The sequence below is a fragment of the Cuculus canorus genome, chromosome Z, assembly GCF_017976375.1.
Source record: "Cuculus canorus isolate bCucCan1 chromosome Z, bCucCan1.pri, whole genome shotgun sequence".
Lineage (NCBI taxonomy): Eukaryota > Metazoa > Chordata > Aves > Cuculiformes > Cuculidae > Cuculus > Cuculus canorus.
Window position 1 is genome coordinate 59,980,124 of NC_071441.1, and position 142,911 is coordinate 60,123,034.

At 39.1% G+C, this 142,911-nt stretch overlaps 1 protein-coding gene across 3 annotated transcripts; it reads left to right on the plus strand.

Moving 5' to 3' along the window:
* Positions 1-15,865: 15,865 nt before the first annotated feature.
* On the plus strand, positions 15,866-72,339 carry TMEM161B (transmembrane protein 161B). 3 transcript variants are annotated; one of them, XM_054053766.1, is made up of 12 exons: positions 15,866-15,885; positions 29,667-29,770; positions 34,897-34,977; positions 40,346-40,443; positions 42,154-42,310; positions 49,303-49,454; positions 49,994-50,054; positions 52,129-52,269; positions 55,653-55,766; positions 56,869-57,043; positions 59,197-59,293; positions 60,154-72,339. In XM_054053766.1, exons 2-12 carry the CDS (start codon positions 29,697-29,699, stop codon positions 60,429-60,431), a joined length of 1,428 nt encoding a protein of 475 aa, XP_053909741.1. In that variant the 5' UTR covers positions 15,866-15,885; positions 29,667-29,696; the 3' UTR covers positions 60,432-72,339. The 3 variants fall into 3 exon arrangements, with proteins under 3 accessions (XP_053909741.1, XP_053909740.1, XP_053909742.1); XM_054053765.1 differs by lacking the exon at positions 15,866-15,885 and adding an exon at positions 15,938-16,050; XM_054053767.1 differs by lacking the exons at positions 15,866-15,885; positions 52,129-52,269 and adding an exon at positions 15,938-16,050.
* The last annotated feature ends 70,572 nt before the right edge of the window (positions 72,340-142,911 follow it).

The following is a 142,911-nucleotide window of genomic DNA, read 5'->3' on the forward strand; positions in this document are numbered from 1 at the left end:
CAAATCCTAGATTTCCAGAGCGTAACCGGTCCGAGCCCACTCGCTCCTCTCCTCCTCTCATCCCCTAATAGGATTAACAGGCATTTTCCTAAAAGCAAATTAGAATTTGTCAAATCGTGTGTGACAGTCGATTTGCTCACAGTATCTCCGGTATGGAGACGGCACCATCCTCAGTCAGTTCAATCCCGTTTGAGGCAGGGCATCCTTCAGGGAAACCTTTGCCTTCCCAAAGCACCCACACCCTCCTGGATTCTTCATATCTCCTTCAAGCACCCCTGAGCAGGGAGTCCCCTCAGGGACGCCGGCATCCTGATGATGCAGTCCATGCACAAGATTATTGCAGTGAAAGGGTCCCTAATGTGTTTTGTAGTCTGTTTTCTGCCATCTCCCAGGTTCAGCGATCCCTTTTGGGGTTCCCCGAGCCGGCAGACGGGAGATCCTTAGGGCAGTACCATGCCCACTCCCTCCCCAAAACCACCACCCCACCCCCCCCCGACCCTTTCCTGTTGCTCTGCTCTTCAGACACCGGTGTCACCCGCACTGGAGGAAAGCAAGCTCTGCCCATCCATAACGGGACTGAACTTGGCAAATTAACATGCCTGGACTTCAAAAACAGGGCAAGGCAGCACATACCCACAAACCCACCCCGGCCCTGGGCTAGCAGCAGGGCTTCTTGCCTCGCCATGGGCACTGATGGACCTGCTGGACTCAGTCGATACGCTCTGCTTTCTCCAGGTGCTGCAGCTATATCTCCATCCTCTTGCAGGGGTCTTAGAAAGAACTCTGTTCCACCCCTAAACTCCCTCAGAAAGAAAACCCCTGTTCCACCCAGAAATTCCCTTCAATTAAAAAAAAAACCCAAAACCCAAAACACTCCCACCCCAAAATTCCTTTTACTTTAGGGACTGCAACTTTCTATCTCTGAATTTTTTTATGCTTTTTTTTTTTTTTCATATTTTAACTTTTTTTTCAGCTGCCTCCTCTGAGCAGGACGATTTTGTGTCTCTTTTTGTCAAGAGATACAGTTAGGCAGCAGAAAACCCTGCAAAACATCTCACATGGAGCCCATACAAAGTTAACATTACAGATAAAATTTCTTAGGTTGACCGAGGACTGATTTTGCTCCACATTGTGAGAACAGAGTGAAGAGCTGTAATTACTTCACTTCCAATAACTATAAATCTCTTTATCTATAAGTTTGCACCATTTTCTATGTTCTTCATAGATGAGGACATCAACTTTGAATCGAAGGTTACTTAACTTTTGAGTAACCTTCTTATAAACTAATTCAGCACACGTTGCTGAAATGATACACTAACTTGTGAAACTTAAAAAAAAACCAAGTGAGCCACATATCCTGTGTAATTTAGATTGAGTTGATGGAGTGGTAACTCCATAGCTATAATGCAGTCAGGAAGAACATGGCACAAAGTCTTTAACTGTGTCCAAAAAGAGGAAACAACACTGCATAATGCAAGGAAGATCCCAGCCAGCAGCAACCTCCTAAATCTATTTGGCTAGATACACGGGCAACTCTTCCCAACACAATCTGAGAGCTGCTGGCTAACAGCTTTCCAGGACTAGTCAATAGATTGCAAATTCCTTCCCTTTAAGAAAGACTAAATACATTACACTCATTTCTACAAGCCTCTTGGTGGGCTTGATAAGCTCACTGCATCTTGAGCCACCCTCCTGTGTTCTTCCTGACCAGGGCAGAATTAGACACTAAATTCTCTCTGCCTTTTTTATCATATGAGCTAAAGATTTCTGAAATGTCCCACAGCATGGGCCATGCATTTCTTCTTCACTGGAGAAAGAACTGTGACAGAGGTTCATGTCCATTATAAACACAGAAAAATACTTGAAGAGCCTGCTCCTGACCAGTGACATTCCTTGAAGAGGTTATTTAAGTATCTGCCACTAACTGATCTGATATAATATGGCTCAACTTTTGCCCACACTCCATAGAACCACCCTATGTAAGTGATTCTGTGTCAAGCATTTACTATTACTGTGTTCTTACACTCTCTGAGTTATCACAGCCATTACATTGTGTGAGTTGGGATATACATTCAGTACAGTCTGGACAAACAAACCAGGTATGTGAATGAAAAAAGCAATGTAGCTCTAAAAAAAGCTGATAATGAATACATGAAAGTGATCTAATGTTGAAATGGCTCAGTGATACACACTATTTCTAAACAACAATAGCCTATTGCATGGTAAGAGTCACAGTTTTGGTCAACACAGTCTACTGAACAGATAGTACTTGGAATGAAACAGTTGTCATAGAATCATAGAATTGTAGAATCGTAGAATGGTTTGGGTTGGAAGGGACATTAAAGCCTATCCAGTTTCAACCCCCGTGCCATGGGCAGGGACACCTTGCACTGGGATCATGTTGCTCAAAGCCTCATTCAATCTGGCCTTGAACGGTCCAGCGATGGGGCAGACATGACTTATCTGGGCAACGTGTGCCAGTGTCTCACCACTGTCAAAGGAAAGTATTTCTTCTTAACTTCTAATCTAAATCTCCTCTCTTTAAGATTAACACCACTATGCCTCTTCCTGTCCCTGTGCTCCCTGATAAAGAGCCCCTCCCCAGCTTTTTAATCGTAAAGACAAATCTAAGAAGTCAATTGTCATGGACAGAAATTGTACTAAACTCAGTTTTCCTTATGGGTCAAGTGCAGAGAGGTATATACACCAAGGTACACACCAGGAAAATTTCAGCAAGACATGGGCTTCAAGACAGCAAGGAAAAGACAGAACGACTCGGGCTAGCAAACAGGTGAGGAACCTCCCAGCAGTGGTGGTGGGGACAGGTCTGTAGTGGGGGCAGGGTGTAAGGCCAACGACTGCCTAAAAGCCCATGTGCACCACAACATCCCTCGGACTGTCACAAAACACTCAGCCCTGTACAAGACAAGAAATAAAGAAGAGATTCCAGGACATAAGGTCATTTTAGATGCATGCCGTAATCTTCAGCATTTACAATTCCACCTTCATTCTGGTTACCAGCCTTAGTTTGAAAGCATGACCCTTACACATTTGTGCAACTGCTGTGCTGCTTCAGAACAGCTTCTCTAGTGTCTTGAGTTTGTCCCATTTGTACAACAAAATACCTTAGTCAAAGTTCAATTTAAAACTGGAAAACGATAATATCAATTTTTAAATGCCAGCTGCTTCCATTAAGAAAATAGCCGAGATGCTCTGCTGGAAAACAAAGAGGGATAATTCTTGCTATGAAGGAACACTGTGCCAAAACAGAGCTATCACATACATTTCATTTACCATTATTTCATGATTTTGCACAGGAAACTACCTAGCATTTAAAGGACCATGGGAGGGTGGAGCTGGTTGTCATGTATTGACTCAAGTAAGTACCTGGGTGTAGTAATGACTTTGGTTTAAAATATTCATATTATATAAATATTAGTTGAAGTTGACAGTAAATATTGAATAGACATATCAAAAGGGCAGCATGTCATCTTCAGTTCTGCGATGTTGCCTAACATTCAGGCAGCTGTTTGCTCAGTTTGTATATGTTTTCTTACAGAAAATTAATTTTTAAAAAGTACACCAAAACGGTGATTGAGTATGACAGGAGAAAGAAAGAGATAAAGAGATAAAGAGAGAAAGAGAGAAAGAGAGAAGGAAGGAAAGAAAGAAAGAAAAAGAAAGAAAGAAAGAAAGAAAGAAAGAAAGAAAAGAAAGAAAGAAAGAAAGAAAGAAAGAAAGAGAAAGAAAGAGGAAAGAAAGAAAGAAAGAAAGAAAGAAAGAAAGAAAGAAAGAGAAAGAAGAAAGAAAAAAGAAAGAAAGAAAGAAAGAAAAAGAAGAAAGAAAAAAGAAAGAAAGAAAGAAAGAAGAAAGAGAAAGAAAGAAAGAAAGAGAAAGAAAGAAGAAAGAAAGAAAGAAAAGAGAAAAGGAAAGGAAAGGAAAGGAAAGGAAAGGAAAGGAAAGGAAAGGAAAGGAAAGGAAAGGAAAGGAAAGGAAAGGAAAGGAAAGGAAAGGAAAGGAAAGGAAAGGAAAGAGAAAGAAAGAAAAAGTTTAAAGATTGTGCTGCCCACAAAAGACTATGATGAAACTCCTGGACTATGGTTTGATTTTTATCAATAATTAGCACTTAGTTATTAGGTCTCTTTTTCAGGACACTAGAATGAAAGACACATGGAAGAGTGAAGTCTAAAGCTATTATAATTTTTCAGCACAAGGGACCCATCAGGAAAGTGCTATTACTAAAAAAATCCACTTCCATCAGTTTTTTCTAAGTGATGCATGACAAATAAGTCCCGACAGAGGCAGAAAGAAGAAAATAGCACTAAAAGTGGTGTGAGAGAATGTCTCAGCTACATGTCCCTCATTGTGTCTAAAGGAAAAATGCTCCGACTCCCTCCTGTTTTCTACAATAAGGTTTCTAAATATGGCACTACTTAGCAGGAGAACCAACACTTATTTCCATTACTTACTTTACATCCTTTTTAAGCTAAAAAAACTCTCCCATGCCCAAAAGACCTTTGGGTAAATGTCTTTGCAACACTTAAGCTCATAAAGAAGCTCCATACGGGAATCTGAAATGGAGGCTGGATCTACTGGAGTCAAAATACTGCTTGTGTGAGATTAAAAGAGTGTGATATAATTTCCTCCTAACTAAATATTGACATAATTCTGTCTGCCTCTTGTGGGTTACTGAGGGTGAAGTTCACATTCCTTGTGCCCCTCAGAATTTATATGGGCAGACTCAGAGTTCAATCATTTTTGTAGGGAACAGTTTTTGTGCCTTTCATTTTTTTCCCTTTTTTTCCCTTCATAGATAGCCAAACCAAAATGCTTTGAAATATTTATAAAACATTCACAAAGGGGGAAAAAAAGCCTCAAATGATTGCAGTGAATAGAAAAGCATTTTGAAAGCCAAGGGGCTTTTTAAGCATCATCCTAGCTCTTGGTTTTGCCCTCATAGTCAGTGAAGTTGTTTTCCCGAAAAATCTATCAGAACCCTCTCCTGTAAAGCTGCCATGTGCAGTTGTGGTTAGAGAATCACTATTAACCTGTTGTTTTCCAACAGACTTATACCAACAGCGGATGTCGATGTGTGTAAGTGCCAGGAAATCAAGACACGTGAAGCAAAATTTACTTTTCTTGGGAGGTTTTTACCACCAGCAGTTTTATGATTTTGAAGTCTCAGATTTAGCCTGTTTTTCATTTGACATAGGCAGTCACAGCCTTCAGGATGTAATCGAGAAAACAGAGTTTCTTCTGCAAGTACTGTCATGCTACGGGCATGCTGGACTCATCTCTCCCAGCCTACATAAAGGTCCACTCCTCTATTTACCTGAAACAGAGGAGGTGGAAGTGAAGGCAAACGAAGGAAAGCACTTGCCTGATGTGGTCCTTCTGCCTTAAGTCCTACATTTGCACAAGAGGTACATAAACTCACTTTGATAAATCCATTTTTCTGTTACCCAAGTAGCTCGCTTTTCAAAGCTCCAGTATTCACTGGGGTCTATGTGCAAAGTCCTCAAGTGAAATAACTATTCTCAAAATTTTATCTAAGAAGGTGACAATGGCATTTTGTTTCATTTTCTGTGAATATAAACAAATACAGTACATAATACACAGGTATGCATAAGTACACACACACAAATATGTGTATCACAGCTTTTCATACACACACACTCACATCTCTATAGTATTTTTCTTTCTGTACTTCTGAGTATCTGCAAGGCCAGGTGCAGACGTGCCTGCAACATTTGAGAAGAACACTCCACTGCTTCCTGCATAAAAGACAGTATGTAACTTCTGAAAAAACAGACAACTTTCTTTTTCAGGGTGCTATTAAATGACAGACTGAAATTTGCCCAAGTACAAATATCACATTATCAGGGAAGCTAATGAAGCCTGCTCTCCTTTGTACTTGTGTTTTGTGCTTGCATTTGCTACTGTCTGAATAAGATATGAGGGCCAGCTGATGCTCGGCTTGCATTTAGCATGCTCTTCCATGTGGATTTTACTTAGGGGTGAGCTCACACAGTACCTCTATCCTTGCCGGTAGCAATAATGAGGGTCTCCTCCTGACACTGGCTTCACATTTTCATCAGACTTGTAAGAACATTCTGTCTTTTGCGCAGGTTTGGTAGAAATTGGACGAGAAGTTCAGAAGTATAGAGGTAAAATGGCGATGGAACTATTCTGTACACACACAACCACAGAGAGATTGCTAACAGTTTAGTTCCTTAGGAAACAGGCTGAAATCTTCAAAACACACCTACTTCCATTATGTTTGAGTTCTCCTGCGCTCTGTAGTAATGCAGGCTGTAAGGGAATTGTTTTAGAGGCGGTGCTGCTATCACAGTTTGCCAACAGAACTGGTTTTATTTCTTTTTCTAAATATTTTTCATTTTATTATTCCCTTTTAAAATCAGAGAACTAAAAGGGCACTATTGAAAACATTCAGCTTTTTTCAAACATGTCCCAAACCTCAAGGGTCTTGGTGTCCAGAACTGTGTATTCCCAGTTAACACCAAAATTCTTGATTGTTTCAGCACCATTTACTGGAAGCCAGTTTACAAAACTCTTTGGTCTCTCTCTTTGGCATATGAGAAAAATAATGCTAACTTTGCCTGTGTGACGCTTTACATTACAGAAGGATGGCAGAATCCTTCACATTTTTACCTCAGAACTGTGTTGAATCACAATAAGGCACATGAAGGAATGGTTGAAAGCACTCAACAGATGTGTTGTTCTGTTCCACTTTTTAATTTGAGCCTTACATCCCAACTATGCTTATTTCAGTCTTTTTCAACCTAGATTCATCTTTAGTGTAGCTCTGCTGAAATAAATGGATTTACATCAGGGACTAATTTGGCCCATTATACGAACACCCTTCTTCATAATCAGCCTGTACTGAGTTGTTCGCAAGGTTTTCTTTATTTCAAACTGAGTGAAGAACTGCTCCTATAAACAACACTCTGATAGACTTAGGGAGAGGTAGAAGAATAAAAAAATACAGAGATATATAAGCAACAAAATTCCTTAATAGCTTTTATTCAGTGATCACAGAGCACCATTTCCAGCTAATATTACTGAAGCAACCCAGGTCTTAACTGTTGGGTATAAACAACACATAATGAGCATCTGTCTGACACCAGGTAATTCCCATTAGTGAGGGAAGATCTTTGTAAATCACATGCTGGTCCACCACTTCATTTTATTAATGCCTACTTATTAGATAGTGACAGTGCTTCCAGCTATGACAGAACACTTCTTCAGGGCCCTGTGTGATGGGTTTCCTGACTCTGGTCTTGTAGGAATTTTTCTGAATGAAGGATCTTTAATAAATAATTTTATGGGGGAAAGGCTGTGGATGTAGTCTTCTTGGACTTCAGTAAAGCCTTCGACACAGTTTCTCACAGCATTCTGCTTCAGAAACTGTCAGCCTCTGGCCTGGACAGGCGTACACTCTCCTGGGTTGAAAACTGGTTGGATGGCCGGGCCCAGAGAGTGGTGGTCAATGGAGTTAACTCCAGCTGGAGGCCAGTTACAAGTGGGGTTCCTCAGGGCTCAGTACTGGGTCCAGCTCTGTTCAATGTCTTTATCAATGACCTGGATGAAGGCATTGAGTGCACCCTCAGCAAGTTTGCAGATGACACTAAGCTGGGAGGAAGTGTCGACCTGCTGGAGGGTAGGGAGGCTCTGCAAAGGGATCTAAACAGGCTGGACTGCTGGGCCGAGACCAATGGGATGAGGTTTAACAAGGCCAAATGCCGGGTCCTCCACTTGGGGCACAACAACCCTATGCAGCGCTACAGACTGGGGGAAGAATGGCTGGAGAGCTGCACGGAAGAGAAGGACCTGGGGGTGCTGGTTGACAGCCGACTGAATATGAGCCAGCAGTATGCCCAGGTGGCCAAGAAGGCCAACGGCATCTTGGCTTGTATCAGAAATGGGGTCACCAGCAGGTCCAGGGAGGTGATTCTCCCTCTGTACTCAGCACTGGTGAGACTGCACCTTGAATACTGTGTTCAGTTCTGGACCCCTCACCACAAGAAGGATGTTGAGGCTCTGGAGCGTGTTCAGAGAAGAGCAACGAAGCTGGTGAAGGGGCTGGAGAACAAGTCTTACAAGGAGCGGCTGAGAGAGCTGGGGTTGTTTAGCCTGGAGAAGAGGAGGCTGAGGGGAGACCTTATTACTCTCTACAACTACCTGAAAGGAGGTTGTGGAGAGGAGGGAGCTGGCCTCTTCTCCCTAGTGACAGAGGACAGGACAAGAGGGAATGGCCTGAAGCTCCGTCAGGGGAGGTTCAGGTTGGATATCAGAAAAAAATTCTTCACAGTAAGAGTCATTGGCTACTGGAACAGGCTGCCCAGGGAGGTGGTCGAGTCACCTTCCCTGGAGGTGTTTAAGGAACGGGTGGATGAAGTGCTTAGGGACATGGTTTAGGGAGTGTTAGGAATGGTTGGACTCGATGATCCAATGTGTCCTTTCCAACCTTGTGATTCTGTGATTCTGTGATCTGATGTGTGGGTTGCTTTGGTGTTGTTGAAAAAGGAGCCAAAACTGACAAAAACAAAGGGCTGCTTGATTTTCTGCACATGCAGCCCTTGCCACTCTGTACACAGCTGACTAAGCCAATCCTGTCTCATTCCCAGTGTGGGAAGTAGGAAACCCATCACTGACCTTGATCTCCTCTCCTAGCAGAGGGACAAGGATGGGGAAGACTTGTGTGCCAGCCTTGGTCTCCTCTTTGGCAACAAGCTGTTCCATGATCACCACCCACTCACGGCCATTCATCCAGGGGCCCCTTTCACAGTTCAGAGCTCTACAAATCATCATTCTTGTGAGGAATGCGGAGGCATGTGCTCGGAGTATAAATAGGGGTTGGAAGACTCCTTGTCTTGAGCCTCACAAACACTGCTCACTTAATCTGATTCATAGATGTAAATTGAATATTTTATGAAATGAATATAAAATAATATATATATATATATAATATATAAAATAAAAATGAATATAAAAATGAATATTCTTGGAAAGCAAATTTTTGTTTATTTTTTTATTTCTTTTATGAAGAGAATTAGCCGAAGGCTTGTAAAAATTCCTGCAAGCACTTGGAATGCATTTCTGGATGCCTGAGGTTGCAGACACTAAGCAGTGGCCTGTGGCACTTTCGCTGAGTGTTTGAAAAATGCTCCTGTCAGGTTGCTAACTTGCTCCCACACCTCCAAACATGTCAGAATTACTTTGTACACAGCGGAATTACTTCGTACACAGTGGAATCACTTCATTCGCTTCCCTGTGAAGCACAGGACTGACTTTAAAATTCTCTTTCTGATCTGAGAGACCTCCAGTGGTCTGCTTCCTGCAAACTGGCACAAGCTCTTTTCCCCCTTTGCACTGCAGATCTGAGTGTCCTGTTCATCATCTGCTGCTAGTTCCATACCAAAATACCAAAGAATTTCAACTTATTTTGCATTACGTATCTGCAACACTTTGCCGATTTTGAGTGTGCTCACTCATGGTAAGGTTTTCAACTCACGAATGGTGCTCTGAGAAACTGTAGCACATACTGGCCCATGGCTGATATAATTACATTCTGATTGTTGCTATTACGATTTAATTTTTCAAATACTTCAGTATATACTAAAACAATGTAGATGGAACCTCAATGTGGGTGCCAAGAAGGGCACTAAAAGGGCTTTCTAAAAGGAAGTAGTACTGTCAAGAGACATTTGATTTCTTCTAGCATGTAGTGGTTAAGTCACAACACACCACAGGTCTTTCAAGCACTACTGCACTGCTCAGCAGGAAGGCACATGTTGCTCAGAGACTTGAGCTTTAGGAAAAAAACCAAATACGTGTTCACTATCAGAAAGCACACTTCAGAGTTTACTGTGAGGGTGGTGAGGCAGTGGCACAGGTTGCCCAGAGAAGTTGTGGCTGTCCCATCCCTGGAGGTGTTGAAAGCCAGGTTGGATGGGGCTTGGAGCAACATGATCCAGTGGGAGGTGCCTCTGCCTATGGCAGGGGGTTTGGAGCCGGATGATCTTTAAGATGCCTTCCAACCCAAACCACTCTATGACTCTAAGCTAGTCTAATTGAACAGAGCAGCAACCACTTCAGAAGTGACACATAGGAGGTAAAACCAGAAGCACCTTCTTTTAAGTGGCAAATATGGAGCCTATAGTTTCATGAGTCTATTGTCTGTTGTGTTCCCACTTATAAGAGCACGTTTCAGGTAATACAAGTGTTCTATACATATAAATAATAGAATCATTAGAATAGTTAGGGTTGAAAGGGACCATAAAGATCATCTAGTTACAGTCCCCCTGCCATGGGCAGGGATATCCCCCTAAATCAGGCTGCCCAAGGCCCTATCCAACCTGGTCTTGAAATATGTATCTGCGGGCAAATGTGTGTGTGTATGGCATAGCTGTGGGAGCCAAGACACGAAACCACATATTTTCATACACAGTTAAAATAATTTGGCCATAATTTCAACATAGGAGAGAGAGGTTGGGGTTGGGCATTATTATTTGGAAAACCCAGACCAGACCTAGGTCTTCGGAGACAACTTACTACACACACACAAATGAACCCACAGCCCTTGTAGTCACAACTTTCTGTCTTTTGGCACAGTAAGACAGGTAAAATGAACACACTGCTGGCATGAAAAGAAGTGCTTCCTTTTTGGTCTGATTCACATGGAAATAAAGCACATATGATCCTGCAGTGTGGCTACATGTAAACTCACATGGATGTGTGAATCTGCTTGTATTTTGGGAACCGATTTTTCACTCATTTTGGAATGCACCAGCCTGTATGAAACATCTGCAAAGTAACATTCTCAATTACAAGTACACTGCCTTTGTGTAGGACAGAGATATTGTAAATGCCTCAAACAGACTCATACTTAAAACAAACTCCTGTTTCTAGTCTATCAATCACAAGACAGAAAACCACAGGAAATGGAGCCTCATTAGCCCTACTATTCACAGAACTAGTTTAAGTAACATGAGTAGCCACCTGCCGAAGTCAAAAGAACCACCAGGTAAACCTTTTGTATGCTAAATGCTTACACTTTTCTCTTAAAACGCTGGGAAATATTTTTCTTTTACTCTGAAGATTCGGAATTATTCACCTAAATGGAAACTTTCCAGTCTGCTACACAGTCTTCTGAAAAAGAAAGTTAATGAGCCCTCTGTGGAACAGATTTTGGTGGTTTTGCATCCATTTTTCTTCAATGTATTCTTATGTGTTGAATTAGGTTTTAAGTGAGTCTCTTAATGGCCTTCACCTCACAAAAATAGAAATATCCCCCTCCCCCAAACCAAAACTTTATAATAAACAGAACACATTTCACTGATGTGTTCTCATTGTTCCCTTTGTAACTAACTTTGTACTGGCCCAGGACCATAAATTTTAACATATTCACAGGGATCAATTCACCCATGGAGAAACCTAGTGATTTTTAAAGAACTTAACAAAAAGGTAAGCCCTGTCTTATGTCAGATTCCTGTTCACAAAATAAGAGCAGCTTCCCATACCTGGTGTAAGGCCAAATACATGACAGATCCCCATGCTATCGTACTGGTAGGTATAGTAATGGCTGTTGGCGCATTCAGGGGCTTAACTGGACCAGGGAAAGCAATCGCAACATTTTCTGGTGGCCAAAACTTCACCCTGACTTCAGCAGGTGAGCTGGGGAAGGCTGTTCTCTCTGAATGACTATCAGAAACAGCTAAGCCTTCTAGTAATTAGCCACGGAGGCTCAGGAGGTATTTAGGCCATCCAAGTGTGAACCGTAAGATTTACTGACCTACTAAATGATAAACCTGGCATTTTATTTTGTATCAGCTTTTAGAAGCTGGCTCTGCTTCACTACATGGAATGAATTCTTCAGAGCAAGCAAAGATGTTCTCTGATTTTTCTCATAGATCCAATGAGAGGCAGAACATCCAGAAATCCCGGAAAACAGACAGGAACGTTCATTTCTTCAAGCAGCTCTTGTTCACCCTCTGCGGAATAACAACAGTGTGGTTAGAAGTTGTTAAATGTCCATCTATGCTTGACCCAGAAGAACACAGGAAATTTCTAGTATGTGTTATGTTTTGGCTTATGCAAGACAACTAAAATCCCAGCACATCGTAGAAGTGGAGCTCCTATTCTCTCCTGCAACTTCTTCTCAAATGTTGCTAAATAACTGTATTGTTTGTTTGGTTTTTTTCTTGTTTGAGTTAGATTACTTGGCCTGTGTCCATCTAAACTTATCTTCTGCTTCACCCTGTCATCTAGGGACTGTAGATGGTATAATAATAAAATAAATATCCTCTTTTAAATTTTATTTCAGCAGCTCTTTTGCCTTAACCTTACATTGCAGATCTCTCAAGCGTCTATAAGCATTTCAACTCCTTCCAGGCTCGTTTTTCAGAGGAAGATTACTCGGGCTTTTTGCTGTGTAGGAAGCTGCGAGATAAAATGCATCTTCAAAAACATTTATAACATTTTACCACCCTCCAATGACGAGGATCAGATGGAAGTCACTGAACCCATCCTGCAACTCCTGACAGCAAAGTACTGTCCCACAGATAACCATGAGATTAGATCTCCTCAGTACTTGACTCAAAAAAAAAGGTATCTCCTTGACAGGAATTTTCTTCTCTGTTTCCTTAAGACTCTGCTTTGCCTGGAGCAAGACTGCTGTATCAGAGTGCAAAGTTATTTCATAACATAGTCATGCCAGACACCAGAAACAGTTGTGCCACAGCCCTGTTAAGCTTCCTTCATAGCCCCAACAACGTAAAGGTCTCCTGAACACAAAAGTGAGGACGATCCTTGACAACACATTAACTGTCACATTGTGAGGAACTTGGAAAACTACAGAACCTGTTTAGGTAGTTTCTCATTATATCTGATGTTGTTTCCCTCACTGTCTTTGCTGGAAGTGACCACAGCAGCAAAATGAGGCCAGTGACACAGCCTCACTATGGTCACATGCACTTAAACTACTGATGGAACGGCTCATCTCACATCACAGCAGTGGAAATGCTCTTTGTACAGAAGGTGGGGCAGTGACCAGCTCTAATAACAACCTTAAAGACAATCCAGTTCCAACACCTGTGCCATGGGCAGGGACACCTTCCACTGGATCATGGTGCTCGAAGCCCCATCCAACCTGGCCTTGAACATCTGCAGGGATGGGGCAGCCACAACTCCTCTGGGCAACCTCTGCCAGTGCCTCATCAACCTCATTGTGAAGAATTTCTTCCTAATGTCCAATCTAAAAATATTCTGAGAGCTTGTTGTGTTGCAAGCCCTGCTCCGCCCTGACGGCAGAAAAATCTTCTGAACTCCTAACAATGTGATCTCAGCATGTATTTGGCAAAGCTGGCAAACTTACATCTGCTTTAGATCTAAAGCAGAGCTCAAGCCATGCCAGTTGCCATATAACCTGTTGCATGTTACTCAAAACACCATTTCTTTTTTTTTTCCCGTGGAGGTTAAAGGATACCTGGTGTAGGGAAGGACATGGTAACCTGGAGGAAAAGAGTTTAGTGATGCAAAATAAAGAGAACAGAGAGGCTGCTGAGGCTGAGCTGGAAGTCTAGAAATGGCTTGGTATTTTTGGAGACTTGCCAGTTTCCTGAAGAATGAGGCACATATGTTCTGCTTAACTCAGTCTCATATCCAGGTGGCACAGCCAGCAAAGCTGTGTCTGCTCTAATGAGTTTCTTAAAACTTGCCTGCTGCACAAGAGGAGAGAGTCAGGGAGAACACCAGCACAGATGAGACGGAGTTTTTATCAGTAGCACTTAATAACGCATGCAACAATCTTCTCCAGCTTGCCTGCTGCAAGTCCTACTCAGTCCAAATAAATCCCCTCAAAAAATTCACTTTTGCATTGTGATTATAACTTTGACCCTAGTTTTGAGTGAATATTCATTGTTTTTGCTAAACACCTTTTAGGCAATAGTAGAATTAAAATACTAGGGCTCTAAACTGATGCTTGTTAAGAGTTAAAACCAACCAATACACGACTCCTACTCCAGTCAAAGAACAGCCCTGCTTGTCAACCATTTTCATTACACTTTTTTTAAAAATGCCACCAAATTCTTACCAGCAATGAGATTTCATGCCAAAGAGTTCCACAGCTAAGTTATTAATTTCCTTTAAAAGACATAAACTTTTGAGACTTCTGAAGTGTTAAATGTGTTTCAAACTAGCTGCTTTCCAAACATCTGATCTCTTAGTACTCCTACACTAAGAACAAGATGAACGCTTTTCAGATATACCCTTGCTTTTTTAAGTATCCATTTTCTTTAGTACTCTCTCCATGCCAGGAATGCACGATTAATTATGTAACAGCATGCCTTTGGACTTTGTTGTCATCTTGAACTGGCAGTGCTATTCTCTCCATTCTATGCTTGCCACAAACATCACCAAACTAGTGTCAATAAGTTGGAAAACCCCTGAGTTGTTCATTAAAATTAAATGGTTTGAACAGGTCAAACCCATCTTCTCTTTGTCCTTGGTACTGTAGTCTCTGGGATCTGAGATGATTCCTTTGAAGTCTCTTTACTCTATTGTTTTATTTTTGTGATGTTGAGTGGGTTTTCCTGGGTTTTTTTTAGCTGCAATGTATTTCATTGAATCACAGAACAGTTTTGGTTGGAAGGGATGTCAGGGACCATCCAGTTCCAACTCTCCTGCCTGGACAGGGACATCCTGCAATGGAGCAGACTGCTCAAAGTCTCACTGGTTGCAGAGGAACAATTAAAATGTCAGAACATCAGGGTTTGTAAGTTTTCCTGTCAGTTAAGATGCTATTGAATTACAGCATCATTAAGGTTGAAAAACACCTCTAAGATAATTATGTCCAATCTCTGGGTGTGCACCGAGATTCAGAGCTGCGGTGAATCACCCTCATGGGATCCTCCCAAAGCCAGAAGTTTGTCAGAATACCAACAAATGTCGATAAACAGTATTAAAACACTATCTGTTCAAGCAGAAAGATTGCAATTGTTTCCAGCTTGCACACCACAGACGGCAGCAGTACACCGAAGTGGTGGGATTTACAAGGCATCCAGCTTGTTATCTTGTTTGGATATTATTCTGCTAGAGGCACTCGGCCATGGCAGGCCTGGCCACAGCAGCACCTTCCCTGTGACAGACTCCCACAGAGAGCAGGCCCGAGAAAACAGGTAGAGGTTGTTTCACCTCACAGGAACTGTGGGGAGGCAGATGCGGTGCCATTCCACTCAGGTTGGATGGCTCTTGGTCTTTTAACTTCTCCTTTTCTTTTATCCTTTCCCCCCTCCTTCTTTTTTTTTCATTTTCCTTTTCTCCTTCTTTCTTATGCTCTTTCTCCTTCCCCTTCCCTGCTTTCTCCTTCCTTCTCTTTTCCTTTCTCCAATTCCTTCTCCTTCTAACCTTCTTCTATTCTTCACCTTCTCTGCCTTCCCTTCTCCTTTCTTCTCTCTCTCCTTCTCCTTTTCACCTTCTCCTTCTCTTCTTTTTTCTCCTTCTCTTCTCCTTTTGCTTTCTCCTTCTGCCTTCTCCTTTTTTCCTTCGCTGCGCCCTCCACCCCCTCTTCCACGCTCCCGTCGGGTCCGAGCACGGAAAACAGCGCCAAGGGCGGGTCACGTGACGGAGGCAGCGTCACACGTCACGTGGCCGGGACACCCCGATGTTTGCTGCCCGCGCAACGCCTGACAGAAATGGCGCGAAGGAACCGCCGGACACCTCTCCCCGGTGGGAGCCCTCCTCGCCATTTTCTCCCTTAGCACGCAGGAGCGAAACATCAACGCGCTGAGGCGGTCATAGGCTCGGTTTTCTTCCGCCGCTTCTCACTTCAGCGCAGGCAGCTTTTTGGAGACATCTAAGGAAGGGGTGGGGTGCTCATGCCGAAAAGGGTCCTTCGTGACCTCGTCGGCGAGCCGTGCGCCGGGCGGGAGCCGGCGCGGCGGGGCTGGGTGGCGGGTTTATGTGCTGCGAGCGGGGCCGGGGCGGGCGGCTGGAGCGGCGGCGGCGGGGCGGGACAGCTGGAGCACCATGGTGAGCGCGGCAGAGGCCTCGGGGCGGGAGAGGACGAAGGATCCGGGCCTGCAGCCCCTGGGCTGCGAGGACAACATGGGGCTGATGGACCTGGAACCCCCTCCAGGGCCCGCGGGCTGCGCGGCGGCTCGAGGCTGCCCGGGCTCTGTGAAGACCTCGTGACTGTGTGAAAAGCTCGGGGTTCTGGGGGCGTCTGGAGTGATGAAGTGCAAAAGGAGGGTGTTTGGGTTATCGTTGAGTTGCATGAGCAGCATTCGTCAAAGACAGAATGTGCTGTTCTCCTATCTTGCATAAACGTGTTTTCCGTTCCCAGTGGTTATTTCTTTTCTTGCTGCTTTTCCACCGAGAAGCAGGGTGAACCGTGACGCTTTCTGCTCAGTATCCAGTTTAAAAGGCATTTTTATAACTATGTTGAGCAGTCTGTTCACATTTTCTCTAAACAGATAATTTAATTACCTGTGGTCTTGAGTGTCTCAAGGAACCTTTGCGCAACATCTCAATTTTCGTTCCTGCTGTTTCATTTCCAGAGCTGTGAGCTGCATCACAATTGCCACATCGGCGGTGACAGCACACAAATACATTTGGTTTATGAAAAATCCCACCTTGGGTTACTTTTCTCAACCACAGACACAGCTTGGTGCTCTCGCCGTAGTGCACATCAGGTGAACTTGTAATGCAAACAGCAGAAGAAAAGCAAAGTGTGACTGGCGTAGTTGCTGCTAACTAGTCTGTAGCTTAAATAGTGGAGGCTGAGTGTTTAATAAATGGGCCTCCTTTGCTATAATAGGGTACTTAATTTTATGTTTAGGACTTAGTTACTGTTTAAAACAGCAGAGCTGATGGATTCTGCTTCTAATGTACTTGGCTTACAGATACGAGATATATGGAGGGCTTTAGGACATGAGTGCAAGCATAAAGTATAGTTTGTATGTGTCATTGATAGATGTATTTCTCTTCCATATGGTTATAAATGTCGATGTGTCATTTTAACAATGGTTATGTGGTGTCTGCTCAAATGAGGGGAGTCTTGCTTAGGGAATACACTTTAGAGCTATACTTTGAGTAGACTGACTTTTAACTGTTCTAGTACTTAAAGATTTAATCACCTGGCCTGTGTTTTGAAGTCTGAAAGGAACCATGTAGGATTTTTCTCATAATAATTTTTCCTCTAATTTTTTTTTTTAGAGGTTAGAATATTTAATCGAAAGGCTTTGAGAGACTCCTGCCAATTATGGGAGTGTATGGGTGCTGTCCACTGGCTCTGTGTTTGAGACTACTTTGTATTTGCTTGCAGCTTTCCGAGCTTTTCCACTCAGTGTAGGTACTTATTTAAATAAACCGAGTGCTCACTTTTCTTGCCTGATGAGGTTGAAAATCAGGTTCATTTTTCTTTGCTAGTGGCTGGCAGTGTGGACAAACAATCTTTGTGTGTGGTTCCATGACGTCAGTGAAGTGAAAAGATGATAGTCTACTTCTGTGCTCTTTGGAAGCTGTATTTTCCAGTCCCAAAGCAACACGAGAATGAAATATTCATCGGTTTCTTTCGCATTGAGAGGATTATAAATCAGGTCATCCAAACAACTTACTGGCAGTGTTCTGCCAAGCTGGGACTGCCAAGACTCATCTCTGTCGTTGCAGTGCAACTTATGTTCACAGCTTTAAACTCTGCACAAGTATTTTAATACTGGGCAAGGCCACGGTGGTTTACACTGCTCAGCAGAGGCATTAAAGACTTTTTATACTTGCAAGGTTCCTGTCGTGGCAAAGCCTACCACTTAAAAGGCAGTTTTCACTCTGGAGAGTGAGATCTTATATAGTTCCTACTTGTGTTAATTGGAGAAGTATGGGCAAACTGGATATTTAAAGTCTATGCATAGTAATAATGGAATATAACCTTGTTTATTCCTTTGCAGTAAATCAGTTTTCTGAACTGGTTTTAGTTGTAATTTAATAATGTGTTGGATATACATTAATATTTTGTACAGTGGACGTTATTTATTTGCTTCTTCAGTAATACTGATAATTCTGTGATTTTATAAATGCCCTTGTTCTGGTCCTGAGATTTTTGCAGCAATAACGTGGTTTGCTGAATGGTCACTAGTTCTGTGCTCAGAGGGCCTCAGTGGAAGAAGCAGCAAGGCTGTCTGCTAAACCACAATTGGCTGACTGGAATGTAGTTTTGGTTCTAAACAAAACACTTTGTTTCAAAGGAATCCTGCTGCTACTGACTGCTTCTGTCTAGCGGTTTATAGCTCTTCTTTGAATACACTGACCACAACCTTTAGGTCAGAAAAAGAGCTTTGGGCGGGAAACAGCCACGAAAGTGAGCAGTTTGATGGTATACTCAAATTCCTTGTGTGTTCTTTGTGCCACTTTAGGCATCTTTTCTTCATCTCTGCTGTGGCAGATGTAGGAAAATACAAATTCAGGGAAAACTTGGACACAAAAAAAAAAAAAAAAAAAAGTCCTGGGCATAGATCTCTGGGCATAGATGTCTTTCCCAAAATTAGCCTTCTGAATGTCTGACTTCTACAGATCATAAGATTTTAACTGCCTCATATTTCTCTTTATACAAGAGACCATTCTGACTACAGCTATTGCATGAAAGTAGTCTTTTTCACAGGAAGCATTTTTCACAGAAGCTTTTTCACAGAAGAGCAACAAAGCTGGTGAGGGGGCTGGAGAACAAGTCTTACAAGGAGCGGCTGAGAGAGCTGGGGTTGTTTAGCCTGGAGAAGAGGAGGCTGAGGGGAGACCTTATTACTCTCTACAACTACCTGAAAGGAGGTTGTGGAGAGGAGGGAGCTGGCCTCTTCTCCCTAGTGACAGAGGACAGGACAAGAGGGAATGGCCTGAAGCTCCGTCAGGGGAGGTTCAGGTTGGATATCGGAAAAAAATTCTTCACAGTAAGAGTCATTGGCTACTGGAACAGGCTGCCCAGGGAGGTGGTCGAGTCACCTTCCCTGGAGGTGTTTAAGGAATGGGTGGATGAAGTGCTTAGGGACATGGTTTAGGGAGTGTTAGGAATGGTTGGACTCGATGATCCAATGGGTCCTTTCAAACCTTGTGATTCTGTGATTCTGTGATTCATTTTAAGACCTTGTTCAGTGAGCCCACTTTTCTTTTGCGGTTCCATATAATGTTTTCTACTGTTTAGCAAGCAATTTCAAGTTGCATTCATCATTCAGGAGAGCGCTGCCATGGTTCTGCAAGCTGCAGCTTAAGCATGGGCGTATACACATGGAGAAAATTTTGCATGTGGAGAAATCTCTTCTAATAGCAGAAGCAATAACGTGTCTTCGGTTAAATGGCATTTTAAAAAGGTTGTATTGATTTAGCTTGTAGGCTTCACAAACACCATCGTGCTTTTGGAATTGCAGAAGATGAGAGCATTTACTGTATTCTCCTAGAGATCTTGCTAGTCACTACTAATATAAAAGCTTTTCTGTTTCTTACTTGAAAACTGAATGTGTGTGCTGCCGCTGAAAGAGATTGGTGTGCCCAGAACTAACATCTGTAGAATATTCCAGTGCACTCGTGTAAAAACCTTGTTTTAACAAGACTTGCCACTTAAGAAAGTAAGCAACTGGCACTGTGTTTCTGGAGCTGGAGTTGTGAACTAGGTTCTATGAGCTACGTTCTCAGGCATGCAGTTGTAGTACTAGTGCAGTCCTGGTTTGTATGGCAGTTGGCTTCAGATCAAGGCCCTTGTCTTGCTGTGGAGGAGATGGTGGTTGTTAGAGTACAGGTGGTTTCAAAATCCATGTAAAGCTACATATTTGTATTGTTTGTAATATCTAGGTGTGTAGTAAGGGAAAAACCTCCCTGTTACTACAGGTGTGGGAGAATAACCTTGGGCAATGTCAAAATTAGGAGGCTGGAGTGGTTTCTTGGCATGAAACTATTAACCTTGGCTATCTTTGCTCTGTATATTCCGTAAATCAATGCATGATGAAAAGAAAAATGTCCTTCGGCAGAATGACTTTAAAAAATGTGGGTTTTTATTTTGTTTACTGTTCTGAGATAGCCGTTGGTGTGTAATTAGTACACTTGACTTGTAGATAAGAGTATTGTTACTTATTCTTACTTTTTGTTCTCTGAATTATCAGCAGCAGTGTCCGCAGTAGTATGAAAGGTATAGGCTGTAAGAAACAAAGTCTAGTTGTGGCAGTGAGGGCACAGACTTCAATTGTGGTACAAATGAAATCAAGTGTATTGAGTGAAAGTACAGCTTATCTACCCTTGTCTGCCCCATTAACAGCTACCCCAAAAAAATTCCACTAATGAAGCTTCTATGACTACAGAGATAAAGAGCAATAACTAGTGCTAGAGATGTACCCCTTATCTTCTTATTTCTCTTTGCTACAAGCTCCTACATTCCTACAAGCAGTTAGTGATTCCATGGTCTTTTAAGCTAGCTAGCAAACTTCAGAACAATGGCTGCTTGCTCTGCGTTTTCTACTGATATCGTGGGCATACCAAGGTATTGGCCACCTGCGTTGGTACACACATGACAATGGAATCCTTTATGCTTGTGCTGATTCAGGGGCACAGTCTCCTCTCATCGAGCTCAAATGAATACATGCTTTCTCCCATATCTAGGTTATTCTTTATTCAGTCTTTTATATTTGTCTTTTAAGCCTGTCATTTTTTTTTTTTTTTGTGATTTTTAAGAAATCTGGCAATGTTCCCTTTAACGTAGCTTCTAACACATCTCTTCTATGCCACTTATGCATTCCCTGCTATGTTTTATTAAAAGCTTTCTTGTAAAACATGTGCTGTGTCGCACAAGCAGGAAGATGCCTTACGCTCTGAAGGACTTGGAACCGAGGGCAGAGCTCACAATGTTTGACACACCTCTAACCAAAGACCTTCCTCTGTCACAGCCAGGCTGCAGTTTATTAGGCAGTGTAGTCCCCAAGAAAGTGAGTTTTGTGGCCCTATGTAGTTGTCTTTTCTTTGGGATGAGTGCTTCTCAATGTTAGTTTGACGGAAATGTCTCTGACCAGTGACATGGTGACCCCTCTCACCAGTGTCTTGAATTTGGATTTCAAATTTCAAGCTGAAGCATGAAAGGGACTTGGAGACATGGAATCAGAGTATTGAAGGTTTTATGAAATTGATTCAGATAATGTCATTTTCCACAGACTGCTTTGTAACTGCAGACACTTGATTTAATCTGTGCAGCATTTCCTCATCTCTAAGAAGTGAATAATGCTTCTATTACTTCTGAGTCAAGCCTATTAATAACTGAATGCTCAGTTACTTTATTGCATGGGTTAATGGGTTCCAGGTTTTCCTCACCAGAGGCCCTCAAACCCCCTGTGTGCTGGTAGATTTGAGTACCTCTGTTAAGCAGAGCTAGGTTTTTTTCTTTTTCTCTGGCTGTGGATTTCTGGCTAAATTCTGAACTCTGTGTGCTCTAATGTAGAGTATGACAAGTAAAGCGTATAAGGTGTTGGTGGGAGCCAACACCTAATCTTCATTCATGCTCTTGAAATGAGTGGTTTTGAATGAAAATTGATATTAATGGTAATCGGAGGACTTAAGAGTATGTAGGAGATTTGATCTAGTCAGAGCCTGAATTGGAATGAACCCAGTATTTTGTGGATTTGTGTGTGTGTGGAAAAAAGATATGTTATAGTATTGTAATACGAGATGGTGTGGGATGTAGGTTTTTCAGGGTTTAACCACATACAGGCTAAAGAGAAGAGCTGGTAAAATGTTTTGCACATAGTGTATTATTTCAAGTGGGCACATCACCTATGGTGTTCCTGAGCTGTGTCTGCTTGGCTGATTGCAAGAAGGTTAATGTGGTGGAATTTTTTAATTTCATGCAAGAGCTTTACTTCTTTAACATATTGCTCATTGTTGATTACTAACGTTCAGGAATCAAGACAAAAATGCCTGATAAGTCAGTGGATATGTCCATTTTTTAATTCCTTGTAGAAAAATACTAGGAGGAAATTTCCGTTACAAAGTCATACTTAATATTAGGCTTAGGGATATAGTTTTTTAAATATTTTTTAATTAATTTTTTTAATGGCTTAAAATTTGCTAGGTTGTCTTTAGTTGCAAGATGAAATATTTTTCTTAGGTATTATTAATTTTAAAAATTACAGCAGTAATCTTTACAAGAATTTCTGCTGAAAGTGGGCAGGGAGGACGCAGGGAGACGTTCAGTGGTTTAAGGCTGAATTATCCTAGTGGGTTCAGTGATGCTTGAGTAAGAAATGGGTTTCTGTAAGTGGGTGGTTAAATAGTCTTTTGAATTGTGAGTGTTTTAGTTCAGTTAGTGGACCTACTACCCTGTATAAAAAAAGTAAGTGCCTTGATGTGCATTGTTTTCCCTCCTGTTGTCTTGAGTTGAAAAGGCATTTTTTTTTTCCTATAGGAATAGGAAGCCCTAAGAGTAATAGAAGACATGCAGTAGCACCTGATGAGGCAGTCCTCCTAATAAAAATATTATTCTAGAGAAGTATTAGTGTACCTTTACACTGAGATGGTGGACTCTGATGATCATGGCTCAGCAGGCAGGCTAGCAGAGGGACAATGCGGTCTCTCCCATGTTGAGTGGAAATGGTTAGGCTTACCGTGACGTGGTTGGAATAAACATTTGATTTAAAACGCATGGCTTGTTTTATAAACAGATTAAAGAGTATATAGTTCCTGAACAGTTTGTGGGCATTATGTGGGCAGCATTATGTGGGCAGCTTGTTTTAATAATGCTTCCTTTCATTGTAAGTACACTTCCCATTAGCTGAGGAGTAGGTTTGAGTACTCTTATGCCTGGGATTCCCAAGATGCAGAGAATCCCTACTAAAGGTAAGGGTGTTTAAAGTAACACACACAGCTCTCAATCCTGGTCTTGATCCCTGTTCTTGGAGACATGGGACATAAGCAAAAATGAGGTCTTAGTTTTTGAGATACCTCAAAGAACTGGTGGCAGCAGCGTAAAGGAGCTGTTGAAATGTCAGGGCGGGAGGAGGAGTTAGCAAAAAGAGGCTTGAATAGTAAGGTATCTGGAAAAAAACCCAGAAGGTGTTATTTTGTGTTATAAAAATGTAACGAGTACCTCTAAATGAGACTTGACACTTTGTTATGAGACCTGTAGTAGTATATTGAAAGTGTTTACAAATGCTGAAAGGTAATTTATGCTGTCTTAATCTCTCTCAATCATATTTTATTAAGGATGGTACTGGACATAATTTACAACATTTCATCTGCCTGTAAAGTTTTGTAAAAGCAGTATTGGCACCATTTCTGATTTATTTAAATGAAAGAAAAAAACACTGAAGGGAGAAAAGAGAGGAGCTTTCCTTAATACAGTGAGGATTCCATACTCCAGGTGAGGTCTCACAAGAGAGGAATAGAGGGGCGGAATCACCTCCTCCCTCAGCCTGCTGGCCACACTTGTTTTGATGCAGCCCTAGACGTATTTGGCTTTCTGGGCTGTGAGCGTGCATGGCTGATGTCGAACTTCTCGTCTGTCAGCACCCTCAAGTCCTTCTCTGCAGGGCCCCTCTCAATCACATCATCCCCCATCCTGTGTTAGAGCAATGGGTTGCCCTGACCCAGGTGTAGGACCTTGCACTTGGCCTTGTTGAACCTTATGAGGTTCACACAGGCCCACTTATCCAGTCTGTCCAGGTTCCTCTGGGTGACATCCCATCCTTCCAGTGTGGCAGCTGTACCACTCAGCTTGGTGTCATCTGAAACTTGCTGAGGGTGCACTCAATCTCACTGTCTACATCATTGATGAAGATATTAAACAGCACTAGTCCCAGTACGGAACCCTAAGGGACACCAGTTGTCACGGATCTCCATCTGGACATCGAGCTGTTGACCGCTACGCTCTGAATGCAACCATCCAATGAATTTCTTATCCACCGAACAGTCCACCCTGCCATTAACACCTTCTTGTCCTCCATGTGCTTTGCATAGCTTCTAGGAGGTTCTGTTCCATTATCTTCCCAGGCACAGTGGTGAGGCTGACAGGTCAGTGATTCCTGGGGTCATCTGTTCTACCCTTTTTAAAAATGGGCACATTGTTACCCTTCTTCCAGTCAACAGGGACTTCTCCTGGTTGCCATGACTTTTCAAATATTGTAGAGAGTGGCTTGGCAACCACATCAGCCAGTTCCCTCAGGACTCTGAGATGCATCTTATCAGGTCCCATAGACTTATATATGTTCAGGTTCCTCAGGTGGTCACGAACCTGATCCTCTTCTACAGTGGGAGGGACTTTACCCCCCCGATCACCATCTTGTTTTCCATTGACCCAGGAGGGGTGAGGAGAGTGGTTGTCAGTGAAGACTGAGGCAAAGAAGTTGTGGAGTACCTCAGCCTTCTCATCGTCTGTTGATTCAAGGTCACCATTTTCATTCATCTGTTGGGGGTGCTCTCTTTAACCTTTCTCTTCTGACTGACATACCTGTAGAAGCCCTTTTTGTTAGTCTTCACTTCCCTTGCCAAGTTCAGCTGCGCTTTGGCCTTCCTGACCCCATCGCTACACAACTAGGCAGCATCCCTATACACGTCCCAGGTTCCCTGTCCCTGCTTGTACTGTCTGTGCGGTTCCCTCTTCCTCTGCAGTTTGACCAGTAGGACTCAACTCAGCCACGCTGGTCTCTTCCCTTTCCTGCCTGATTTCCTACATCTGGGGACTGAGCGCTCTTGTACTTTATGGAAAGCATCCTTAAATATCTGTCAGCTCTGTTCTGCTCCCTTGTCCCCGAGGACCAAATCCCAGGGGGTCCTGCTAATTCCTTGAAGAGCTGGAACTCTAATTTCCTGAAATCTAGGGTCCTGGCTATACACCTCACTTGCCCAATGTCCCTCAGGACTTTGAACTCCACCATCGTGTGACCAGTGCAGCCCAGGCTGCCTCCAGTCTTCATGTCATTGATGAGCTCACTTGTATTAGTGACCATCAGGTCCAGTATTGCATCCCCTTGGGTAGGGGTCCCTATGACGTTATTTTCGGAGTCTCCTGGATTGCCTACAGCTTGCCATGCTACTTTTCTGGCATATGTCAGGGTTGTTGAAGTCCCCCAGTATGAGAGCTTGCAAGCGTGAAGCCTCTTGTAGCTGGAGGAAGAAGGCCTCATCAGTAGGCTCTCCTTGATCAAGTGGCCTGTAGTATACACGAACCACAGGGTCCCTGTTGGTTCCTCAGTTTTTTATTCTGACCAACAAGCTTGCAACCCATTTGTGGCTACTCTTCAGAGACAGGTCTTTGTACTTTATCCATTTCCTGATATAGAGGGCAACGCCTCCACTGTCTGTCCCTTCTGAACAGTGTGTAGCCATCAATAGCCACACTCCAGTCGTGGGGTTCATCCCACCAAGTTTCAGTGATGGCAACCAGATCATAGCTTTCTAGTAGCATGGTAGCTTCCAGCTTCTCCTGTTTATTGGCCAAGCTTTGTGTGTTTGTGTAGAGGCTGTTACGTGCATTGCATAGTGAAATACTCTTTATTTTCTTTGAGGTGTTCTGCGGAAGTTTCCTTGTTGGCAACTACTACCTCAAGAGTCTCCTGCCTGTGTCTACAGGACTTCAACTGTGCTGTGGCATCCCCAGCACATCCCAGGGCAGCAGGTGCAGGGCCCATACCAGCACCCTAACCGTCCAACCATTGTGTGTCCTCCAACCGCTTCCCATAGGCAAGCCTGATGTTTTCCCCCTTCCCCTTTACATCTAGTTAATAGTGCTGTCAATGAGCCCTGCAAGCTCCTGAGCAAAGACCCTCCTCCTGCTTTGAGAAAGGCGGCTCCCATCTGATACCTGTAAACCTGGTGCTGTGTAGGCCATCTCATTGTCAAAAATCCCAAAGTTATTATGGTGACACCAGCCACAGAGCCATGTATTAATAGACTGGACCCATCTGATCCTTACAATGCCACCCCCCTGTAACTGGAAGGAGGGAGAAAAAGATCATCTGGGCTTTAGATTCCCACACTAGCCGTCCTGAGGCCCTAAAATCTCTTTTGATCGTTCTTGGGCTACATGCTGCAGCTTCATCACCTCCCAAATGCAACAGCGGTAACATGTAGTAGTCTGAGGGCCTTACCAGACTGGGAAGTTTCCTGGCAATATCACTTACCTGGGCTCCTAGGAGGCAGCAGACTTCCCTGTGGGTAGGGTCTGCTCGACAAATTGGACCCTCTGCTTCCCTCAGCAGAGAGTCTTCTACAACTATGACTTGCCTTTTCCTCCTCTTGGCGGTTGTAGTTATACAGGGTGTGTATCATTCTGGTCTTGGCCCATGCTCTAATGTAGATGAGTCATCACCCACGCTTTCCTCCAGTCCATCTTCCACACCCAGAGCCCTGTATCTGTTGTGCAGAGGCACCTGGGAAGGTAGGGGCAAGGAGGGTACTTGCTTCCACTCACTACATCACTTTAAGCCCCTGCCTACATCCTGTTGCAGAGAGGATACTAGATACCTTTGATCAGGGGCTTTTTCTGGTGGCTGTTTCTGCTCCTGTATCCAGGAGCTCAGGATGTGGTTCCACCAGTCTAGCTATAGCTCAGACTCTGTGCTGCTCCTTAGCCTCTCTACCTCCTCTCACAGCTCACCCACTAGACTGAGGAGATCTTCCACCTGCTTGCACCTTAAACAGCTGTTGCCCCTGCTCCCCTCTGTGTCTAGTGCAAGCTGGCAGCACTCTCTGCAGCCAGGGACCTGGATGGCTGTGTCTTTCGCTGGGAGCTCAGTCTGGGCTGACATGTGCTTTCTGGCAGGTGCAGAGGATGCAGCCTCCTGCCAGGTGAACACCATGGCTGGACTCCCTCTCACCGATTGAACTGCCCTCCTGAGCATGGAAAGTGTGCCCTCCCTGCAAGGCCTGCCTTTGCAAACTGCTTGAGCCCGCCCTTCTGACGAGGCCCGCTCCTGTTTGTTGCGCTTCTTAGATCTTAGGAAATGTTTAAAATGGTCTAAGATTCAGCAAGACCAAATGCCGAGGTCTGCACATGGGACACAACCCTTTCCAGCACTACAGGCTTGGGGAAGATGGCTGGAAAGCTGCCTGGCAGAGAAATACCTGGGGGTGTTGCTTCAAACAGCTGAATATGAGCCAGCAGTGGCCCAAGTGGGCAAGAAAGGCAAAGGCATCTTGGCCTGTGTCAGAAAAAGTGTGGCCAGCAGGACCAGATTGTGTCCTTGTACTCAGTGCTGGTGAGGCTGCACCTCAAATCCTGTGTTCAACTTTGGACCCCTGACTACAAGAACATTGAGGGGCTGGAATGTGTCCAGAAAAGGGTAATGAAGCTGGTGAGGAGTCTGGAGAACAAGTTGTATGAGAGGTGGCTGAAGGAAATGGGATTGTTCAGTCTGGAGAAAAGGAGGCTGAGGGGAGACCTTGTCACTGTCACCTGCCTGAAAGGAGGTTGTACCAAGATGGGTGTTGGTCTCTTCTATGAAATGACAGGTGATGGGATGAGAGGAAATGAACGCAGGTTGCACCAGGGAAGATTCAGATTAGACCTCAGGAAAAATGCCTTCACCAAAAGGTTTATTTGGCACTGGAATGGCTTCACAGGGAGGTGGTAAAATCAGCATCCCTGAAGGTGTTCAAAAGATGTGTAGATGAAGAACTTAGGGATATGGTTTAGTAGCGGACAGGTAGGGTTAGATTCAATGATCTCAAAGGTCTTTTCCAACCAAGCGATTCTATGATTCCTGTAAGGGTGATGAGGCACTGATGCAGGTGCATCTCTGACCTGCCACTGCACTAATGCATGCACCATGGTGAGAAAATGGGAAAGTAGGGGACTGTATGAAGTTGCAGAGCTACAATTTTATTGGAGTAACAAAGATGTGATAGGATACCTTGTATGATTCGAGTGCTGCCATGGATGGATGCAGGCCTTTTAGAAGAACGGGCTGGGATAGTGAGAAGGGGAACTTGCTTTTAAGGGAGAGAGCACCAGGGATGCATGGAAGTCTACCATGGGATGAATAATAAACCATCTGAGACGTTGGGGCAGAGCAGGATGGTTGATCATGTAGCTATCTGCTGTAGAGAGCCTTAATCATGAAGAAGTAGAAGATTAGGCTTTCTTCAGACAATGGAAGGATCCACAACTTTCTAGGCCCTGGTTCTATATACTTCAGCTGTCCCAGTGTCATCTGAGAAGACAACACAGCAGAGCACAGGCAATCCAGGTTGTTTTTTTTTTGTGCTTCGACGGCAATATCCTAACACAGGTGACTGAGGAACAGATGAGGAGATGTGCTTTGCTGGACCTCAGACTTGCAAACAAGAAATAGGATCATAGAATAGTTAGGGTTGGAAGGGACCTTAAAGATCATCTTGGTACAACCCTCCTGCCATGGGCAGGGACATCCCACTAGATCAGGCTGCCCAAGGCCCCATCCAACCTGGTCTTGAACACCTCCAGGGATGGGGAATCCACAGCTTCCCTGGGCAACCTGTGCCAGTGTCTCACCACTGTCATAGTGAAGAAATTCTTCCTCATGTGTAGTCTAAATCTGCCCCTCTCCAGTTTGTACCCATTGCCCCATGTCCTGTCCCCACAAGCCTTTATGAATACCCCCTCTCCGGCTTTCTTGTAGGCCCCTGAAGAACTGATCAAAGATGTGAAGGTCATGCGTCCACTGCCACAGTGACTGTGGTATGGTAGAGTTCAGGATACTGACAGAAGGAAATGAGGCTGATAGCAGGTTCATGTTCCTATACTGCAGGAGAGCAGACTTTGGCCTGATCAGCCAAAAGAAGAATCCTATAGGGTATGGTCTTGGAGAGGAGTCTGGGAAAGCTGTTTAATTTTCAAGGGTCTCCTCCTCTAAGCTCAAGAACAATCCATCCTTATGTACATGAATGAATATGGAGCTCATGACAAGGCTCGAAGGTAGAAAGGAAGTATCCGAGTGGCAGAAGCAGGGTCAGCTCACCCAGAAGGAATATAGAGAGACAAAGCCCACGTGGCACTTAAGTTTGATGTGGAATTGGAGTGGCCATAAGAAACCCACCTGCAAGTATGTCAACAGCAAATGTATTATGCTGGAAAACATGGGCCTGCTGCTGCCTGAGGCGGGAGACCTGATGACAAAGAACAATGGGAAAGACAAAGATATTAATGCTGCCTTTGCCTTTGGCTTCCACATTTGTCTTCAGAAACACCAGGTTTCTGAGACCGGTAGGAGGGTCTGGAGCAATGAAGGCATTGAATATCCATTTAAACATGATAATGTAGATATGCAAGATTGGACCTGAATGAGCCTTAAGGTCTCTTACAATCCAAACCATTCTATGATTCTGTGATGATTCTTTTCTATAATTTTAGAGCATAATGTCTAATGAAATGCCACGTCCACCTGTGGCCTTACTGTCTGTGAAATGGGATATATGTTAACGGTCTCATGACCTGACAGTGCATTTTCCCCTCAGTCATGTGCATAACTGATTATAGCAAGTTTCAGGTCATTTCTTAAACTGATGCAGTATTTTTCTTCCCCCCATCTAGTTTTAAAAGAACCAAAAAATGTTACCCCTACCATATGAGGTGTTCTTAATTTTTCTTTTTTTTAAAGTTACTTCAGGACTTCTCTAAAATATTGACTTGTTATTAACTTGTTCCTCCACAGGGTGTGATAAGTGTACAGTTGGTGATTACCATGGTAATGGCTAGTGTCTTACAGAAGATCATACCTCACTGTTCTCTTGCTCGCTGGCTTCTCTGTAGTGGCAGGTAAGAGAAGAAACAGTTGCTATACGGTGTGTGTGACTGTGGCAATGCATTAGACTAGTAACAGTGAAACTTACTAATGCAGGTTGTTTTCTTGTAAAATAATTAATCTGCTGTTCTTAACTTTATTGCCGTAGTGTTGTGACAGTTGACTTACAGGCTCAAGTTATACAGACAGTGTTGCTGTAAAAGAACAGACCTGTTTGTTGCTGTTAATTTTATCAGTCATAAAGTTAGCTGTTGTCCAGCTCTTACGTTATTAAAGGTACAAGCTGCATACTTTACTATTATAAGCTAAGCTGAATAGAAGATACCGAAGAATGGAAGGATCTTTTTCTTAGCACTGCCTCAGTGTTCTTGATAATCCACCTGCTGATTAGCCTTGCCTATAAAGAATGCTTAGGTATTTATTAAAATTCTATTTTTTTAATACTTCATATGGCAGGATTAGTATAAATTTCAATACACACTTTCATCATAACAATAGATCAAACAGACATAATGAGCTGCAAGGGGAACATTCCATGTGTGGCTGTATCTGTAATAACAATGAAAACCAGCAGCTGTTTTGAATATAAATCAGTATCTTAAATATTAAAAGAATCATAGATGCTGTGTTTTTTCATTTGGGAAGAAAAACACTTTGTGTCATCAGAAGGTAGTGTACTGTCTTTTGTAATTGTTAAAAATTTTGAGAATATCAAATCTCTACTCACTGATTTCTGAAGGAGTATCCTTGAATAATAATGTGCTCCATTGGAGTCTTAACCAGTCTCATATAATTTTCCGTTGCCTTTTTTCCTCTGTATCTCAGAATTACCATCTTTTTTTCCTCATTCCATTACCCAAAATATTTCTAATGAAAAGTGACTGTAAATGTTGTCTGGGTGCGTGTTCGGTGTCACTGGTTGGGTATGACATAAAATAGTAATCTTTAGGTGCATGATATAAACAGGAATCGTACTCTTAATTGCTGTGTGAAATTTCATTGCTTACTGCATCTACAGGTTACTGATCACCTTTTTTGTGCTCTTTTAGAAAGAATATTACATTAATGAATATGAAACTGCATTCCATTTGGTTCTAAGGTGTGTTACCACCATCGTATGTCTTCAAATGACACTTCCTAATTTTTATGTCCTATTTAAAAGATTATTTAAACTTCTATTTCAAAATTAAATATTTAGTTGCTCTTTTAAAGAATTGTTCAATATTATGCAAATGTTCTTCGTTCTTGTGAAGTTTCACTTTCTATATCCTTACTCTTGATGTCTACCAATGATAGGGAGAGGTTTGCTCTTCAAATAATTTTCACATGCTTTTCTCCTTTTGCACACCTGCAGATTGATAAATAAATAAAGCAGGATTTCTGCACTTGTGCTTATGGATTTCTGCTCCCACTGAAATCAATGGGAGCCTTATTGTTGCCTTTCTTATTAGTAGCCTTGAAAATCTCTTTTTTACTTTTCAGTGTTTGTCTGGTGACTATTTCAGTGCATTGTAATTTCAAGTCATTGTGAATAACCTCCTGAATACAAGAATTATGTAGAAAGCCAGAAATAATTCTGTGTTCCAGAAATAAAAACAAATCAGAAGCTTCACTGCCACATGAACCTGAATTTTCATGGCAGAAAAAACCCTAGTTCTCTTTCTTAGCTGACAAACTATCTTTTATGATAACTCATTTGCCTTCATATGCTGTCTTTTGGCCAACAGTGTTTTCATTTACAGACCTATGTGAGTGGGAAGGTTTTAGGTGGTGAAAGGTTTTAAACACACATCAGTATATTTACAGGTACAGGAAGACACGTTCTTAAGCAGTCCAGCTTTCTGAGGCAAAGTTACTGTCTGCTCCTTTCCTCTGTCAATATGCTTCAACTAGTCTTTGGTTCCCAAAAGTGGGTTTTAAGTTATTTGGCTTAAGTGTCTTTCTTCTGAAACGCTGGGAGGCTTTTATAAACAAGATAGTGTAAAACATCTGCAGATAGCCAAAGGGCTGTGAGGATAAACACATTGCCAGACAAGCCAGAAACTCTTAAATGACCAGTTGGTTTCAAGATGCCTGTGTCCGTACATTAAAACTCTATTAAAAGGAAACACTCACTTCAAAGTTTTAAAGAATCGTTAGAGTCGATAGACCTGGTTAATAGCTTACAGAATGAACCGTTATCATTGATAAAGTGTTTCCTGAAATTTGTAAAGAAATAAAAACTTTACCAATTTTCAGTCCTTGAACAGCATTAGAATATCCATATTTATTGAAGACAATGAATTGGCAGCCGAAGTATCTGCATAGGCTTTTGCAGTTTTAGCTAGTAAAACATTCTCTAACTTAATAGTGCTTTTCCGTTCCTCAGCTACTTCAGTTGTTCTCTTTTTCAGGCCACTTCAGGAAGACAGTAGAAAAGGGGTGGTTGTTGTGCTCTCGTTAATGACCTTCATTCAAATTAACTGGGGCATATCTGTGCTGCTGTTGCTATTCAGACTGACTTGGATATGTCAACACTACAGAGTCATCAGTTGTGAGATCTTGGTTTCAACCGTATATGAGCTGAAGCAGATATGAATTCCTTTTTTTATCTCTACCTCTATGAAAAAGTTTGTTCAGGTCTCTTGGTTTTGAGATTTTAAATGCAAGGTGTTTAGGGTTTATTAAATAAAGAAATCTCAGACCTCTTGTATCCTATTAGTAGCAATTAGAAATCACTTGCAACATAATTCTCTAGTGTAATTAAGAGCAAATTGTGGTTTAAGTGTTTGATTTGTCAGTACTCTTACATGAAACAAGAATTTTATTGATTCTGCTGTATTACATACTATTTCTATATCTCTGCAGAGAAGATATTGAGAAATTGGCTTTCCAACATAGGTAATTTTCATTATTACAGAATTACTTGTGGTACTTTCACCATGCCAAGGTCTGGGAGATGAATTACAAAGCAGAGGACTATTTCTCTGCTTTCCCACTCTTTCTCTGGGTTGTTTGAAAGGTAGAAAGAATTTAGTATCTCCAGTGTAGTATGTCTTTTTGGATGTAAAGGCAGTTGCTCTGGTTTGTGTGTGATTCTCAGTCTTAAAGTCTCTTTTGCAGGAAAGTTTTCAAACAGCAGATTTTTTCAGCTGGGATCATACAAAATAAATTCACGACCTTTCACTCCTACTGATGCCTCAAAAAACCCAAAACAAAATTCACCACCTGTTTTCCCAGAAAAAACTCCTTTTTTTTATGCAAAGTCTGTAGTATTTGCCATTTTCAGGTTTTGAACTGGCTGTGAATTCCTTCAAAGGAATTTTGCAGTGTGTGTTGGATTGTATCTCTGTGAGGTATTATTAGTTGGTATTGATGTTCTTTTCTCTTGAAGAAATCCCAGCATCAGCTGGACCTACTGACACAGGCTTGTAGACCTTTCTATTAAGCAGATGGTATTCTTTGTAATGTTGCTGGCTTGAACTCTTACTTATCCATTACAACAGCTTTTAAATTATTTTAAGGTAATATCCAAAAGCTCTGTGCAACTGCCAGTTTAATGCTTCATTGTACCATCAACTAGACTACCGAAATAAAGAGCTCTTCTTGAATTGTGTTACTTTTTTTCATTCCCATTTTCCTGTCTTCATCCAGTTTTAGTGTGTCAATGTCAGTATCAGGACAGAGAGGCAGTCTGTTGTTTGAGATCTGCCAGGTATGCTTAGTGATACATACATTTCATTAAACTTACACCTATTCTTTCTCGTGGTCTTTACCCAGTGTCTTGCATAGCACTTGTGCACACACGAGGCGTCCATGCTGTCATAAGGAAGGTAGCAGATGTATAATGTTGCTTGTTGTGGCTGCTTGCATTGAGGACTGTTTCTGCTTTCAGCATGAATTGTCTAGCAGTGGGCCTCCCTCTGTATTTGTTGTACAGGCAATGTTCCTGGAGAATTTTTAATATTTACATGAAAGGCCACGTTCTGCAAAATATAAGGATGGATGGACCAGACTTCCACTTGGGACAGGAAACCTTTCCAGAACAGAGCTGGAAGTCAAGTGGCTTGAGGTTGCTTGGGCCTGATGTTTATTTTCCAAATTTATCTTGCTGTCTTTTTGAAATTGGCTGTAACAGTCTCTAATTTGTCAATGTAGGTTTGAATGGTCCTACTTGGTGAAGTTTTCTTAGCTTGAGAAGTACTGATGCTTGTGGATTCCATTACCATCTCTATGTTAACTCGTGTCACCATTTAGTGGCCTTCTACTCCATAAAACTACTTCCACATGAATTTCCTGGTCTATTCCTATTAATACTTGGGCTCCTTTACCTCGGCATTTCAGAATGGAGATCAGAGTGACATCCTTCCTGCATCTGGACAGAAATCCTCCCTTGCTGAATGTGGAAAAGACCTTGTTTCAGCTGCTAAGGTTCTTGACATACTTAGGTTAAGTACCTAAATGTACCATCTTGGAGACTTAATCATCTCTCTGGTTTCCCTCTTCAGAATTTCCTTGCCACTACTTGCATTGGAAATAAGCAGTGGATGGTGCATTGACTTGTGAAGTGAAAGTGCTTGCAGCTCAGCTACATGTAGATTAGTGATTTTTATAACAACACTTTTTCTAGTTAGAGTTGGAGATATCACTGAGGAGGTGTTTAGGAAGGGAATGTTGATGATACTATCTGCTCTGCCTAAGAAAAAAGACTAATAATGGTTATTTGGTAATAGCTATTCTAGATTCTGGAAAATTACTGTATTTTTGAGATGCGTAATTATACTTTATAAAATCATTTAGAATGTGATTCTGATGAGTAATTGTAATGGTATAGTTATTTAGTAAATTTTTTCCGATATCAGTCTAAACTCATTTGCTGTATTTGATGATAACTTGAAAATTTGGTGTCTTGAGAAATGAAGAGCTTTCGCTCGAATGGTAAAGTGGCAAAGCTTTCTAATTATGAATAAGCATCTCATTTGCTGAAAAGAACTGGAGTTCAGCAGGGCTGTTGCTTGCACAGAATGGTATTCTGCTTAGGTATTGCGAAAGACCGGTGTCTTTAGATGCGTATAAATCTGTGTTACATAGATTTTTTTTTAAAAAGCAATCTAAATTACTAGTATTGCTGTTGTTTTACTTGAGATTTTCTTTTTTTTAGTTTACGGTGGTACCAGCACCCTACTGAAGAAGAGCTACGGATTCTTGCAGGGAAACAAAGAGGGAAGAACAAAAAAGACAGGTAAATGTTTGATTGAAGCACATCCTCCCTTTTTTTTTCAGCATGATCTGTATAATAACTCTGCTGGCCAGCTTTTGTCTTTGGATGAGTTAAAAACTGCAAGTTGTGTGTGAATGCCATGCTTGTTTTAATTGTCACAAGTCTGTTCCAAACCATGTTCTTTCAGTTTAACAGACAAATGAACATGCTCAAATTCTGCAGTACGCCAAACTGGTCTGTGAAATTGCTAATTTGGTGGCAGGGAGTTGTTTTGGTGAATGTATTCATTCAGATGAAAACTGAGGAAGGCAAATCTTCTGTAGGACTGAAGCTCTTCCTCTTGAGGCAAGAGAAGAAAGATTTGAGTGTATTAGTTCAACATAGGATTACTATGAGCCACCACACTTACACAGCTGTGAAAATGGTAAATGTGTTCTTAGATTGTGTTAGGTGAGGTATTTCTAGTAGAAAAGATAGGGAAATATTAGTTCCTCTTGGACAAGGCAGCAGTGTAGAACTTTGTCTGGATTAATGTGTACTGTTTTGATCACTAATGTTCGAGAAAAATGAATTTGTATGTGAACAGGTGAACAGAGGGCTGCTGGGATCATCCAAGAAACAGTAAGTCTGTCTTGCAAGAGGAGGGTAAAAGAGCTTCACTTGTTTAACCTAGCAGAAGGCTGAGAAGGGTGGGATAGTTGTCAGCTTAAGTTGGAAACAGATTTCTGATGTTCAGGCATGATGTTCTGGAGCAGCCTGATCAGAAGTACAACTGCAGCAAGAACCAAAACATCTTAAGATGGTGGAGCTGCTGTGTTGATGCAAGATTTCTGAATTGGCTATGTTTGAAACAAACAAATCAACCCTTCTGACTTCCTTTTTGGTGATATAGGAGGTTTCCTTTAGTCCTTTTTCTTTTATTCCACTTTGAGTGGGCTCTCTTATAATTCTTAACACTTATGCTAATCCACAAACTGCACATGTAATCTGTTCATTGTAACGTGATTTTTTTTTTTTTTTTCAGTTTTATATTTCTCAAGCTGCATGGTTAGCAATCTAATTAGCCCCATTTTTGGGTAAAGAATTAAGTTGTTCCTTTAATATTAAAAAACTAAGTTTATATTTGTTTCAGTGTTCTTTCAAATTCAAAAACTGATCTTATCTAACAGTTTTCTGGTGAACAGAAGAAGGGTAACATTGTCCCCATTTCTAAAAAGGGTAGAAAAGATAACCCTGGGAACCACCAACCTGTCAGCCTCACCTCTATGCCTTTGAAGATCATGGAACAGATCCTCCTAGAAGCTATGCTAAAGCACATGGAGGACAGGGAGGTGATTAGAGGCAGCCAGCATGGCTTCACCAGGGGCAAGTCCTGTATCACCAGCCTAGTGGCTTTTTATGGTGGGGTAACCACAGCAGTAGACACGGGTGAAATAATGGACGTAAAGCCTTTGGCATGGTCCTCCTCAATATCCTTCTCTCTAAATTGAAGAAATATGGATTTGATTGGTAGACTGTTTGGTGGATAAGAAATTCATTGGATAGTCCTTTTCAGAGACTAGTGGTCAACAGCTTGATGTCCAGATAGAGATCAATAAGCGTTGTCCCTCAAGGGTCTGTACTGGGACCAGTGCTGTTTAGTATCTTCATTAATGAAAAAGCCAATGAGATTGAATGCACTTTCAGCAAGTTGACAAATGACATCAAGCTGAATGGTGCAGTTGCCACACTGGAAGGATGGGATGTCATCCAGAAGGACCTGGATAAGCTGGAGAAGTGGACCTCTGTGAACCTCAAGAGGTTCAACAAGGCCAAGTGCAAGATCCTACACCTGGGTCAGGGCAATCTGTGGTTCCAATACAGGATGGGGGCTGATGTGATTGAGAGGGGCCCTGCAGAAAAGGACTTGGGAGTGCTGATTGACGATAAGTTCGACATGAGTCAGCAATATGCACTCGCAGCTCAGAAGGCCAGCCATATCTGGGCTGCATCAAAAGAAGTGTGGCCAGCAGGTCGAGGAAGGTGATTCTGCCCTTCTGTTCCTCTCTTGTGAGACCTCACCTGGAGTATTGTGTCCAGTTCTGGACTCCTCAACGTAAGAAGGATATGGAACTGTTGGAACAGGCGCAGAGAAGGGCTATAAGGGTGATCAGAGGGCTGGAGCACCTTCCCTACGAGGACAGGCTGAGAGAGTTGGGTTGTTCAGCCTGGAGAAGAGAAGGCTTCCAGGAGACCTTATGGTGACCTTGCAGTACTTGAAGGGGGCTAGGGAAGAAAGCTGGGGAGGGAATTTTTACAAAGACTTGCAGTGATAGGACTAGGCGAAGTGGCTATACATTGTTGAGAGGCAGATTTAGAGCAGAGATAGGGAAGAACTTCTTCACTGTGAGGATGCTGAGGCGCTAGCACAGGTTGCCCAGGAAAGTTGTGGCTGCCCTGTCCCTGGAGGTGTTCAAGGCCAGGTTGGATGGGGCCTTGGGCAGCCTGATCTGGTGGGAGGTGTCTCTGCCCATGGCAGGGAGCTTGGAAGTAGGTGATCTTTAAGGTCCCTTCCAACTCAAACAATTCTATAATTCTATGATTTTCTGTGACTAGTTGAGGGAAAATAATTGTTAATAACATTGCAATTTATAACTGTCAATTTTACCAGTGATTTTTATTGATATGCCAATAACTTTAATTATGTAGCTATAACTTTAAGTCCATCCAAAAGAGCCTTAAACAGAAAATACAATTGCTTTTCTTGAATAATAGTTGTACATTGCTCTTAATTGTCTTTCCTTAGCCTTGTTGGCCTTTTGTTATTAAAACATCCAAAATGTTTGCTCTCATTTTTGTCAGACCAGTCACAGGCTCTCAATTGAGTGGAAATATGTCATATTAACATGTACTGACTTATAAACTTAGATTTTGCAGTTTTCAGAAAATTTACTGTGAAGTGCAGTAGGAACCTGTATCACAAGTCACCTATATATGCTTTAAGTCCTTTCTCAATTACTAACCTTCTGCATTTAATGTTTCAAATGTGATGCTGTGTTTTCATCCTATGTTGTCAGTAAAATTTGGTCTGTGTGGTTTAGTTATAACAGGATTGATATAATTACCTTACTATTTTAACAAGTAACCAAGAGAATGCAGTTGTAGTAGTTGTAGGTAGTTGTTTGTGCTAGGGTAAATGTTGATCACAGAGGGATATGAAACTCCGAAGAAACAGGATGCTAATCTGAAGACATAAATGATGCTTTCTTTGCTGTTTCAACAGCAGTATGAATAATACACTTCCGTTTTAGTTAATAAATACACCTCTGTGTCCTCCAAAGAAGCAGCAGCAGCTGTAGAGGAACCATAGCTTCAAGTAGGAATTGCTTCTATTGACTTGGTTTGTTTAGATTGCACAAAATGGAATGCAGTGCTTCTTTGAGCCAAGGAGATGTGAAACAGATGGCGTAGAATAAATACCGATGCAGCCATTTGATTTTCCCCGTGTCTTTTCAAGATAAAGAATTGGCTTCGTGAAGCCTATAGTCTGACAAAATGTAGTCCCTGGTCTTTACTTAAATACTTTTCCAATTTGAAGTAATCAAAAGAGAAAAGACTAAAGGAGATACAATGAACTTGTGTGAAAATTATCCTTAGAGGCAGCAGAGGTGTGACCTTGTAGTCCATTTTATTCAATGCATATTACGCTTCGGTATATTATGCTATAGGTTGTAACAGCACGTAAATATTAGGCAGATTTTCTATTTCAGTATCACTTGTGTTATATTAAATTGTTAGGCTGGTAAAAAGGTCTGTAGCTGCTAGGAATTACTTTGAATTAAAGCTGTCAATGTTCCTGTGTATGTTCTGACTGTCTTTTGGATTATGGGTCTCCTGGGACAACTGAAGTGTAGGAACACCAAATTTTGTTGAGCTGAAATGGCTTGAGTTATCAAAATGCTCATCTCACTCAATGTGATGGCACTCCTGCATGTGGGCACTAGAGAACATTGGAAAACAGCCGGGGTCAGTGAGGCACAAGGAAACTTGCAGATACTAGAGCGTCTGGGCTCCATGGAATGGAAAACCTCTCTAGTTCCAACCCCTCTGCCTTGGGCAGGGACAACTCCCACCAGACCAGGCTGCTCAAAGTTCCATCCAGCCTGGCCTTGAACACCTCCGAGGAGGGGGAGTCCACAACTTCCCTGGGCAACCTGTGCCACTGCCTCAGCTCCTTCATCATGAAAAATTTCTTCCTTATGCCCTTGTAAAAAGCCCCTCCCTAGCATTCCTGTAGCCCCCTTCAGGTAACGGAAGGCTGCTATAGATAGGATCTTCCTGGAGCTTTCTCTTCTCCAAGGCTGAACAATCCCAACCTCAGCCTGTTGTTATAGTACAGGTGCTTCAGCCCTCGGATCATCTTCCTGGTCTCCTCTGTACTCACTCTCACAGATTCATGTTCTTATGTTGGGGATTCAAGAACTGGACACAATACTCTGTGTGTGGGGTCTCATGAGAGAGGACTAGAGAGGGAGAATCGCCTCCCTCACCCTGCTGGCCATGCTTCTTTTGATGCAGCCCAGGATACTGTTGGCCTTCTGGGCTGCGAGCGCACAAGCCATTGACCAGTAGTATGTGAATGCAAGTATCCAAACGATTCTTTATCCACCAAACAATTTCTTATCTATCCTTAACAACAAAAAAAGCACCTATTACTCTAAATATGTTATTTCTTATGTTGTTCATGTATCTCTGCTGTGAAAAAATGATTCCTTAAAGATGTGTTCTAATTAACAATTTGGAAAACAGTGTAACTTCATATTGTACATACAAGATATACTTTTGTGTATACTGCATTTGAAAAATTATTCTGTAGAACTGGAAATGGAGAGTGATGGTGGCTAGGAGAAAGGCTTCCACACAAGAAAGAGAAGTATCCTGTCTTTCAGCATCCTGGTTTAGACTTCAATTAAAAGGTCTGAGTGTAACTTTGACTTTCTCCAGGGTATCTGTGTGATGGGATGGATTCTGCTCTGTAGCTGTGCTCGTATCGCTAACTTCTGATACTGGGAATTTAATAGAATGCTCTGTAGTTGCCTGGACAGAGGAAGTCATTGAACTGAAATAAATGCTGGCTGCATGCTCAGGATGCAGCATATAGAAGCCTTTTAAACACATACAACAGCAATATGTCAGGGCCTTGCAAGATAAGTTAAGAATCATTGACATACCTGGTTTGTTTCTCAAGATTTGAACTTGAATTAATGCTTTTAGGAAGCTAGATAAAAATGTTTGCATTTGGCAAAAAAGTGGTCTATGCTTTTCTTAGATTTGAAATCACACTATATATTGAAGGAGTTTATTTAGTCATATTCATTTGTGTGTTTTCTATTTATTTATTTATTTACAGAAAATATGATGGTCATGTTGAAAACAAACCCCTAACTATTCCAAAAGACATCAATCTTCATCTGGAAACAAAATCTGTCACTGAAAGGGACACTATCGGTAAGAATGAGTGCTTGCAAATGATAACATAATTTTAAGTATATCCTGATTCTTTTCATCAGTTGTTTATATTTGATGAATGCTGGAATATCCTATTTCATAGACAATGAATGAATAGGATTACAACTGATAATAAAGTTAAATGAGAAGGCAAGAAGTAGGGCTAGGCCACCTTTGTTTTTCAACGTGTGACATCTTAATAGCAGTGTTATGGGAAAGGATGATTAGGTGAAATCCAGCATAAAACGCATCTATCGCTGTATCAGGCATCCATAGCAGTATGAGACAACATCGAAAGGATCACATTGTAGTCTGTTTGAAATGGAGATCATAGTTCTGTACAAGAAAATGACAACTGATGGATATTGAAACATGTGCTTTCTGCTCATCTAAAACAGGAAATGTGCTGTAGCATTGAAACTTAGACCTTTCAACCACACATCTGAAACAGTGAGGTAAAATGCAGTACAGAAATAAGCAGCTTTAAGTGTTTTGGAGGTTGCTGTTTTTTAAAATGGTAATTTTTGAGTTCTTAATCATAACCAGTCATTCTATTACAGAAAACTCCTTTATGGATATTTATTTATGTGTGAAACATATTTTCTTCCTTTCTACATTTTCATATGCATCTATTATATGCATAATATAGAAATTTCTCAGCTTAAATTATCACAGACATCATAGAAAATGCCATTAACAAAAATGTGGAGTTTTTGAAGCTGGCATATAAACAAACAAGGCAATCACAATTTTCAGTTAGTGTTATTTGCTTGTAATTATAGCATGTAACTGTCTCGCAGAGTATTCATAGATACTCATACTGTGTAGGGTTAACTGCCTTTAAAACGTTACGTATACAAACTATTGTTGGATCTATCCAGACAGCTGTTTCAAAATAAGTGTATGACTTGGAAATCCCTGATTTTGGCCAGTTTCTTGTGGTTGATGTCTCAGTAGCTTGTAGTGAGCAGACAAATGCTCAGTAGCATTTTGTGACTTTTTAACTCTGTAGATGTAGGGAAGGTGTTTAGGAGGGACAGGCTGCATTTGGTCACAAATTGTTCTTTGCAGTTCCCAGCACCTACAGGAGCTTGTTCTTTGTAAATCACCCAGCCTGTATGCAACACACTAATTAATTTTATGGTGGAATTTACACAAGTTTATGTTATATTAATTTTATGGTGGAATTTACACAAGTTTATTGCTGTACAGGAGTTACTAATGAATTCTCGAAGAACAAACCATCAGTATCTTAGATTGTATTTTTTTTAAAGAAAAAGTTGGAGCAATTAAATGTAATATTTTAAGTGATTGCCAGTGAGCTTTTAATCTTCACTCTCACCTGGAATTTAGGCTAGACTCAACTGGAAAACCATTTTCTATTGTGATGTTGAGATCTAAATTAAGTATGCTCTTTGAATTTAGGATGTTAACGTGTAACAGCTGAGATGATAAAATAGTAAAATCTTCTAGCCTTATAAATTTGAGTAGTAATCGAGTATGGAATAACAAAAATGAAGGGTGACATTTAAATTGTTGAGTGGAAAAAAAGTGGGGTTATTTGCTGTTGTAGCTCTTTACTTTGGTGATCTGGGTCGATCTAGACCCCAATTATTTGAAAACATTTTTAAATTGTCAGTCTGGTTTGTGTATGTCAGTAACTGCCTTAAAATATCTCACTTTTAACATATGCAAACTTGTATTTTTCAGCTTTGCATTATTTTCCAGAATATCAGTGGTTGGTGGATTTCACTTTTGCAGCTACAGTTGTGTATGTGGTGTCGGAAGCCTATTGCAGCATTGTGAAGACCTCGCAAGAAATGAATATCAGTGTCGTGTGGTGTCTGCTTGTCTTGGCTTTTGCAGTGTATCTTTTTCTGATTTCTTAAATCACTCTGTTCCAAATAGTTTACATCATTCTGCAATTCCTATAAAGGTCTTGTATTGTTGATTGACAGGATACACAAATACTTATCATTTGGAAGAAGATTCATGTAAGCTAGTGCCTTTTTTTTTGTCATTTATATGCTGTACACGCTCTTTGTACATAATGATATCAATAGTTTAATATTAATACCAAATAAGTTATAGAAAATATATATGTATGTGAATGTACAGTTAGTGTTTCTAAACTGGTTTGGGTTTGCCCAGTTTGGCAATTAGAAATAGATTTCTGTATGGAAAGTATTTACAGCTTTTGAAGAAGTGTGCAATTTACTGCACGCTTCTTGTTTTCAGTGTCTTTAATCTGATACTTCCTGAACAAAATAGCACAGTAATGTGTATACTGATTTATTGCACAGATACGTGTATGAATTCATAATACTAAAATATATACACTACACGTTTATGAAGTTTACAGAAAATAAAATGTGTAGACAGTTGTAGGAATCAAGGTGGTACGTTTTCAAAGTTCTGAGGAAAGTGGAACTCTTCTCTGGAACTAAGGGAAACAAAAGCAGAGTATTTAGAAAGCAGGCAATATCAGACATGGATGCTTGCATGGTAATTAACTGCTTTCCACATACTAATGCAGACATACACTTTAGGGAGAAAAGTTGCCTTTTAAAGATGTGAAAGGCGATAAAGCAGTGGAATTGAACATAAAAGGCTTGGAAGAGTGCAGATTATGAAAAGGTGAGTTAGAAAATGAATTGCTGCAACTCCACTGCTCCCTCGACAGCTGACAACAGATAAAGGGCTAAGTTAAGGTAGATACAGCACTTGAATATTCAAAATTGATTTCTGCGTGTACATGCCTGTTCTTCAATAGAGGTTCTTATAGTTTTGTGAATTGGATTTTTTCTGTGTTAGCAGTAACTGGTAGTATTATGTTGAACTCTTGAGTTCTAATATTTGGATATATTTGGCTAACAGTTCTGGATATACTTAATATCTGACTGTACTCGATAGTTATTAAAACGTGCTGCTTTTATGATAAGCACAGGAATTCTTTTGCTAAATAGCCTGAAGTATAAATGATATCCAGAATTTTCTGTGCAATGATAAGAACTTGTTAGAAGAGGGAGTTGACTTACATTACGAAAAAAAAGACAGCAGCTTGCTTCCAGACCAGGTACTTCTTTGACTTGTCAGTGGACAGTCCACAGTCCAAAAGGTGTTCTTTCTAGTCTTCTAGGAAGTGACAGTAAAGTTGGTGTCTGGCTCTTGTGCACCTTATAATGATCTTATAGCTAAATTATAGCAAATATATTGCTCTAATTTTACAGCCTTTGTTTTATTGATTTGTGTGAAGTCAGGAATTCTAGTTTAATCTTGGCAGAGGGAAGGAGAGAGACGCAGCTGCTGCTTAAGAATCAGAAATGAAAGCAAGCACCTTTGACTTCCATTTGGAGGATGAGGGGGAGGTTAATAGAGCTAATGGAAAAACAAGCTTCAAAGACTAAAGCCACAATGCAATCTTTAATTTCTTGGTAGCAACGCCCCATTTGCTGCATTTTTCAAATATTGGGTGTAGCCGACTTAAATAATGAAACAGTGATTGCAACTCTAGGTGAAATAGAATTGTGAATTGTACACTGTAGGAGGATCCATTGCAAAAGTTCTTTATTACTGTGATACTTGAATGTGATCCTAATCACTGCTTTCATTTGATTGCCAGTTCAGGGGAAAGCCAAATGCAGAGATTAAAGAAGATTAAGATGCCTGGCAGTGCAAACTTTTCGTCTCAGTAGTATGAACATGCAAGTAGCTATGAGGCTGCTTTTTTGATTCATTCTTTATCACTTGCCATTTTTATGTGACTTGAGCCTAAGCAGACATTTCCACTTGTGTCCTAATCTGGCTCTGAAGCACTTGAGACCTGGACTCGGAGAAGATAGAAATGATTCTAAGTACTGCCTGCATGTTAGAAGCACATTAGCTGTGTTTTCTCACTAGTCTTCCTACGTGACTGAAAGGGAAGTGAGATCAGATAGCATAGTGTTAAAAGCAAAAGATGGCATAGAAAAAGCTGAGTTTTATTTAACAAGCTCTAAGCTAAGCAGTTAATCACGTTTTAGCATTTTTGTACCAAGATGTGTATTGACTAAGAGACCAGTATGGCTTTGAGTTTTAGGTAATAGGCAGTGTACTGTAGAGAGAAAATTCTGATGGACTTTTATCAGTTTGTCACAGTGAGAGAAAGGTTAGGGAATTTAAAGTTTAAATTTCATGTGACACTTCTAAAAACATATGCAGATTTTGAAAAGCCTGGAAATGAATGGCCTGATCTATAGGACCAAGCCTTCAGAAATAAATGAATTCTGGAAAATAGGAAACCTGCATACGGATGGTTTTTTTTTTTTTTTTTTTATTTAGTATGTTGTCAAACAACGGGGCTTAAATTTTAGGTGTTTAAATGAACCACTTCAATAACAATTAAACTTTTTTTGTATGGTCTGAAGGAGATAAAACAGTAGAAAGTATAGTTATGTATTCAGTACTAGGTAGCTGAGCAATTATTTATTAATTAGACAAAGGAAACAATCGTCACAACTAATTTTCTGCCACTATTTAGAACTTTTGTTTCCTCTTTTTTCTCCATGGCATTAAATAAACCTTGTTTTTGTTGGAGGCTTCTCCACAGAGTGGCTGATTTTGTAGAAATCCTTGTAGAGTCACTACTGCCTAATATCATATAGGGCTTTGCTCAATTACCTGTCTCATTCCTGGACTGATGGGATGAAGTAGTGTGATTTTGTGCAAACTGAGCTGTTAGTGACAATGCAGAAGGTTTTAGTACTGGGAAGCACGGTCTAAACTGTATGTTAGGGTTAACATCTCCAGAAGTATGTTAACATAACTTATTCTGGGCATTACAGCTTTTAGGGTAAAGTGGGATGGTGCAAAGTTATATATATAGACATATTAATAGCACAATCCCTCTGGTCATGGTTTAGTAGGCACGGTCGTGTTGGGCTGACAGGTTGTACTCAGGATTTGGCTGACGGATCAAAAATGCTTAGAGAAGTTGGGAGTCATGATTGGAGGTTTTTCAGTTGTGACTTGCCGAAATAGATGTTTTGGTTTAGTGCAGTAACCCATTGTCAGCACTTTTAATGTTCATAATATAAATAGGGAAATTATAGAATTTCTAGTCTATACATTAGTGTTTTAACATAGTCTAAATGGAGTAGTACATAAATACAATATTTGAGTTCCATCATTACAGCATTATGTTGATGGTAGCTGTGCTAAGCACAACTAAGCTAGCTTTAAACAGATTTATGTGCTGAAATGTTTCAGCAGCCACACCATCAGTACCCTGCTAGAGTGGGTAGATGCTGCAGTGGTAGCTCGTGCTCGGCTTACCTGCTGTAACGCAAAGGCAGGAATTTCTGTGTCTCCCTCATTCCGCTGGACTGTGGTGTGAACACCAACCTCAAGGCTGTTAGGGTAGATAAATAGTTTCAGGATAGGGAACTCTGTTATGCTTAGCAGAACAGAAAAATAAATGGCTAGATAGCTTCAGAAGGACTGAGATGTTTCTTAGAGGCAGCACTCAGGAGATCTGCAATGCTACCTGCTCAGTTTTTAGTATATTTGAAGGCTGAAGGACACTGTTTAGTGATTGCTTTTCATGGCAATAGCCTGCACTCACTGAGCAGTTTCTAGTACCTGAAGAGGATTAACAAAAGGTCTTGCAAAACAAATACGTTGAAGATTTTTTAAGACAGATAAGAAGGTCATGACCTTCTGATTGTGAGTTTTGGCTTAACGATTAATTTTGCAATATGTCTTGCAAAAGTAATGTTTATGACAAGTCATTGTTATTGCAGGCCCAGCCCATAATGTTTGAATCACTAATTTTTATTATTTTTTATTTACAGTTCGGAGATAATAGCTTTCTACAGATTGATGATTTCTATTTTGAAATTTGGAAATGTGGTTTCTATTAGGACAAATAATCAAAATTAGGACACTGAATTACTGGTCACACTTTTAAATGTGGCAGTTACAACCAACTTACTTGCAATGATTTGTGTTAGTAAAACCAAATGCTTCACTGGTGGAAGGAAGAATAGGCTTAAGGATAGAGAAAGATGAACAACACTGATAGATGATCTATCTTGGTAGCAGGGTGTGTGTAATTTAAATTACTATACTTGTTCAGGTATTTGAAATTCATCATGGAGAGCAGCTGAGTAAGTCAGTTTACTTGACTTTTTGCCTATAAACCTTTAAACAGCATTATATGCTATTGTTCTGTGCAATGGTGAGGTATTTGTGAAAATTAATGTGAGTAAAGTATTTCTCAGCTGGGAAGCTGTCTGCTATCTGGAAAGGTTCAAATAACCTGATTTCATTGGTAGATTAGTAAATTTCACTGGCTATTTTTGGTATTGATGGCATAGCAAAGTAAAGTGACAGTCTTTTGTTAACTTGACTGAAGGCTGATCTAGGAAAAGTCAGTCGTCAAATACCATGAAATAAATTCATAAGTCTTAAATTATATTTTTTTCTACATACATGCAATTGGAAAGGATGCAGTAGAGTTTATTTGATTTTCACATGTGAATCCAGAAGTTTTGTGTATTTTAGTAGAAACAGGAAAGATCTTTTTCTTTTCAACCACGTGCATAAGTACTGCATTGTTAAGAAAATTCCATAATTACAGCAATTTAAAATATAAAAATATTTTTGTAAGAGTTTTTACCATAAATTCTACAGGTATGTCTTGTTTTGTGACCCAAAGAAGTAATAAAAGGTGGGGTGTGGAATCTATTAACTTAGCACTATATACTCTCAAATTATTTCTTCAGTAGGTCCTGAAACGTAGGTCAGGCAGTGAAAGGAAGAGAGGAAATGAGCCATAATGCTTTGATTTTACTCATCCCTAAAATAGGTAGCAGTGGTAATTGTTCAATTTACAGAAGGTTTCGATCACATATAGTTTGTGTAATCATTAATTTAGGTGTAAGGTTCTGAAGCTGCACTGCAATTGAGGTTTACTGTCAGTATGCTTTCTTTTTCCTGCTTGCATTTTCCACATTCTTTAGGCACAATCTACTTCATGTAGTTGAAAACATGAACTATCTAAGGGGTTATAAATCTGTTTACATGTTAGCACCATTGATCACACACTGTTATGAAGTCCTTTTTATAACTTCAAGATTTGAAATTCATTTGTGTTTAATTTGTAATTGATGTCCATAGCTGTAAGAAGACACTTGGTCTAAGCTTATGTTGTTAGAGAAAGGGACCTTCTCAGAACACAGTCTTTATGACCCATTATGTACCTCTTTCTAGGATGATTTAGGGTGGATCAGTTCTTTCTGCGAAGTGTAAAGGGAGTTTAAATTGATTAGGTTGATTGTGACCTTAGAGTCATTAGATGCTGTGCTTGGGCCACGTTCTTGTGTGCAGAACCACCTCTCTGCATATACATTAAATACAGGAATGTGTACGAAAATATGTGCTGCTTAATGAAGTGTGATATTGTGTAATCATGTAGTTTCTTGAGAGATTAGCTGATGACTGTTCAAAGGTATTACTGAATAGATACTCTTGGAATGTTACTCATGTAACTTATATCTAAAAATACTTCTAGTATTAAAAAAGTGCAAATAAGAATGAATGTTATTATATAGAAATACATATCATATAGGTACAGTTTACACTTAAAATCTTCTTTTTTCTTTTCTTTTTTACAAAGAAGGGAATGTCTGGAGGGATCTCCAAGTACTTTATTTAAATGTGAACTAGATATTGGCTGCCATTCAGAAAAAAAAATCAATTATAAAGGGCTGCAGTTCATAGTAATGAGAGTTGACAATATATCATGAAAAATTTATCCTAATCTACTGTTCAACTTTAGAGCTAATTATGTTTATAAATGTGTTAAAAAGGAGAGTACTTGATAAAAATTTTAAGACCAACTTGATAACAGAGCAAGCAATATCTTAGATGTTAATATTTGTGGTACTGGCATTGCATGAATGGACTTTTTATATTGTACCAGACTATATAGAGTTTTTTAAGATTGTGGGTATTTTCCCTAAGATGAACATGGGATAGATTTTTCTTTCTTAGACAGTACTAAACATGCTGTTGTTTTAATGTGTCTGGTAGCTGAGAAACCTCAAACACATACGTGTGAAAGCAGAGAAATGTTTTTCATCTTTTCATATGTTTTCTGTTGACTGAACAGTCACATAATCATCTAAGCAACAGTCCCCTGCCATTTCTCCGAGTTTCTGGTAAGGCAGGTCTACATCCCCTATGAGCAGAAATTCTCCTAGTTGGGAAATTTTATCCCACTATTGTTAGCAATGCATTCTGTTCTTGCTCTTTGCATGTATACCTTAGGGCTGTGCATCCAGGAAGAACACATGTAGGTTCTCTGGGGCTAAAAATGTGTTTATTCACTTCCCTGCCATCACGGTAGTTGCATTCAAAAATAGTATTTTGGATTTTGAAATTAAGATATCTTATATTTCAGTTATGTGGTTTGACGGAATATTTTTCATTGAGCTCCACTCCGTACTTTTCATTGGAGATACACCTGCTGTTCTCTTTTTTTCTTTTTGATGTAAGTTATGATTATATAATAATTTACATTTAAACTTTGGTTTATTTCTCCTAGGTTAATCATGAATATTGCTGCAACTGACTACAAGTAAACCTAAATCAACATTATACTCCAGAATAGTGTATTTCTAGCTACCCATCATGTAATTATTATGCTTCACAGTCTTCTGTAATTATAACCTCAAATTGGCTGAACTCATATTACTTGTTTTAAAAAAATTGTACATCATATAACAGCCCTAGTTTAGATGACCAAAATATCACTTTTTAATTTTTAAGTGTTGTTATTTTGGAAACCTAATTTTCCTTGACCTTTTTCTTGTGTAGTAAGGTACTGTTTTCGTTGACCACACATTATTTCAAAGTAGAGGATGGAGGTGAAAGATCAGTTTGTGTCACCTTTGGTTTTTTCTTCTTTGTGAAAGCGATGGCAATTCTCATTGTGACAGAAAACTATCTTGAGTTTGGACTGGAATCAGGTAATTCCTTTCTTCAGTGTTTGCAACAGCTCTGGTGATTACATGACCTGCAATTTTATTTTCAAACCTTTATGTGTTTTTCAGAGTGTCTATATTAAAAGGAACTTTGTGTATCGTAGACTTCTAAGAAATTTTGCTTTGGAATGCAGATTCTGAAGGATAACGTATATTTTTCCTGCTTTCTTTTAAAGTGTAAGATTTGCCTAGGTTGTTTGTAGGCAAATTATATTTGCCTTATGGTTTTACATTTAACCCATTTTGACTTTCACGGTAAAATGAAGCTGCTGTGTGTGGGGATGGGGGTAGTAGGTATGTTTTTAATAAATAAGGTTAATTTATTCATGCTCATGAAGTATACAGATATCAGAGATGCTAGTAATCAAGTTTTATTGCATTATGGCATACTAATTAGCACATGAAGGAAGTATGCTTGACATGTGAAAACATTTAAAAGGTCACCTGTTACCTAGCATTTATTTCAGAAAAGGGATTATGCTTTTCACTGTAATAAAATTCATATAAAATATATCTCTCTGCAGGATTCTCGAATTTCTCGGAAAGTGCTATGCAGTTTCTTGAAAAGCAGGGTTTGGAATCCCAGTAAGTTTCTTGAGATACTTTGGTCTTCTTCATCTGTACATTTGTAACTGAGCTACCTGGATTTTTTTAGCACGTATTTATCTTGCATGTTTTGCTCTTCTACATGCTTATGATCCCTCTAAAAATGTGAAGAGATGTGTTAATGAAAATAATTCATCAGTACTCACAAGTAACTTTAAATTTCATTTTCATTTTCTCTTTTTGACTTGGACATAGTTTCTCCTCTGGCATTTTGGTTGTTGTTTATAAAAAACAAGAAATGTTTTTTTTGTTGTAACTACCTTCAGTTTTGCAAGGATTGCTTAATACAGGTAATAAGTACTTTTTCCATACCTGTGGTTTGCAAGACAATGAATGTACAAAAGATGAAGCTTGTGATAAAGTTGGCATAAGGAGTAAATTTTGGCTTTTAGTACTGTTTTCAGGTTGTAGTAGTGTTTTCCTTTTATGCAAAAACATCTGCTTGCTACAGGACATGCAAGTTTTGTGTAGGCTGTCAAAGGGACATGCCATAGCTTCAACATAAGAATGATATGGAACTGTTGGAACAGGTCTGGAGGAGGGCTGCAAGGGTGATCAGTGGGCTGGAGCACCTCTCATACACGGACAGGCTGAGAGAGTTGGGCTTGTTCAGCCTGGAGAAGAGAAGGCTCCAAGGAGACCTTGTAGTGACCAAGCACCTGAAGAAGAAACTGGGTACAAGAAACAGTATAAACTGGAGAGGGGCAGATTAAGACGAGATATAAGGAGGATACAATGAGAGTGATGAGGCACTGGAACAGGTTTCCCAGGGAAGTCGTGGCTACCCTGTCCCTGGAGGTGTTCAAGGCCAGATCAGATGGGGACTTCCGCAGACTGGTCTGGTGGGAGGTGTCCCTGCCCATGGCAGGGGGGTTGGAGCTAAATGATCATTAAGGTCTCTTCCAACTCAAAACATTATGATTCTGTGTTACATAAATATATAATCACTGTTGTAGGCAGGCTTTGAATGTTGTAAAACAGATTTTTGTTACAATTCTTTCCTTATTAATGTGCTCCAAAATGCATTTATAAGGTTTGTCATCACTGTGGGGGTGTAGCTGTGAATTTCTTGCTTGAAGTTCGCCGGTAGCATGCAAAAACTATGGAATCTTTGTTTTCAAGGGACAGAAGTTTCCTCAAACTCAATTAGTGTGGTGTTTATGAATACACTCATGGGAAACCCTTAACTTAATCCCATGTTTCTTAGCCTTTCTTCACTCTGCTTTTCCTAAGCTATTGCAATTTTAGTAACATCTGTATTTTTCCTATTAAGTGCTCATTCACTTTTGAACTTTTCCAGTGCTTTAGTTGTTTACAGTAGCAGCTGATTTAATGATGGTGTATCTTAGTACTTTATATGACATAGATTAAGAAAGAATCTGAAACTCATGTGGATCACTAAATTTATTTCAATTGCTCTTTAATCTGTGATAATTAGGTCACTTGTTTTTTGTATAATCCAGTGTTTGTTAATTCCATAATTCAGTTGATTGTGGATTTTTTTTTCCGTATTTTTTTATTTGATCCGTAGTTCAATAAAAGAAATCACATTAATCACTTGGAAGAGACATGTTAATTGGCCACATGTATGTTTTAGAAAAATCTGTGAAAAGCTTTACTAATAAGTTTGATAGAGCTTTTTAAGGGATAAAGGTGGACTTAAATATCCATTTTATCTTTGACCAGTTGAACTGTTCCTCTTTTAAAAATATAATGGTTAAATTCATTCTGTTAGCTATTTCTATTAAATGATTTGCTGTTAATTTCATAAAATTGCTTTTGTTTTTCTTTGCTAACGAACTTATCATCTTACAGGCAGTGGATTAGGTTTTCTGTTTTTTCTAGGAAATAAGTAGGTGCCTTTTTTTTTAGTTTTTTTTATTTTTACTCCTGATTGGTTGATTACAATGCTGGTATTCCAGAGTAAAACTATAGAATACTGTTTGCTTTTTTTGATTAAATGTTAGATACTATTGAGTTGAAAGTAGTCTCTGATACCCTACCCCCAAACTTCCTCCCCAAGAAAATGCTTATTTCCTTTCTTTTCTTTTAGGGGTCCTGTGTCTAAACTAACCTTCAAATTGTTCCTGGCTGTTCTGTGTTCACTTATTGGTGCTTTTTTGACATTCCCTGGCTTGCGACTGGCTCAAATGCATCTGGATGCTCTGAATTTAGCAACAGAAAAAATAACACAGTAAGAAAAAATATGTGCACATAGGTATATGCTACTCAGTCTTAAATCTTTTATGTCTGTAAACAAACAAAACAAACTATTCCAACAAGAAGGTAGTGAATAAGACTTCTGTTGCTGCCTGCTTTTTGTATCTTGAGCAGACTTGCCACCCGCCTCTTTCTGCTCAACTTGTGCTCTGCCAGTCAGGTATATTCTTTGCCTTGAAATTAAGAGTTCCAATTAAAGGAGCTTTACTTTCCTCCTGCGAGAGCCCCACCGTGAATGTTTCTGCTTACTGCTTCCTTCACCCCATGATATATGTTTTGGAAGCTAAGATAACTCTTGGGAGGTAGAGGTACAACCACAGACTTTTTTTCCTCGCCCCAGCCTCCAGGTGAGCATCATGCCTTTAGTGAATTTAAGGTAAGATACAAAGAAAAGATGACCCAGAATATTTAACAAGGGTCAGATGTTAATACCAGTTTACAGGAATATTTGCATTTCCAGCTGTCCTTGAGTTTGGTAATAAAATGTTTTCTCCAATGTAACTTCTTCTTCAGTGTACTCTGATCAAGGGACAAAATCCAAATGTCTTCCATAAATCTTGACCTTTGGTCTTTAATATATGTTAATTACAGATAATATATGTTAATATGTTAATATATTTTAATTACAGATTCTGCAGCGTTGGCCATTGTGATCATGTAGTCTGGTCACTTTCCTAAGAGAACTTTTATATTTGCTAATAGGAGAATAATTTATGTTCAAATTGCACTTTTTTTCCTTTTGCCCCCCAAAATGCCAAGCTTAAAAGTTAATCTGTGTTTAAAGTGGGCCCTTATTTTCTCTTTTGGTGATTTATAACCAAGTGCTTTGTGTTATACTTGCACTCATTGTACTTGAATGTGTCCAGGTATAGCTGTAAGCTGTTAGTTTGTTGTGTATGCTGTTAAGTTTCTGTCTGTGTGTAGACTGTGATTGAGTCACTTGCTAATCTGTTCTTTTCACCTAAATAAACTGCTTAGTTTTCCATTTTTTATGGTTCTCAGTATTTTAAAATTTCTTGTGCCTTTTCTGTAAGGATACTCTAATTTTCCAGCATCTTCCTCAATCTTACAGACATGAGATCTGAGCAGAATTATAAACTCTCTTCAACAGAAGTTAATTAATAAGAAGCTAAAAGGATGATTAATGTCCAGTAAAATGGGTTTATGAAAAGTAAATCTCTAACTTAATGTTTAGAGGATAGTAGGACAGGTTGTTGAAGAAAACTTTGTTCAAAGAAAGCAAATTATTTTCAGAAGTCTACCAGTTATTCAACTGTTCAACTGGAACAATATTAAAATGACATTAAATGGATTGAAACATGGTCAGATATCAATCTAATTAGGTGATGTGATTATAAACAAAGAATCATTGTCAAGTGGTAGGATTGGAGACTGATATTTGCCCTTAGGGCTGTGTTTTTATCAATGAGCAAATCATTATTGACTGCTCTTGTTTGAAAATGACTAAGGAGGGGTAGTAAATGAGATCACATGTCACTGGTACAAAGTTCTAATTTGGGTGCAGGAAAACAGTGCCTTTCTCTGCAATCAAATACACAGTCCACTTTTTGAAAAAAAAACCAACCCAAAACAAAAAACCAGAAACAAAAATGACACCCCCCACAAACTGCCCAAACTGCCCAAAAAAACACAGCAGTTGCCAAGCTCTTCCAGAAATCACGACCACCAAAAAAAACAAAGCCAAAACCAAAAAGCAAGAAAACTAAAACAGAAAAAAAAAATAAAAACCACCAGAGAACAAGCTTCCTTTCCCATTCCTTTACAGAATGGTAGACTTATAGAGAATACTGACCAAAAATACACTAAACCCCAAAAAGAAAGAAAATAAAAGTTAGTGTTAAACTATCACTTCACTAATTTGTTCAGAATTATTAATGTGATTCTTCCATGTGTATAGAGAGTAAGTTGGGGTTTTTTTGGTAAACAGAATAAAAATATGCAATGTTCCTCTTAGTTTTGATAGCTGGTTTGATTTTTTTTTTCTTCAGCGGTGACTAGGTGATTATTGAGGTCTCTTCCAACCTGGTATTCTATGATTCTACTATATCTTTCCCTGCATATGTTTTGGAACGCTCTTAATCAGCTTTTAGCATTTTCATATGCATTCCCTCATTTTCCAGAACCTGCTTTGAGAATCTTTGAGCCTTTGTCTCTGTTTATTTGAGTACAAAAGGGACTTTTGCCACCTTTTGGCACATTCCAGTCCATTAACTTAGTAGGGTGCTTAAATAAATAGAGACTCAGGTAAAGTGCTTTTGGAAGTTACTGCAATGATTTGGTTGGTTCTTTGATGCTGTTGTGTTCCCTAGCAACACTGACTAACTAGCAGTGCTTATTTCTCCCTCAGAAACCAATGATTTAAATGTGTGTATGGTGGCATATTCTGAAACATGCAAACGTTTTAATGGTTGATAGTTTCAAATCAGTAAGGTCTTGTCTTCTTTAGAATAACTTCTGATTACCTCAATTTTCTGTAGTATAGAAGTGCTCCAGTTGGAGATGGAAGTATAGACAAAGCTGATCCTGTCAGTGAGGAAGTGCTGCAGTAGCGAAACAACCAGATCTACAGCACTAAAGTCTTCAGTTGTTTTGATTTTATTTCCATAATGAAAAATTATTGGAGATGGGTTTCAGAAATGAAGAAGGATATTAATTTCAGGAAAATCTCCTGGACACTATCTGCTCTTTTAAAATTCTGCTCTCTGTTTTGTATTCGGAGTCCAAAATTGTGGTACTCTTACATTAACTGTGCAGTTTGCTCAATTCCTTTAAAATGGAATAGCTGGATTTGCAATTTTTTTTGTCCGAATATCTTTAGTTGAATGTAAGTACCAAGTTTCATTTAGTCGAAGTTCCTAAGTGAAAATCTTCATTAAACTTGGAAATCTGACTTCTGAGAACTGTTTCTCCTGGTCTGTGTAAATAATAGAAATCAATCTGAGTACATTTTTAATAAAGCAGAGAAAATAGTAGTATAGCAGCCCATAGTTATGCCTTTGAGATGCTGACTCTAGATTGAAACTGTCATAGCTACAGCAGTGTGGTGTTATGCCATCGTATGAAAATATTCAACAACTGGCTTTTACTGTAGTGTGTATAATTCAAGTAGCTGCTTTGGTTAGATTGTTCGGAATAAATCAAGTTCTCAGATATTCCAAGAAATATTACTATGCTATTGAAATGTGAGTCATACCTATAAAGCAGGAAAATAATTTTCTTATTTGCCTTTCTCCCAACTATTTTAAAATTTGGATTTCTCCTTTTAATCTGTACCCCCAGTTTCAACAGTGTGGTGATTGTATTTCATAACTTTATTCTTTTGTTTTCTTCTTTCAGAACGTTGCTACATATAAACTTCTTGGCACCTTTATTTATGGTTCTACTGTGGGTTAAACCAATCACTAAGGACTACATTATGAACCCACCTTTGGGCAAAGAGAGCATCCCTTTGTAAGATTCCCTTTAATAATTCTTTCTGGGGTATTGAGGATAAAACTATAGGTTTAAGTAGTGCCCTATGAAAGACTTAAAATTTGACAGCATTTGCTGTCAAAGGTATTGTGGAAGTTGCAGCTCAGCCCTAAAGAGCTTCTGTTATTTCTGAAGAATGAGAGTTACAGTGTGTTGAATGGTAAGGTGGTGGTTCCCAAAAAGCTCCTACCTTCTGGAATCATCTTGGTAGTGATGCATTGTTCTTCCTACCACCTCACTGCCACCTTCTGGAACCTTGTATTTTACATATTGGTTTAGAAGAGGAGTGGTTGCACTGAAGACAGTTGAGATACATTGGCATGAGAACTGACCTAAGCCATTTGTCTTAAGAACTATGTGTAGATGGAGTGGATGGAATTGATAGCTAAAATATTTAAAACATAAAAAAAGGAAAGAATTTCTAGGAAGAGTGGTATCTAGAATAAGTATTTTATAAGTAGCATAGGTGATTGTCATTGTCACAGTTACTATAGATAATTCAAAATAGTATTCAAATAGACTTGAAACAGATGTGAATGGCTGGCAATTTTATTGCTTTCTAGGTCTAAGATAATGCTTCTCAGATGATTTTGTGACTGCTATTATGTATATACTCTTATATAAGACATTGCAAAGATGCATGTTTTGTCATCCCACTTTGTGGACGACCTAAACCTCAGTTTAGCTTGAGGGTGGTGCTGTAACAGGGTATCTAAGGCAGCTGAAGTACACATTTGCTATCTAGAACTGTGCATCTCAAATTATGTAATTGTCTGAGTGAGCTCGTTTTTTAGCGTCCTGACTTCATTACTCAAAATTTAAGCATTTAAGAGCTGATCTTGTTTACAGACAAATAGATCTGGATCTAATGCTGTAATAGGGCTACTGAGAAGTATTGGTAGAGAGGGAGGCAGGGGGCAAAAGTGACTGTTATTTGCACATGAACTTCATGACTATAGATTGAGCAGTAAGTATTTTTGACAGTATGCTTCAAGATTTCTTTAAAGATGGTGCAAACAACTGTGTAGCAGTAGGTGGTCTTTGGAAAACAGCATTGCCTTTTTTTTTTTTTTATCTATAGGATGTCAGAAGATACATTCGACACTGTGAGGTTGTGGGTTATAATCCTGTTGTGTGCTTTGCGGTTGGCTATGATGCGTCATCATTTACAAGCCTATCTGAATTTAGCGCAGAAAAGTGTGGATCAGATGAAAAGGGAAGCTGGCAGAATAAGTGTGGTTGATTTACAGAAAATGGTAAGTACAGTAGCACTGAGGTCATGGAGTGCTCTACCTGTACAAGTGCTTCTTTTCCAGTTTGTTGTGTCTTTTGTGGTACCAGAGCGGAAATATGAGTGAAGCTTCCGAAACTATAGCTGCTATAAAAATAGTGCCATTACAGAGAAATCCTGCAAACCAAAATATGCAGAGCTCGATCATCCATTTTATGCAGGTGGCTTGTCTTAAAATTATTTGCAAGTTGTTATCAAAGATGTCTTTACGAATTGTTCTTTTCAAATTCAATGTGTTTCTGTTCAGCACAGATAGATCTTGAGAAGTGCACAGGGTTGAGTGCTGATCTATAGCTACAACAAGGGAAGGAAAAGAAGTTGGATTTAGAAGGGTAAAGTACAGTTATTTAGTCCCAACTATGATTTTTAAATTGAGGCATTCAATTCAGATTCAAGATAAGGTACTTATATTTTGGGATAAAATGAGACAAGTATAAATTCTGTCAGACCACTAAATTGTAGTAGTGTAGTTAGAAAACTGTCTGCCCATCTTGTTACTGTGGCAAAGGACAAATTACTTTGATTTCTTTTTTTTTTCTTAAAAGTAAAGTAATAAAACTTACCATCAACAAACTGAGAAGGTAAAAATTTGTAAGGTTTTTATAGAAAGGTGTTACATGTTGCCTGCAAAGTAAACTTACGTTTCTAGTGTGTCATGGTAATGTTGCCTGATGATCTTTCTCAGCTGCGGTCTGCTGCTGTAGAAATACTGAAATGTGCCATAAGACAAAGATTCTTCTCTTAGTATTGTCAGTGTTAGTTATAATCTTGTCCTTTGCTTCACAGAGTATCTGAAGGTCCTAAGTAGACAGTGCAGTAGTTATTTATGAGCAGAGTGGCTAGCAATTCACTTCAGAAAAAAGGAAATACAGGTATCAACTGGTTAGGACAGAACAGCACTGACTGCTGTGAATGCATAATTTAAATTTTGGGAGCTTTCATTCCATCCATAAAATAGTGGTGTCTTCTATATGTGTGTTTCCTGAATCCTTCTCTTTAAGAAGGTCATGGCCACTAGATGAAGTCCTGACTTGTTTTGCTAGCCATGTCTGCTTTATCTTCTGGAACTTCTGCCAGTAAAGTCTTCCCTATCTGTAATCTTACAGTGATCATAACTTTCTAATTTGGTTTTTTTTTTTATCATGTACCATCAGTAATCTTACTTACTTGTCTCAGGCTTCTTCTTCTGTCAGAGTCTTACCACTTTTTTCTTATGTTAGTTTTTTGATGCTTGCTCATCACGAAGCCCTTTGAGGTTTTAGAGGTAGTTCTAAAAATGTCATCTCTGCCTTCATCTTTTCTTCCACCGTGTGTTCTGTTCTTTTCTAAAATCCAGTTAGCTTTATTTCATTGCTTCCTTGCTATTGATTTTATGACTCTTGTCCTTCTTTATTTGATCTAGTCTCTATGGTTAGTAACTTATATAAAATATGTAGTGTAACATTCTTGAGAAAGATGGAACAGACTGGGAGCAAGGGGAGGGATAAATTCGAGTGGATTTCAATAAACCATAATGTATACCTGAAAGAAAGACGATTTCAATGCCATTATTGATCAGCTACTAATGAAAACTCACCTTGCCATTGCATTTAAAATTGGTATTTCACAGTTGGCAGTCTTAAAAATATCTTACTTTTGAAAAGGGACTGCAATATTAACCAAACTTTCATTTACTGTTTATGAGTCTTTGGACTGTGACAACTACTTCATTTTGAAACGGGATTTAGTGTGTAAACCACTGTGTACTTTTAAAATTAAACATATATTTTGCCTTGATTCTGGGATATTGAAATAAGAATCTTTGACGACGTGGAGTTTGCAGAAGCAAAATTGATGCTCTTTGTTTTAACAAGCTGATAGTTTTAATTATTTCCTTTTAGCACTGCCTCTCAAATTTGAATTATAAATGTCCCGAAACTAGAGTTCATTATAGGGACTTTTTCAGTAGATCTTTTGAAAACAATATGTCACACGTGAAGACATGCCAGCAAACTTCAAAAACAGCTTTAACGCAAAAGTATTGCTTCTTAAATAAATTGCTTGTTTTTCCTAGACCTGTTGATGAAGCTTTGCTTGATAAGCCAGAATGCATTAGTTACTCTCTTCTTTTTTTTCCAGGTGGCTCGGGTATTCTATTATCTTTGTGTAATTGCACTGCAGTATGTTGCACCATTGGTAATGCTCCTTCACACAACTCTGCTCTTGAAAACACTAGGTAGGCAAAATGGGATTGACAAAAATGTGCTCTGTTCTACACAGGCCTCTTTTATTGTTTCAGCTTGCTAAAGAGGACCAGACTGTATGGATACTTGCTATACAAAAATACATTGTAATTTGCTGTTACTTAAAACACACTGATGTGTGGCTTTTAAACTGTTCTCTTCTATTGCTGCTTTTGACGTCTTTCAATTATATGCTAATTTGATTTATTTCTGAGAAATTGTGTAATATAAGAAAGTAAGCAGTTTATTTCTCTTGAAATATTTGTCTTTTTTTAAAGTGAGTTGTGTAAAACATTGTTGATTTAACCTTATAAGCATCTGTTAAAAGTACTTTTTTCAGGTTTTCAATCTTGAAGTAGGCTTTTTGAACTGAAGTTGGTAGATGTGATGTTCACTTTGATTTTGGGACATCTGATGTCACTCTGGGGTTTTTTGTTTCCTTCTTTCTTGTGAAGGATGTCTTTCACAGCCTGTCATGCAATCGTGGCATTCTTTTTGCAAAATGTCAGTGGAAAGAGGTAGGCTTTACAAGGCTGTGATTCATCCCATTCTGGAGTAGACATCTAAGTCTGGTGAGGTGAATCATACCCAGCACTGACAGGGGTCCCAAGGCAACTATATCATATGTAGATGTTAGGTTGTCAAGAGATAAGATGAATCCTACCCTAATGGCTTTTTACTATGATCAAGAAGGCATGCAGATGAATACAGTGGGTATTTACTAAGTTATAAAAGCTCCAAGCGTTTTTTTTTGTGTGTTAGAATTATGACTAAAAGGATCTGTAGAATGATGAATTAAATTCAAGTTCTGTTATTTCTACAAAAATCTGTTACTTGTTTTTTTTTTTAACAGGTAATTATTCTTGGGGCATCTACCCGGAATTGAATTCTGACATGCCAGTAGAAAACAGTCTGCTTCCCAGCTCAGTTTATTCTGAGTCTCCACCTGCTGATGGAAAGATGAAAGTAACTGCAGTACAAATAACAATGGCTTTGGGAAGCCTGAAGAATATTTTCACTCCTGTCTTGTTCCGGGGACTCCTGTCTTTCTTCACCTGGTGGATTGCTGCTTGCCTATTTTCTACAAGCCTTTTTGGGCTTTTCTATCATCAATACCTAACTGTGGCGTGAGCAGGTCAACTGACAAAGCAAGTGTGAGGTCATACACTAGATACGAACCCAGGTACCCAAGAATGGATGAAGAGAGAAGAAGAAAATTATTTATGAGGAGAAAACATATCAGAATTTTTTTTAAACACGTCCTCTGTATTCTCAGGGTGAATATTCTTAAAATGTTTAAAATTGCAACTGATTTTGGTTTTTTTGTTACCCAAATGGTAGGTAACTGATTGAATTATAGGATTGGGACTGACTGACATGATTATGTGGCAGGTGGTGGTGAGCGTGCTGAAAAGATATGACCTCTGAATATCCTGGGTTTCCATAAAGAGCAAGCCAACCTCAAAACCTTGCTTTTTAAACATCAGCGGTCAGTGACTAAACTGTGTTAGAGTTATAGTTATAGGTTATGGTTATAGTTATAGTTTTAGGTTATAGTGATGGTGGCTGCCTATCAATTAAATCCTGAAACTGAGCCATACAATGAAAGGAGAGAGGGGATATTATAAAAAATTCTGTTGGATAGCTATCGATCACTTTTCTCCATGAAAAATGAAATAATCCAACAGGACAAAAGAGATACTGTATATTACAGTAAGGAAAATTGTATAAAATTTAAATTTAATAGGAATAGGTGTATGGACCTGACAGGTATTGCTGCCTAAATATTTTGCAGAAGTACTTGTGCAGTGAGATGAGAGTTATAAAAAATATATTATTTCAGTCCCTGCAGTCATTTTGAAGTAATGGCCATCTGTATTGGTGCTAATATTGATCCACAGAGTCCATTTGGATCTTTTAAATTTTTTCTTTTCAGGTAATAGCTAAAATCCATTGAATTCACAAAATAATAGTAGATTAGTGACACCATTCAAGCATTTCAAAACAAAACAGTTTAATCCTGCTGACTGAGAGTATATGTATCTGTGTAATGTACATATAAATATATATTATATATTAGATATATAATATATATGAAATTACAAATAATGGAAACTTTATTTTAAATTACTGAATGTATCTTACAGGGCCGTGGGGGAGGGATGTATGTGTATCTAGTAATTTCAAAATCCCTTTAGAAATGAAAATTATTTTTTTTTTTTTTGAAAGTTCAGTTGAAAGGGCTATTAGGTTTTGGTGCCTCTTCAAAGGTACTTAGCTATACTAAAGAACCTATACTCTTCTGGAAGAAAAGATCTGCTTAAATTGTTAATCCTGAAATTTCTGTTCTGTCAGATCACCTTTAGCCACTCTGATCTGTGTTGACTTGGCCATATAATAACAACTAATATCTCTTGGCTTCAAAACTAGATTTTCTGTATAATTAAACAGCTATAGTAGGGAGGAGCAAAAAGCATTAACTTTGCAAGTTTTGCTTAACTGGAGGAGTAGATTCCAAGTATAAAACCATTGCAAAACAAAGTAGAATGACAACTTTTCAGATGTTTTGTGTAACTGCAAAACAAGAATGGGGATTTATATGCAGTAGTTTTTTCTAAAAGTTAATATTACACTTTGCAGAGATCAGTGGGTTTTTTAACTAATATTAGCTGGTTTTGTGTTACTGTTCTTTTTCTCTTGAATTTGTGTACAGCTTTCGCATATGATAAGCATTTATAAATGGAAAAGCTTAACAAAATATTTAATATGTAGCAAACCTATGGTATAGGAAAACAAACTGTCAATGAATGCAGAAAATCAAGAATTGAAGCTGGTGGTAAACTGTCTTATTATGTTGAATGCCTTTTTAAGTTATTTATTAGTTTATTAAATTGCATTTACTGATACTAGGGAGCGATTTGTGTACAACAGCTACCGCATGCGTTTGGATGTCAGAGAACACCTTGCATGGCTCTGCAAGTTTCATTGCAGTATGATATTTCAGTGTTGCTGGTGCTGCAAGCTACGTTTTTCCACACCAGCTTTTCATAACTAGTGGAGACAAAGGCTTAACCATGTGTATTGGCCTAAAGAAAAATATTTAACTTTATAGGTTCATATCTCGAAACGTTCCTAGGAAATGTCTTTCAGATGAATAGAATGACAAAATATGACAGGTCCAGCAATATTGGACCCACTTTCTATTAGTTTGAGGTGTATCATTACTAATAGAACTAATAAGTCCAGCACTTAAGTTATAGTTAGATATGCAATGTCAATATTGTATTCAGGAAGATAAAACAGTATAAGCGAGACTGATTCAGATAGTGAACTTGGCTGAAGGAGCTCGCTATATAGAAGATATTACCCATGACTGGAGTCTGAAGTGTAGGAAAAAATTTTGGATACTGGACATGACTTCAAAATAACATTAAGTAACAGGGTTTCTGATGGCATAGGTATTTGTTCCGAAAGTTTGTAAGTAGAAGTGAACTGTAGTTCTATAATACTGCATTCAGCAGAGGTAATTGATCACGTGCGTAGCTGAGTTTCGCAGAGCTTTTGGTAAGAGTGCATGCTGTCTATTCTTCAGATGTCACGCTGATCACAGTGAAAAATAGGCACCTGGATGTTGCTGACATTAAGATCGATGCTTCTGGCCATTGCTGCCTCATTGTTCCGCAGAACTGCATGGTTGACCTTCTGGTCAGCAGTCTGGTCTGAGTGGGAGATGATCTTTTTTTGGATCCATTTAAACTTTACATGAATCTAGGAGGCTTATTAAAAACTAAAATATAGCAATAAATACCTTTGAAAAGTGAGGTGGCAGTGAAACTGGAGGGTGCATATTGCTGTGGTTGTGAGCAATGTTTCTTACAACTACGTGATGTGCTCAAAAGTGACTTTTACAGTAGAACAGCAACCCTTATAGTCCTGACTTCTATGTATGTTATGTAAGCTTTGAAGGAGTATCTGCTCAATTCTTTAGTAAGTTCCTTTAAAACAGCAGCTGGCCAATGCTTTTTATTTTTTCATCAGCACCTGGGGGTAGGGAGGAAGCATCCTGCAGAAGTGGAAAAGCAAGTATAACATGACTGAAAGATCAGTAGTTTTTAAATCAGGATTCCTAAACATTTTGTCTTTCTTTTGCCCACTGCCTACTTAATTTCTGAGAGATTTTAGGAGGAAAAGTGCCTTTGACAAAGAACCAATGTTTGTTTCTTTCTTCATCAATTCAGATCTCCCTTTCTCAGTCCAGTAGTGTGACTTGTTAGCTTTACTTCTTTTTCCTGTCCGCAACTTTTCCCCTGCGTTCCTGACACAGAACTGACTGGACTAGATTAGTTCAGGCTTGTATTTTGGCTTTTATTGTTTTGGATTAAATTAATCTCTATTCTAAGGATTAGTTGTTTTAAATAGTTTAAATAACTTTGTTCATATTTCAGCTGTAATTCAAACTTATTAAGATTGTTTAAACACTGCACTTTTACTATAGAAGTCCCTTTAGACAAAGTATTCGGATAATGATAAATCCAAGTCTTCCATTAAGTTCAGAGAAGACCAGATGTAATGATTGGGCTCTTTCTGAGCTTAGAGGAGTTGATTAGGAAAAGGAGAATAGATTATTACAAGCGTATACTTCCACTTCACAGGTGATGTTCTCAGGCAACACTTGTTCTCTTTTGATACCTGCTCAGGCTATAGGATTTGACAGGTTTTAAAGTATTTTTAGCGGCAATTTTTTCCTTTTCCAGACTTGTCTAAGAGTCAACGGACAAAGTAGTGGAGGGAAAACGAGTAGTATCCATACTAGAGAACATCCTTGTGCAGGATATACTTTAGAAAATTTATTTCTATGGCAGTTGTTCTCCTTTTGATCAGAGGTACTGGATGGTGTGTGAGTGGAGATGTATGCTTGCCTGGGTTTTGAAGTTAAACTTGCCTACAAACAAACATGCCACAACACAGTTCTGCAGTGTAACCTTAGTCTAGAAAGTGGTTAGTGAGTACAGAAATTTCAACTAACTTCACAGTAACAGTTAAAAGTTTTGTAGTTTCTTTCAGTAGCTGCAGCTAAGTGTTAATAGAGTTCAAGGTTGTATTGCATCCAGAATTTAAAGTATCTGATCTTAAAGCTGTTTGAAGGCTCTACAAGGTGAAAGGCGTTATGCCTTTCAGTTCTCAAAGGCCTGTGTTTTCTTTTTAAACATTGTTTCTCCAGAGAAGATTTTGAACAGTTAAAATGCTATGCTCCATGCTTTGTCAGGTGACGTGATTTGCACATTTTTTGTTAGCTACAAAGCCCCCAGACTTAGCCCTGCTGGTCATTTTGTCATTATGAAGTTTCTAGAAACTTTTAGTCAAGATTGAAGAATTAAGTGCATGGTGAAAATGGACACATTGAATGAAAATAAGGCCAAAGAAAGTCCTGTGTTCTCTTTGCTTATGGCAAAGCAAAATCTTGACAGAGGAAGGCAACTACAGGTCACATCTATCCTAAATCATATATTAAATGTGGATGTTTACCCTTATGAGTAAATAAGACTGTTACTTTCAGCATCTGCAGCCTAAGTCCTAAGTCCCAAATGGTAAATTAAGAGCAATATTCTGACCTCACTGACATTTACTCTGAAGAGCATCTAGGCAACAAGTGTTGAAGCCAAATATCTGATCTACATAAGCAAACTGATGCAGAATTGTCAGTCTGTGCTTCAGAGTGATTTTTTTGCTACTTCTTCTTTAGGAAGGTCTGCCGTGATTTGTGTCTCTGGCAGCCCATGCACTGGAATGGATGATGTCTCTAATCTATACTTCTAATGCTAGACTGAAAGGTTGTCTTTCTCTGTGGGAGAGATCGTTAAGGCCAAGATGTTATTTCAAGGCTGCTTTTACTGACATCTTTATATGCTGCACTTAAATTTTTCAAGTCTTTCACTGTGGACTGCCAGGACAGTAATGTTGCACTGGACATTGTTTTGCATGCCAGTGTATATGTATATTTATAATTTTGATTTCAATGGCATTTTTAATGGGAATTATTTTAAATCCTGATACCATGGATCATCCTTCCTTTATTTTTAATTAATATCAGTGCCTGCAACTAGAAGTCAAATACTTCTGCGCTAATTATTTTCTTCAGACTTGATGTCCAGACTGAAATATTAACAAGTATGTAGTTTTATACTGAAGTGTGAAATCCACCTGTAAATACCAAACTTTTTCCAGAGGTGATCACACATCCATTAGGAACTCTTATTCAGATTTGCAGGATTTCTCTAAACAACGTGCTATCCATAGGACTCTGCTGTTTATGAAACAAACACACACTTCGTCAGAGTTTTGAGAGTAGGTTTTTACAAATTCCTTAATAGTAGGCAATTTCTATTTATTTCATGATGCTGCTAAGTATTTTTTAAAACCTGGCTTAAAATTTCTTGTGCTTGAAGTCAGCCTTGCTCCCTTTTCCTCTGGTCATTGTAACTCTGCTTCCTGTATGTGTACTAAGCTTCAAGAATGCATATTTATAGTATTTTTGATAAAAATGTAGGACAAAGAAAAAACACACCAAAAATGTTATTTAGTAAATACAGTTCATACCCGTCATGATGTGCCAACAAACGGTTTTAGTTTTACTGTCTTTAGTCATTCCTTTGTCCCATTGTTAACAATTTTGCACATTTTCAGTATGTGAGGTTTTCTAGGAAGAATACCTGTGGGGAAGTAACTCTGTAATAGTAATCACAGGAAACTTTGTCTAATGTTTCAGTTTTCGCTTTTATGTGAACAAATATTAATGTGAAGATGCTATTAAATAATTTAAGCCTACAATTTCTCACAAGGTAGACTTGCTACAGGGAACATCCTCCAAGCTGTAAATATTTTACTTTAAATATGTGTCTCTGTTGCTGGGATCACACATATATTCAATGTTGTTGTTCTGTTAGTAGTCTTTTTTTTTTGTCTTTTAAAGTGAAAAGCAGACAGTACTTCCTACTCTAGAGCAAACCTAAGAACAAAAGACTGCCCTCCCTTCATTTCAGTATTTGCCAAATGCGAAAGAATCTGGTGTTATTTATGTAAATTTTAACTTCCTCTTATTGCTAAATTACTGTTAAAATACAGGTTTTGTAGCTACAACTTTACAAGTATTAAGACTGTCATGCTTCACAGTGAAGATAGTGTCAAATACTTGTTGCATTATATTGACCTGTCCTGACTGGTGTTGCATTACCTGCTGTTTCAAAACAAATTGTCTTGTTTGTGTTATGCTTTAGAGGTTCATTGGGATCTGTGAACAGGAGAGTGCAGCACACCAGGGAAAAAACAGGGAGTCGCTTGGTTTTGGGTGGGGGTTTTGTGAGCGTTTGTTGGTTGGTTTATTTGGTTTTTTTTTTTTGATGTCTGTGTGGATAATGTTAAGGTACAATTACTACAAATAATAAACAACCTACAGTAACATTGCATTCTCTTTGTACACTGTAGACTAAAGTGCCTAAAGGTGAGTCGTCTCTAGAAGACGTGCTTTATACATTTCTTGCGTGTGTCATTGTAGCTATTTTGCTACATATTAGAAGGTTAACTTTTGGAAAGAAAATGAAAGGATTGCTGGCCTTTAAAAGGGAGTTTGCTATAAAATTATTGTTTTCTTACAAGTTTGGGCGTTTAGAAATGTCTATGTGTGTTTATGGGTCATTACTTATTGGAGTCAAATAATATATCAAAGAAATCTTTTTCCATTCCTTGCACTTTAATGGCAGTCTAACAGCTTTGCCAACTACAATATAACACCCCACCGCCACCTAGGCATTCAGTTTTCTTTTTGGCTAAAGAAAGGGACTTGCACAATTCTGAAAGGATTGACCTTAACAAAGTTTTGTAGTGACACTGTGGGTGTTCCTTATGCCCCAGTTGCACATGGGTGACTTCAGCCAGGTAAGTAGTTCTGCTTGAGCTCAGAAGGGCTGCAATGAAGTTCACTGCATCGACGTGGATTTGGGGCACAAATAGCACAAAAGAGGTGGATTGTAAGGTGACTGGCTGAAACAGCAAAGCAGCTCGCAGAAAAAAAGGTGCAAGTTATACATTACATTGTACCAGTTCTGTAGAATGTTCTTAGGGTGTTGAATAGCAAAACCACCCTTACCTTTCAGCTACTTCCCCACCTCAGAGAATGGCAAGAGCTGAAGTGAAACCTTCCTGGTCTGTTTCAGCAGGGAATAAAAATGCGAGGAAACAGCAGTTGCCTATTTTTGCGTTAATTGTGTGTTCTGAATGTGAAATGCTTGTAAGATGAGATGGTGGTGGCAATTCAAATCTACCAAAGGAAGTCTTCCTCGAAGGAAGACTATTAAAAACACTTTGAGCTTCTAGCTCTAAAAAGTGTCTGTAGCAATCTGTACTGTACTTAGTGCACTATTTGGGAAAACTTGTTCCAGTAAAGCTTGTTAAATACTTCCTTACACTATGTGTAAGAAATTACTTTTTTTTTTTTTTACATTACAGCATTTAAGAAGCTGGTTTTGACTTGCTTAGTGTTACCATGTATCAGGCAGCATTTTAATAATGTGAAAAGAGTAAGAATTGGTTTGTTATCTAAACACCTAAATTCGTTTAGTGTCAGTACATCTTGCAAAGTGAAGATTACACTTTCTTATTCACCATTCATTCTGTCGAAATGTTATAATTTTAACTTTGTTTTTATAATGCACACGTTATTAAAAATAAATTTATATCTTTTAGTTGGTAATGGTAGTACCACAGCAAATCTAAGAGAAACTGTGATATCTGCTGTATATCAACTGCCCCGTCAACTTGCTTGCCTTTGTATAGCGTTGATCCATGTTGGACATTTCACGGCTAGTGTGGTGATGCTCATACAGTATCTTAGTATCCCTACATGTACTCTGCATGTCTTGCATTTGTGCACTGTAAATGGATAGACCGTTTTACACTACTTACTCTAGATTTAAAAAAAACACCCTTCGATTATTTTATATAGTATTTCCCATATCCAAAGTAGGAAAATTTCTAAAGCCAAAGATCAATAAATGTTTATTGTCTTATCAGTGTGATTTTTTTTACCCTATTTTGTATGACACATCTTTCCTCTTAACAACTTGTGCAAAACCTCCAAGTTTGCCAAAGAATGTGTAGTAACCAGACTTTTTCTCGGTTTCTGTGCTAGCCCAAATAGTTTATCTTTTTTACAAATAATTTAGTAGACCATTTATTCCCTCCCTGTTTGGGGTGCAGCAGAATAAACAGTTTTCTAGCACAAGTGCAGATAGTGTCTTAATTACGTGAGTAACAGTTTGCCCACAAAGAACCACTTACAGATGTGATACAAATGTTCTCATTTCTGAGTGTTTCAGGATTAAAATTTGGGACCTATTTTAACTTCCTGGGGAAAAGATTAGTTATATGCTGTCGCAAGTGGAGGAAGTTCTGAGCTTCCCAGTAGGCTGACAGGATTTATCACCTTTCTTGTTGACTTTCACCCTTCCTGGTAGGAAACCACTTAAAGTGTTGTATTTGCTGTCTTAAAAAAAAAGAGAGAAGTGATGTATTTAAAAACATACTATATGGTCTCTTCTACTTCTTTCATCCTTACAGCATTAAGAAGGAATATACTTAAAGTAATAACATCTTGTATTTGGCTTTTTTCATTTGATTTTTGGAATATCGGATTTACTTATGCATGGATTTTCTTTCCATGTTTGCAACACCTGCAGATGAATGATACCAAAACTTCAATTATAAAGGACAGTCCTGCTGCAGAGAGGAAAAGTGCCCCTGCAGTACCTAGGAAGAGCCAGTCTGGATTTTTTGGGCAGTGATTTAATAATGGACAGGGCATTTGGAACCCCCTCCTGAAAGTGATCAACCCATCCTATGTTTTAGGGTGAGTTTAGAGTCAGGTTAGGAGGAAAGGTAATGAGCTATGGTGGGAGATTTGTACCTTATAATCCATCTCACCTTTCTGCTTTCTCCATGCAATCTGAAGCTTAAGACTTCACGATCCCCAAGATTTGTAGTAGAACAGGTATTTAGCCTGGTGTGTTCCTCTCAACAGTTTTTGTAATCCACACTTCTGCTTTGGATAGTGTGTTGATGCCAGTTTGCTGCTTCAAAGTTCAAATTATTCAACAGCTGCCATCGCAGTGTCGGTCCTTCTTAAGATTTATTCTGGGCTAGGTTTCTGTGCCCAACAAAGTTTGGTGTGGTCGAACATCAAAAGGACTTTAGTGGGAACTGTACTAAACACAATTGGGTTGTTTGGGCTCTAGAGCATCTTTTCTACCTTCGAAATGCCCAGGTGCTGCAGAGCTCATACAACTGAGCAAATGCCTGGAAAAAGCATCCATCCCTGCGCTAGCCGTAGCCTTGACACCAGTGAAGGTGTGTGCTGTTCTTATGGCTCTCCACGTTCTTCTGCTCTGCTGCAAGAAGCAGCTGCGAAAGCCTTGGCTGCATGCTCCTGGAATGGAAGTGATTTCAATGGTTGTATGAAGTCTGGATATGAACCCATCAGGTTCAGACTCTGAGGCCCTGCTGATTTATGAGATCTTCAGTGAGGAAAACTGGCAAAACTCACCTCTGCTTTGAAGTGCAAGCATGTGTGATGCACTGTAACAGCCCACGGACTACCAAACTTCTTGAAATGTGAATTTTAGCAGAGTATGTTCTACCAGAGAGTGTACTCCAACCAGGAGGGCGAGCATCTAGTACCTGTCCCTTACACTAGCTGGTGTGGATGGGGCTGATGAAATTCCTGCTGTTTTGCTTCAGATTTTATGAAAAATTTTTGAAGAAGATGTAAAGAAAATACCGTTGATGCCTGCTTAGTGGACAGGCTAACTAGTGGACTGCAACTGGGGTGCAGCAGAGACTAAAAGATCACTCTTGAAGGAATATTCAGTTTCCCTCTAAATCTGCATTAAAAAGCAGAAAGTAATTTGTTATATGTGTTCTGGAGTCAATCCTGCAATATTTGCTGTTTCTTATAATATCTAAGTGTTTAAAAGACCTCTCCAAAACATCATTTGTTGAGGGTTAGCATTTTGCTTTTCCAGGGTCTGGGAGAGAGGCAGCTTCTCGGTTCTTGAACTGTTGGAGCCACTTTGTAGTTCTGTCTCTCTTGGAAGTTGAAAGGAAAATAAAGCATTCTTCTTTCTGAGTCATGAGATTCACAGGCTATCTTCAGTGATTTTGGATAAACAAACCATGCCTGTGTTCTTCCCACCTGTTAAATTTGAAAGCAGTTTTTCAATGAGTGTAGAACTTCTGTGATTTCCTTAAATGCTCTTTTTTTTTATAAACGTACAGTGTGTAGTGTGAAGCTGTTGTGCTTATGTCAGAAACTAAATACAGGCTCTTTGTCGGAGTTAGATGTGTCTGACCTTTAGGATCACAGATGTCCAGTTTCTTCCCATTCATTTGGATTGTTTTGGGAATAGGACAGACCTGCAGGTTTTGGTACTGAAATCCATTTTTCTTCCTTGCGTGAGCACATGCTGTTCCACTCCTACCCTGTTATTTGTATTGGCCTGAAATACAAACTCTTCAGCCCAAACACCTGTATCTTGTGCAAGTTGCCAGATTTCCTTTCCTCTTGTTCGCACAGTGGGATTGTTACTGTCGTCTGCCAGGCAGCATGAGCTTACAGGAGTGGGGAAGGGGGCATGGAGGGAAGCGGGCACAGCAGAGTTGGTATATCAAGGGATTTGGGCTGCAATTTAAAGAATGAAAGGCACAGAAAGCAGTTGGACTGGGCAGGGATTTGTTTGCCACAGGAAAGTACGGCGTGGGGATTTGGCAGTTATATATACACACCTAAAAACCATGTGGGAGGTGGGGAGTGAGTGTGACTTGTTACAAAACAAAAGGAGTGTGTTGGAGATTGTGTTGTGTAGAGCAGGAAAAGTCAGACCAATGCCATAAAACTGCAGGTTGAGGCGTTGTGCATTGCTGACTTTCCTGTGAAAACCTGGGGAAGCTGTCAAGGATTTAAAGACTAGAAAAATTACTTTTAGTGAGAAAGTTGAAAGAACTCTGCAGAGTATCAAGGGAAGATTCAGAGGCTAAAATACCTTAATTTGGAATAAAACTGCATAGAGAAGGATTTTAATCTTAGAGGAAGGCAAAATGGGAACTGGAGACTGTAACCTGACACTAGACAAATTACAACAGTAGAAAATGCAGTTTTAACGGTGTTAAAATTGAGTCACTGGTTGCATTACAACCTGAAGTGATGAATTCTCCACTGGATTATCTTTAGACATTCTCTGCTATAGGTGAGTGACTTCCTGCTTTCAGTGTAAGTATAATCAACAGAAAGTAATGGAACCAGGGGATTAAACAACTAAGCCATTGGTTAATTCAGTTTTATTTTAAATATGAGAATTTATGAACTTTTGGATTGGCACTCTTATGGCTTAATTGCTCCAGGGCTAGGAAGAAATGCACAAACTTAATTTCTTTAACCCCAAGTATGTGTAGCCATGCTTTATATTGCATATGTTTTAATGCCTTTCAGAAGTTGTAAGTGGCGAAAGATTTTAAAATACAATTTTGCTGATATCTAGAAAAAAGATAATGTAAATCTGAAAATAAAGAGATATGAGGTAAAAAAATACAAAAGTTGCATTCTTTCTGTCTAGAGGCATAATAACATCTTGGAAAATAAAACTCTCTTGAAGTTCTTTTTCTAAAAGATGCCAAATGAGACTCCACGTCAAGAGTGGAGTCAGAATGTTACTCTTACAAAGTTCGAATTGATGCTGCAATTTTATGATTCTTACTTCTCAGTGAAAAAATAAAGCAGGTTGGTTCCTTAGGTAAGCAGCTAGATGAGATCTCAAAAGCTGGTGCTTAGATTTGAGTTCAAGTTTGTGCTGAATTTTAAGACTCCACTTCTCTTAAATGCCTGGAGGTAAGAATCATTTTGCTCTTTTCCTCTATGTATCACAATAATAACAATAATAATTATTAGCCTTTTGGCAGCTATAATATTGACTGTTTCGTGCTACTGTCGACATACCATCCTCTTCCTGCAGCAGCTCCATCTTTTCATCAGAATCTTCCTTGAGAAGCATATGTCTGATGATGGTAGTTGAATCAAGCTGTTGTGACATCCCTCACCACAAGAAGGATGTTGAGGCTCTGGAGCGTGTCCAGAGAAGAGCAACAAAGCTGGTGAGGGGGCTGGAGAACAAGTCTTACGAGGAGCGGCTGAGAGAGCTGGGGTTGTTTAGCCTGGAGAAGAGGAGGCTGAGGGGAGACCTTATTGCTCTCTACAACTACCGGAAAGGAGGTTGTGGGGAGGAGGGAGCTGGCCTCTTCTCCCAAGTGACTGAGGACAGGATAAGGGGGAACGGCCTCAAGCTCTGCCAGGGGCGGTTCAGGCTGGATATCAGAAAAAAATTCTTCACAGAAAGAGTCATTGGGCACTGGCAGAGGCTGCCCAGGGAGGTGGTTGAGTCACCTTCCCTGAAGGTGTTTAAGGAACGGGTTGATGAAGTGCTCAGGGACATGGTTTAAGGAAGTGATAGGAATGGTTGGACTCGATGATCCAGTGGGTCCTTTCCAAGCTGGTGATTCTATGATTCTACAGAATGTTTCAGAATGCTACAGAATGTTTCTGTAGGAATTCAGAAGTCACTTGTCCTTTATCAAAATCTTCATATGCTGGATTGGAGACTCTCTTACCTAGTAGCATCTGTATTTATTAATTTTTTTTTACTTCTATACATTGCTTTTTCTTTCATATCTTAGTTTTCACTGTGGAGTCTACTCTCTCAGGCAGAGTTTTCAGCTGAAGGGTGGTATTTTTGATGGAGCAGCCTCCACGAGTGCTAGCTGTGTTCCCACACAGAGTTTTCACCTTCAGCCAGTCGTCTCCCTCTGCATCCCACACTCATGTCTCTTCCTCACCCACAAAGAGGGACACTAGGCACACGCACTCCCCCATGTAACAGCAGTTACAGATTTAGCCAATTATTGCTAATCCTTTATACACTCATATAGATTACTGCTGTGTTCCTGGACTTTTTTCTCCCAGTCTTGACTAAAAACCAAATTCTTCCTACTTTATCAGACAACCCATTCCCAGGTGTTAATAAGACAGACTATTAATGTATCTCACGATTCACTCTGCCTCCTTCTTTGCAACACTGGTTCTTATCTGGGTATTTGATAATTCCCTGATCCTTTTATGCAGTACTTCCTGCTTTTGTATATATGCATTTTCTTTTTTATTAAGTACAATACTTAGCACTGTGTTGTGTTTCTTTTAAAAAAATATTATTTTTAGACCATGTCTCTAATATATCAAAGTTAGTTTAAATTCAAAGTGATTGTAACTTGGTTCTGCTAGATTTATGATGTGTTTTCTATGCAAACTTACTAAGATCATAGAATCACAGAATGGTTTGTGTCGGAAGAGACTTTTAAAGTTCATCTAAGTCCAAGCTCCAAGATGCTAAGGAAAATGTTGAAGTATATGGTCCTAATAGGATTGCACACATATGCACTATATGAATGTATGCTTATGTGTATATGTTTTTGTATATAAACATATCACCCATTATATACGCCCTAAAGGTGAAATGCTCATAGCTGTTCTTCTGCGTTGTATCTCAACTGGCATGCGCGTGTTTCATGCTCTTAATCCATATATTCTAGTCTGCTTATGAAAATTTCATGCTTCCCAGGGCAGTGATTGAATCACCATGGCTGCAGGTATTTAAGACAGGTAGAAGAAGTGCTTAGGGATATGATTTAATAGTGGACAGGTACAGTTGGGCTTGATGATCTCAAAGGTCTTTTCCAACCTAGTGATTCTGTGATTCTGTGCTGGATTGCCTCAAAGACCTTTAATAATGAAGGCCAGACAGATGGCTTATCTGACTTTCCCTTTCCCCGTCAAGCCAGTTGTGTGTTAGAAGGAAATTAGGTTGGTTTGATATGATCTGTCCTTGGCAGATCTGTGTTAGCTTTCCTTATCGCTTCACCCTCTCGGAGTCTGCCAGTTGCTTAGGAGTCTGGTTGGGGTTTAGGTCTGGGTATTGAAGTTAGGTTGGGTGGTTTAATAACCCAGGTTACCTCCCACTTTCTGTAGGTGGATGTTGTGTTTCCCTGTCTTCAGCCTCACGAAACTCCTGGTTTGACGAGTTTTTTGGGGCTGGTGAATAGTTACGTGGTGACGCTTTTGGCCAGTGTGGTAAGTACCACAGTGACCTTCATTAAGCGCTCCTGATTAAATGCATCTTACTTCCCTTAATATTCACTGGTCTTTTTTTCTTGTTTCCTCACCTGCTATTGTGAAAAACAAGCAAAAAAAACCCAAGGAGCACTACATCAGCCTGTTTAGTTAATTTCCCTATTAAATAATAGACAACTGTTAATTTTCCCTCTAATTTCCATTTTCCTTTAGATTCTTAACTTTCCTGGTTTTGTGCCTACCTTGAAGCTTTTTTATGCTTCCCTTTAGTCATGTGCTGTTGTTCAGCTGTTAGGTTATGAAAGAAATCCAGCTTTGTTCTTGCTGATGTTCCTCCTTCCATGGTCCTGTTAATTACCATCTCTCTGCTGTCCCACTGGACTAAAGTCACTTTTATTGTATCTTTTAGAGAACAGGGTTCTTGCAAGTGTCGAAACATCCTTCGCCCTGCAGTGCAAATTTATCCTTTGGGAAAAGGTGTGAAGTCCAGCTTTCCTGCGTTTGATAAAAACCTCCAACCTGTCAGCTCCACAAGTTCCTTTGCATTTATACAGAAAAAGCTATTCCAAACTCACAAAAAATATATACTTATTACAGGATCAGTGGTTTCGTTCAGTGGGATGAACTTTATTTTTATCAGATTTTGATTAATACCACACTTTTAATGTGTGTTCTCTTAACTTCTCAACAGCACAGAATACTTGTAGGTATTTTTCTCTCCGTTGCAGAGCTGTAACAAAGAAGAAAGTAGCCTTCTGTGGAAGGCATTAAATAGGAATAAATATGCCCAAAGCCAGGTGATAATATCTCTGACCAGCAGAAGAAGTGCCCTGAAAGTTGGAGTATTTGCTTGAGTGGCTTTACTAATATTGCTGCTTTCTAACAAACAAATTTGGTTATGTTAACATCCCTCCAAAATACTGAGAAATATGCTTCGAAGAAGTCAGGGCATGAGCTCTTTATGCAAAATACCTTTCTTAAAATTTTATTTTATTCTATTTTATTTTATTCTCTAAAAGTCAGTTTTTACTGCCATTTTCCGTTTATTATTTATTTGCATAAAAGCGCAAAGGGTTTGTTTTTCACAAGATCTTTGCTGAGAGAGAAGTGGCGTATCTGAAAAAATGATTACAGTAAGAATTTCACATACAAATGTTTCATGTACTTAATAAAAAATAAAAATTTTAAACATCGAAAGATGTTTTTTTCTGTTGGTGCTTATGTGTTTAAAAGTGTGTTCTATTGTAGATGAAAGTGCGGCTGGTAGAAACTGGATTTATTTGTTTACTGATGTTTTCATTGTTCTGTGCTCAATAATAATGACACCAATGTGAAAATACTGGATTTTAGAGGCAGCATCAAGGAATCGTATGTTTGTTGCTGTAAATGACATATAAAAAATGGAAGAGTGAAGAATACAACTGCATGGAGGTGAGCTATTAGGGAAGTGAAGAGGACGAGGAAGATGGGCTTAAACTTAGCCACAGGCTGACGTATCTGTAGCCAGAACCTCAATGTCTTGGGTTTTCTGTAGAGGTTTTGTAACAAGAAAAGTGCTTGGGACACAGGCAAATATTAGCCAGACACTTGTTCTAGGTCAATGATCTTCCCACCTGTTTGGGACATGCCTCCTTGTTCTTTAGGAAGCTTTTCATAGACTTTCTCCCCCAAAGCACCCCTCCATTCTTTCTGTATCGTACTCAGTTTTGAGGATCTTATGTGGTTTCCTGCAGCTGTGGCAAGAAAAAATAAAATAAAGCTGTGAAGTTCTCATGGTATTAACTTTTCAACTCTATTTTAAACTATTTTTTTTAGAATTACTTGAATAGATTTTACGGTTGTGCTGTCTCTAGCCTGTCTGCTACCTAGTGTAAAAGTCAACATGAGGGAGGAATGGAAGGGTAAAAGCTGAATGATGAAAATATCTACTGCTGTTGCATGTGAAAAATGATCACTATGCAAATGACCTTTCCTTCAGGAAATTTTAAAATACTTAAATCACCTTAATATACTTCTAGCAGGTCATTCAATTAAAAGGGTTTTAAAATTAAGTTTCTGCTGCTGAACAAACAAAACCACAATGAATCTGAATTAGCAATGTAAATAGTTTGCTCAGTGGGTCAATAAACCAGCATGTGCTTAGAAATACGAAGAGGGGGATGTACGGGGCAAAGTATTCAAACTTGTCCACCTGAGGGTGAGCTCTTAAATCTGTATGGAGGTCCCGGTCTTGTTTTGCTATACTGGTGGCTTTTAAACTCGAGCATTTATCTAGCTGCCTAAGAGGAAGCAAATCGATACTGGATTTTGACACAGCAGTATTGGGCCCAGTGCAATTTGCAGTTGAATTGTCATTTGTTTTTCGCACGGGAAGTCACCGCTTTGGCAAGAACTGGGTGTTTCCCTGAGGATGAAGGGCAACCCAGGATACAGCAGGTTCCCATCCTACATCCTGGGCAGAGATGGGATCGTACTCTCAGATCCAGCTCACTCACATAAGAGTTATTTCAGTTCTCTTGACTTCTGTGTTACATATGATTCCCTTTAATGGGACTGGGTTTAACATCTTGGATACCTAAGGAATGTTATTTTCTTACTTTTGCCTGAATTTTCTTTGTTACAGAACCTTCTGCAGGTTTCCTGTTCCCATCCTGCTTCATCCTGTGCTTTTTCTTCTTCTTTGAGCGAATTAGCATATTCTGATGACAGTTTCCTTTTAACCTGTTTTTCACTGATAAATGTTGTGTACATGTTTTACACAGTATGTATGTGGAAGGTTTGTAAGGGAATCTGGGCACTGATGCTTACTTAGTTCCTGCTGAATTAAAAGCGAAGGATTTTGATTAGTTTGAAAAACGGAAGAAAATTTAATTGCAGTTTTTGCAACTTAGCGACTGCTTTATTGTGTCCTTTGAAGCAAAGTTTAGTTGTAAAATTAATGTGAAATACTGGTTTTAAACTCACTTGTAAAAAACAAGAGTAAGCACATTTAAAAATTGATTAGAGCTGCATGAAGCTGTTCCCCGGAGATTTGAACTCTGCTGTGCATGCCCTCCCAGCTCTCTTTGTTGTTGCTGTTTTGCCATTTCGTTTGCAGCTGGCTCACCTGGTTCATTTGTGCTGACCTGGTTTACCTGATTAGTTGGCCACGGAAGAGGAGAGAAGAAGGCGGGGAGGGGGGAGAAAAAAAGTAAAGTTACTGCTTCCAGTTCTGGCAAGGCACTAGTTTTCCTCCCTTTCAGCCATCTCTGTTTCACATCTTTTAATTGTGTGATTATTTATACACTACTCTCCATTATAAGAATCTTCAGCAGGGCTCCTCCCTTCAGGCCTGTTCTCGGAGACAGAGACAGGAGGATCTTTGCAATAACAGCATATGCAGAAGTTTATTTACTTGGCAACATACCTTTATATTTCAGCAGTAAGTAGTGTGAGAGGAGGTGTTGTTTTAATAAAAAAACAAAAGCCAAAAGGCCATTCTGTTCAAGGGACTAAAATCTTTGTGAATTGAATTAATCACTCTGGCAAAACCTGTGTTTTCTTATTATTTTCATTTCCTTTTTTTCAGAGCAGAATATGAACTATCCTATTCCCATCCTTCTCTAAGTATGAATTTTGGATTTTTGCAATTGACTTTTTAATTGAGGTTGAATATATTTTCATGTTTTTCTGAGTTATTCTGAAATTTCCCCTCCCACACATCAATATCCTTTAGATTCAACAGCTAAACTGAGACATGCATTAATCACACAGCTTTCTAGTCATGAGTGTCAGACCTAGACAATTCAATACTGCTCTCTGCTGTGTGATGTGAGCTATAGGAAAAAAAAAAAGTTGTTTAACCGGTTAACATATTTTCAGTACTCAGTGCAACATGCTTCAAATGTGAATGTTCTCCTGACCATAAAACACTTTCACTAGCAAAGGAAAACCTCTAGAGATTGTTCAGCCCCTTCACTATTTATATTTTTTTGTTCATGGAATAAATATTAAAAATAAGAAAGATTTATTATAACTTACCCAATATTGCATAAGATAAATGTGGGGGATTTTTTAATTGACAAAGATTTTTGAATTTGATTGCATATGAATCCAGGAAAGTGATTTTTTTTTTCTTGTATCTTGATGACCACTTTTTTTGTGCTTGATGAATAACGAAAATGACAAGGGAAAAATACAGAACAATTTCACACCTGAGATTGAAAGAGTTGATTACTGTCATTTTGGTGATGTGCCTTTTATATGTCTGCAGTGGTTAAGAAAGACTTTGTGGTTTGGAGCATGAGCATTTCAGAGTGATTCAAAATTACTGAAGAGCTACAGATTTTGTAAAGTGCTTCAATTTGTTAGTGACTCAAGCAGCATTGTAGTAAGTTTTGTAGGGCTTTTAGTACAGTCATATTCACAACCTATAAATGTTCTTGTAATCTCCCCTAGCTTCTCTTTTTCTCACTCTGCATGTTGGTGCTGCTTCTCATAAGCTTCCTCTGCTAATATTGACATTTCTGTTCAGCATCATCATCCTGCAAACAGCCTCAGACTGGCCCAGGCGAAAGGGGCGGAGGGGGTCGCAGTGGTTGCAGTGGTATGGTAATAAAAGTATCCTGATGCTGGTGGTGACTGTAGTAACATTAAAGGTACATCACCTCCTTGCTGTGAAAAAAGAGAACGCATTTCACTTTGATATGTTTAAAGATGAAACAGTTTGCAAAACAGATCCGAAAAGGCTTAATATTTTTAAAAAATAACCCTAGCACAGTTTAAGAAAAAGAAAAAAAGTGCTAAGTTGTCACTTTCTTACTAACTCTTAGGACATGGAATTACTTTCTTATTCAAAGTGGTCTTGGGTATTGCAGAGAAACTGTGTCCTTATGTAATTACATGATTTGGTTATTTTGAGTGTACATTCAAGCTTTCGTGCATGCTTTCCCTTGATTTTTCTCCTCACTTTGCAAAGCAGCATGAAAATAGTTCAATTTGCTTAGCAATCTCAATTGTCCATCCTAGTTGGGCAGGAATGCCTAAAAGATGTGAGTTTATAATACAAATGTTTTGCCTTGAAATGATGAGTAACATTCACATATCAGATCAGTAGTGCAATTCCTCAATATCGCAGAGAACAAAGTAAAATTTCCTAACAAATTTACTTTAAGTTTTCTGCCAAGACTTGACTTTTTATTTTTGTGTTACACATTTGGAATGACTTGTGTCTTCCATTTCATGAGTTTCTTTTGACATTTGAAATCCAACATTTTACTAGCAGGTACAAATGCTTATACAAATCACATTTTGTCTTCTGAATGAGTACAACCCAAGATCATAAACCTCTGGGTCCAAATCCTCATGGTGAGCAAGATTTATGTTTGGGGATGCGTACCTCTTTTCTTGGGGATTGGCTGTAAGCGTCAGGGATTTTCTTGCCTCAAAGTTGATGGAAACTTTCCGACAAGGGTTAAAAACCCCCACCAGTATTGACATAAAATTTGTATTAGTATGCACCCAGCTCTACCTGAAATAATGAGTCTAAAGAGTTTCCTCTTTGGAACAGTTTTATTAAGAACACGTTTATGAATTAACACATGATTACAGATATGCCATGGTCTGTACAGTCATAATTTTGAAATACTGGGACTAAGGCACTGCCCCTCTGTTTTTTAATTGTAGCCTTCAAGACATCTGACCTTTCTAGTCCTAAGGAGGAGAGCAGTGTTCAAAGACAAAAGTGCCAGCAAGCCAGACAGTGATGAACAACCTTATGCAAATAAAAAGGGAAAAAAATAAAGAAGGAAAAAGTCTCAGTCATGAAGTTGCAAATCCCAAGAGGTTTGAGACATTGCAGCTGATTAACTGTAAACTCTGTGAAAGCAGAGCAGAGCTGGTGGTGAGTACCTTCTAAGAGCCCCACTCAAAGCACACTTAGACACCCAAGTGGAGGGGTGAGAGATTTGGCAGCTGGAAGGGAACAAACGTTTAGTTTCTTTGATTTTAGTTTGCAAAATACATCAACAATTGACTTAATCGGTGCCCACCTGCACTGGCTGCACTGTTAGCGCTGGGAATTTGCATTCCCACCAGTGAAAGGCAACATGACATAAAAAGGGTGCAAGTCCTAGTGAGAAAACATGAGATGTGAGGCCAAGTGAGAATTTATGTGATATGGGAACAAGGATAGAAAAATAGGTCTGCATTGGTAGTGGTGGCAGATTGAAATACTATAATACAGTATCAGGCATGCTGTTGGTGTTTTTTTGCTCCTGAAATCCATGTCATCTCCCTGTGGAGATGCATTGCAAAGTCCTGCTCTGGTTATGTCAGGCTTCAAACAAGCTAGAGTAATTCCTCTTCTCTAGGGCCACTTTGGAGTGTCCAACAGCACAAATCTACAGCTTGTAAGAAGTACAACCTCATGGGACTTTTTCCCATTACTTTTCCTTGTTTCTGTTGAATTATTTTCCACCGCTTGTCTTCTCTAGGTTGCCTGGATCACTCCACATCGCAAAGGTTATCCCTTTCCCTTTCAAAGCTGTAACTTTTCATCATGTGCTCCTTTTCAGAATTTAGCAGTATCATTATCATTTGGGATAGGTGTGCCTGCTCCAGTGATATTTCCGTCAAACCTTGTTCCTCCCATTGCTGCTGACGGTAGCATCTTCTGGCATTACAGCAAGGTTATTACTTATTGGCGCACCTGGCTTTTGGATCATCATCCCTCCCTACATCGATACACAGGTAGGGTTGTGCATACAAAAAAAGAACTGCAGGGAGGAAAGCACAGGCAGAAAAGTTACTCACGTCTTGATGTAGTGCTCTCTCTTTCCATCCCACCACCCGCCTTTTCCTTCCCTCTAAAGGCAGAGACCTGCTGCCACCTCATATATCTCCCCGCAACTTTGTTCAAATGAGTTTGTTGCCTGATTCCTCTCCATAAAACAAATATCTTCTGGAGGTTGCTGAGCTGTGGCCTCAGCAGCAAGATTTGATCAGTAGATGGTTCATTCCCCCACTGAGTTATTCAGTGATGGTTATGCGCTTGGTGGTAGTGTTGATGCCCAGATGACATGTATGTGTCTTCCTGCATCACAATCAATCCAGCAGCTTCTGAAACAAGATAATTTAATTCCCTGCACCTGTTTTTGAGGCATTGTGAATACACAGGTGGGCATGTGGAAGCAGCAGACAGCTAAATTACCCCCCATTTTAGGTTGTCTTTGCAGCTCGAGCTCTGGCTTGACTCTTTTGCCATGGGTCTCTAAGTTGTTCTCTTTACAAAGGATGAAGTAAAAACCAAACACAGATAAGACGGAAATAGATGAGAAGCACAGCTTTTGGGGTATTTGTCTGTATTAACAGGAAAATCTTCTGGAAACCTTGTACTGCACCTAGAACATAAAATTGCATTGATTTTAGCAGTCAGCTTCTTGTGAGTAGCTTTGGAGGTATTGCTTAGAGAAAGGCTTTGATAAGACACTTCAAGCATAGGAAGCATCTTTTTTAGGGCAAATTGTTTCTGAGCTGTAAGAAGGTATAAACTCTACCCACAGCCTGGTTCTGAAGACGGTTACACAAGGATACATGAATTAACCATGAGACCTCTGGGTGACAGAGTAAACCCACATGGCCAGCTTAGGTGGTCCAAAGCAGGGGGGCTTTTGTTAATCACTGAGATGTAAAATAATCAGCTGACTCTGAATTATTTCTTTGTTTTAAATCACTGCTATTTTACCCCAAGAAGTAATCAATTATACTGATGTCTGGAATCACATTCTCAGCTAGTTACAGTTGCTGAGATTTTTTTAGCCTCTAAATTACATATGCTTCACACTACCACTTCTCCACGTTTAACAAGCTTTATTGTGAGGGAAATAGGGCCTTTGGCCATGAGAGTAAGTACCATCAGCTGAAGGCAGTCAATTTGTACTGCCAGTTTCTCTTGGAGTTGGCTGGGAAATGCAATAGCAACATCTCTCCATTTCCGTGCAAATGACTTAAATATATACAATGGAGAAGGCAACAGGTTTACTCATATGTTTTATGTAAGGCTTAATTAAGTATGCTTAATTGAAATATGTTTAATTAAGCATAATTAAGTAATCTTGATTAATAAACTGAAAATAATATACTGAAGACTGAAAACCTTGGAAGGCAGGGATGCCATCCAGAGGGACCTGGAGAGAAGCCTCTGAGGAGATCTTAGCGCAACCTTCCCAGTACTGAAAGGGGCCCACAGGAAGGCTGAAGAGGGGCTCTTCATCAGGGGGTGCAGGGATAGGATGTGGAGAATGTTTTTAAGCCTAAAGAGGGGAGATATAGATGAGATATTAGGAAGAAATATTTTCCTGTGAGGGAGGTGAGGCCGTAGCACAGGATGCCCGGAGAAGTGGTGGCTGTCCCATCCCCGGAGGTGTTCAAAGCTGCGATGGGATGCTGCCAGCTCCTGCCCCTCAGGGACAGCTGCTGCTCTGCCAGGACACACACCACAAGTAACCTGAAGTGTTTCAGCATCCAGATCATCACCTGAAAGGAAAGTTTTCCTTTCCTGCGGATAAATCAGACCAGAAAGATGGAAAAGTGCTTGCTTAGCAAATGCTCGATTTTTTTAACAGTGTTTTGCTTTTTTGCAGCTGCCTGCAGATCACTTCAGCAAAGCAATGAAGTGTGTGCAGATCTGTTTATTCTACCAGCAGGGTCTCCTTCTTTGCACTTCTGCCATTATCCATGCTTAGACAATACATTGCTCTGTCCAAAAAAATACCCTACTAAACCAAACGTATTTGTATCACATGTGTGAGGGAGTTGACTGGTCCCCATCCCTTCCTGAAGAATAACATTGGAAGGAAAACGTTACGAGAGTTGTGAGAAGGTAGGATTTGTCTGCCTAGCCCTGTTGCAAAGCCCCTCAACCCAAACATATCCTCATTTTGGTCCTCAGTCCATATTCCCGAGGCAATGCAAAGCTGCTTTGCTGTTCAAGGAAGAGTACACAAAGGGAGCATCCACAGACTGTCACCTCACCGAGATTTTCTCAACTTAGAAAAAATTCTGCAGGTTATTTCCATCCAATAGGTTAATTACAAGGAAGGCAAAGAAGCTGGAAAGAAATAAAAAGAATCTGCTCTTCAGCATTTCTATGACACTTTTTTCTTTAATAAAATCAGTTTCGTAGCAAATTAATTTGTGAATAAGGAAGAGAGGGATCACCACTTCTCTGCCACTGAAGTGGCTTTGTTTGAAGGATGCTGCTGCTGAGGGCATTCAGCAAGCCACAGTACTCAGGCTCCACTGGCTGATGTAGAACATGAGTAGCAGGTTGAGTGAAGCTACCCTTTCTGGAGAGTTTTCACGAAATCATACAAAATTGCTTAGGTGTTTCAATAATCATTTTGGTGTTTCATCCGTGTGATGTCTACCCTTGATGCCCACTCTGTTTTAGGTTAAATGAGATCCTACCAACCCACAATAGTTGCAGACTATTGGTGGAGAAGGAGTCTTCTTTTGTGTTAATATTCTTAGGCTTTTTCTTTTTAAACTATAATGTTGTGAATATATAATTTGTAAGAATATGTGTGATTTGTTCAAAACTGCAGAAAGGTTAAAATTTTGTCTGGCTTTACTTGATTTTTTTTTTTTTTGAGAAAAGACTCTCTCACCTTAAAGGATGATAGTTACAGCAGCTAACATATACCACTACGTATTTTAGCACAATCTCTTTCTAGCCGTTGTGCAGACTACTGTCACCCTCAAGGGTGACACAAGGACACACCTCACACAGCCCTAGATTGCCTAATTGCTGAAATGAAGCCTTCATTTTGAAGAGAAAATTACAAAATAACGAAATGTATTAATGTACTGGACTCTTGCAGCCATGTATTTCCCAACTGAGTACTTTCAAGCCACTGCCCGGAACAGCTGATTCTGACATGACAGACATTTCCCATCAACTTCCCCAAGTTGCACTTTTACAGAAACAAAGTCTCCGATGGTCTGGAGATGCCAGCACAGCTCCTTTTAGTTCACACAGTGTTTGGTGCTACGCAAAGCAATTTCTACATGAACTCTCTCCAATCTGTGGAAACGAATTGCTGTACCTGCAAAAAGCCCAGAGTTTTACCCAGGCAAGCTTGTTATATCTGTCCTGACAAACACAGCAGACGAGGTCTGATTTGGAAGCCCCAGGTGCTCAGTTTGATGCACAAGAATAAAGCAACAGCTGAAATATCCCTCAGAAATGTATTAATTAAAATTCAATGTATTTTGAGTTAATTAAAGCTTACATAAAATCAGGTAACCCAGTACTCTGGATTATTTTTGCAAACACAACTCACGTGAAAAAAAGAAAAACAGCCCCAAAACCCCTAAAGAACCCCCAAATTATTTGTCATGTCTTGTTCCTCTCCTCCCTCTCTTCCCTAAAAAATTATTGGTACTTTGTGACTAAAACAATGAAATTCATGATTTTTAAGAAGCATTCTTATTTTTGCAGATACCTGTATAATCCTGTAGTCTGTGCTATTAATTATCAGGAGACTGATTAAAAAAACCTACAATTCTGCTGTGAATCTAAACATATAGGAAACAGTATTTGTTATACTAACACAAAGTATATTGCCAAAAAGATGTGTTTATTCGGTGTTCAAAAAAGATAAGCATCTTCCTGGTATCTTTGTAAAAGAGCTTTGGAACTCTCAGTTCCAAAATATTGTGAAATGTTGCAATTAGGTTTACAGTCAAAGCAAATTAGAAGAAAAAGTAAAAATGATGGCTTAATTATATTCATCTCCTGTAACTGAAGAGGATTAGGGAAAGAAAGGAACAGGTCAGTTTATGTGCAAGCTTATTCTTTAGGAAAAAGAAAGAAAAAGAAAGAAAAAGAAGAGAAAGGAAAAGAAAATACGGGGGAAAAACAGAAGAAAAGGAAGTTTTCTTTGCCGAGTCCAGTTATTGTGATAGAGGAGAAGGCATCTTTGAGGCAGCACACGCTCTTCTTTATTTTCCCTGTACGGCAGAAGAAATAAGCAGGGAAGAGGTGGTGGGAGCCCTAGGACTCTCTCACCCTGCAAAGTGGATTGGGATAGGGAGAGGAAAGTAGATTTCCCAGTGCCATGCAGAGGAAGGAGCATGAGATTCTGCGCGCAAACAGGAAGGAAAATTTGCTTTCTTTCAGGCTGTGGATCGGAATGCAGACAAGCCTGGGGAGTGGTGCAAGACAAGGGATGGGATCACAGGAACAGATGAAGAGAATGGGTTAAAAAACCTTGCTTTTTTTCCTCTTTTCATTGTGAAAGTGGTGTGTTTCTTGCACTTTTCCTCTGGGAAGCATTGCAGGACCAATTTGGCAATAATTACTAAGTTGCTTGTCATCACCTGAGGTTTTTGCATATCATCTTGACAATTGAATGCTTATTGTTTGCAATAATGACCAAAGCCTGAGAATAATTCTGCTTCTTCTATGTTACAAATGTTTTTCCATAAAGTGCATTTTATGTTGGGCTGTAAAAGCACTTTGCACACACATGCAATATAATTATTATCTATTAGATATATGCATGATTTTTACTATATATTTTAAATATAATACATATTATTACTATTCAAAATGGTCTCTTCAATAAAAGAATTCATTTCCATGATGGTTTTGTTTATAATTAAATAATACTCATATTAACATCTTTTAATGGCAAATATAAATAATGTTAAATTTCATCTACACACAGAGCAGATGAAAAAGTAGGAGAAAATGAATTTAATAAAAAGTGTGAATAATGAGTGTTCAGAAGAAAATAAAAGGGAAGGGAGATTTCATTATTTTGTTTTCTCCTGGGAAGTGGATTTTTTTTGCAGCAGTAAGCACAAAACCGATTTTAAAAGATTTTCTTCCCTATGGTTGTAAGATGCGGCCTAGTGATAATAAATAACAACAATATTTTACATTAAGTGTGGCAGAAGAAATGAAAAGTTATTCAGAAGAAGAAAGAACAGGCAATTGAGGCATCACTCTTATCTCCATGTACTCCACAAAACTCTTTGACTTCACATCCCTTCATCCTCAAAGATGTTTTAAGCAGAATGGCAAAGATGGAAGAAAGCTATAAAAATGTGGTGTTTTTAATTATTCATCTTGTTGCAATATGGTCCAGACAAACTCCCCCCACACGTCGTGCTTGTGAGCCCACATAACCACTGGTTCAGGGTTCCCAAGCGCTGCAGTGCAGGGTAAATAGGTCTAGGAGCAGGCAACAAGCTTGGACTGAACTCCTAAATGCATCTGGTTGCTTTTCTTCTTTTCAGCACTTCTTTCTTCCAGTTTGGTGTCCAGACAGATGCGCAGATTTGTGCGTTCTCGTTTCTTCCTGCTTAACTCCCTTTCTCGGTGGGAAGCATGGCTGGTGTGCTGCACTGCATCAGGTGGATGGTCCTTCAGGTGTCCCATCTCTGATGGCCGTCAATTGAATCTATATCCATGGCTTGTAAGGGTCAGATTTTTTGATAGAGGTATGTCCCCATCAGCAATACAACTAATGCACTGAAGTGTACATGAGACAGATCTGGTTATCAAAAGAGAAGAGAAGAAAGGGATATTTTACTAGAATTTACTGTAAATTGACCTTAAAGTTTCAGTGATGTAGTAGGTGACACACAAAAAAATACTGTTTTCTCTTACTGGAGTTGAATGTTTTCCTTAGTGTGATGGTTTTAAATTGGAAAGTTTTATCCTAAATGTCCAGAGAACAATGTCAGGGTTCCTCCACCGTGGTTTTGTCAAACTTGTCATTGGTCTTCATGAAGATGATCTTATGGATTAGAAATTTCAAGCTTAGTTTAAAGTGGTAAGATGAAGTGTTAAAAAATACCTCTTTGATTTAGGAACCATTTTCAGGGACACATGAGCTCCCAAAGATGCCCATAACTTACTCAAATTTTATTAAGCTTTTTTTGAAAATTTGTCTTGAGCTCCTGGAAGGAGGAAGCGAGATTTGAGCTAGCTTTAAGTGCTTTTGAGGAATGTGCTTATTCTGAGACTTTCCCAGAACATTCTGTAAAAAGCCATAAACTTTCACTCAAGGATAGATGTAAAATTAAGATAAATTAAGTGAAAAAAATTCTGAGTGGGGAAGGAAACTATCTATCTTCCACCTCCACAATTAATTGCTTTCATTTATTTGCATTATTAGATATGTATATATTATATAGTTTTATTTATTTATTTACTTTATTTATTTATTTATTTATATTCTCTATATCATATATATTATTTTTAAAACACTGCTATGGGTTAAGAGAGATAATAGAACTTTTTAACTATACTATAGCATGGATGTAATGCACAGTTACTCTTTGAATTGTGGACTGATTGTCACGGGCTTTTTTTAAAAAACAAATAATATCAACACCTATCAGGACTTAGTTATACGAATAAATCCTGAGATGGATTAGGTGTTTCAAAGTACTCCTTATCAGTGTATTTTTTACAACCTGGATGATCTTCAGGGCTACATTCCCTTTGACTCGGATAGAATGAGGTCTCTTACTTGGTTTGATGGGAACATATTTTCAAATATGCTCATCAAAATCATCCCACTGATTCTGGCAGGTTTCTTTGACAGGGATTTGGTAAAATTTAACAGTAGATGTTGTATTTTCACATTTCAACAGTTCACAATTATCCTCAGGGAAACATAAGAAGATGGGAGTCGACCCTTTTACAAGGTGGGAACTACTAAGGCCATCACCCTGATACTAAATCACATATAAGTTGATGTAGTACCATGAATACATCAATCAAGCCTTGGGGCTGTTGGGCTATTTATTTTTTTTTTTTAGTTTTCTCCATGAATCCTATAAAACAGCTTGTACAGAAGATTATTTCTGTGATTATCTCCATATTTCTGGTCTAAATTTATTCATGCTTGGATTGTAGTCACCATCTTCTGTATAATCTTGGACTGTATTTGCTATCTTCTTCCTTTTGCTCATATGGCTTTCCTCACTCTTCCCTCCACACCTTGCCCATGATATTTTCCAGAGGGTTAGTGTACTCTCCTATGGTTTTGATCCCTTTGGAGACATTCATTAGGCACCTTAATACAGTCATGTCCCCTGGAAGAAGAATGCTAGATATGTGAGATAAACCAGCAGAAACAATGAAGGACCAAAAACATTTCTGTATGATACATGCATAGCAGATCTTCTGGAAATTGCAGGTTTTAAATTCCGTGGTGCTGTAAGCCTCAGTATGACAGACTTGACACTCCATATTGGCTCTACAGAACTATATTTCAATGTTTTATGAAATTCGGTGTCTTAGAGTCCTCAGATAATTGTGCTGGTACCTGAATCAGAGAGAAACAAAATCACAACATGAATGAGAACCTATTTCTGCAAATGAGTTGGCATTTCAGGTTTGGATTTAAAAACAGCAACCATGATGCCAAAGAATTTTAAGCCTTTACTTCTAAGCTGCAGTAAACCAGCAAATTTTTTTTTTTTTTTTTTTTTTTTCAGTGCCACAGCAGTGAAATAACGATATCTCGAGGCCTCTGCACAGCCTTAACAAGCAGGGAAAGCCCCAGAACTAGGTTGACTCAGCCGTACCTGACCAGACTGCTGGATGAGCTGAGGAAATAACATTGCCTTCAGGAATTAAATGCAGAGGCTCCTTCAGCTTGTGTAAAGTTCTCAGTGCCATTTAAAAAGGCACTTGGAGAAAAAGTGGAGAAAAGTCATCCCAAGTGAATAATATTTAAAAACAATCAAGTTCCTCTGTTTACTCCAATATCAACTCAAGAATGTGGATATCAATGCCTACAGTTTCATTTTCCTAGCTTTAAAACCATTTCAGCAGTTATTAAAAATATGTCATGTTATGTCATCTTCTAAATACCCAACCTCTTTCTTGCACCTCAATCCAACAAGATAGATGTGGTAGTGATATTCAGGTCCTGTTATTCTGCCGACTGTCCAATTTCCAGCATCCAGAATATTTCTCCAAGCACAGAGCAATCAACAGTGGTGATCACAGAGGGTATTTTGCATGTCTATGGCTACTTTCTGCAGTTTTCTTTATTCTGTTATGATTGAAGTGAGTGTCTGTGGGAAACACCTGCAGGTTGCTCACCATCCCCACCTTTGGTAGCAGAAACTCATGCCTTGTCTCAACAGGAGCCTTTCCAATAATCCCCCACCTCCAGCACAGCCCTGGCTCCATGCCCCCATTATTGCCTGCTTTCTTGTTCTTTGTTTTTCTCTTCCATGATGCTGCCAAGTTCTCTGCCCCTGTAGTGTACATAATGCCAGTTGCTCCACATCAGCGGACAGTGATATTTGCTGTCCCTGGGTAGCTGAGGAGAGGCAGAGAGATATATGCTCACAGCAGAAAATCTTTTGCCCTGCCCTGTGTGAGCTCCATTGGCTCTTTCTCCCTTTCAGCCACCCACTGCACAGCTGGTGGGATACAACACTCAATATGCCTTTGTCACTGCTGCCACTGGCAGACTGGGAGAAGGGATTAGGCCTGGAACAAAAAAAGGATTAAGACAAGCCCTCATGAGTCCCTGAGAAACACCACAGTGGTGAGGAAGGAAAGCAGGGACTGGTGTTACAGTAGTGTCAACAACTGTAATCCTTTCTCAGCTCTGAGTATTCCTGGCTCTTCTTCTCGCTGTGTGGAGGATATCAGGGAGACATCTTCCCTTCTGATATGGCACTCTATGTACTGCGAGGCTGACCTTTTCTCCTTTCAGCCCTATCTTCACCCTGGCCAGACCCTCAATTTCCCCTTTTTTATCTGCTCAGAGATTTCTAATCTCTAAAAGCTCTTTTCCAATACTGACTTCTCGCTTAAAAATCTCATCCCCAACCCCGCATCTCTTATTTTGCTTGGTGTTTTATTAACTCCCTGCAAGAAGGATACACACCATCCGAAAGAAGCTCAGCACCTTTTATCTCCCTCCGTGTGTTTTTCTACTCTTTCTCTTTCTAATTTCATCTCCTGTTTTACTTGGAGATTTCCAAAATTCTCTCAGATTCAGGTTCCTTGAGCCATTCACTTGGCCCACTCACTCCTGTCCTGCTTCTTCTTCCTGTTTCCTCTTAAAACCTTCTCCATCTCATACTGATCCCTTTTCCAGGATCTCTACTGATCTGTCTCTGCTCTGCCCTTGGAATTCAAGCAGGCTGCTGTTATACTTATCCTAACCAATGAATAGAGCTCATTTCTTCCCTGCTCACACTGTCACCTTCCCTTGTTTAGTCTGCAGCATCCTGGATCCCATTTCTTAGTTTCAACACCTCAAATTCTTTGTTCTTTCCTGACCACTTCTTTAGTACCTTCTGGTCTGAATTTTACATACTTCCTCTTACAAAAGCTGCCCTATGGATTATTTTTCCCCTATATGAAGAATGGACTTCATTTTATCTCTTTTTATTGCTTTTAAGCAAAATGCGAAGTGTGGGAAGGTGGCACTGACTTGGACACTGCATATAGTATTTTTGCCCATTGACCTTCTCTTTGTTAATGTTACTTTTCAGATTTCCACCACTATAATCTTTAACGCTTTACGTCTCATCTATGCTTTGAACTTGGCTGCAGAAAGCTATGTAAGAATAGATATTTCTGCTTTTTATTGCAATTAAGGAACAGACTTCGAGCCCAACACCTTTCTATCTTTTATCATAGTGTTTGTTGGTCAAATAAGGTATTTTAGTCTTTCCTACAAACCCTGCTTTTCTACATTTACAACTGCCTTTCACAGGGTTCACATAAAGACCTTTCAATTGCTCCGAAGTGCATGTGTAGATGTGGCACTAGGTTGAATTTTCCAGCACAGTGTTCATGGCTGGTATATGTTTTCTACTGATCTGAATGAAATTTGTCCAAAGTACTCTTGAAGCTCTGAATCTGCTGAGATTTTCTGCTGCAGATATGGAGGAGGGAGAGTTCAGAAATCAAAGGATAATGCCAGTTTATAACGGTACATCTGCCACTCTGGCACCTCAGCATAGGATGTTAGCTCTGAAAGAGTGATTTCTAAAGATCAAAGCCCAAATATAACCAGCCCGCTACACAAAAATGATGGGCTTTCAGGAAATTAGTGCCTTTTTAATTTCAGTTTTCATGTTTAATATTTATGAAAACTGGATGTATGTATCTGAGGGGTGTGTTATGTGAACCATGTTCCTTTCTAAGGAGAGCATGGTTGTGTCCCTACCTGTGTGCATGAACCTTGGCTTTCAATAAGATTCATTTGAGGGTACAACCCATGCCTCATTTTTTGAGCTGAGGAGCACCATGAGGTCAGTCAAAGTGACTCAGGCTTTCTGTCCTGTTCTAGCATGTTCTGAAGATCTTTCACTTCACCTACAGTAAACAAGAAGAGATTCAGAGGTAAGATTTGCAAATAATAACACTAGAGAGGATGGCAAACCAGCCTTTTTTCTGATTTTAATTTTTTTTATGTAGTGATGCTGTGTTTATATCTTCTCTTTTATTATTTCCTGGGGTGAAATGTGAGGGGGAAACATCACTATGTATAATTAGAATGGGAGCCTAATCCTTGTTTTTGACCTGCACAGCTGAATTCATTCTCGGCTTAAACTGCTGGAGCTGTGTTTTCACTGCTGAAGACACAAATAGAGCCCTTCACATAGATTACTGCTTTGTAGTTACTGTTGGGCCATTTATTATCTGGCATCTTCTGTTGCTTTTGAAAAATTTAATAAACTCACCACAGGAGAGTTGCATTGTGTATCTTTACATATATTTTCCCCACACATTTTCTAGTTTTTATTTCTTTTAAGCCTATTTCATAGGATCTAGTATTACTGCAGTGCTGGCTCAGTCCTGATGCTAACATATGCCTCTTAAACCAAGGAACAACATGTGCAATCCTGACAGCTAAGGTGTTGGATATCTTCAGCAACTGATGAACAGTATTATGAAGCCTCCTTTCCAGCTGAAATGAAAAAGCAAATTCTGCATGCACATGTTGTGAAGTCAGATGGATATGGACAATTATTTAGGCTTTTCTCTTTAGGGCGCTCATGCTAAATGCTCATGAGTGTGACACATTCCAACAATCAAAATGCTGTGATTGTTTGCTCTGGAAGAGTTGCATTTGGGTGGTTTATGAGCAGGCGCAGCTTCTGTGCTGTTGCTGTATAAGCTCGTAGTTGACTCCCAGAAAGCTGGGAGTTTAGAACTGCAAGGCAAACTCAATGACATTTCTAAAGTGGAAATCTCCTTTTTAAATCTGCTCGTGGTCTAGATGAGAAGTTGTGTGTGTTTACCCCTTGTGGACCTGAAGCTAAAAGATGAAGCCTGTTCTTGTTCATTTATTACTGGCTAATATTGTAGATTTTTGTTTTGAAGAGGCTTATCTGCACACTGATTTCACTGTGATAGCATCTAGCAGGAGTGCAGGTATCGTTCTGCTATATGTCAAAGGGGACTCTATTGTCACACGCAGGCGGATGTGTGGAACTGAGTAAGGTAGAAGGGAAGGATGGAATGAATATCTCTTGAGACACAAATCTGTCTGTACCCTCTAGCCTCTGTTCTCCTATGGTGCTCAGAAGCTCCTTCAGCAGTGGTGTTGCCATAGGGCTGTTTTGCCTGCAAAATAGAAGTTTGTACAGTACACCAGACAGGGAACGGGTCTTATGCAACCTTTCTGGGGATAGTGATGAAGAGTTGTCTGGAAAGTAAAGCTTAGCTTTCTTAGCTTGGTATAATTGCCTTTGGGTCTAGCAATGTTAATGTAACAATCACAATTATGGTAGAACAACTTACAGGTTAAGGCAGGAGAAGAAAATAATGTTTTATAATTCTGTCACTGCACATCCATACCGTGATATGTCTTAATTTAACTTAGCGGCTTTGGAGGTGACAAAGTTAATGAGTCATTCACAGTTGTGGTAGGATAGCTGGAATTCATTTTGCACCTCTCTCATCAAACACCACATTCAGGCATGTCCTTGTTTGGACTTTTGTACAAAGAAGATGAGTGAGCGTAGGTGATGAGTGTGGGTGTGGAGAGGCATCAGGCCAGGCTGATGGCTCGCTTTTACTTGTTCCTGCATCACAGGAGAAAAGAGCTTCCCCCATAAACCATCAGTGGTAAAATACCACCAGCTTGTTTGTCTATTATGTAAAGGAGGGTGAGAGGACAAGTGTGTTAAGTGTGTAACATGAAGGAGATGACTTCCTGCCATAGTGACTGTAGGCGTTTTGTTCTTTGCTATACCAGAAGAAAATGATGATCCACTGCCTCTGACAAGAGCAAAACAAAAGCAGTGAGGATCTGTCTAGTGGAAAGCACCTCAGAAACATTTCTCCAAGCACCACACAGACTTTGATTAATCTTCAGGTGATATAAATGTTTCGCCTTGCACATAAGACTTCTTTGAAGAAGGACATGAAATATGGCAGCTTGGCTACAAACACCGTAAAGGCTTTGCAGATGGCAAAGGCTACACTGACTCATACGGTTGCTTCACAAACCATGGATGTTTATGGAAATGGAAGAGCTGGGGTTGTTTAGCCTGGAGAAAAGAAGCTTCCAGGAGACCATATAGAAGATTTCCAGTACTGAAAGGGGCTACGCGAAAGCTGGGAAGGGGCTCTGGCTCAAGGAGTGCAAGGATAGGATGAAGGGGAACAGTTTCAAGCTGAAGGAGGGGAGATTTAAATTAGATATTAGGAATGATTTTTTTCCTGTGGGGGTGATGAGACCCTGGCCCAGTTTACCCAGAGAAGTTGCGGCTGCCCCACCCTTGGAGGTGTTTAAGACCAGGTTGGATGCGGCTTTGAGCAGCCTGATCCAGTGGGAGGTGTCTCTGCCCATGGCAGGGGGTTGGAACTGGATGGGCTTTAAGGTGCCTTTCAACCCAAACCATTCTATGATTCTATGAAACAAAGGGCAGAAAAATGAGACCAAATACAGTGCAAGAAAATGAAATCCTTTTACTTCAACAACCTGAATAATATTTTTCTTGCAAAGAAAAAGTCAAGCACTTTGCTGGCAAGGAGCATAGCAGATGAGTATAACAGCTATTCGAAAGAAATCTCTTTGTTTTTAGAGTTATCAGATTTGTATCTGGAATTCATAAAGAGCTGAAATATGTGCATCCCATGATACTATTTTTATAATGTGCTTCTCAGACTACAAAAGCACTTTTAAATCACAAAAGAAAGTCCCAGAAATCAAACAACACAAATACCATTTTCTGTTAAAATTTGGGATTGTAATGCTATTGTCTTATTAAAGATGTAATGTTGCAAGATAATTTAAGTGCTTAATAAAAATAATTTAAAATCAAAAAATAATTTGATTTTCTGTACGCCAGACTCTAATTTGATGTTCCATATTCTAGAAAATGTTTTCAAATTATTTTTTATCTGATGAACAGAAAGATTAAGCCAGTGTTGGAGAAAATACAGTAAGCAATACATCAAGGGATTAAAAGTAGATATTTTCATTGTTTGTCTGATTTTGGACAGTGTCCCAGAATTATGTGACGTAAATTGGCAGTTTTAACTGCCATTATTGGTATTCTTCCTAGATGTAAGGGAAGCTTATAGTAACATTATTCCAAAGAATCCTAGAATCCTACCTAATGGACAGTAAGGGGAATTAAGCACTAGAATCTGAGAAGTGCTGAAATACCAACCAAGAGTTGTATTTAAGAGCAAGCTAGGAAAACTTGTATGATAAAGGTACAGATGAGTCAGCTCTGCCTTTAGACAGCACTATGAATCAGAGGGAATCTTTACAGGACTCATTTTTGAAACTTATTCCTATGAAGAATCCCTTCTCTAAGTAAATTCAGATCTGTTTTAGGAATCCAACACATTTTTGACAGTTTATAGAATCATAGAATCACTAAAGTTGGAAAAGATCATCCAGTCCAACCGTCAGCCCAATACCACCATGCCTAATGAAGCATGTTCTGAACCATGGCTACACATTTTTTTAACTGCTTCAGGGATGGAGACTCCACCACTTCCCTGATGAACTGATAATGAGATGTTTGGTCTGTGGTTAACTGAACAGTAACGTTACTGCAAGCAGACTGCTTCTTCCATCATCATTGACCAAATACAAAAGTGCTAGTGGGGCTGCTGAAATACATGCTTGTAACTTTAGACAGAAAGGTGAAAAGAACATGTGCTTTCTTAGCAAGCCTGTTTATTTTGGGAGATGGAGCAGTTGTCTGGAAAAAGTGTGATTCTGGCATAGAAATGTGGTTGTGGGTATTTTTTTTAAACAAGATTGAAGAGGGCATTGTGTCCTCCCATTTCTGGTTCTTAAGGAACTGCAGCCAAGAAAGTGTCCAGCAGCGCTTTCCTTATGTTTTTTTTCTGAGGAGGAGTGCATCTGTAACATTAAAAATGCAATCTATTCTACACGGTACTGCCTTCCCACTATGCAGATGTCATACTTTCTCCCACACCAAGAGATTGTCTTAGGGCAACAGAAGAACAGTGCACAGGCTCGAGGAAATTCATCTTATCAGCTTCAGCACAGCATCTGAGGAAAGGCTGACTTTATGATGGAGTTCTCCCACTCCCCATCCCTGTTTCTCACTGAAGATGCATTACTAATCCTATAGAAAGGGTTATTCATGCCCAAGTGACATCAATCACCAGTTTGCACAATGCTTGACTGTAAATTTTGACATTATCTATGAACAGGAGAACGATGATAATAACAACGATAATAATGCTCAAGGCACAACACCAGTAAGCTGAGAGCCTTCGCTAGACCTGTCAGATTTGTTTTCATCCTGAAAGGGTTGCTTATTTCCCCTCTGAGTTCAAGGCCCATATATCACTGGGGCTGTCAGGAATTTCTGAAGGACCAGCTGGGAGCAGCAGCTGCCCAGTGGGCTTAGGGGCAAGAGTTGCTGGGGCACAGGAACTGCAAGCATCCTCCTGCAGACAGGCGTGCCGGTGCGCTGTCCCGCTGCTGCCCTCCGTAAGTCACAACCAGAAGTAAAACATTGTCACTGAGATGAAAGCCTGTTTTCCTCTGATGTCACCTCTACAAAATTACTTCAGTGCCACACTGGATTTTATGTCAATATCTATTTTATTTTTTAAAATCGAAAAAAATATAAGTACGTTGTTCCCTGAATTCTGATGCTGAGGTAACCTAGCAACTCCCAATGCTGTGCAGCACACTATCCCAATGCACATTCATCCTAACAAGCGAGTAGTGCGGCATTTCACTTGTAGATGATTTAGCTAAACTCATGATTCTTATCTCGCCTTAATTTCAGCGATGATAAAGCTCCATCCCTCCCCATGCCCTCACTGTAACTCTGTCCTCAACATATCCATGGGAAAAAAAAGAAATGTGGTCACTAATGGTTTTATTCTCCCTCTTTTGGGTGGCCCTAATTGTCCAAGAGCTCTGAGCATTCACTGGAGCTGAACAGCTGAAGCTGTTTGCATGGAATTTGTTGCCTAGAGCATGCTGCAAAATGATAACCAGTGGAAACATGCAGATATATTCAGAAAAACATTTGCATATCATACAAAATTTGGAAGTTCAAAATGTACCTATGGAAACATCCTTTTGGAATAACTTTGAATACGGGGATTGTTCTCAGGGTCTGGGTAGTGGAATCACAGTGCTGCAAACTCAGGTCAGCCTCCAGCAGGCAAGGCAGCGTCTTGTCTGTGCTTCTGGTGACCCACAGCACTGCCAGAGGTGAGGGGGACCAGGAGCACCTCAGGGATGGTAGTGATGAGCTTTGAGGAAGGAGGCTATAGATTAGCTGTGAAAACCCAGCAGGGACCAGCTCTACCACTTGTCTTCCATGAGTATTCACGAATCAGGGTATCCTTCAGTTTTCCACTGCTGAGAACAGAGGAGGCATGAGCTGTCCCCAAAGTTCTCTGCCTTGCCTGATACCATACAAATGTAATCTTGGTGCCTTTGATGCCAAGAGAGGTGCTGGTGTGTAGCTCACCAGGGCTGTGAAGGGGATAAGGAGCATTTTGCATGGGCACATCCCAGTGCTTTTCTGATGACACTCCTCTTACTCTATGGCTATCCAAGCAGAGCTGAAAGAAACGTTACAGATGTTTTAAATTAGAATAGCTGACAAACCAGGGCATTGTGGTGCTGTGAACACTATCAACTATGGTAGTGTTCACTGCCAGTGCTCTGGCTACATTGGCTGGAGCCCAGAGTATGGGGGAAGGTCTGGTAGCTCCACGTTCTCTGAGGAGTCTTATCCAGGGTTATTAGTTAGGAGAAATTTGTGGAATGTGGTAAAGGGATTCTGCCAGAAGGAAAGCTAAAAAATTTTATTCTGTTTTTGTATGTGTCACAGTTTAGGCCCATCCTGGCCAATTTTGGCAGCTAAAACAGAGCATTTGGGCTCGCAATTCCTTTTCCCACACCCCCACCGCCAGGGAAATAGGAAAGGGAAATAAGAGGAAAAAGACTTGCGGGTTGGAAACTAAAACTACAGTTCTAGAAAAAAAAAAATACAAACCCAAACCAAATATAATAATGATGATGATGGCGATGATGACAAAAATCATAAGAAAGTAATAAAACATATACCAGTATATGAAATTGTGCCCACCCTACCCCATAAGCCATATGTGTATCTCTTTCTTTCTAATATTTTAATTCAATAGCACTGAGTATTTTTTTATAAAGGCATTTGTCCTCATTTCATTAAATATAAAGTAAAAGCAAATATTTTCTTCAAGTCTGTTTTATACTGCTTTGACACCCCCTCAGGAAAAGAAAGAAAACCAAGGCACATTAAAAAAAGATTCCAAATAAAAAACTGCCACACTGAGGTAGCTGTTTCATGAATCATCAAAAGTGTTAGTGAGTTCCTCCAACAGTGGCAGAGTTGGAAACCACCATCTGAATACCTGTGCTGTGTTTCTTTGTACTAAAAAAGATATTGGATGTTGTTCCTGAAGAGTGTATTTCATTGTTGATATGACTTTCTAGATGTTAATATTCTACAAGAAAACATAATGTTTTCCTCTCTGACAGCATTTTGTGCCAATGCTATTCCAATAAATGTCTCTTTTCAGATTAGCAGCAATATTGTCATGTTATATTCACAATCTTAGGTATACAGAGTTAATCTGAGTTTACTGCTATAGAGGTAAAACACAACTGATGCAGATTCCTTATTTACTTTGTTCTAGAAGCATGAAAAGACCTTAAATTGTGAATAATCAAATTACATTTTCATCCTTTTTACACAAGCAAAATTGAATAAGACTTCATTAGAAAGAATCGGTATAAATTGCTCTATTTTTCTCCATCTCATGCTCACTATTCAAAATCATAATTTTTACATAATTTTTTTCTAAACACCCATACTCCTTTGGTTAATAAAGGTTGAGTAAATAAGAATCTCCCAGCTTTTTTTGTCCATGGATCTGATTTGTGCTGAATAACAAATGACCTGTCTCGTTAAGCCTGTTGCCACTGACCGACTGAGTAGATGGTAAATGTTATTGCTACTGCAGCACACCGTGGTGATACTGGGAGGGCAACACCACCGAAAAGCATGAATACAATGTACAGTGTGCGTGGTAAATGGCCAAGAGGTAGCTATAGTCCTGAAATTAACTGCATTTGAAAAAGATAAAAAGAAGAACATAAAGAAAGAAAGAATGTGTTTGGTTTGCAAGATCCAAAGTGTTTTAGGAGGAGAGAGTCTCTGTATCCATCCTTTCAGGTGAGTTTCAAATATAAAGTAGCACATGATAGGAAAAGAAGAAGTTGTGTTTCTGTATCAAAATACCATAAAAGTACAAACAGGAGTAAAGTTGAGACCACTCATGGGGACAGGGTGTTGTTAGAGATGCTGCCAGCTGTCCTGTGCAGCAGAGGGTGGCTGTCACTGTGGCAGTGGGGCGAGATCTGAGCTGTATGATCATATTCTTCCTTCTCAAGAACCCTGCAGGTTAAGAGTTTGTAACACACTTTCTTTGTTTTTCTTTCTTCGTCCCTGCATCCCTTCCTCCCTTTTCTTTCTCCTTCTTTCTTTCTGTTTCCTTTTTTCTCATTCTTCCTTTCCCTTTCTCTCATCTTTTCTGCAAAGGAAAAACTTCATCAATTTCTTTTTATGATATGATATTTGATATGACAGTGATTCAAAGGAAGCAACACAGGGGGTATGAAGTTAGATACAGAGATTGACCAGCACAGAGATACTTTAAGACATTGTTCTATATAACATCTATTATTTAATTTATTACCTAGTGGTGTAAATTCTCTTTGAGAGGATAGTAATGACAAAACCTAGCCACAGCAACATGAAACCATTTAGGAAGCTTGCTTAAAACATAAAAGCTAAGCGATATATGAGATAGCAAATTGGTTTGGTTGAGGTCACAAATTTGTCAAATCAGACATCCCACAGATGACCTGTAATTGGTGATGCTTTTGGTCCTGCCATCAATACACCAGTCCTTAGTGAGGCGGTGCACACTACCAGCCCCTGTAGTTGCTGATGCCAGTCTAGGTCTGGCCCAGCTGGCTGTTCAGAAGGCTTTGCAGAACTAACAAAGCCCAAGTTCAGACTTGCCCAAAACCTGTGTCCGAAGAGGACCTTTGTTCTGCTGTTGAATTCACCTCAAGTTGCCCCTACTGTGCTACTTCCAGGGACATGCAGAGCAAGCACCAGGGAGGGACCCCAGGACTGGGGTTTAAAAGTCCTATGGAGGACCACATTTTGGGCTTCCTCCCCCAGAGGGTATCCTGGACCATGAAAGTGACGCCTTCATAAAAGGGGAAAACCTGCATCTATGAAATAAAAGCAAGAAAATTAAACCAACAAATCCCCTCCCACCCCCGCCACTAGGCTACATTTGATCTAAAACAAAGCAATTTTTCCCAGCTGAGCACTTTGTTAGAATTGTAACTCCAGATGAGTCAGGGAAGCCTGTAAAGATAAACTCTCAGACAAACAACACTTAACAGCTTTACGTTACCTGGAAACAAAGTCATAGGATTTCAGATGTGTTTGTAAAACTTATGGAGTCAGCCTCGTTTCTCTTTTTTTGCCCTTCACATTTCAAAACACTTCCAGAGCCTCCTTGATAGTCCCAAGTCATGGTGACCCTACAGCACCTGGTAAAAGATACCATCTGCCGGACAGCTCATGGGAAGAACCAGTGAAACCACAGATTTCACAATCATTTCTAGCTAAGAAGGAGAACAGTGTAATTCACATACATTGGCTGAAACAGAATTGAATTTGCAACTGGCTTCCAGAGGAGGGACAGGGCTGCGAGTGCCTTGGCATGCATGGAGAAGTGTCTCTACCAGAGTGGGACAAAATGTGGTGGTTTTGGCTCACTGGCATGCCAAAATATGGTCAAGAAGGGAACTGTTTTGGAACTGGGACAGTAGAATGAGCCTTTTCACATATTTAGCAACACAGTAGAGGCAGGAAAACATGCTTTGGGTAGGCCCTTGTATGTAATTCAATCTGAACACTAATTTTCCTTCATATTGTGCTATTCTATTCATGTTATTTCATTAATTGTCATTTCTAAGTGGAAGATGAAAAGTTTCATTTTTTAATTACAGATATAATTTGTTTTTATGGAATTAATGTACTCTTCTTTTTCTCATGCCTTGGCTGCAGCTGTTTTCAATCTACCATTCCAGTTACCAGTGAACCAACAACTAATCAGGCTTTTAATTTTTTGTTTTTTACTTTTTTCTGTCCTACTGTAGACCAGAAAATTATAGCAAGCTCATGGAGAGATGAGCTGAAGGGCTATGCAGGTTGTGGTGGAGGAAAGCCACATGTGGATTGAGCAGCTCTACTGCAGCTAATAGTACCGTGGATTTCAAGGCAACTGAATTCTGACAGCTAAGAGAAAAATGCTACTGCTAAAGCAGGCATTCAAGGCAGGCATGTGAATGAGTTATGACTCAGAGAAGGTTGGCTGCAGTGAGCTAGGTTTGCACCTGGCCAACCAACAGTGCCTAAGTAATGCTGGCTGGTGTACTGAAAGGCAGGATAAACTCTCTGCACCGGATGGGGCAGTGATGTCCTTGCTAGGAGACCCGTGAACACCTTGCTGCTTAGACCCCCTTTTTCTGACAAGCTCTGTATCAAGGGAGGATACTTGTTTCTAGAGAAAAATAATTTCTAATCCTTGCACAAAACTTTCAATTTCTTTCGTCTCATTACCACTGAGTATCTATTTGCCTTTGGTTTGTAAAACGCTTTGTAAGTAACTCTCCAGCATTTTATTTCTCATCAAATATTACTTTAGGAAGAGAAGATACCACTCCTTGAAAAGACAAATTTCAAAGTGGGGCCTCTTCACATTTAGAAGTTTGGTTTTGGACCATTCAGCAAAATACAATAAAAACGATCTTAAGGAGAGAAAAATCTGGGTCTTATTTTCAATACATGTGGTAGGAAAAGACTGCTGTGTGCATGACAGGTAGGCATATCTTTTTTTAAACGATTAATATGTTTGAGATGAAGATGATAACCTGCTCTGTGTTTCTGTGCCTCCACATTTGGATAGGGAGCTCCCTGATGTTGGGTAATGAGCCATCACAGAGCTGACACCTGTTAATGCTCCACACCATGATTTTTTCAGTAAAAAGCAAAACGAGGTACAAGAACTTTCTTCTCCAAAATAAGTGCTTTTCTTCCTGCCAGATTCAGATACTACTCAGGTGATTAACTTGCTTTTAACTTCCAGCCCCAGTTACTGCAGTTTATTGTACCTGGGCTTGAACCATCTTCTACCCGTAAGCAAGCCATGGACAGCTCAGCAGCAGATTACTCAGCAGCAGGAGCAGAGATGAGCCTGTTACCCATTGCTACATCCTCATTTCAAGGTCAAGCCCAAGGTTTCTCTCTCAGTCCCTGAAGGAGGGCTCCAGCGTGCCTACCACCCACTCACCACTCTCCATCACAGATTTGCTCTGCTGGGACAGGGCCGGCACAAGAACTTCAAGAAAGAGAGGTAAATACAATATCTATATACATCTTTTAAAGTTTTTGAAATGCATCCCCAACCCGATGGCTTGAAATAGTTGTGGGAGGTGGGAGGTACAGGGTCCTTTCAACCAGAATGAAAGAACAAGTTTAACCCATCCAACATTTTCTTCCTACACAAGTTAAAATGGGAAATAACATACAATGCAGTTTCCTTTGCAGTTTGGCTGGTTTAAAACATTCAGCTCATCAGAACGAAAGGTCTTGATAAACTCCCAAGCCTTTCAGTATGTAGTAAAACTTCATGAATATTTTTTCTCTGCAACTATCGCATATTACAAAGGAAACCACAAATGTGTCTGCTGAAAAGTTGATACCTACTACATTTTGCAGGTGAATATGATAGATCAGCTTTTGACACATGAATCTGGGACATTAAAATGATGGGTCTTTTGTTTGGTAACTCATAGCTGTAGTTTTCTTAATTTTCATGCCACTTTACAATGCCGAATTGACTGGGTGCCGGACTTTACAGCAAGCCCACACCATAATATTGCTATTTGTTGCAGCTCATGTTGGCAGACAGGTCTGAGGGAACACCAGGAAAAAGCATAATTTTTAAAGTTGTGGCTTGAGTAAAATGCAATAGTTCTTCTAGAGGAGAAAACAAAAGTAAAAAAGAAATAGTGATCTAGCTGTTTCTATCAACCCCAGAAGGATTGATGCTGTCGTCCCAAAACACACACAATCTTCTCATACATTCTGTGCATGTTTTAGAAGGACATCTAATGCAAAACACTTGTACAATGAAGATCTCAAAACCTGTCTTTTAGTAAGGAATTACACGATAACAGTTACCACACAATTCCAATTAATTATATTATTATATTATCTTTTTAGAACTTATGATGCATAGTGGTTCTGTACAATGTTCCCTAAGAAATACAAACCATTTCTTTGCTTACCATCATATATCTTCTGAATTATCTCCATGCAATAGGTAAGAAAGATGAATAATAAATTCACTGTTAAGTTTTCTGGATTATTTCATACCATTTACAATTCATTTCCTTCATGTTTTCTTTTCTTGCTTCTTAACTGCTTCCCATTTAGCAATTGTGCCAACTGGCAGTGAAGTCACTTGTTCCCTAGATTTATAAGAGGCATGGCAACAAGTACGGTAAGTTTAGTGGGTGTCACGTCAATACAGCATCATGACATACTCGTCTCTGTCTTGATATACGCTCTGGACAACATCCATTCACATGTAACTAACCTCTATGCAATCTAAACAGGGCCATATGGGATTCCTGTGTATTATTTGGAAGCACTTAAATAAGACATGAGATAAGCATTGCTGGAGAACAGCAGCCTTCTCCAGCAATACACTTAAGAATTCACACTGAGGATGCAGGATTTGAGCCTGTGCTGAGATGTGTCAGATTAATTTCAAAAATATGCATATTTACATAGGCTTTTTATACCAAGATTTAGAGCACAATTTTCTAGGAAGGAATTCCAGAATAACTCTTTCCTTTTTACTTTCTTTAATTTCCTTTCCTTCTTACTCAACTGTCTCTACCTGTTTCTTAAACCCCCCAAAATATACATAATTTTAATAATCCAGTCTGGCTTTCCACTCTAAGTAGATCTTCTGTTCTTTCATATATTTTTTCTGAATACTCTTTTCCTTCTGCTTTCTTTCCTTTCAGTGGCTTCTCATGGTCTGGTATTTCCCTATGTACACCTCTATTTACTTCTATATCACCCAGTTCCTCCTAGGTTCTTTTGGTGTCTTTAATTTCTGTGTTTTCAGTCTCTCGGAGAGACGGTTACGCCACCTTCCCATTTTTTTTTCTCCTCCTTTTTAAATATTCTCATCCTTCTCCTCATCTACGCTCTCTTTACATGGCTCTCATCTATTTCTTTTTTTTGCCTCTAGATCCTTTTCTTGTTCTTCCTCACCTCTACAACTTTTTGTTTTCTAAGCTTTTCACATTTCCTTCATTCTCATCACACATTCCCCATTTTGAGACAAAACTGTAGCTGAGAAATTAAGGTATCTGAGAGCGTCTGCAAATAGTATTTCACACAGCTTTCTGAAAGAGCCAGTTACTCAAGGAGATCAGTATTTGTAGCTTACCCTTCATACTAATACTAGTACACACTGCTGGTGCTATGCACAAAATCTGCATTTTCACTGCACAAATGAAGTTCAGTTCCTTATATTATCGTCTTTTCTTTTTTCTTTCCTCCCTTCATCCCTAGGTTTACTGAAGTTTTGTGCTTTGCAAGTAACCATTGTCCAAGGAAGTTATAGTTGTTTGAATACAATTTTTCCTCTCTACCCACATTGCCTGCCTAACCTCTGCAATTTTACGTACTATCAATCAAGTTTTCAAAGAAAGACACGCATTGCCCTACGAAGTGGTCATCTCAATAAATTTAGCAGGATTGGGAGAATTAGTGCAGTACCTGTTCTTTTTTTCTCCATGGGATAAATATTAAGCTTTTCTCTTTTTACTTCTAATATATATAACAAGCACAGCACCTGATCATCCAGTCACACGATGTTATTCTCCTGATTCTGACTTTTTTCCTTCCCCTTGATGAGAATTCTTTTCCTGACTGTCATTGTGCAGCTCTATTGATTGCAAAATTGTGCTTCAATAAGGCTACTTTGGCTCTAAAGAACAGAACATAGCCCAGAATTATTATTCTGTGCTATTTTTTCTCCTGTGCTGTATTATATATCCCTTCTCCAGAACTTCTGCTTTCTTTTTCTTCAAGTCTTACTGGTCCTTCCCTATCCATCCTGAACAGCCTTTGCTCCCTGCCCCATTTCGTGATGTTTCATCTGAACTGAAGACAGGCTACTCTCTCTCCTGTAATTCATAATTAAGCAAAACAAACCCAAATGAAAAATATATAGCTTGCATCAATCTTACCTGCTTTTACAGCTAACAAGGATATAGAAGGGTATGCTACTATCCGCACATAAGTACATGCAGCCATCTTTTATGCTCAAGTACTTGTTAGTAATTAGGGCTAGGCAAAATGAAAACTCATATTTACAAAATATTTTAAAGTTATTATAATTTTAAAGCTACCCTTTTCCCCCCACATGTATTCGTTGCACCATCAAAAGTGATCCTGGCAGTGAAAACTTTAGCAATGTCTTAGGAAAATTACTCCTTGACATCCTCATTTCGTATTTGCTTGCAGAGAGTCAAGTGTTGTTTGCGTCACTTCACAGAATGAGCAAGCTTGGTTGAGCATAATCAAAATCCAAATCCTATAACATTTTTTTCCCACAGCTGAGGTACCTGAACTCTGACTAAAGGAGCACCAGACCCTAGCACCACTACCTTAATAGACATGGAGAATGAAAGCACTGTGAGGGTTTTAGATCAGCAGTACCTGGTGTTTCTGAATCTTAAAATTAGCTTAAACCGGTAAGCCAGGCATTGTTTCAGGCAGGCAGCATTTACGGACATGTTTGCGCTGCTATATTGACAGACTTAACCTCTAAAAGTCAGTGCAGAATTTTGCACCTACAAATGAAAAAAAAAAATCATAGAATCATTAGGTTGGAAAAGACTTCTTGGGTCATTGAGTCCAACCAATGTGAAAGTACAATTCCTGCAAACACAAAATTCAGGAACAAATGCACAGCTAATGAGCTCCAGATTCTATTATTTTGCATTTGAAACCAGTGAAATCACAATAAATTGCAGAGATAAGTTTGTAGTTGTGGTTCCATATGATGGATTGTGTCTAAATACTGCCTGTTTCTGCAGGTCAGTATGCCAGCCCATGGGAAGAGAGAGAAAAATTGTTAGGTTCTTACTGTTAACAAAACACACATGTAAGCCCTGAAGTCTGTTCTATATACCTGTTACCTGCTAGTTTGGATGTTGTGAAGAAACCAGTAGACAGAGTAATGGGATAGGAACAACAAAGCCTCCTGCAAGGTTGGACTAGCAGGCATGGCACACAGTGGTGTGTGGATTGGATTACAGTAGCAGATCATAATATTGAGCTTGAGGAAGTTTATGCACGGCTAGAGGATGCTCCTGTTTCTTTCTAATTCAGACCTCCTTTAATTTTACAGTCCTGCTTTGCTTTTTTTTGTTTTCATGTTACATCCTGCCTGCTTTTCTCATATAGTCCTTTTGAAATAAGTGTAACTGAATAAGGAAGAAAGATAAGCTCCTATCAGTCAGCAGTAACCATTATATAGCATGCCAACTCACTCAGGAGAAAAATCTAGCTAAATTTATTTCTAACATTCCACAAGCACAATAGTACTTACATAAAATTAGATATCCAAGATAGTGATATGAGAATATGTGCCAAGATGTTGTGAATACAGCCATGAGGTATAAAATGTTGCCTTCACTAAAGAATTAAGTCACCCCAAGCTGAGTACCAAGCTGAGGCACCTGCCTCCAGGCTGTGGTGTGTGGGGCAGAGTGGGGCCTGGCAGCCAGACAGCATGGCTCGTGTGCCATGGGGGCTACATCAACCCTGAAATCATGTTATTTACTCAGCACCCTAAGGTGACTCATGTTGGTTGACACAGATATTCTGTGAAGGCTCGAGAAATTAAACCCCTAGCCTTGCATCTCCCAAGCAAATACATTGTGTTCAGTGAGGCTAAGCTTTCAACTTTTGTATTGAGATCATGAGTGACAGGACTTAAAAATGTTATTGAAAAACGCAGTAAAAGAATGTGTTTTCTCTGTGATGCTCTGATTTCCTCATATGTATGTTCTAGCAGTACATCTGATCATATATGGCAGAAGGCAACTTCAAATGATCTGCAAGTCTTTATGTTTGTGAGGCACTATAAATTGATAATACATTTACTAGAAACTGAGGTAAGTATACAAAGATCCATGAAAAAAAAAAACCAAAACAAATGACCCAAAGTACTGCCTCTAATTCCTATTTCTTCTAGGACAGATGATATGTGTTTTAAAAAAGCATATTACATTGCCTGTGTACCCTGAGCATCTGCAGTGGAATGATTTGACTACGGAATTGGACATATGATACTGCATATTGTTCCCTTGTTTTCTTTAAAAAGTTGTCAGTAAGAGTTACATGTAAACATAAACAGTCTTCCAGCACTTCTCTAGTTGTGCCACAACCTTGGCATTTAAGCTCTGTGTATATTGGGTCTGTAAGCTTAAAAATATCGGATCTTGCACCTTTATCAGTCTTAAGAACTAGGAGGAGAGAAGTGGACAACTGCACAGCACTGTATAAAAAACCTCATTAAAATGCAGAAGGAGTATTAAGATCCTAATTCTATTACAGCATGGACAATGAGTACATTTGTGTTAGTCAACTTCCCACTCCAATGTTCAACAAATCACTGAACAGACATCTGGGTGGCAGCAGAAAGAGGTGCTACAAATGATGATGCAAGCAGACGAACGCCAGGCCAATGTTTCTTAAGGAAAACACAAACCCCAGCTTTCCCCCTGCCTTACCATGAATTCCAACTAGTCTGGATTCAACACATGTGTTTGAATGGTTTCTGCCTTTCCTAATCCTTTCTTTCAACAGCTTGATTTGAAGATCACTTTCTACATTTATCTCTGTGTCTGACTCTTGCAAAATATACCTGATGTGGAAGGAAGCTGAATAAGTCTCAGTGCATTTGTACTGCCTCACTGCCCTCAGAGCTGCCATTTATGATTACCAGATTGAATAACATACTGTATTTTCTCCACCACTTTATCATGGGATTTTCCTCACTGATTTGATTAAGCTATCATACTGCTATTAAATTAATACAGAAACCTCATTGAAATAATAATGCAAACTGAGTTCCAGGCCTTTAGCCATTGCGCCATCCATTTGTTGTTTGTAAGAACCACTTTCCTGAAGGGAGTGTGTTGAGGCTGAATCTACTACCTGCCACTTTGCTCAGAACCACTCCACTTTCACTCCACACTATGAAATAATGCTGTCAGGACACAGAAAGCTTTCTAGAAAGGCTAAGAGTTATGCAGTTAACTGGTTTGGTTTTTTTTGAGAACGGATCTTCATAGGACAGGGATAGACTATCAGGATTCACAGAGCAGAGGAGCAGAAATAGTAATTTTTTTGGTTCTGGTTGCCTCCAACAATGTAAGACACGTGGTCATCCTGCAGTTTTAACCATGAGGTTACATCTTCATGACTATTCCTACCAAGCTTTCTGGCTTTGTCAGTGTTGCTGGGAGGATGACCCAGTTGTCAAGCTCTAAACTGGTCCATCTATGAAAAACTGCGTATTGAAGTATTGTAGTAAATAATTCACATACAACATGATGGTTTGCCATGACTGGACATCCAGTTACTGGGAATGGGGGGGGGAGGGAGGGGGTGGCGTCTGAGAGGAGAACTTAACTTGTCAGTATTTAATGAGATTTCTGTTAGCTTTTAGTCACGAATTCTCCAATGCTGAGAGCTTTGTTAGTCTTTGCATGAGTTGGATTCACAGAGATGAATAGCTTTGAATTAGGGACTTTATCACTGAAATTAAACCGAATTTTGAGTCTGTGACTTCACTAAAGTGACATCAAAACTGGCTCTACCTTACCATTGTCTACCTTTTTCCTTAAAACCTACTTATTTGGGTCACTAAAGGTAAAAAGCAAGAAGATACTGAGCACTGTTAAAACACTCTCATTAACTAAATTGGTAAAATTTGATGAGTCAGACCTGAGATACCACTGTCTGCACGCCATTCCAACCCATTCAGAGTCACAGGGCAAACTTGCACTTTGGAAATATCATGTTAAAAAATTGAACTAAATTTGTTTAACAGTTTATCACTAGGATATCTGTTGAAGAATCTGCTTTAATATGAAATGGATGAAGACAGGTCCTCATTTCTTGGCATAACATCTTGGATTCTTCATCAGTCCTCCTTAACTTGCTGGCCAAAACTACCAAGGAGGAAGAAGGTCACCCAACGACAGATTTTCTTTCTTTTTCTTGCTGTTTGTAATTTGAGAAAATGTATTGGATTAGTCAGGATATTGGAGTGAATTTCATGTGAATAGCCTATTTTATTAAGGCTTTACTGAGGCCAAGAATAATAGCAAACAGTTTTAGCCTCCTAAATCAGCTGAGTTAATAATCTACATCCCAGTGGAAAACAACTCTTAGGTGAGCTGAGTCACACTCTAGAAGTGATGGTTACCTTCTGTGAAAAATGTTCAGGCCTCCCAATACTGTTTCCTGATGGAACGCTCAAAACTATGTGGGCTGAGCTTAGTCTGAAAGCCAACAGGGACCTATGGCGATAGGGGTCTGACCTCTTGTGCAGGCTACACACAAGTTTTCCCCCAGATTTTGAATTGAGAACCTAAGTATTTCCACGCTGAAAAAGCATGAAGAAATCAAACAAATATTTAAAGATAATATCTTAAGCACTGCACTCTTCATTTCATCCAAACATCCACACTGGCTTTGTTTGGATAAGGTTCTGCCTTTCTCCTTCTAGCTCCGCCTTGATATGCCTAAAATCCAACCATTCCTTCCCAGAAGATGTGGCAGGATTGTCCTTCAAGGGCAAAACTGTCCTATCAGAGCCAATTTCAGTCTCAGTTGAGAGACGGTAGGTACTGTGGTGGTACCAATCCATGCAAAGTTTGCTACCTGCTTATGGGGTAATTCAGAGCTGGACTCCAGAAAAGTTTGTATTGGCTCTTTTATCCAAAGAAATACTTTTCACTGAGTTTCAACGCTGTAAATGCATGAATTGCAGAAAAGTGCCATAAATTAATGGTTTACTGACATGGTTGTTTCTGGCCGTAGGGAAACAGTAAATGACCCTTTTTCCTGCATCATATAAACAAATATTAAATCAGCAATCTTTCAACTGTTGAGGAAGTCACACTTCAAATTTTCTAAAAAGATTTTTCATAAAAATAATCTCAAAATAAAGGATTATAATGTGTTATTACTCCAGTTGCTCTGATATTCTGGGGGAGGCAGTGCTGCATCGCTTAAGTAGTCATACTGAGCAGAACAATCCATCACACTTGAGTACATTTGATGAAAATGATAATGAGATTTTCTTACTTCAATTTAAATTAGTACTTACAAAGCAGCTACCAGAAAAATACATTAAAGAAATACAAATACACAAATCTCTGACAGAATAAAATGTTAAACTGATGTTGAAAAGTGAAGTTGATGTCCAAAAGTAGTGTGGAAAGTGTTCCTGTTTATAAGTGACTGCTATATATTTTTTAGTGCAGTTCAGTGTAACCAGTATAACCCTGAAGTTAGAAACTTTAGGTCGAGCTGACCAGAACATATTCATTTTATCCTATTTTATCTGACAACCTCAGCAGTATGTAGATGAATAAAATGCTATACAAAATCATTCTATAACACTGTCTTTAACCACTGCCCTCATTCAAGCCTTTTCATTATGTGTCCCAGGGAAATCTCTCTAACTTTCATCTCTGTGTGTGAGCCAAATTTTTGAATGTTTTTTACCAGTGAGTAAAGTAACTGACACAAAGAATCACAAAAAGTACTTTTTCTAAGTGAATTCTAGGTTTATTTTCTTTCAGTCTACAGTAGGATTAGAAAAGGACTCTAGAAAACACAATGAAAATATTTGTCCTAGTAATATGCTGTGGCATCCACAACAAAATCTTTCCTAGGAGCTAGACAGAAATGACCATACTTTCCTGTGGAGCATAAAATGCATATCTGTGTAAAACGAGATTATTAGTTAAAATTCTGCTATAGAGAAATATGTCTTAAGGATCACTAGTAAAAGGCGAGAAATATTCTTGATCTCTTAATTTTCTTCATGGTATAACAGAAGGGTCAATGTTAAGAGTCTTAAAAGTCTTCAATTTGGGATTTTATTTGGACTTTAAATTCAAAATCCATGCCAAATATCCTTTGGTAGAAGACTCTTTTGTTGACTGGAAAATTCACAGAACTGTGGTATCAAGAGCAGAAGTGGAGCCTGACTAGTTCAAAGAAAGAATTAACTTTACTCTTCTATTTAAAACTTTTGTTGTTGGTGGTGTTTTTGTTAAAGTTTTTTTGATGTGCGTGCCTTAGAAACAGGAGTAAAGGTGATCTTTGTTAAGGTTAATCACTCTCTGCCCTTTTGAACTACCTGTTGACTCCCTCACAGGCTGCATCTTTGAAACCACCAATGAGAACTGCATGAGAAACCAGAGAGGCAACAACTAGAATTTCTCAGTTTTTATTTAAGTTGAGGATGAGAGAGGGAAACAAGAAATAAAAACAAGGAGTACTTTTGAATAAATGGCCCTAAGGGTCTTCTGCATACATAATTTAGGAGGAGATTAAGTGGAGGTGCAAGGACAATCTTAAGCACCTTCTTTGGGAACAAAATAATGAGATATTTTGGAGTGGTCATTCCAGATGGGAAGTGGTTTGAAAACAGAAGGTGTTTGTAGAGGTTTTACTTTAAAATAGATATAGTAAAAAGGTAGGTAAAAAAGGCATGATTTAGAACCACTGATTGTCATTCCAAATAATAAGAATAGTGTGGAGAATAAGGTAAAGTAGTGTTTCTTGCTGTTATCCTGACTCTTTGGGTAGTGAAACAGTCACAGTTTGGAGAATCATTCAATGTGTTCTCAAAGGCAGCTTTTAAAACCCATTTTTCCATTAAAACTGTCAGTTTTGCAATATGGTCATGATTTCAAAGCCAAGAAATGCAATATTCTGGCTCAAATCAAGAGTAGATTATGTATTTTATGTTTACATAATTTTAAGCCTTAAGACAAAAGCTAGTTGTAGAGCTTTTTTTTCAACTTCAATGAAATAAAAAAGGAAACCACTGCAATGATGCTAAAAAGAGAACAGCAAGTGAGGTGCCTCAGGAAAAGTAGATTCTTTTAGGTCTCTAGGTACAAATTGGAATTCTTTCCAACAGTAAGCTTTCATTTCAGCTGTAAATTTCTGTTCTGGCTGTGGAAAACTTGCAAATATGCTTTGATTTATGTTTTAAGGAAAGAGGCCTTCACAGTCCTAACAGTCAGCATGGATCAATCCATGACTCCTCTTGGCAAATAAAAGGCAGCCATTTTTTCTTATACAACACACATATGTAGATGGATTAATCTCCATTTATTTAAAACCTCTGTGTCTAGTCCACCACAATACTCTAATATAATGATATTTTAAGAGTGGGAATTGTCCTGAGGCATTCACCATAACCTCCTTCTTAGATACAAACAACTAATCTTTCTGTCTTGACCTTCTTAGACTTGGAACCATACTGTGGAGAAATGATTTTTTAAAATAAAACATTTTGTATATATTGTCACCATTTAAATTTTGGCTAAAACCGTGCAGCTGGGCTCCTAAATCCCTTTCCTTCCTGCCCTTGGGGAAAGGGGAGAGGGAAATGAGAGGAAAAAGTCTTCAGTGTTGGAAACTAAAACTACAGCTCTAATGAAATAATAATAATAACAACAACAACAACAACAACAACGATGATGACATAATAAAATATATGAAATCACACCCCCAGACCACCCCTCGATGGCTGTGTGTCACTGCAGATGCTGCAGAGCAGACACAAGGAGTGGTATTGATGAAGTGTCCTACCCAAATTGTGGACTCCATTTATTCAAAAGGAAGCCTAATGCTGGGAAGAATAAGAAGCAGGTTGTGTGGTGCATATGCACCTAAAATGTAGATGATAACTAACCTCTCCATTCAAGTGTTGAGAGATATCTGCTTTCCAGAAGCAGCTGCTATCCCATCAGCAGCAAATTTCTAGTTCATTCCCTGAGCAATCATTTTTAGATAGTATAATAACCAGTCTCCAGGGTCTGACCTTTGGGATATGGGTAGCAAGGAGGACAACTTGACAGAGCATGTAGGTACTAATGTGACAGATTAGCTAAGCCATTTCGTCAGTCAAGTGAGAAGCTTCTTTAAAGGTAATTTAAAGCTCAAAAGGGGAAAGAGCCAGGGAGACGGATACGATTTTAAAATTTTCCAGGAGAATGCATTACCTACAAATTTGCAGCCTGATCTGGAGGTCTTTTGAAACCTGTGTGAGAAAACATTAGCTCACACCAGTAGGTTTGGATCAGACCCTAATAAAGGAGTGTGTTTCAACCCTTTTCAGATTCAGTAACATACTGTGGGGAGGTTTACGAGTGATTCTTACACTCAAACAATTTTCAGACAAGAGCCCAGTGGTGGTGCTAATTCAAAGGGGTGCAGCATTGTGCATTGTCTCTCTCCGAGAAAGAAGGTACAAATATTACAATCCTGTGACAGCTCTGGGCAATCACTCTCCTAAATTCCAGATCGTGAGTGCCTGCAAGTCAAAGTCCTAGTGTTAAAATAACAGGTTGTCCTCATGTCTGTGGCTTAATAACAGAGATTGTTCATTTATGAGGGTGGAAGAAAAGGACCTTCCTTATTAAGAGTGTGAACAGGACTCTAATTACACCACATTTGAGTAGACTGTGAAATCAGCCCTTCCTCTGCCCCCTCTCCGCCACACATTTGATAGGAAACGAACAGTGAAGACACTTATACTGAAATGGATCTTTTTATTACCCAGGCTGAAGAGTTTCCTCATTTATTTTTTAAACCTCAAACACGTTCTTCCTTCTCAGAGACATTTGCTCTTTCATTAGCATATAAGAAGTATCCTGTGATATTTAAAACAAACATCCATTTGAATCTTTTACGTGGTACTTTTGCTACTCTACTGAATCACTTTTGAAATTGAATTATCTTTCATCACTGGCCCCAGTCTGCGATACTTCTTATCTAGCTGATGTACTGCTGTTAGAGGGAACTGAAATTTTAAAAGGTAGTTTTAAAAGGAGAGTTAGGTCTTATACATCCCAAGAAAATATGTGGCCAGGCTTGAAAACTGTGCCTTTGTAATATTGCTCATTTTGTCTTGAAGAAAGAGAATTTTGAGTATCTTCAGAGCAGAATCCCCTCTCCAGCTTGCACAAAGTAGTAGAATTATAGCACGTGTAAACTTACAATCACATTAACTTGAAAGTGTACTTCCCTTTGATCTTGTGGAGGTTAGACAGCTTATATAGGAGCTTGTTCACTAGGAAGATACAAAGAACTTTGAAGGAGAAATTTAAACAGGAGTTTTACAGGCTCAACATTCCCATAGGAAAGCTCCTTTTTAAAACAGACTGTGACAGCAAACTTCATAGAGACTACTCAGAGAGAAACTTGCAGCTCCACCAAAAGAATTTAAAAAGAACAAGCAAAATTCAGATTTTATTAATCAAAAAATTCTCAAAGATCGTTATATATTGAGTTGGGTGTCATTTGAATGCTTCCCTGGCCAGAAGCAGTGAGATGGAAATAAATGTTTCTACCGGTAGTTTGAAGTTTTGGTATAGTAAGGTTTTGAAATGTGGCCACAAAGAAGGATTTTTTAAGGGAAGTGTATTGTAAGAAGTAAAAGAGCCACAGTTCAGAGGTGACTGTGCAATATTAAGCTGAAATTACTCCATAACTCAGGTATAAAATTAAGCAGGTCTACTTGAAGAATACACTTGGTAAAGAGCAAGGGGTGCTCCCTATCTAGGAGGTTTCCATCTTTTCAGAGGAGATAAACTAAATTTCTCAAAGACTGTGTAGCTAAAGCAAAATGAACACACATGCATGTAATTTACTCTGAAAAATATCACAGGTGTTGACAGTTGCTTGACATTCATTGATCTGTTTAACTAATCAATCGAGGAGCAACTGATTGAAAAGCTAATGCCACACATGGTGGGAATATAGAATCTTTTCTTTCCTAGCTGGTTTGCGATAGGAGATTTTCGTAAAAGGAGATTTAAGCAAGCTGTAACTCTGTGTTCATCCATGTCTGAGAAGTGCCAGAAGTTTAATTCTGACTTTTTGAGGGTATGATTCCCTTTTAGGGGAGTGGAAAGCTTAACAGCCTCAGAGCAGAATGACCTGTTTGCATCAGAACTGAGTAAGCAGTTATTGTTCAGAAGAAATCCTGTAGCTGTGGAAACATCAACTTTTGTATGAAGTTGAGGAATTTCAGTGAATAACGGGCAATCCACAGTTCTGCTGCTACAGGCTTGGTAGGTTCTGTCACTGAACTACAACTATGTATTGCTAATGTCACTGTAACTATAATTTTTGTGAATAGACAAAATGTGTCTTGCAGCAAATAATAAGCCAGCGTTATGATAAGGTGGGTAACATGTAAGAAAACTGGTTAGTAAACTCTAAACTGATGTTTACTGAATACTGTATGACCAGACATGTACTTAATTTAAAAAATATTTTAAATTATAGGGACAAAATGGGATATCATCATGCACTTAGACAATGCAGGAATACCTGATATGTCCTGTATAATCCAGATGCCACTATTGTAAATGAAGGGGAGGTTGCTTACTTGCAAGTGTAGTCTTGTCCAGTGCTGGCTTCAGTTTTTGTGCTGCTTCTCTTTGGGATGCATATGAACAGTGGTTTTGAACAGACACTGTTGATACCACTATCTATTATTAATATAAAGGCAATCAATCTAATAGTTAATACTGAACTGTTAATATTATTCAGTGGAGTTTTGGTGTGCAACTCCTTAATCTTCTCTACTCAAAATGGGTAACCTAATACCACTAAGGTGCTATCAGTCTTCTTTGTATCACATGGAGTAGACACAGTCAAGCCAACTGTGGACAGTTTTTCCTGGTAAATTAGCCTGTAGAGAGCTCTGCATTACCCAATGCTATCCTCAGTGTGTTTCGTAGCATGTCACTGTGCCACAAAGCTTCTTTGTTCTCTTTGTCCACAAACAAAAAACGTGTGAACACTTTCCAGCTGGCTTGGTATGAGCAGAGCTCAGGCTTCGGCTAACCATTCTGTGGTGTGCCGTACAGCTGCTAATCTTCACTATTCTATCACCTGTCTGGAGCACCTCAGGCTCTTCTGAATAATTAATTCAGAGGGATTTTTAACTGCATTTAACTTGATTTAGATGATTCTTCTTCATGTATTTGTAGAGATTGATGGCAATGTGGAGGTGTGAGAGATCGTGTCGTACTTACAGAAAGCACTCTGGGAAGTTAATGAGGGCAACCACCTACAATTTTCTGGTTACCTCCAGCAGATTTACACATGAGTGCAAAGAGGAGGAATGACAACTTGTTCATGGGGCCTCTTGTGCAGAGACAGTTTTAGAAGCAGATAAAATTTAGATTTTGCTTAGTATAAGGAGATGAGGAGAAAATATCTCATTAGAGATGTAAATCTAAAAATAGTCAAGCCAGATAGAAAAAAAGATTAATTGAGCTTTCAGAGCCCCAGGAAATAAAGTGGGGCTTCTGGGTCATGCCTAAGACTGGATTGGTAAAAAAAGTGGATTTTTGCAATAGTTTGTCAAGGCAAATTTGGCTTCTGTGATCAAGTAGACAATCTGATGGAAAGTTTCCACATTCAGGAGCTGAGATTTTGTTACTGTCATCTCTGTTTATTCAGCAATATGGTTTAGTAGTGGATGGGTATGATTGGACTTGATGATCTCAAAAGTCATTTCTAATCAAACAATTCTATGATTCTGTGATTTTATACTTTTAAGCCTATTTAGTTCATTAAAGTGATCAGAAATCTGATCCTGAGCCTAGATCTAATATTTCAAGAGATCTGGAACTTAATTGCAGTTACTCAGATTTTAGATAACGTTGAGATCTTTATGAATGAAAGAAAGGATGAGAATGCTGAAGTTGTTCATGCTCATACAGCCGTTTTCTTTACGAATATTTATAGCTCTGTTAGTACCCACAACATTGGTGAATAATTGCATATGCAATTGATGAATAACTGGAATATTTTTTTGGTCAGAATGTATTTTGTAAAGATTCGCTTTAAGCCCATCAAACTATTATTATGATTGCAGAGATGTTTTAAATATTTCCTTGCTTTTAATTTGGCTCATTTTTCAACCTAGTTTTAATTAGCTTCATTCCTCAAAGCAAAGAAAGCTTTGCTGATGCATTCAGACCTGAGATAAAGAATAAGTCTAGTAAGCTAAGGAAAAGAAAAATCTGCAAGCTAAAATGCATTAGTAGGTTTTTTTTCTTATTTTTTTTCTTATATCTTGCACTTATTTATTGATTATTGCTTTTAACCGAGAGAATATTCTGTTGAGCCATACATCTAGAAATACATCTAGGCTCAGACTTAGTCCTTTTAAAACCTCTCTCCATTTGTGGCTTTGCAGAGTCAAACATTCACATTCTGGCTACAGCTTGTGGGTCTAGCCAAGCAAGAAAAAGTTGGTAATTCTGGCCCACCCAGCTTTCGGTCCCCAGTATTGGGTCCCTTCTGTGTTCAGGCTATAATGCTGATGCCTTGAAAACTAAGGTAAATATTTGATTTATAAGCATTACTATTTATAGTCTATACATGTTCTTTTATTTATTTCTCTCTTTTATTATTCTTATATAGGTCAAAAAAAGGCTTCTTAAGAGACCTAGTCCAGATGCTTAATCCTTATCTAAAATTTGCTAGCATCTACAGCACTTTTTAGTTTTGGAAACAGAATAAAAAGTAATTTGTAACTCCTTTGTATATGTACAACTATATATGTTTGTGTGGTAAATATCTAGGCAAGGTACAGAGAATGGTTTAGGTTGCAAGGGACATTAAAGTTCATCTGGTTCCAACTGCCCCTGCTAGGGGCAGGGACACTTCCCACTGGATCAGGCTGCTCAAAGCCCCATCTAACCTGGCCTTGAACACCTTCAGGGATGGGACCGCCATAACTTCTCTGGGCGACTTCTGCTAGTACCCCACCACCCTCATAGGAAAATGTTTTTTCCTAAAATCTGGTCTAAATCTCCCCTCTTTCAGCTTAAAACCATCCCCAATCATCATCCTCAACGTTTGGCAGGCTAATTCTTTTTGAAAACATCTTATGATGGAAAAGTGTTGTTGACTATTTCTTGACAAATTAATATGAATTAGACATTGTGATTTCATACTCTTTAAAAAGTAACAATGTGACTATTTTTTTTAAAATAAGTGCTTTAAAGTGAAAGCAATTGTCCTCACTGTAGCAAGTACTCACTCTGATCTGTGTATTTCCTCTTCATGGTAATTCACTATTGTCTTGTGGTATCATCTGTTGCATGCCTGAATGCATTTTGTGGAAACATGTCCTTCACGTTCTGGAAATCATTCCTCTTTTTCTCTCTCATGTTCTCTCTCTCTGATGTGTATCTATATACACATACCTACATGTGTCTACAATACTCATACAAAACCCAAATAAAAATGCAGTAGTAGAATTCTTGGCTCCCAAGACAGATGGTTTTTATATGGAGCTTACATATAAAATAGCCTTGAAAAACTATTATGGAAATTTACTATCCAAAGGACAAATATTTCTCATCACCGTTGCCACAGTGATAACGGGGAGGACACACAATCTAGAAGAGTAAATGGTGAGACAGCATAAGCCGATTGACATACTCTTTTAATGAAATAAATGCATATTACAGCAGATTGAAACAGCTATGGAATAATTGACATAACTAATATAAGTAAGGTTGCTGGAGCTTTTGGGTTCTGTGAAAACAAAGAATGTTCAAGTATGTGAAAGAATATGCCTTACATTTAGTAAGTTGAATGTAGACAATAAATACTTTCCAAATACAGGCTGCCAAGTGCACAAAGAGCAAAGTTTAGTCAAAGTTCATGCTGAGGTCATATACTCAGCGCAATCATCAATCTGGACAACCTCTCAGTAACCTTCACGTGCTTCCAGACAAGATCTGGGATCCTTTGTGTGCCAATTAGAGCATGCAACAGTTAATTTGTTTTAAATTTGAAGTTAAATGGTCACGTAAAGAGTTATACAAAGGTCATAAAGTGGTTCTCGAGGTGCATTGATGACGGCTGTTTGGGTTCTGTACTCCACATCTTGCTACATCAAATAGAAAGAAGAGCAGAATGACTGGAGGAAATAATTCATACTCTTTGTGATAAGAAGTCATGACTGAAAAGATCTTGAATGACTGCTAAGAGGGCAAATCCTCCATTTTTAGAGACAATGTCTTTCTGTCCCACTCAGGAGGCCGCGAAGAACTTGTCTGCCTCTTGCACTGCAGAACCTGCGCTGCCTGCTGGAGGCTGACAGAAGCACTGCAGGATTAGGATTCTGGCAGAAAATAGCTAAAGAGTACATTTAAGCACCAAAAGAGAAGAGTTGTGAAAAGAGGGTAGAGCTCTAGATAGAATAGTAGTCCTTGCGGCTGTTAAAGGGACGTTGCTTGTATTTTTGGTGATTTTCCTAAAACTGAGCATTCCAGAAGTATTAGTGTCCAGACTCTGGAGACTAGTCAGTGTTGGCTGAAAGGGGAAGGTGGGAAGGACAGGAGTGGCTGGAGGTCAGTGGAGAACTTGAGCAACCTGATGGCACAAGTGACATTGAAACTCGAACCCAGGTGAGATAGAGACTAGGACCTTTGTTGTGGATTCTAACATAAAGACAATTCTTACTGAAGAGGATAACCTCTTATCTGCTTCTATTCATGAACCCAGTTGCATCTATCACTATCAAGACTACTAATTTCTAATGAAAATTTTCTAGCTTTTTACTTTCTTGGTCAGCAAAGTTGTTGATGAGATTCTAAATAAGTGCTTCCTGAGGAAACTGCTTGCTTATATGTCTCTTATAATCAAAAATAAACAAACAAATGAGATTTAAAGGGTTAAATCCAATTTTTGGAGGAAAATAATAGGTTCAGATCCAGACTGCTTTATTTTGCCGAGATGAAATTTACAACCATTGAAACACTAACCTTGAAAATAATGGTTTATGAATGATGAATGCAACACAAACAGGACCCTTTGGTGTACTCACTAGTGTTACAAAATCCTGACATACGCAAACCTGATGAGATAAAAGAAAATCAATAAAGGAAAAATAAAGCACGATTTTGAAGGAAGAACAGTTTTAGTCTGTTTCAATGACAAATAACACCAAAGGCCTGAATCCTGTACCTTGAAAAAGGGCAGTGGAATAGAAGCAGAAGTCAGATGAAACAAAAATAAGTCAAACGTTAACAACAGTTGACAAGCAAGCCTCTTAAGATGTGGTAATGTTTTTCAGGGAAGCACTCAAAAGTCTGAAATTTTATTTCAGTGTCTCTTAAGTAGATGTTGGGTTTTCCTTGGAGATTTTAGTGCAGTTAGATTTCTGTGAAAATAAGTTTATCTGTTTTCAGTACTCTGCTTCTCGTAGATGACGGAAACATGAAGCAGAGCAGTAAAAGTAGATACAAAACCATCTAGGTGATTTGAAGAAACCAGGCATCTTTTGCCTTTTCATAATGAGCAATTACATTTTTAAAAGTTGTATTCAAATAAGTTCTTGCAGCAGTATGAAAGGAGATCTTTTTCACTACTCATCAGTTTGGTGTTTTGATATTACCCGTACATTAAATTATAACATTTTTTTTTTTTAAATATAGCAGCTTCTAAAGATTACTGGTAACAGTGCATCAAAACTTTCTAGCGATGAGCAACATAGTGTGACCTGAAGGGGAGCTTGTTATGAAAATAATTGGTGGGTATGGTCAGTCTGGAAAGAAAACTATGATTGTTCTGACTTCTGTGAGGTGCAGATTTCTAACAGGTTAGTGTAGGCATGATGTTGTATAACACATACATGTGACTTTTGATGTGATTGCAATTAGAATGTAATTAACAAAAATTTAGGCAGAAATCTTCATGTTAAGAAGCCACTACACAGGACCCCAGACTGCAGTACTGGAAGGGACCTCATGTGTCCTCCTCCCATTCATCACACTACTCTATATTTTACAATATGGCAGTTAGCCATAGGACAGGTGGGTAGTTCATAAACACATTATATATTAATAAACAATCATGAAAATAAAAATAAGTATAGAATCATGGAATCATAGAATTATAGAATGGTTTAGCTTGCAAGGGACGTTAAAGCCCATCTAGTTCTATCTCCTCGCCCATGGGCAGGGACACCTCCCATTGGATCAGGCTGCTCAAAGCCCCATCCAACCTGGCCTTGAACACCTCCAGTGTTGGGGCAGCCACGACTTCTTTGGGTAACCTGTGCCAGTACCTCACCACCCTCAAAGGAAAACATTTCTCCCCAATATCTCACCTAAATCATGCCTCTTTCATCTCAAAACCATCCCCCCTCATCCTGTCTCTGCAATTCCTGATAAAAAGCCTTCCCCCCCAGCTTTCTTGTAGCCCCTTTTCAGTACTGGATGGTTGCTCTAAGGTGTCCTCTTCCCCTTCTCTTCCCCTTCTCTTCCCCTTCTCTTCCCCTTCTCTTCCCCTTCTCTTCCCCTTCTCTTCCCCTTCTCTTCCCCTTCTCTTCCCCTTCTCTTCCCCTTCTCTTCCCCTTCTCTTCCCCTTCTCTTCCCCTTCTCTTCCCCTTCTCTTCCCCTTCTCTTCCCCTTCTCTTCCCCTTCTCTTCCCCTTCTCTTCCCCTTCTCTTCCCCTTCTCTTCCCCTTCTCTTCCCCTTCTCTTCCCCTTCTCTTCCCCTTCTCTTCCCCTTCTCTTCCCCTTCTCTTCCCCTTCTCTTCCCCTTCTCTTCCCCTTCTCTTCCCCTTCTCTTCCCCTTCTCTTCCCCTTCTCTTCCCCTTCTCTTCCCCTTCTCTTCCCCTTCTCTTCCCCTTCTCTTCCCCTTCTCTTCCCCTTCTCTTCCCCTTCTCTTCCCCTTCTCTTCCCCTTCTCTTCCCCTTCTCTTCCCCACTGGTCACACAATAAAACGAATAAATGTAAAGTAGGCAGAAATAACAGTTTGCAGATCAACCACATACATAGTGAAAAAAACTTCAAATCTACTTAGTGAATACTTCTGAGCAATTCTCAGGTTTATGAAAGTCTGGATTGGTTTCTAAGTGATTCAAACCAGAGAGAATTGTGATTTCTGTAGACAGAGGTTGCAACGTCCCTCGTGTTCTATAATTCCTCTTCAGAGTTTGTGAGCTCGGATAAGAATCTTGTAGGAGAGAGGAAAGAGGGAGGACCACAATGGGTAATGAGGAGGAACTCCACTCTGCCTTTTCAAGAACAAAATCAGTGAGGAAGTGGGAAAGTTTGTGGTTTGCGTTGGGCACAGTGTTGGGCACATAGTCATTGTGCATTGGGCACACAGTCATTATGATTGGACTTGATGATCTTAAGAGTCTTTCCCAACCTAAATAAGTGATTCTATGATCAAGGCAGGGTGAGAAATTAAACAGGCACAGAAGCCAACCACAGCTGGTCAACCAAGAGGGTCTTCAATGGGTATTCACATCTTTGCTGAAAAGCACCTCAGCTTCTCATTCTGAGAACAGTGAGAGCATTGGAGTGTTGGAGAAGGTATGCAGTGTCAAAACATCTACCAAATTTCAAAAGTAAATCTTGTGTCTGTCAGGCAAGAAGTGTTGTTGAAGAAGACATGCCCAGCTTTGGCATGCTTCTTACCTTGTAATACCTGTAACAAAACAGAAAAGTTCTGAGGGCTTTACTTGGTGCAGAGGCAGCCCAAACCAGTGTGCTCATTTGCTGGGGCAATGTATTTTAATCTATTGAAAGATCTCAGCTGCCTGGAAAGAACACACTCAAAAGGTAACATGACATTCTTTTGAATGATTGATGTTAAAGTGAACTATGCAACCCAAAAAATTGCTTCTCATGTATTGAATAAATACAACAGCATTTTATTGCTTACTATTAACTTGCTTTGTATTGATATGTAAGTACTTTGAGTCTCTAAGTAGAAATAAAAGCATCTGTAGGGTATTCCTAAGGTTATAATTTCACTGAGGATTTCTCTGATGTCATAAATTGAAAGACCTGAGTTGAGCTGTCTAGTCATAGGAACCCCAAGAGGAAAATTATAGCCTTGTAAGCCACAGCAGGCAAGACTTTAGACATTAATAGCCTTAAGTGGGCCATCTGTGACAATTATACCTTCTCTAAAGAGTCAGGGTTCCAGTAAAATGGTTTTCATACCTACAAAATGAGTGTTTTTTGCCCATCTATTTTCACTATTTTCTCTTTGAAGGAGGAGATGTCACTTTTTACTCAACCAACACAACGGCATAAATGTTACTCAGTTTAAATTTCATCATAAAAGAGGAGAAAGAAAGTTTGAATTACTATACCTTTTTGTCTGTCTTGGGTAAAATTTCAGAGTGCTGTCACTCCAGCCACATTATCGTCTGCTAGCATCAGCGTGTAAGACATATCAGTAAATAATCATACAACTCTGACAAAGACAAACCAATACTGAGCTTGCACTGAACATGTGGAAACATCATCAAGCACTCACATATTGTTCATTTCATATTTATCTTTTGGATCTTCAACCTAGAATGGCAAATGTGGGCTACTGTAAATCTTGCGGTTGACAAAATCCATCCTAGTGCACTTTGGATCAAAGATTTATTTTGTTTTTATTAGTTTTAACAGATAAGTGTTAATTTGTGTAGATCATCCTAAAGACTAACACCTTTAATGAATAATCTAAGAAATAAAATGCAAAAAGAAATGTGGTTTTAGAGAATACAATCAATGGCTTTCTTCCTTTCCTTGATTACAGGATAAGGGATTATGTATGCTTGCATTTAACATTTAACTCTGTGCAACTGAAAAGTTAAACAGAAATAATACTAGTTAATGAACATCCTTCAGTTGCATTACCTAAATGATATGCACAAAAAATCTCTAAAGACCTATCAGGTAGCGTATTTGCATAAGTTGTGTTTTGTATACAAATTTGACACATGAGTTAATAATTCATTCATTGTATGTTCTCTGTATTACGTTTGTGAGAGAGCAATGCCTGTGCACCTCTGGGTCAAGAAACAGGAGTTAGAAATTGCCTGGCATGCAGCAGCATGATATGCTAGCTCCAGACACTTAAGCCACCTGTCATGTTCTGCTCCTGAAAAGGAGGATTGATGATAACTAGAAATGGTCCCAAGATATCAGTTTGTAGAAGAACTTTTAGCTTTCCATTTTGATTGAGTGGAATATGTTCATATCTGTGATTACATGTTTATGTGTATACTCGCAGACATATTTAAAAAACGATATCCATGCAATCAAACTTGTTTGTTTTACATTAGGTTTATAAGCATATTTATATATGCAAGTCCTTGAATTCAGAGGAATTGTGGACCGTGTCTCTCATCATCAGTTGCCTACATTAAGCTTTGTTTATTACTCTCCTTTTAGGCATGCTGTGGCATGCTAATAAGTCTCCAATAGAAAGGATTTTAAACAAGGGATCAATATGAAGGAAAGAATTTTTTGAAGAAAGTTAGATAAATCACTTAAGACCAACGTTATCACACATTGCTCAACATTTTCCTGATGCAATGTCTATTTAGAATTGAAACTCAATTATGTTTTCCACAGTGGACATATGATTTTGGTTTTTAACTTTCCTGGTCACAAAAAGATATGCAGTTCAGGAAAAACATGTTAATTTATAGAAACTTGTAACCAAGATAGGAAAGGCCAATACCGACCACAAAATACTAACTAATTTTCCAATAACTTCAAACAATAGATGAGTGGTTTCTATCAGTGCTCTCAGTATGTAATTTACTGAATATTCACACTATCCATTAGCATCTTAATTTCTTCAGCAGTTTTTCCACATCAAAGGCAACTGACTATTAACCCAGTTATTTATATTTCCAGACTGAACTAACAAAAGCAGCTTTCATGGCTTCCTTCAGTGTTTCATACTGCAGATAAGCCTGGTTGAAAAAGTAGGTTTACACTGAATCACCACTGAAAATAACTTTAAGATGATTTATGGGAAAGGGTTTAACATAGTGACTACATTTGGTAAAGCTGAAAACTGCTTTGTAGGTTTTGTAAGTTTGTGATATTCCCAAGGCCCAGGACTGAAGTTGCTGGCTTCAGCAGCTCTTCTGGAGACATCCAATCCACCGCATAAAAAATGTTCTAAAACATACTTCTTGTGTTGTTCCTGTGTTTCCCTGAGAAACAGAAAGTGTTACAGAAAATAACCACGCAAGGAAGTTCAGAGCAGAGAGTTATTATGTGTAAACTGTTGCTTATACTGAAAGATGCTTTTTCCTTATTAAAAACTACTGGTGAATTTCAAGTCTGGATCCTGAGAAGTGCAGAGCATGTGGCGACACTTCTAACCATGCTCACAGTCGATGCACTGGTGACACTCGGAAATTCCCATCAGGATGACATAATTTTTCAGGAATTTTCCCTTATGAACATACTCCGAAATGCCAACAGTATAGGGGAACAAAAAGAAAACGGTACAAACAAATATCTCACAGGTCTCTGGAAGGATCTCAAAGGAGAAAGAAGTGGTTGTTACCAGCTCAGACAAAACCATGAGTCATGCCTTTATTCTAGAACAAAAAATGCCTACTTTAATTGGCAGGAAAAAAGTAGCTAAGCCAAACATCTATTAATGAATGGATGCCTGAGAAAGGGCAACATGAGATTGTTTGACAGGAGACAAATGTTGGAGATTAGATTGAGAAATTAACACCTGAAAAACAACCAGAAGCTGTTGTGAATGAACTGCTCTGTGTTTGTCTCTGAGCATTCTTTAATACAAGTCAGTAATAATGCAGAAAATCTTCTTTCTCTTCATTACCTTGCACCTGCCCTCACAACCTGTCACTTTTGGCTACTAATGCACAAAACCACACCATACATAGTCAAAGGAAAGAATAGCAAAATTGGAAAATGAATTGCATAAAATCTTGATGCCTCCTTTGGAATCTGTAGGAAATGAAAACAGCTCTCCGTTGTCAAGAATTAAAGACTATTGTTCTGGAAGAGCAAGAGCCATTAAGCTAATTATACATTTGCAGTGATTTGGTGGAGACTGAATGAAGTTAAATTAATACAAGCCAGATGTAAACCAATTTAAATGTGTTCACATAGGGTTTTTCACCAATTTAATTGATTTAAAACCAATTATGTGCATAAACAAGGCCGCAAATCCTTTTTCTTCTCCTTTATAGACTGAAAATTAGGTAATCATTTCAACTTGGATTTTGATAACTCTACATTAAAAACATAGCTGTATTGCTATGTAAGCACCTGTCTCCTAATAATTAACACACCACATATCCTTCCAAAAAGAAATCTCAAGTACAAACTTTTCTTTATAACCAAATCCCAAGTGCAATCAGATGGATCCAAATCTGGGTCTAAGCCACTTTGGCTGGCAGGATAAAAATCAATGCATTGTGGTTACAGGAGGATGAAAATGATTTCATGGTCCACACTTGTATGATGCAGTACAAGTAGATAGTGTCATGCAAGCTCCAGAATAACAATAGCTCAGAAAAATGTTAATACTGAGATTGGCAAGGGGCAGAATTAATTACTCCAGTACAGGAAAAATACAGTATTCATCTGTGCCTCTTCTGTTCTTCTTTCATGTCACTTTGCCCTCCTTCCTCAAATACGCCTCTGTCAAATGGGCATAGTGGTTAGTTACTATCATGCTTTTTTCATGTTGTTTATCAGATAAAAAAGAGGAGAAAAAACCTCAAGGTTCTTATGATGCACAGAAATGAAGAATGTAGTTTTAAATTTCATATTACTATGGTGGCACAAGGTTTAAATGATGGTACATTTCTTTCTGACTGAAATTCTACAAAGCATTGGCCTGGAGAGTGTATTTAATGTCTTTATCTCTGTGGGTACTACTCTGCTGTCCCTCTATTGCCCGCATTTTTTAATACTTAAGCCTGTTTCTTCAAGTTTCTAGTCTGGCAGGGGCCATAATGACAGGTATCTCGTACACTAGGTACTGATGTTTGGCATCTGTAGGTACAAGATGGGTCAGGAGACTGTTCCTCTGCTGTAGCTGATAGTATCACTGGCTACATGGGCATTTTTCCTTGTTTTCCGTCACCGTTTTGAGATCTCAAAATGTCAAAAGATTTTCAGGTATTTCTGAAGGAGGGAGCTTGTTTATGTCTTAAACCCTCTTGTTATCTCTGTCTCTGCATCTCACCCATCACTGGCTTTCTGCTGGTGAGAGTTCCGGTGATGGAACAAAGTATGATTTATGGTTTGTACTTGTATTCCTTAAAATCAGCAGTTTGGAGAAGTTGCAGGAGAAGAGTAGGAATCCTAAATTTTGCCTTCTTTGCTGAAAAATGAGGAATGAGGATTGTAACTTCAAAGTGACAGACCCCCAGAGACCCCACCACTTCCGCAGAGAACAGAAATTAAGGAAGGGCCAATTTTGAGCCGTAGGCAGCGTGCCTACATAAGCAGGAGCAAACATTCCTCTGTATACACTTGAAAAAGCATGAAAATAGGTGTATATAAAAATACGGAACCATGTTCCAGACTTACTTTACAGTAACATGCATACATACTGCAGCATAAGTAGACAATCTGCAGGAACCCATGCTTGTCTTCTGGAGAAATATTATTGACTCATTACATTAAATCAGTTTACACAAGCCAGGACTAAGGCTTCCTCTATCTAAGGGAGGTTCATTGTGTCTGCTTTAAAGCTAAGATGTAACAATAGCATGTTAAATCTGCCATAATTTATCCTTTATCGTTTGTTTAAAAACAATAACTCTTTATTTGCTTGTTATAATAAAACAGACATAATTTACAATATTTAATTATACCTCATGCTGTAATTTATTTATTAGCATTAAAAATAACTTACTAAGGCAAAATTCATGATAATGATGTAAACAATTCATTAATCAAATTAAAAATTAAGTCCTTGATGCATTTGCTTGCTCAAAAACGCAGACATTAAAAATTGGGCTTTTTCTAAATGAAAAGTTATCAACTGAAATTTGATGAATCATTTTCTGTCTCATCGTAAATGTTTCCACAATTAAGTATTCCATATCCAATAAGTATAGATGTACTATTTCCCCTCTTCAGAATGGGGTCTGGGTTGAAGTCACTGTCATACTCCCAGAGTGGAAACCCAACTTGTACATCTAAATCATCGTTTCCTATACTTCTATTTCATTGGCAATTTTTCATTGCAAGTACCTGCAGGAGTTCTTCACCTGAAAAGGACGAATTCCTGTCAATGAATCCTGCTCTCTTGTTTTATTTCAGGGCTTTTTGGAAGTCTTTGAGCTGAATGCGTTCATGGATACTGGCACATACATCAAAACGGTTGAGGCTGCCAAATCCTTGATGCAGCTTACTCTCCTCCAAGGTACTCACTGGTCACAAAAAATAAAATTTAAAAAATTTTTAGCTAAAATTCACCTTCTCATAATTTTTCTGGTTCTCTGATCAGCTGAAATCCCTCCTGGGTGGAAGTGTCTTGGTTTCAGGTATTAAACAAAAGGTGGTAAATGTCCTGTAACTTGAAGACTTTCTTCCTGTAAAGCAAGGAGTAATGACAAGGTTATGCTTGCAGAGTTTTCAAAGTATTTTTTAAAGCCTAAAAGCTGTGTTAGAGACAACCCACAGATTTCACTCTGGTCTCCTCTCCAATCACTGAAGTTTCAACATCACCAAACCACTGCTATGTATTTCTAATAGAAGACAACAAAACGGAGTCATGTAATTCATATTATGGAGGAGGTGGCCAAAATTCCCCATTCTAAAAAATCATGGCACTCACTATCATAGTGGATGTAAGGGATTTAATGTCTGAATAGAGATTTTTCCTGTCTCTGTATTAAATCTGGTACACTGAAAACATGTTAGGTCAGAGATTGCCTGCTACTGTGTGCTTGTACATTGTTTGCCATAACAGGGACTGAATCCTCAGCTGCTGAAAAGGCAGCAGTATAATACACATGATTGATAATGATAATTTCAAGCTATGATAAAAAAATATCCCTACTAAGAGTTTCTCTGCTTGAAAAAAGATTGAAGACATAGAGGAGAATGCAGTCCTCAAAATCTGGCCTTCTGGATTGCTTCAGGCTGTGTTTAGTAGTTTTAAAATAGTGCCTGCATTTATCTTAACTTTGACCAAGGGTGTCAAGCTTAGAGAAAATTCCACTGTAAACAATGGGTGTTTGTTTTTTACTTATGTACCTCAACTTTCTTCCTGATGTCATATTCCACAATGTTTTGGGCATTGCCTCAGTGAGCTCATAGCCAAAAAGGACATAGCCAAAAAATAACATTGGAAGGGAGAGAGAAAGATGCAATTGAAATATGTTCAAAATTCCTGTGTAGCCTCATTCGTTCAGAGCATATAAAAAGTCTAACCTGTTTTTAAAGCTAGTAAAAATTGCAGAAGTATCTTCTAGACCTGTACTATCATTTCAACTGCAGATACAGAATTGGAATGGTCTGTTAATGTTTAATTAGCTGTAAAGTTTTAAGGATTTGCAGTGATGATAATTCACAACTAATTATGCTGTATCATCTCTTCTTGGCCCATATTTTGTAAACTTTCAGATATGCTCGTGGAGGGATGCAACTGTGTTAGCATGTGTTTATACTTAAGGACCTTTACAATACCTAAAATTTTTTTAGAGTTGCATAGTGTTGCCAATGCACATCAATTCAGTAACACTCAAACAAACTTATTTTAACCCATTTTGTTCCCAGACACCAAACTCAAATTAGTAACTCGTTTAGATATCTCTGGTTGTCTGTTTCTCTGATGTAATTACTAGACCAAGGCAATAACAATACTTCATTATGCTATTCAAAGTGTGTAGTAGGATTCAGGGGGAAGCTAGATTCAAAACACGGTGCCAGGGCTGAATACAGAGATAACGCATCATTCTACAGCAACTTTCTCCCACCCTTCCCAGACCATTCACTGCACAAGCAATACCATTTTTCACCAGAAAATAAGGTTGTTTCTTGAAACTAAAACATGACAATGCTCCTCAGGCATGCCTTTAAAGCAGCTGTGGCTTGCTGTGTTATATCTGTAATGTATAAATATGTTGGAAAAATAAACAGTTAAGTTCAAGTTTAAAACAAAGCAAAACAAACAAAAACTCTGCCTCATCTATCAAATTGTGTGTATGACATCATCAGATATTCTGCACTTGTTTGCAGCCATTCAAATCAACCTGCCCCAAAGTCTAAGCTTTGTGCTCCAGTTCTCTTTACGGAGTCAGTGGGCTGGAAAATTACCACATGCTGTCACAGTTAGCTCAGCCAGGTCTTGTTATCATTGTTTCCAAGGAATCTATTCTTTCCTTTATTTTACATATTGGGCAGACGTCCTGCCACTGAGGCTTGGGCTGCACTGACTTGAAGGGCCAAACGTTAATGGGTCACTATTGTTGGCAGAATAGCGTCAAATGCACGGGAAAAAAACCCAGGCAGCTCACTGACATTGGTTTAGGACCTCTAGACTTAGGCAGTAGCCTGTGGAGAGCTGTTATGTAAACATGACTTCAATAAGCAAAGAATATCTTCTCTGTCAATATCCATAAACCATAAATTTTTTTCCTTCTCTTCCCTGTGTTTCACCCCCAGAGCAGCATAACTCTTCAGAAGCAAAGAGAAAAGAAAGTGGCATGGATGGTATATGCCTTTTGATGAGCAAATCCATGGGATGTGTGCAAGAAACCATACAACCAGTCCTGATTTATAGGGGATATTATAGAGCTCCCAGGTGGAACAAAGAAGTTTTATTGTGAGCTTGGTCTACTGTCTGTGTAGCTGATAATAGAGCATGTGATTGTGGAAATTTAAAGCTTGTGATTTGTGTATGCCATAGCTGATGTGTCAAAATGAAGGTAGAGCATGCCTGTCTGTGTTTTCCGGGTGTGGAATCTCAAGTAAATTAATTGCACTGCTGACAGATTTTATGTTCTTCTTAGGAAACTGAAAAACCAAGCCATACATGGTAAATTTTGAAAAAATAAATGAGGATGAACAGAAGTATGTTCAAGTTATATTTTAACCTCCCTTATGGTGATTGTGGTTTTGGCTGTTTCCTTTAAGGCAAATGCTATTTTCAGTTGCTTCTCATGTATATCCTTGACTTTGTGCAGTTCACAAAGACCTTGTTTCAGATCTCCACTAGCTTAGAATCTTTCACCCAGCTTTACACTACCACGAGCAAGAGGAGGGTCAAGCTGATGAGGAAGGAAATTGGCAGAGTGGTCTCAAAGAGGAAGCATCCTTGTCATTGGCAGCAGTGACATTTCAGGGACCCCCCCTCTCATTAGAAAGAGAGGTTCACGTTCTTAATTTGAATGCAGTGAACTATATAGAATTAAAAATGTCTCACATGAATGAGTTGCAAACCTTCATTCCAAGAAGGAGTAACTTTAAAAATTGCTTAAAAATTAATCCAAAGAGAAAAACAGTCTCCAAATGCCCAGGGCTTAATTCTCTGAATACTTTTTCCTGCCTCTGGTATCAGGCTGACACTCCGGAGAAGGGGCTGGACTTGGTATCTGTTGCACACGGCTTTTATTTCAGGTACTGAATATTGTCCTCCCATTTTTTACTTTGCCACTGGACAACAAAGGTCTTGATAATATGGCATAGGTGCTTTCACCTTTACAGCGTGTGGCAAACAGGTGAGTCCACTGGCATTTTGAAAACCGGAACACAAGCCTCAGCTTTTTAAACTGGTCCGTAATTAGCAGAGCTGTTAGCTCAGTTAATTTGTTTTACAGATACCACACAGCTCCCCCAGAAGCCCCACAAAAGTCCACAGCACCAATATATCTTGCTTTCCTCAAACATTTTGAGAATATTAGGTCACAGGACTGAACACATAAGAAGAAATCACAGGCTCTCTCTAAAGCCCATCTGAAGTATATTGCAGGTAGTAATAAAGTGTTAAATTATTTGCACTACCCAAAAACTGGGTTAGTCACTTCATGTCTTTATGAAATACCTTCTACTTCAAATAAGATTATTTCTGTATCTGGCAACTAATTTTAAATAGTTCTCTTCTTCATATGACTTTAAGACCCAATTGAGACATGTAATGTGTGTCAAGGGCTAGATTTCCTAAGCCAAGCCCTCCAAACAATCATCATAATAATTTTGTAAATTGTAGATAATGCCATCTTGGAATAAAAAGATTTTTTCAAGGTAAGAAATGTTACATTAGGATAAATATTAGAACTTAATGCTGCCAATTTGAATAAAAGATTTTTAAAAGACTCTTCTAGGGTTTTAAAATAAGCATAAAAGAGAGAGAGAGGGAGAGAGACTGACAGGGTGAGAATACAAGGAATAAATAACACTTTAAAGACATCAATTATTTCAAGCATTGTGAAATTCGATGTTTTGTGCTCAAATTTTCAAGATTTGTGTTTGTGTGCATGTATGCTTTTGCCATTCTACGTAGGGGAGATGGGATCTGTAAGAAGTGAAATAAGAATGAATTAATAGGAGTGGGCCTTGCTTTATGTGGTCTTTTAAAACTGCATTACCAAGTACAAAAACTGCATTATTCAATGCAGCAATATCTTAGATGGCTTTGTTTGATAAAAGTGCTTTTGAATGGGGGGGAAATGTGCAAAGGTAAGAAATTTTAAAGTACAATGGTAGATAACTGACTAAATTACATTATGTATAGGGATATTAGGACACTTAATGAACTTTTTTTCACAGTGTTTCACCCTTGGTAACCTAATGCTCAACCCTTAAAATTCATAAAAACCCCATCACTTGTCAGGAAGTGATCACAGAATTCTGTGATTAAGCCAAAATATCTCACAGCTGTAGGGGATTTTTTTTGTCACTTTGTTCAATACTATTGTCAGTCTTTTGAAACATTTTTCCTTTCCCTGTTCAGGAAAATGGTCGTCCACTTTCAAAGAACTGCTCACCCTAACTCTGCTCACTGTAAGCCTGTGTTCTTGTGATGTCTCTAGAGCTGTCAGAAGCTCAGGTCTTGGGGGAAGGTGTAGTTCTAGTCTATACTGTCAAAATGTCACTTTCTATGTAAGGACTCAGCTCCCACCCTTTGGTTTGCAGCAGCCTGACTATGATGGAAAATTTTACTGTAAAATTTCAAATATGGCTTTTTATTCAGGAGGGCTTCCTCTTGCAGGATGAAGACTAAACCCTGGCAACACTGCAAGAATTCAACCTGTGCTGAGGACTAAAATTCCTTTCTCTTTCTCAAATTGCATTTACCTTTGAAGAGATTGTTTTCAACAGCTGGATCAGTTGCTGGGCACCACTGAAAAGAGCCTGGTCTCAGCCTCTTGACACCTGCTCTTTACATATTTGACCAGAATTGATAATACCTCCTCTCATTCTTCTCGTCTCCAGGTTTAACAGGTCCCGGTCTCTCAGTCTTCCTTGTAAGAGGGACACTTCAATCCCCTCATCACCTTTGTGACCTCCACTGGACTGTTTCCCGTAGTTGCTTGTCTTTCTGCTACTGCAGAGACTGAGACTGGGCACAGGACTCCAGATGGGGCCTCACTGGGGCAGAGTAAAGGGAGAGGAGAAACTTCCTCAACTTGTTGACCACACTCTTCTTAAGGTACGCCAGAATACTATTGGCCTTCTTGGCCATGGGGATACGTTGCTGGGTTGTGGTTAACCTGTTGTCCACCAGGACTCCCAGGTATGTCTCTGCAGAGCTGCTATCCTGTCAGTCAAACTCTAGCCTGTACAGGTGTAGAGAGTTGTTCCTCCCAAAGTGCAGGACTCTGCACTTGCCTTTGTTGAACTTCATCAGGTTTCTCTTCACCTAGCTCTTCAGCCAGTCCAGGTCTTGCTAAATGGCAGCACAGCCCTCTCAAGTATTAGCCAGTCCTTCCAGTTTTGTGTCATCAGTGAACTTGCTGGGAGTACACTCTGTCTCCTCATGCAGGTTATGATGAATATGTTGAATAACATCGGGTCCAGTACGAGCCCCTGGAGAACGCGCCTTCCAAATAGACTCTGTACCACTGATCACAAGCACATAAGCACAGAGAATTAACTTTCATCACTTGCGTCGAGTATGGACAGCTACCATTTACCCGAGATTCTGGGCAACTCTTGTTGATATTCTCTGGCAGGTATTGGATGAACTATTGCCAAAATGTTTTTTAAAAAAATAAGTTATACCTTTATTTTGGACAACCATCTTTCCTAATAAAAGTGAAGATAATTAAGGGACTGATTCATTGTCTTGAACTGAAGAGACTAAAACAGTTGCAGAAAATCTTCCACTGGATTTGGTGGAATTTCCACCAAGGAATAGCACTGACATTCATAAAATCCAAAAGAAAGGGCATACAAGGCATTCAGCAACCTCTGCATTCTTGTTGATTTTTCACCTTCCATACCCTTCTCAAAAAAGGATTAAAAATAATTCAACGAAGTCTGTGAAAACAATATGTACTTTATCTACATGACATATCACAACATATTAGTGACTGTCTGTGGCATTAGCTATTTTCTATCACATTATATCAATATCAAAGTATTTTAGCATGTGATTGCCCTAATAAGATATGACCTTGCAATCATTTCAGGCAATTTTCATATGAGATAGGTGAATACAAAGGCTTACACATCCAGATGCCAATATGTAAGCTACTAAGAGAATATGACAATTATTTTAATGTTTTACTTGTATATTAATATTTGCTTTTCCCATTTCAGTGTTTTCCTCCAATTATTCATTATTGGTCTTGGAGAATGAGAGCATTATCACTCACTTTTTGAATAAACAAGAAAACCAAGAAGTAGTTTTATAGCAGTAAAGTTTTTGGTCAGTTTTTATCAAATCAACAGCTGTGACGAGAAACAGTGATGGATGTTGGGGAAGATTGTGTGAGAAAACTAAATCAGAAGTAGTGTAGCAGTGCAACTGCTGAATCTTCTCAAGGATGCAGATTAAGAAAAATTCTTAGAGGAGATGTTTTTCTAATGATAGAGTAATTGTCTCAAAGAAGTGGTAAAATCCCTTTACATTATACTATCAATGTTTGACTAAAAAAACACTACAAGGTGCTGTCTAGGGAATAAATCTGTGCTAGGCAGTAAGAGGACCTGCTTGTTTCTATCTCCACTTTCTTGGATGCTATGATTCAAGACTGACTTGGAAAATTAAAGACTAATGGTATTTAATGGATTGCTGAGTTCTTGTCTGATTGCTACATGGGTTTTTGCTTTCAGAAATTAAATAAGTTAAGAAGAGAAAAAAACTGTTACACAGCTTCTGGAATTCCCTCCCCCTCTGCCCCAACATATTAATTTCAAAAGAGTCAAACACTGGTCTTTCAGAGTGTGCACTGCAGAAAAGAATCATTGATAATGCAAGTGGTGGAAAGGTAATGACACAGAATGTCTATACAAGTGAAAACACTTTAGGAGAAGCTTTTGTCTATATTAACCTTTTTCTGAATATCCTTTTGTAGTTCATGCTTCCTTGTATGTTTAATAGCTCCAAAATATCTTTTAAGCATTTAAAAAATATGTTTCAAGGTATCAGGAAAATGTGGAGAGAAGATTTGTAAGAAAAGAGATCATATGTGTTTAATTGCCTGGGAAACTCCGTAGTCCCATTTCGTAATCCTCAGAGGATCCTTTCTCACCAAGAAAACAAATTTTTTTGAGCTAACAAAGGATCTGATCTACCAGAAAGGGTATTCTGGCAGTATCTGGAATAAAGAGAAGGAAAGGAGGAGATGATTAGAGAAATCTAGGCTTGTTACACTACAATATACACTAATACATAAAAGGTCATATTTCAGGTTTTGCCTTGGGCTCATGCCATCGCTGTGTCTCTTGCCTGTGAAAAGGGTAGACTCAAAACAGCAGGGCTTGAATTTATTACTGCAATGAGAAATTCATTTAGACGGAAAGAGTACTAATTGCAGCAAGCCTTGAAATACATCATTCTTTTTTTTTTTTTTTTTTTATCAACAAAATCACTAACTTCTCCTCTACCATCTGCTCATACTTGGACTTCCTTCCTGGCATTCCCAGCAGATGTCATTGAGAACTCAGCAACATTTTAGGCATTTTCAGATCTGTGTCCTCACCTCTCTGGCCAGCATAGCTATGTTTTCCTGCTTGACCTCATTCAAGGAAATGAACAATACTGTTAGTTTTATATTGTCCTGGACTGATAGGTGTCTTACAATTTTTTATTTTTTTTTTACATGCCATAAACTTGCTGTCATTGCTTCTGGCCTTTTCCCAGGGGGATCCTGAGAACCAAGTGTTCCCTGTTCCACATTTTCTTCACAAGCTGCTTGCTCACCTGCAGTTTGTCCAAGCAATGAACTGAAGAAATGGCAAGGATTGCTCCTCTTGGAATGTCATTTAGCAGCCTCTAAATGTTTTCCTCAGGCCAGAACATTTATAAGAAATTTCTGAAACAAGATAGGAAATGGATAAAGCAGATTACCTGTGAAAAAAGTGCTTTTGGCAAAATAACCGCTCCTGCTTCACATTGTGCTCTTCAGGTAGGTAAGTGACCTCCAGCAAGCTGGGCTTCCTGTGCCACAAAGTGTTCAAAATAGAGCTTTTACCAGTCTGCTGCTGGAGCTGAACCTTACTGTCAGCTGTGTTACTCAAAAGCCTTCCATCCGCAACAAGAGGACAGCAGACACAGGGTGAAATCCTACTGATTACTCTGGTTTCACGTCATGCCCAAGAGTATGAAATGTTGGAGGTGATAATGCTTGGAGTAAGTGACCCCATGTCTGTAGCATGCTGCAACAGCGTACCTGTTTTGTTTGACATTAGGAGTCAACATCACCATACTTCATTTTTAACATCCATTAAATGAACTTAATAGTACAGTACCCCCTGAAGAGGTGTACTGCGAGCCGTGGCTAATTGCTGCAGGCTTTCAATGTGCTTTGAGATCTCAAAATGAAATACACCATCAAAGTGCAAAGTATTCTCCTTATGCAGCAGCTGGAGAGCACAGTCGCAGGAAAGCAATAAATCTCTTACCTGTGCCATCCAAGATAGATCTGTCAGCTGAGGGAAGGACATGAATGTTTAAACATATATTTAAATATTAAACCAGAGGTCTTCAAAACCATACTTACAACTCCACTGATGTCCTAAGTGAATTCTAGCCATGTACTAACGTGAATCCTGGGTTGTGCAGCTGATGAAATTAACTTTTCCTAGCACCATGGATGATAGGATGTATGAAAACTGGGGAGGGTTCAGTTCTCAGTTTTTCGTCTCTGTCCTATTTCAGAGGAACAGCAAATCCCTGTCTACCAAATAAAATAATTCTTAAATGTTCTGGAAACAATGTTACCTTCTTACAATTGTATTGCATTGTTTTTGACCACCTGGTGTGGAATATTTTTGTTTCCCTGAGGGCTTGTTGAAACCAAGGCACTCTTGTTTCTACCATGCAGTAGACTAAAAATCACTTGTAGTGCTGGTCCATGTGTCAGATTTCTATAGGTGTTCTGATTCATGTGAACTTGCTGTGGTAAAACTTCGGTTAGCACGAGAGACATTGGAAGAACATCTTTGAGATGTTCTGGATTTCCTAATGGTCATGAAAGAAACAGGCAGGAGAAGGGATTCTGCCTTTTATTGGTGCTGCGTTTGCACATTGCATCTCCCTGATTTTTATTCGACTGCAGTGTTAGTAATGCAGGCTTCTGTAGAAGTGTAACAAAGAGGAGCAATGAAGGGTTGAGCAAAATTAAAGTGGATTTGTAATTTCTGATATTGGCCTCTTGTACTGCTCCAGTCACAAATTATGTCAATTGTCAGCAAGATGATAGCTGATAAGCCAATATTCTCAGAAGCGTCAATTTTAAATTAAAAATGTATTTTCAACTACAATTTACAGCTGCTTCTTCTTCAACTACAATTCACAAATGCTTCTTGCCATGTGAATCCTGAGAACATGAAAGTGGCCATGGAAGAAAGTTTCTTTCGTAGCTGTTTAAAATCCTAGGTTCTGTATTATGGAGTAATAAATAAAAATTACCTGTAATGGGGCTGCCAACACAAAATGTCTGTTGGTATAAAGCAACTGGGGTTTGCAGGTGTTAAGGGACCTATATGGAGTTATTGGGAAGGATCTGGATCCAATTATGAATTTCAGGCAGATTCAAAGTGCCACTACTAGTTCAAGTTGCTTGGTTATGAACACATAAAGACTTTATTTTCTGTTTGCTTCTTGCTTTCAGGGAAAACTCCGAGAGTGCTGGACTTCTTCCCTAGTGCTCCATGTGTCCTCCAGACCCTCTTATGGGTCTTATTTCTTCTTATTCCTAAAGACTGGAGTCACCACCTTCTCTTCTTTTGGGCAATTAACCAACAGAGTTAAGGGTATCCTGGTGTGAAATACTCTTCTGGAATATCCTCGACGCAGTGGAGGTGCATATGAGTCATTTTGGCTCAATGCATCTCTGAGATAACTTTGTTCATGGGCAAAAGTGGTATGATGTCACTTGATTTGTCTCTTCTTGTGTTTTTTTGTTGGTTGAAAGGCTTTTATACATTGTAGTCATATAAGTAATCTTTTTCAAGTGAAGCAGTAAATACATTTAGAAATCTACAGATTTCCAGTCGTAAATATAAAAAGAAAAACTACAGGTATTTAAAAAAAAAATTAACCTTACTGGCACATTTGAATATCATCACTCATGTTAACAGAATCACACACTGGTAAAACAAAGTGATTTGTAAAATCGTGTTTGCTTTGTTCTTTTTCTCTGTCCACTGGTTTCTGAGTCTTTCAGGTATGCAGGATATTACCAAGCATTTCCTTGCAGCCATGATGTTCAGAAGACTACTTTTTAATGGAGGCTGTTATTTTTAGCAAAACACCATGTACTGTGAAAAATATGATGAAAATGCAGGGATTAGTACACTGGAAAAATATCCAGCAGAGAATTGCTGCCTTATGGAACATTTCTGTCTCTTTAAGCTATGCATTGCTGATGTCACATTTTGTCTCTGCTTTTTAAACTCTTATTTATTTAAACTGTTGCTGAATAAAGTACATTTGCATGTAACAGTGAATTAGAACCTTTCAGATATTGGCTATGGGACTAATATTTTACTTGGAAAGTGAGAAACAGAGATTTTGTTACTATTGTGCTTGGAAATATTCCTAAGGAGCAGACATATATCATAGGAACAGGCACAATTCAGAGGAAGAAACCTTCATTGGATGGTAATACTAATTTTTTTTATCAATTAGAACTCCCGAGGGAAAGGAACCAGCAATTAATTAACTATACTAGTAGCATTTGGAATCACACCATATATCTACAGAGATAGTAAATACTTCCAGTCTCTTCCCTCAACACAACTTAGTAGATTCACAAGCCAGTGCAGAACTAGGTCTCACTAAAGAAGTCACCGTCCAAGCAAAATGTAAGTAAACTATCCCAGAGATGTAAGTAGTTATAATCCCTTTGAGGCAGTAACAAGAGCTTAGATAAATTCAGGGCTTATGTAAATAAGCCACTGTAAGGAATGCACAGGGAAAGATGATGCTGTATAAACGGGAGGAAGTACCCTGACATCCACAGGATGTCTGGACTGAGTGAGCTGAACTGACATTTCTTTCATTTCTTTAATTTCAGTGGCTTTCTTGCAATAGCCAAAGTTTAGAAAACTTTAAAAAAAGAAATTCCAAGGAAGAATTTTGCTTGCAAATTTTAAACAAAATTGCCTCAAGTCTGAAAGAAAATAAAAACTTGAACATTCCCTTCACTATTTTTCATGTTGACCAGCTATATTTTGATTTCTTGGGTTTGGATATTCCTGTAGCCATCAGACAGATCATCTGAGGGATATTAGTCATCAGTAAATCCTATCTGGAATATTAAAAAAAAAAATTCTATAAGAAACACTGGATTTCAGAGCTGAAGGTCTGCAAATGCACTTTTTAAATGAAAGTTTTTATGCTCATGAACCTGTTTCCACAGAAATCAGCTTGGATTTAGTGTTCAGGGGAAAACCTGGTGCAAATTAAGCAATACTGGTCTTTATTATCGTTTACAGCTCTTTGCTATAATCTCATTGTGGATCCTTGAGGCTTATTCAGGCAGAGGTTTAGGGAAGTACATTTCTTTTATATGGAGGCTTTTAAAGTTCTACTCTATAGTCAAAGAACTCTATAGTGGTTGTCTCTGATTTGTGAAACTGATTCAGGAAAGTGGTGTAAGGTAATTCAGGGGACAAGCTGGAGTTAGGAAGTCCTGTTGTTCTCAGACATCAGGTCAACTTACAGGCAGCGCTGCCTAGAGTTGTAGATCCAAGAAACCCTTGTAGCTAACCAGTTGAAAGACAATAGTCTTCCAAGATCAGGGAAAACACTCATTTAGAAATAAATCCTGGTGGAAATTTTGAAATGAAACCTTTTCTCTTAAGTTTTTAAGAGTGTGGATTGCGACATACAATACATCAAATCACTTCTCCCTAATTATTTAGAGATTATCCAGCATGATAGCAAAGGCTCACTAACCACAGCAACACATAACTTGGTACAAGCCAATTTAGTGATTTCCTGTCTTTCTCTGCATTACACTGTGGCATGTGACACTGATGGTCTCAAATAGCAGCAGGTTTTTTTTTTAATTTGCCATAGAAAAAAATTGTAATGCACAGTATTTTAGCAGTATTTTTATTATTCAGCAAAATCAGGTGAAATGAAGGCAAGAAAGTTAATGAAGATGCTACATTAAGAACAGTTCACAGGAATAAAGCAGAAAGCGTTCATGGATGTTTCCTTTTTCATGAGACTGGGAGAACCTGTGGCAGAGAGGCTTTCTATCAGTTCACAGACACAGAGTGAAGAAATTAATATCCTTTGCAGTTTATTAGGGCTCAGGCTGTGTGAGGCTGGAAGTGTGGAAGATTTCCTGTGTATTATTTGTTCATAAATTCAGAATTCTGGTGGCTGCCTCTCAAACAGTGCACTGGCTTCATGCTATTGACTATACCAGCATAATAGGTATATCAAGACTTACACGCACACATTAGTCACGCATAAACTGACAGTAGCTGCAAATGTTTCTTATCATGAGGCTCTGTGAATTTTCATAGGCTAGCTTTGTCATTTTTACCTGACTATTACTAATTCTAATAATAATAGAATATTTACTTATAATTTAGAATATCTAAATTCAGTACCTATCTTCAGTCTTTTAATATTAGGTTGATTTTGCTTAAGCTAATGTAATTTAGGAGTGTCTGTGCATACTATTGCACATACTATTGTCTGTGCATATGTATTGTTTATCAGCAGTTATATCTAATCTTAGATTCTAACTGACTTCACGCAAACATCATTTGATTAAACTAGACTGAAGGTGGGATTGGGATCTTTCTTTCTTTGCTAGGCAAGTTTTTTGAAGAGCACTCTTGACAAGGAAATTCCAAACCTATAGCCTGTCTGCAAATCTCCTGGAAACGGTTTTGCAGGAGCAAATGCCAGTCTATTCATCCTCATCTAGTATACTTATTGTAAGTGCTTTCAGGCCAAGGAGCTCTAGCTCAGGCCTTGGAGCCGAGATGAATTCAACAGGGAAAGTGGGTGCAGTGGTTTTATGCTGCAAGGCAGATAACTTCTGTCACATCATCGGTTTTAATTCTTCTTGATCCTTGTTGCAGCTTTTTAATGCTGTGCTGTGGAGCATGGGGGTCTTTTGAAACCCTTGTAGTTCATTGTGTGCATGTTCCTGATGTGGCTCTCATTGCCACTTGTCTCTACAATATTGGTTTGTAGGCATAAAGCAGGCGTTTCCCAGAATGTTTTCTGCCTGATTTGGGAGGTTTCTGGCATTTTGCCTTGTTTGTAGTTGTCTGCACACAGGGTTGTGTGCAGTTTTGTCTCTCATGTATTTCAGTACACTGGTTCTATTTCTGAGTTATTTAGTTTGAATTCAACTTTAAGACTCTGTGAAATGCAGAAGAGGGAGAGCACTGTGATACAGCATTTGCTAACCACTTCCTGGTGAATGTGGGGTTCCTGAGTCACCGGCAATAGAGCCTGAAGCAGTTAGGATGCCCTGAAACATCATGAATGAACTGTGAGGATAAATGTATTCAACACTGTCATTTTCCATATTAGTATGTAACCTTCCTGCCAGACATCATTAGCAATGCTATGTCAGTGCTGTCTAGGGACTTTCTTTAAAATAAATACAATAATTGTATTGAGCCCTGAGGTAACGTCACATCCACCCCCAGGTTTAAGGAACTTAACCTCCTTTTACAGGTGTTCATCCCTAATTTGCAGGTACTTAGAGGTCTGTAGAAATACGAAAGTAAAGATACTATTCTGTTGGGAGAAAAAAATCACAAGTGCCACAGATTTAATTAATGAGTATAATCATGAGATTGGTTACATCAAAATAGTTACACAAACAAAGAAAGCCAAAATAATAGAATCATAGAATGACTAGGTTGGAAGGGACCCACTGGGCCATCGAGTCCAACCATTCCTAACAATCCCTAAACCATGCCCCTCAGCACCTCGTCCACCCGTCCCTTAAACACCTCGA

Bases quoted from the DNA above. Each gene is read 5' to 3' on its own strand.
- TMEM161B (XM_054053765.1), top strand. The intron at 40,444-42,153 runs GTAAGAATGAGT...TGTATTTTTCAG, and splicing joins CACTGAAAGGGACACTATCG to CTTTGCATTATTTTCCAGAA. The intron at 57,044-59,196 runs GTAAGTACAGTA...TTTTTTTTCCAG, and splicing joins TGGTTGATTTACAGAAAATG to GTGGCTCGGGTATTCTATTA.